At 43.0% G+C, this 144179-nt stretch overlaps 2 protein-coding genes across 2 annotated transcripts; one reads left to right on the top strand and one right to left on the bottom strand.

The window, feature by feature from the left end:
* Nucleotides 1-5084: 5084 nt before the first annotated feature.
* On the top strand, nucleotides 5085-43374 carry LOC308333674 (matrix metalloproteinase-14-like; the record flags this gene model as incomplete). The annotated part of the gene is made up of 6 exons (XM_080790129.1): nucleotides 5085-5180; nucleotides 15041-15174; nucleotides 22760-22864; nucleotides 23039-23343; nucleotides 40507-40674; nucleotides 42962-43374. Exons 1-6 carry the CDS (start codon nucleotides 5100-5102, stop codon nucleotides 43372-43374), a joined length of 1206 nt encoding a protein of 401 aa, XP_080646255.1. The 5' UTR covers nucleotides 5085-5099.
* A 3446-nt stretch (nucleotides 43375-46820) lies between these two features.
* On the bottom strand, nucleotides 46821-65726 carry LOC308333675 (BBSome complex member BBS1-like; the record flags this gene model as incomplete). Its single annotated transcript, XM_080790130.1, has 6 exons — nucleotides 46821-46911; nucleotides 58003-58109; nucleotides 58838-58969; nucleotides 59940-60122; nucleotides 64455-64655; nucleotides 65562-65726. The coding sequence occupies 6 exons, from the start codon at nucleotides 65724-65726 to the stop codon at nucleotides 46821-46823; spliced, it is 879 nt and encodes a 292-aa protein (XP_080646256.1).
* Nucleotides 65727-144179: the final 78453 nt, after the last annotated feature.

The raw sequence follows: 144179 nt of genomic DNA on the forward strand, positions 1-144179 counted from the left end.
GGTGGACACAATCAGGTTTCCTCTTCTCCCATTCAACATTTCTATTTTTTTTTTTCCTATTTTCTATTAACATTTGGGTGCACATTGATTTGGGTGACTATTGATAGGCTATGTACTGAAACAAGCTATTATGTGCATATAATATAATAAATAAATATAAATATAATAAAAGGCATTTGTGTTCCTGCTGTAGTATTCATGTTTCTAACTTCAGACAGCAGTAGTTGCAGAACATGTGAACCTATTGTTACATTCTAGGACTGATAATGAAAATGTCTCCGACAGTATAGTGCAGCATTTTGGCCACAGAAAGAGTAATCTTCAAGATAGAGAGGTCATCTTGGGCTTAAATTGAAGCTTAAGGATATGGGAAGTTTTCTATATACAAGTGAGGCAGTTATATTCACCCTAATGTGCTGGAAAATAACCATCTTTGTTGTTATTTGTTAAACGGACAGTGTATATTTTTGTGTTTCTGAGGATGATGTAGGTCATATTTAAGAATACAATGGTAGATAGCCCCAAAATCCTATTCTGCTACTTACCCCTATGTGTCAAGATACTACATGACAAATTTTAGACTACCAAGTCAATTTTTGTAATTTTAGTGAATTAATGTATGCCTTTACACAATTTCGCCAGAGCCATATACCAAAAAGGGGGGTTTGAGGTGATAACCACTAAAAAGCTGCCAGTCAGCAAGGTCTATCATATCAAAACCTAATCTAGGGATGTATAGGAATAAAAAAATCACAACTAAACTTTGCCGCCTTTTCGGTACCGATATCTCGTCCGGCCCAAGGACTAATTATCTTATTCTTCATCATCGTTGCCTCGTGGAGTCTGTGAGTACTGTGGTGACAGTTTCTGCATATCATGGAAATCTTGTGTGTGAGAGAGAGAGAGAGAGAGAGAGGGAGGGAGGGGGAGGGGTGTCTTAACTTCACAGCTCTGCCGATGGCTAGAGCAAATTGAGCAATGAGTGAGGGAGAGAGAGAGAGGGGTGTGTCTTGGTACTTCACACAGCTCAAGTAGCGAGAGACCTGCATTCCACAAATTCTTGATACTTGATACCCAACAGCTGGAGCAATTAAGGCACTCGGGAAGGGAGGGGAGGCGCTCCTTCCCCCCCTCCCTTCTCTAGCTGCTGCTCGCCTCAGAGCACTGGCTCAGAGGTAGTGTTAAATCAGGTTTTAGAAAGCAACTCGCGGGCCAGAAGCGACGTCGCGGGCCGCATCCCTGGTGTATAGCCTATATGGAGAAGATAATTATGCAGACAGAATGTCAACATTATAAGCTACCAGACTGCAGGCAAATGGAGATGTTTACTGTATATGCAAGGACAACAGAAGAGAACCCTAAAGCAATAGGCCTGCAATGATGAAAACAGCCATCATCGAGGTTGAAGCTTTTCACCCGATCAATATAAAGGTCATTCCGATCAGGACTGCAGTGTTTACGGCCGAGTATAGGCTATAGCCTATACTAGGAAACAGTACATGCCGTATATTATATCTCCAAGCCCTTGACTTGAGATATATCATCGGCAAAAAAGGCTCCCAAATGCATGAAACATGCATGCGCTGTTATTAATAGAGCATATTAATTAAGGCGACGCGGTCAATAAGTCAATAGACAGATTGACAACATTAGCCCGTGTGCTACATTTGAGCCCAAATATGCCTCATATAAGTGCTATATTATTATTTCTGATGAATGCTTAATAAGCCATGGAATCTCCCTCTTTGACAGTCGCACGTGAAGCCGCGTTACCCCCCCCCCCCCCTCCACCCCACCCCCACTCACGATTTCAAATTCACCATAGCATGATATAATATACTTCCTCGTACTACGGTATACAGTGTAATGTCATGTATGTGTATCATGCATGCAAAAACATATGATGAGAAATACACGTGCAAAAAAATAACTAGAAGTTCAGCTATATATGAATCTAAATATCAACAACACCACCAGTGCTCATTTATTTGGGAGCCCTGCGGGCCAGCCTTGCGTGTGTGTATAGCCTATACTGTGTGTGTGTGTGTGTGTGTGTGTGTGTGTGTGTGTGTGGGTGTGTGTGGGTGGGTGAGGATGGGTGCCACTCTGTGCCTGTCTGTGACGGTGGGACTGACGTGACGTCACGTCACGTGGACAAACTCCTAGAGCTAGAGGCAGCTGATGGTATAAAAATCAAACCCGTGTGAACTGAGTGGTGCAACTCCCCTCTCCCCCCCTCCTCTCTCTCTCTCTCTCTCTCTCTCTCTCTCTGTGTCTCTCTCTCTCTCTCTCTCTCTCTCTCTCTCATTTAATAGCAGGCAACAGTGCAGCACTAATACTATCTCTCTCTGGCACAACAGCACCCCTACTGGTAGTCAGTCATACTGTCATGAACACACATAATAAGGTGAACTCAAAAAACACCTCTGACGCGCTGCTGTGCACGAGCTGTTACAATGCTAATACATATACGTTTATTATTATTATAAACATACTTTATAATAATAATAATAAAAAAGGTGCAATCCGCAACAGATGTTTTAAAGGACAACTTTAGTTTTTTTTTTTTCAACCAAGGTTCATGTTTTAGGTTGAGTAAAAGATGAGTGTTATTTTTTATTTTATTTGCTGGTTTCTTTCGTTTTAGCGATTTTAACTATTTTTGACAGGGGGGTTGGCATTCGAACATGGGACTACATAATGTATTTTTTTTACATATACTTTTTTAGCGATTTCTTATTTTTTATTTACTATAGTCCTACTAGACCCCCAGGAAATGAAAAAAAAAACACTCATCTTTTACTTTCTCTAATAACCTAAAACATGAACCTTGGTTGAACCTTTAAATACTACTAATTTAAATACTACTAATTTAAATACTACTAATTTAAAAGTAGGCGTCATGTCTTGCCAGATCACAGGCATGCAGATCCCTGTTGCCACTCCACAAGGAACGCTACTTTAGAAAATGAAACGAGCCTAGAGGCCGATCGGAATGTTTTCCTTGACTGCGTCTGCATGCTGGACATGATCCAACACAACGCAACGTCCTGATATAATCGCATGGTATAAGAGACACTTTCTCTACAGACACGGTCACTGAAACTTATCATAAAATACATTTAAAACAGCCATTAATTCATCAATGATGTTTATATAATATAGAACATGTTTTGAGTGATTTTCAAGTATAGGCTATACCGACCGCACTTTGCCAAACGATGGCTCCGTGCCGAGTTCCAACTGTCTCTAAACGTATAGAATTCAGTACAATACGTTCTATAAACATTATTGATGACTATATTAAGTCAAGTTTAGTTTAATTTAGTCCTGAGGGCCCCTCCTATGTACAGCGTTCGTCCCCACACATGTCATTGACAATGACAGGAGAAATTAGGTCAAATATGACTGATGTCTGATATGTAAATCTGTGACATTAAATGATATGTAAATGATATGTAAATGATATGTAAATCTGTGACATTAAATGCCATTGACAATGAAGGGACATTTTACGTCATATGTAGATATGTACGATGGCAAGAGCGCCCCTCACTTCACACGGGTGTGATTTTTTTTTTTTAATGAATGAAAGCTGGTGTATTGCGATTATTATAGGCTATGTTGCCCCCCCCCCCCCCCCCCTATATTCCCTGCATGATGATTGATTGATTGATTGATTGATTGATTGAATATGATGTATATTTTACCCTCACTAAAAACGCCGGGACAACGCTCCACACGTCCCAAACTCTTCTCCCTTCTGGCTCCAAAACTGTGGAATGCACTTCCCATTGCAGTCAGAACTGCAGCATCACTCCCAATCTTCCGCCGTAGTTTGGAAACCCACCTTTTCAGACTCCATCATGGCCCCATACCCCACCCCCTTAGATAGCAATTCTGTAGACTTAGATAGCATTTGATACAGACTTATAGCATGTTATGTAAACAGCATAAGTGCATTGTATGTAGTCATAGCACGTCATAGTACATAATGTATATCATAGTAGTATAGATGTATAGCTTATTTCATTATAGATATTCCACTGTTACTTTCTTAGCTTACACATGTTTCATGATAAATGTTTTTATGTGATGTATTCCCCATGCTTTTTGTTCTTGCTTAATGTAAGTCGCTCTGGATTTAGAGCGTCTGCTAAATGCCTAAATTGTAAATTGTAAATTGTATATTTTGATAGCTTATGCCTCTCAGCATATCTCATAATTGTACACATAACACTTCGGCCTATAGGAGGTCACACGCAGAGAAGCCTGAGTGAAGAGGTCATTTAGAATAGCAAGTCACTAAGATAGCCTAGAGCCAAATTCCAATACCCCAAATCTCGGCCACTCGCTCACTCACACTCGCTCACTCCAGCATGGTGGTGTTACGGTGAAATTGGTGACCTGCTGAAATAATGTGAAAATCTTGCAGACGTCACATAATGTCAGCGTCCGAATGAAAATCGTTGCAGTTTGTTCATTAGCAAAGTTCAACCTATAGCGGTATTCAGGCCACATATTTAAAGACCTCCATGTAGTCGTGTGAAGTCCACAAGATGGTAACATATTTAAAGACCTCCATGTAGTTGTGTGAAGTCCACAAGATGGTAACATATTTCGGCAGGTCACCAATTTCACCATACTTTGCCATGCTGTAGTGACCGAGTGGGAGTGAGCGAGTGGCTGAGATTTTGGGTATTGGAATTTGGCTCTAGGGACACTTTAAGATAGTCGGTGTGCAACAGCTGTGAGATCCTGCTATATAGTGGACATTGTGAGGTTTTACCACACTGAAGAATGCTTTGAAGATAAGACCACCTGTGGTACTTGTTGACAAGAGGCAATAGAGCCTTAAGGGTCCACACACACCCCCCCCCCCCCCCCCACCCACATGTGTTTGGCCACAAAGCAAAGGGGGAGTGGTGAAGGGTCTCCTTCACCATCCCCCCACACCCCGCCCCTCCCCTCCATACGTTTAACAGTATAGGCACCAGGACTTCACACTCGGAACCAGTTACCAGACCAGGAGTCAGACACTGAGGACACTGAGGACAGGACACTGAGGACACTGAGGACAGGACACTGAGGACAGGACAATGGACGTCCTCTTCAATCTGCTGCTGCTCTGCCTCTGTTCTGCTTTTGCTGACGCAGAGGACAGAACCTTCAACGAGGAGGTAAAGAGAGAGAGAGAGAGAGAGAGAGAGAGAGAATTTTATTTACTTTCAAGTTTCAACAATGAGACAGAAGACTTTCTGTCTGCCTGGGGGGAGGGGGGTGCACTGTGTGTGTGTGTGTGTTTGTGTGTGTGTGTGTGTGTGTGTGTGTGTGTGTGCACTTTACTCCAGATGGCTGTGTGTGTGCGTGCGTTTGTTTCACAAATGCAGATGGTTGGGTTAAATGCTAACTTTTGTAGACAGGATTGTTCTTATTTTCGAGAGGCGCTAGCCCCTCCTATGCCCAGCTTTGTGTGGCTGACGCACGCACACACACACACACACACACACACAGCCGTCGGCCTGGTGGAGACAATGCTCTGTCTATCAACTGTGAAGTGGCTGCAACGTTCTACACTCTACAGGTTGTAGTACTGTAATAGATTAGAGTGGTGTTCGGGTGCCACCTTGTGGCTTTTACAAGCAATTGCAGCGGTGGAATGTCCAGCTTATTGTAAATGAAATCAGTCTGAAACAGACACGCAGCGTATGTGTAGCCTACAGTCAGTGAAACAGCTTGGAAATATTCACAGAGGTACAGACAGAGAACGCTCTATTATTGTTTTAATGTTGAAGGGATAGTTTTTTCTAACTTAAGCTGTATGAAATACTTGCCATTAATATACTGGTTGCAACTGTATTAATTGTAGCCCAAACATTTAGACTCTCGTAGAGGTTTTTTCGATTCTGACGAATCTCTCTACAAGAGTCTAAAAGATTGACCCCCAAATATGGTCGCGCGAGCAACGCTTGTGCCTCAAAATGACTCTTACCTTGTACAAATGCAAAATCTAAGATGCTTTTTCGTTTGCCCCATTTGTCCGGTGGGTGTACGTCAAACAATTACACACCGTAGGACCGTATTTGGGGGTACATCTTTTAGACTCTCGTAGAGAGATTCGTCAGAATCGAAACTGTTTGTGCTAAACGAGTCTAAATGTTTGGGCTATATTAATTGATTGCCCGAGTCCCGTGGTGGGAGTTCTGCTCTGGTTTTGGTGAAATATGAAGTATAGTTCCGGTCAATATATGTGTACATACACACACACACACACACACACACACACACACACACACACACACAAACACAGCCAGTATACGACACAACAAGCTCTGTGTTTGTTTATATGTTATGTGATTCCCTTTGTGCGTTCTTGAAACAAAGTGAATATAGGCCTACATTGTTTTAGGTCCTAAATGCTAGTTTAGTAGTTCAGTTATATCTGTGTGACTCTGTATTTTACGTTCTGTGACTTAGTTGTGTTTGTTTCATTGGTAACTCGTGGTCGTTTGGCTAGTGTTTGTTTAGCTCCCCATGCACTGCTTGCAGTTTTTTGTCTCCACCAGGCCGAAGGAATGGGGAGAGAGTATGTTTTGCACTCCGTCCGTCCGTCTGTGTACAGCTCTAATCTCCTGTACCGTTAACCCGGGGCCTATTTCACGAATCTTGGATTAACTAATCCAGGATATAGGCCAAAGCGAGGCTTTTTAAATCCAGATCTTTACAGCCCAGGGGCCTATTTCATGAAACTTGGATTAGAGATTAAGCCGGGCTTTAACACATATCCTGGCTTAATATATCCTGGATCAGTGCTTAACCGGTTTCATGAAAGCTGGTTGATCTTGCCAGATTAATTTAACCAGTTAACCTGGATATGTTGAGGCTTGATTTGGTTTCATGAAAGGGATGCTACATAAGTTACCATGGGAATTTATGCTTTGGACTTAGCCTGCTCCGGACCAGGCTAACAGCCAGGTTTAACCTAATCCTGATGTATTTACTGTTCATTAAGCAGTCAAACTGATCACAAACCAATGATGTTTTCCAGATTTATTCAATTATTATGGGTTTATGTTGCCTTATTTGTATCGGTCTGCATTAAAGGACTAATTTAAGCACTATATAAAATCAAATAACCAAAATATATAGGCTGCACAACATCATGACAGCTTGTGAGCTTGTAGATCAGCTGCTTTTGCTGAATGTTCCCCATGAATAGGTTTGCTGTCGTGCAAGTGCACGGTTAAGAAGAATTTTTTATTTTTATTTTTTTTGTAAAAGTGAAAACCACTAAATATTACCATTACTCATTGTTTTACAACATATTACCATTATAACGTTTCACCCATAGTCCTACATACTTACACCATATAGAAACCCCATTCAAACCTATTTAGGTTCATCCTACGGTGGACATGTGTGCCTGAAAAGGAATCTTTGAAATGTTTCATAGTTTTAGAAATATAGTGCTTTCAAATTTGAGACATATATAGGCTCAAATTATGATGGAATAATAGGTCAAGGTCAAGGTAAACTTTATTGTCCACAAGGGAAATTTGTCTTGGGCTTTCACCCCAGCTGCAGCCACACATAAAACATCAATGACAACACAAATACATTACAGAGGAAGACACAACATTACATAATTGCACACATTATGTGGATTATCAGGCCTCACGAAGTTACCGCTGTTTCAGAGCCTCGTTCAGCATCTTAGTTGATGCTGATACAAATGATTTTTTAAATCTGATGTACTTCCACTTTGGTTCTTTGTATCTTCTCCCAGAGGGCAGAAGTACAAACTCGTCATTTAAAACATGGGTTTTATCACTGACAATTTTTTGAGCCTGTTTTAATGTAGCCTGCTCATAAATAGACTGAAGAGAGGGGAGTTGTCTTACCCCTATGATCTTCCCTGCAGTCTGCACCAATCTTAACAGTTTGGACCTCAGTTGCACTGAGAGATTACCGAACCAAACTGTGATGCCAAACATGACCAGGCTTTCCAAGACTGCTCGATAGAACACTAACATACATTTTTGGTCAACACCATGAACCCTGAGACGTCGGAGGAAGTGCAGTCTTTGCTGTAGTTTACTACAGAGACTGTCCACATGTGTGTTCCAAGTCATTGAGTTGTCAATGCAGATCCCCAAGTATTTATATGAGGAGACCTGTGAGATGGTCGAGTCATGGATGACCACAGGCCTGTGGTCACCAATGCTCTTTGCGTCAAACACCATCTCCTGTGTCTTCTTAACATTAAGAATAAGGTGGTTGTCGTCACACCACTTAACAAAGTTCTGTACCTCTGAAAAGTAGTCAGCTAAATCCCTATCCTTATCCAGAAGGGCTAAGAAAATTTAATGATATAATTGTTCGGGTTGCCACTTCTACACTCATTAGTGTACAGGGTAAAAAGGACAGGTGAGCTCACGCAGCCCTGGGGTGCTCCAGTACTCATGGTTCTGCGCTCTGACATAGTGCCATTCACACTGACCCTTTGTGTGCGTTTAGTTAGGAATGAGTGGTACCATCTAATAATAAGCGGATGGACATTTAGGTCCCTCAACCGTTTTATTAATAGATGTGGCTGTATTGTGTTAAATGCTGAGCTGAAATCTACAAGAAGAAGGCGTGCATAGGCTTTGTTATTGTCCAAGTGTTTCAAAAGAAAATGGTCCAAGGTCAAGACTGCGTCCTCTATACCCCTGTTGCTCCTATAGGCAAACTGAAAGACATCCAATGAGCAGCCTACCGCTGCCTTCAGCAGACTGACAATGATTTTTTCGAAGCATTTCATGACTACTGAAGTCAAAGCGACTGGACGATAGTCATTATTTTCCTTGCAGCCTGCCTTTTTGGGAACAGGAATAATAATAGAGTCTTTCCAGGTGGGCGGAACAGTACATGAGTCCAGTGATTTCTGATAGATGGGACACCAAGCCTCTGCTAGCTCCTGACTGCATGAATGCAGTAGCCGGCCACATATCCCGTCTGGACCTGAAGCCTTCCGGGGACATGTGTGGGAAAACATCCTCTGGACTACACGTTCATCCACAGTAATACCCAGATCACTGTGTGTGGGTACAGACTCTAGGGCAGCATATTGTTCATGCAAGAAGTCAGCTGTTTCAAACCTTGCATAAAAGTTGTTTAGCTCATTGGCCTTTTCTTTTTCATCCGAGACACAAAGACCCTTCTTAGCTGGAGCCATGTTAGTCATGGCCTTCATAGATTCCCACATTTTTTTTGAATTAGAAGAGGAGCAGTAGGCCTCAAACTTCTCCTTCTCCTTCTGTTTAGCCTCCCTTATTTTAAGGTTAATCTCCTTCTGAATGTTCTTCATAGTTATTAAATCCCCGCTCTTGAATGCCCTTTGTTTCTTAGCTATGCATTCTTTGATTTCCCTTGAAATGAAGGGTTTATTATTGGGGTACATTGTTATGGTCTTTTTAGTCAGCACATTGTCTTTACAGAATTTAATGTACTCTGTTATGGTATCTGTAGCCTCCTCCAGGTCTAGGCTATGGAAGAGGCTCCAGTCAGTGCAACAAAAACATCCCTTCAACGTTTCGATGCCATCATTGTCCCACACATAAATGGTTTTCACCTGTGGTTTGCTGCTCTTAAGCAGTGACTTGTATGTGGGAATTAAATGAACAACATTGTGATCTGCATTGGCCAAAGGAGGTTTAGCTTTGGCTATATAGGCGTTCTTAATATTGCCATAGCATTTATCTAATATGTTGTTCCCTCTTGTCTTGCAATCAACATACTGCTGAAATCCAGGTAGCACAGATTCAAGTTTACAATGGTTTACGTCACCCAAGACAAAACACGGTGCTTCGGGGGTGCGTTTCAATTGCCTGTGAACACAGTCAGCTACAGCGGTAGCTGCCCTAGCAGCATTCGCGCTAGGTGCAATGTAAACAGCACACAACACAATATTATCGAATTCGCGCGGAAGGTAAAAGGGACGCATACTTAGACATAGTATTTCAATGTCCTGGTTACACAACGACTCCCTCACAGTGAATTGGAGCACTCCTCCATGGCTCTTAGCCGAGTCAGCTGTCCTGTCACAGCGTACCAGAGTGAATCCGTCCAGGGAAACTAGTGAGTCCGGAACCGACTCGTCCAACCACGTCTCGGTGATCACTTGCAGACACGACTCCCGGTACTCGTGTAGAACTCTGGTGTTTAATCGTAGCGTATCTGCCTTGTACCTCAGTGAACGGGCGTTGCAGAGAATCACGGATGGAAGAGGTGGTCTGTGCATCCTTCTCCTTAGCCTCTGTTTCACCCCTCCGCGTCTACCCCTCCTCCTCCTTCGTCTGTTGTTGTCGCTCCTCGGTGGCGTTACCAACAGTTCACTTGGGAGCACTGGGGCCAGGTTGACAGGGCTGTTGCCACTGGGTCGGAGCAGCCGGAGCTGGTCGGAGGAATAGCGCAGATATGTCGCCGTTGTCGGCGTGGAGTCCTGACACGCCGGCGAATAACATTCCGCGATGATATCCCGGACGATTATAACGAACAGCCATCTCAGCGGCCCCATCGTCAGGTATCAAAAACACAGTCAGTGCACAAAAAGAACAAACTTGAGACACAGACAAAACAATAAACACCAATAAAAGTGGCGAGCTGGAGCAGCCCGGGTCGCAGCAGAGCTTGCGCCACCGGTGTCAGCTGTCAGCCTGTCAACGTGTCAGCGTGACAGTGAAAAAAAAACAAAAAAAAACACATACATTCTGAAAAATCGGTATTGCCATGCCATGCAATCGTGACACTACAGTGCATGCAGACAGACAGACAGACAGACAGACTTAATGTAATGTAACATTTCATGGCGCACAATACATGTAGATTAGTAGGATACTAGGTCTCATAGTAAGTGCTCACTGAGTTCGCAATAATTCCATACCGTACCGAATCCGGAGCGCACTCACCTATTAGTTTGGCGTTTGCATTGCACAAATGAGCTCAGTGCGCTATTTCGAGAAAGTGCCCTTAAAGTTTAAGCTCGTTTGGAACTATAGCTCACCCTCCACAACTCGGGGCTATAGGTTCACTGAATTATATATTTATGGACTTCGACTAGGCCTATATATATAATATGCTTTACAATTTACGCGTTCAATCTGTCGGCAATATTTTGCCACGCTCTCTCCGCTCTCTCCCACGTTCTCTTGTTAATGGCGCTTGTATTTCCCTTTTTTTTATTATTTCCTTGGCTTCCTCGTAGTATATCATTATCATAAGATTTTCTTGCTCCTCATCGGTGAAAGCCGCAGCTCTCCCTGCAGATTTGCTCGCTTGGCTTTAGTGGAACGGAATAAACCAGGCTGTAAAGATCAGGATTTAAAAAGCCTCGCTTTGGCCTATATCCTGGATTAGTTAATCCAAGATTCGTGAAATAGGCCCCTGGTTTATTCCGTTCCACTAAAGCCAAGCGAGGCTCAGAATTGGCGGATTTGGCGAGCCGGGCTCAGCAAGCCTCGCTTACAAGCGCGTGCACGCATTCCTTGAAAAGCCATGATGCCGATCATAGATTTCTTGAGCGAGACCAATCATGAGCGAGGCGAGCAAATCTGCAGGGAGAGCTGCGGCTTTCACCGTTGAGGAGCAAGAAAATCTTATGATAATGATATACTACGAGGAAGCCAAGGAAATAATTAAAAAAAGGGAAATACAAGCGCCATTAACAAGGCGAGGGAGAGAGCGTGGCAAAATATTGCCGACAGATTGAACGCTTAAATTGTAAAGCATATTATATATATATAGGCCTATAGTCGAAGTCCATAAATATATAATTCAGTGAACCTATAGCCCCGAGTTGTGGAGGGTGAGCTATAGTTCCAAACGAGCTTAAACTTTAAGGGAACTTTCTCGAAATAGCGCACTGAGCTCATTTGTGCAATGCAAACGCCAAACTAATAGGCGAGTGCGCTCCGGATTCGGTACGGTATGGAATTATATCCTAATAATCTACATGTATTGTGCGCCATGAAATGTTACATTACATTAAGTCTGTCTGTCTGTCTGTCTGCATGCACTGTAGTGTCACGATTGCATGGCATGGCAATACCGATTTTTCAGAATGTATTATTCCATCATAATTTGAGCCTATAAATGTCTCAAATTTGAAAGCACTATATTTCTAAAACTATGAAACATTTCAAAGATTCCTTTTCAGGCACACATGTCCACCGTAGGATGAACCTAAATAGGTTTGAATGGGGTTTCTAGGTGTAAGTATGTAGGACTATGGGTGAAACGTTATAATGGTAATATGTTGTAAAACAATGAGTAATGGTAATATTTAGTGGTTTTCACTTTTACAAAAAAAAAAAAAAAAAAAAAATATTCTTAACCGTGCACTTGCACGACAGCAAACCTATTCATGGGGAACATTCACCAAAAGCAGCTGATCTACAAGCTCACAAGCTGTCATGATGTTGTGCAGCCTATATATTTTGGTTATTTTATTTTATATAGTGCTTAAATTAGTCCTTTAATGCAGACCGATACAAATAAGGCAACATAAACCCATAATAATTGAATAAACCTGGAAAACATCATTGGTTTGTGATCAGTTTGACTGCTTAATGAACAGTAAAGACATCAGGATTAGGTTAAACCTGGCTGTTAGCCTGGTCCGGAGCAGGCTAAGTCCAAAGCATAAGTTTCCATGGTAACTTGTGTAGCATCCCTTTCATGAAACCGAATCAAGCCTCAACATATCCAGGTTAACTGGTTAAGTTAATCTGGCAAGATCAACCAGCTTTCATGAAACCGGTTAAGCACTGATCCAGGATATATTAAGCCAGGATATGTGTTAAAGCCCGGTTTAATCTCTAATCCAAGTTTCGTGAAATAGGCCCCCGGTCGATGCCAAATCTTGCATACACACTCCCTGGATGCCAACGATTAACCTTTGCAACACATTTTCCAGAACGGCCTGTTATAGCGCCACCAGGAGGCTGACTTTTGAAAAACTTTTTTTTTTTTTTTACATTACTCCACCAGATTCTGTCCAAAGATCCTGCAAATCGTTACACACTATGGCCCTCATTTATCAATCGAGTGTAAAATCTGCCACAGATTCGAGTGCAGGTTTCGTAGTACACCCACGTCGCCACGGCATTTATAAAGTGATCGCAAACAGCTGATCCTTCCTTAATTTCGTTCTGACGTTAATAAATGTGACGGCTGAAATCTATCTGGCACGCCCTATGAAATCAAGCCTCGCCCTCGTTTTTGCGACTGAACACATGAATTACGACCTGTGGGAACCATGGAAACAAGTTTTTACTATGGAAAAAAGGTTTCTCCCGTGCCTTGCCCGCCTCTCACACACACACACACACACACACACGCGCAGAAGCACACGCAACTTGCAAGCCCACTGGTGTCTTGTTAAATAAAGAACGAACACCTGCATGAATTAAATAAAGTTGTAGGCCTACCCTGTCTGTTTTCCTCTCACCTCGCTTGCTTTGCTGTCATGTCCACGCATGCACGCATATACATGACACATCGACATCGCATCGCCATGAATGGAATTAGTTTTTGTAGGCTGGCCTATATTAATTTTACCCATTCGTGCGCAGTGCACGGCGAAGGCGTGATACTGCGCACTGCTGTGATATTAAAGTCCTGTGGGTGTGGGTGACATGCCTGCATGAGAGATAGGCTATCATGTCGTCAAGGCAGCTCACAATCAACGTTTATGTAGTGATTTGATCATTGATGAACGAATCATAAACATATGGATGAAGGCTTGCCGCTTGCGCTGGTATGTGTTGGCGACGCACGCCGCGGTCCCGTCCTCCCGAGCCCCGAAAATGATCTCGCTTTTATCTGAACTGTCAAAACTGTCTAAGCACTTATAAATGGTGAATGATTAAGCCCCTTACGCCTATAGCCTGCTAGTACTTACTACAAATAGGCAAGCTGTATTGTATGCTTGTCATTGTCACTTGGAAATAAAGGCGTGCAGTCCATTCATGCCTTTAAAAAAATAATAATATCATAATCGCATATGCCGCATCACCGCGCGTCCGCATGCGCTCCAAAATCATCTCACAAGTGCGCTCGCATGACAAGTGTTTGATTAAGCACAAACTAATACATTGTAAACATGTTATATTGTTTTTAATTGCGCGATTTTAATTACTTGTAAAGTTGGAAATCTCTTTTGTTTTTTACATACACATACCGTTTTATATTAACATTTTAGGAGTGAAAACATATGTTTAGATGCCTGTGACAGTGTCAGCAGTTCAGACAAGGCTGCTCCGCTTGTGTAAGACAGAAAAAAATGCGTACGCCAGTTGAGGAGCAAACGTGGATTTTCAACGTTGTCACGTTCAATTTCAAGCTTTGGCGGAAATGGTAAATGTCAAAAATGTCGGCAATTTCGGCGTGCACCCATATTTTGGCGTACGCACGGTTGATAAATGAGGGCCTATCTCTATAGTCATGTGCTCATGCCGGATCGGTCCGATATTTCATATTTCATCCTAATTGTCTAACATTGGCTTTCAAAGTTTGCAGGATTGGCCCGTTTTGAACAAAAACCCTCAAATCATGAACGCAGCGTGCAATTTACGTTAAATCTTTCGCAGACTTTCCTACTAGGCTGAGGAATATATCCCACCCTTTTCGGATTGGCCTGTTATAGCGCCACCAACAGGTGGATTTTTGCAAAACACATTTTTGGAACAAAATGCGTCAAATCATCTAATTGCCATGGCTTTGACTTTTGACTTTTTAATTTTTTTACATGGTTATCTTAGTGAAGTATTTAGACAGGTACATGAGTATCTTAGTGAAGTATTTAGACAGGTACATGGTTATCTTAGTGAAGTATTTAGACAGGTACATGGGATATCAGACCGATTCACAGACAGCACAATCTGTACTAATGATTCCCTGTAAATAAAAGTTAGTATTTGTTCCTTCAAAGTGTTTTGTTATTTATTTTTGTTGAACAAATCTTTTAATGGTGTCTTGTTTGTCTTTGTGTCTCCACCAGTCATGGCTGAGACAATATGGCTACCTGGCTGACAGCAGGGACTCATCTAGCCAGGATCTGTCTGAAGCCATCAGGGAGATGCAGAGGTCCTACAACCTGGATGTCACTGGACGGTTGGACCAGCAAACCATCACGTATGTCTCCTACATCAACTCATGTAGCTCCTTGGTTTTGTCAACCATTCATTGAACCCTTTGCTAGAGAAATAAGCCACTCAGAGCCTCTTCCTCTGAGACTCATACAGTATATTACTAGGGGGCAGCATGAGGGGAGGGGGCATTTTAATTTGTATTATTATTTTCTTATTCTTATATTTTTAGTTTTCTTTATTATTATCTTTTATTTGCTTTTGACATTTCATTTACATACAGTTGTAAAATGCAAGTTATAATTATATAAATACATTTCCTAACTGAACAATTTCTGACCCTTCCCCGACCCTTCCTAGTACAAGAAAACTATCAAGTGCATGATTTACTTTGTGACCATGATTGTCTGTTCTGCAACATGAAAAATAAATAAATAAATAAAATAAAATAAAAAATAAACATGACAACAAAAAGAAAGACAGGTATATAAAGTAAATAAATAAATAAACATATATAATTAACAATTTAAACATCCACAAACAAAGTTATGCTTCAGTTAGCTCTCTCCAGTTCTCGTCCCATATTTGGTATGTAATCCATTGCCCGACCCCAGATCTTCTGAAAGTGTAATATTTTTCCTTTCACATTATACATGATTTTTTCAGGTGTGCAATAGGATAGGAGTTCTGCCCACCATTGTTTAGTCGGGGGAGGGGGTTCAGATTTCCAATGACTAAGAATACATTTTTTTGCAGCCGACATTGCTAACAGGGTAAATTTCTTCTCAAAGATGTTAAGGTTACTCAGCATAGAGACATCACCCAAAATAGCTATTCGTGCGTCAGGAGTAATCGTTTTTCCAATGATTTTTGAGAGTTCTTCAAATATAAATTTCCAATAATAATTTAACTTCCGGCAGTTCCAGAATGTGTGGATTAATTCCCCTTTAACATGTTGACATCGAAGACAATTGGGTGATGTCTCGTGGCTAAATTGATATAATCTGTGAGGTGTATAATAAATTCTGTGTAATATATTGAATTGGGTTAACCTATGGTTGGTATTTGTTAAAGTTGTTTGGGAGTTCAGGAGCAATGACTGCCATTCTTTCATGGTATATTTGTGTTTAATGTCTTTTTCCCATTTATTTTTTTGTTGTAGCATCTTATCATCCTTCTGTTCTGTGTTCATCAGTGTGTAAATTTTAGATACCAGGCCCTTTGATGATTTTGTAGTGTTAAACAGTTTCTCTATTGGTGTTTCAGACATATGGGGATAGCTATAACTGTTATTTTTTACCCAATTCCGTATCTGTAAGTATTTAAAAAAATTGGATGAAGGTAAATTATATTTCGCTCTCAGGGAATTAAAATCAGAAAAGATGCTTTGGTTATACAAGTCTCTTACTTCACTGATTCCCTTGGTTCTCCAGTTTTCAGATATTCCATTACTAATAATTTTGGGGACACAAGGGTTGTTCCACAGAGGCATGCTCATTAACAAGGTATTTTGATTTCCCATTAGTTTAATAGTTTCTTTCCAACATGCAAAGGTATGATGTATAATCTGGTTTTTAGTGATGGAATTAAGGGTTTTTTGCGTGTCTATATAGGGGATTACCTGTAGTGGAGTAGAATGGATTATGTTTTCTTCCAGTTTAACCCATGCTGGTGTGGGCAGCCTCTCACTGTTGAGCCAGCACCAAATAACACGTGATTGACAGGCTAGGTAGTACAGTCTGAAGTTGGGGAGGTTTAAGCCCCCTTTATTCAGGGGAGCCTGTAGTGCTTTTAATCTGATCCTAGCCCGTTTCTGGGACCACAAAAACATTGAGATGATTTTGTTCAGTGATGTAAACAAGCTTGGTGGACAGCTGAGTGGAATTGACTGGAACAAATAAATTAGTTTGGGCAGAACATTCATCTTGACCACATTAACACGTCCTATTAAAGAAATTGGTAGATCTTTCCATTTGTATAGGTCGGTTTTGATTTTTTCCATAATAGGTAAATAGTTATTTTGGTATATTTGGTTCAGGTCGTTAGATATTTGAATTCCCAGGTATTTAAAGCTTTTTGGTGCCCATTTGAAATGGGAAACCAATGGGTGGGTATTGTGGGTGGTAGCACTATTTAGCGGCATTATTTCACTCTTGTCATAATTTATCGTGTAACCAGATATGGCACTGTATGCCTCTAATATGCTGAGTAGTTGCGGCAAGGATTTATCTGGATGGGTAATATAAATTAGTAAATCATCACAATATAGTGAGAGTTTGGATTCGTTTGCTCCAGTCTTTATGCCACATACATTGCTGTTGTTCCGTATTGCCACCGCCAGCGGCTCAATGGCCGCGGCGAACAGATATACGGAGAGGCAGCCCTGTCTTACTCCACGTTCCAATTGGAAGGGTTTGGAAAGTATACCATTTGTCAACACTTGAGCCTTCGGAGAGCAATAAAGCATCTTAATATAATTAATGAAGACATCACCAAAATTCATCTGCTTCAGAGTATAAAAAAGATATTCAAATTCTATAGTATCAAAGGCTTTTCGAGCATCCATCGAGATTACAAGTCTTGAGTCATTCGTTTGTTTAGAGAGCTCAATGATATGAAAAAGCTTTCTGATATTGTCAGAGCCCTGTCGCTGCTGAATAAAACCTGTCTGATCCTCGTGGATTAAGAGAGACATCATAGGGTCCATTCTTAGTGCGAGTGCTTTAGAAAATATTTTATAATCCACATTTAGCATTGACAGGGGCCTATAGGAGTCACAGAGTTGTTTATCCTTAGAGGGTTTAGGAAGTACATTGATTGTTGCTAATTCTAGACTTGGTGGTAGTTTACCATTATTGAGACTGTCTTTGAGCATGTCCATATAAGGGCGGATTAATTTATTTATGAACAGTTTGTAAAATTCGGCTGGTAGGCCGTCGGGACCGGGTGCTTTGCCCGTTTGCAATGAGTTAATAGCTTTGGTGATTTCTTCCCTTGATATTTCGGTTTCAAGAGTAGTTCTCAATTCTACAGAAAGCTTAGTAATCGGTAAGTTTCCCAAGAATTCCTCACATTTTGTAGCAGTTGAGTCTTGGTTTTCAGATTTATATAGATTGTGGTAGAACATTTCAAAACGCTGGTTTATCTCTTCAGGTTTATGCAATACATCACCATCCTTAGATTTGATTGAGTCTATTGTTTTTGCCATCTCTTCTTTTCTTATTTGCCAGCTGAGTAGTTTGCCAGTTTTGTCCCCCTTTTCATAGTAGTGATATTTAGTTCTAGCCATATCTGCTTCTACTTGGCTAGTGGTTAAGTTGCTATATTCAAGCCGCTTTTTAACTAGTATGTGCAGAGTTTCTGCTCTGTTGGATTCTGCATGTTTTTTCTCTAGTTCGTGGATTTCTTTGTCTAGTGTGTTTAAATACTGTCTACTTTTTCTTTGTTTAGAAGCTCCAAAAGACGTTATCTGACCTCTTAGGAAAGCTTTCAGTGTCTCCCAGATTATGCTTGGGGAGGCAGAGTTTACATTAATTATTAAAAAGTCGTCGATTTGCTTTTCTAGGAAGTTGACAAAGTCTGGGTCGTTAAGGAGATATGGCTTGAATCTCCAACGCTTAGTTTTAGGTTTGTCCAGATATTGTTTCACCTTCAATTTCAATGGACAGTGATCCGATATTGTAGAGGCTAGATATTTACATTCAATTACATTGTGAAGTAGTGATTTAGTTGTTAAAAACAAGTCTAATCTGGAATAAGTGTCATGAACCACAGAATGAAATGAGTATTCCCTCTCCAGTGGGTTAAGTACTCTCCAAACATCGACCAAACCCATTTCGGACATACCATCCCTTACTACTTTAGCTGCGGCACTTAATGGCTGGGGGTTCCTATTAGATCTGTCTGATGTGCTCAGTGTTAAATTATAGTCACCTCCAAGGATACATGTTCCATAGTTTTGTGCAGAGGATAATAGAATATTCCTAAAAAAAAGGTGCATCATCTTTGTTGGGGCCATATAGATTAATAAGTGTAAATGGTTCGTGATTTATGTCACATTTGAGGATTATCCATCTACCAGCAGTGTCTTTTTCTTGAGAACGTATTTTTAGGTTTAACTGTTTGTGACATAGTATGGCCACCCCTCTTGATCTGGAATTAAATGAGGAATAAAATACTGACCCAACCCAATCTCTTTGCAACTTCACATGCTCTGCGTCAGTCAGGTGGCTTTCCTGAATAAATGCAATGCTGCAATCTTGATTCTTTAAATAGTTGAGAATCTTTTTCCTTTTAATGGGATTATTGATGCCCTTAACATTGAAGGACATAAATGTCAGAGTGCTAGTCATCTAGGATCATTTTCAATATGGACTTTAATAGGGGGTTAATTGTGGTTTTGTTATTGAGGTTGCAGCATTCCATCTGAACATGTGCGCGTGTGCGTGTGTGTGTTTTTGCACACACACACAAACAGTGCATATGCCTACAATTAGTCACTCCAGTTGTGTCATACAATCTGTCATAGTTCACAAGGTCACATGCATTGAGTTCGTGAAGATAATATGTATTTGTACTAGGTCCCCCCCCCACCCTTCTCATCCCCCCATACCCTCCCCAAACAGAAAGTAAACCACAACATAGGCTCACTAGTCCTATATTTCCCTACTTGGCTCCCTGTTAACTTCCCCTTTAAATTGCCAGGTGGCACACCACTATTTGAACCAGGCTGTGAAGCGCTACCCCTTATAACAAAAATAAACAAAATAAAAAAAGAAAACAAAATAGAAACTAAGAAACAAACAATACAAGCAAGCAAACGATTCAGTAATAAGGCAGAGAAATAAATAATTAAATTAATAACTAAGAGGGGAAAGATATAAATAGGCTACCAATTTACTTTTAGTTTTTTTTTTTTCAATTCCATTTTTAGGTTCTTTATTTCTTTTTCTTTCTTAATATTTTATAAGCCTACATGATCTAACTATCCTTTCCCCTTGTAAAGGCTACGAAAATAAACAACAAAATGCAGAGTTCTACAACTATAGTTGCCCACCAACACCCTAAAAAGTAAAACATCCAACCCAAAGAAAGAAAAAAAATATATATATATATATATAAATAATTGGATGTAATAATAAAAAAAGAGATACCGGTATATATAAACACCACAAAAGCAAAAAAAAAGAAACCTAGAAATTAAACACTAATCATTAAATTTAGATACTTGTCCTTTAATTATCCACGTTCAGGGTTGTTTCTGATTTTTCTAATAGTTCATATGGTAGTGTGTGACATTTGTGTGTGTCTTAGTTTTGGCTACTTATCTCGTCTCTCTCGGTGTTTGTCTTGGTAGTAGGGGGGATCAGGGGATCCAGTTGCCCCCCCAGTCATTTCATCCTGGCGCGGCAGCTTACAGCCTCATTCAAGTCCACGGATGAAATCTTGTGCGGCTTCTGGGGAATGAAAGTCACGGGAGGTCCCGCCGTGTTCGACTCTTAGTATAGCTGGGTGTCTCATTGAGTAAGACAGGTTTTTCGATCTGAGTATGCGTTTCACGTCGTCAAACAGCTTGCGTTTCTTCATCACCTCCTGGCTGAAATGACTGTAAAAGTTGATCCTACTTCTGGTGGTTTCCTCGGTCCCTCCGTAGTACAGTTCTCCCTTCTCCCTCGCCAGGCGCATGATGGTGTCCTTTTGTTGTGCTCGCAGTAGTTTCAGTAGTATTGGTCTTGGCTTGCTGGGGTTTGGTTGTTTTAATTTCAAGCGATACGCGCTGTCGATCAGCACGGGGCCGCCGAGATTTTCTTCGCCAAACAGCCATAGTAGAAATGCGGCTAGGAAGCCGGCGAGGTCCCGTTTTTCTACTGTCTCTGGTAGCCCCTCCAAACGAACGACTGTGCGTAATGAGTTGTCTTCGTACTGTTGGACTTTTCGTTTTACAGCGGTCATCTCTTTTTCTAGTTTAGTGATTGTTTCGTGGGCCGTCTGGATGTTGTCCTCGTTGCTGCTAACTCGTTGCTGCACTTCTTCCACTTGTTCGGCAAGCGACGTCATCGAGCCTCTGATTGTTTCCAAACTAGTTTGAATATCAGTTGTCTTTTTATCAAACTGTTGGAGCAGCTCAGTTCTGCTTTGTTGGATAGCATTCCACAATGTTTGTAAGGTGATTTCACCTGTAGCCATTGCGGCCATGTTGTGCTGTGGCTGTAGAATACCAGTGTTTGTAGCGCCGTATGTTACGGCGGGGTCTGCTGCTTCTCAGAAGGTTCCTTGCTTCTTGTTTGTCAGTTCCAAAATGTACAAAGGAGTAGGATCATTTAGTTTAAAATGAAATAATCATTTCGGTTGGTATAGCGCTTATAATTTAGTTTTTAAGATAAAAGTGGTGTGCCCTGTGCACCTGCCTCACACCCGCGCGGCCATCTTCTCTCACCTCATGCCCTTCCTCCCCATTCTTCCCCATATTTTTAGTTTTCTAACTCGTATATTCATATTTTGATATAAGTAATTGAAAAAGCTTCCTCAAGTTTTGACAAAACACCCTGACTGCACAGTGCACTGCACTACCCTGGCTAACAAGACAAATAAAGTTAAGAAAAAACACCTTCAATATTTAGTTTATAAAAAAGTTAATCTTTCACTCAATAGGGACTGCTCCCGTCACTAGGTGATGATGTTGTGTAGTCCAGCCCTCAATAGGGACTGCTCCCGTCACTAGGTGATGATGTTATGTAGTCCAGCCCTCAATAGGGACTGCTCCCGTCACTAGGTGATGATGTTGTGTAGTCCAGCCCTCAATAGGGACTGCTCCCGTCACTAGGTGATGATGTTGTGTAGTCCAGCCCTCAATAGGGACTGCTCCCGTCACTAGGTGATGATGTTGTGTAGTCCAGCCCTCAATAGGGACTGCTCCCGTCACTAGGTGATGATGTTGTGTTGTCCAGCCCTCAATAGGGACTGCTCCCGTCACTAGGTGATGATGTTGTGTAGTCCAGCCCTCAATAGGGACTGCTCCCGTCACTAGGTGATGATGTTGTGTAGTCCAGCCCTCAATAGGGAATGCTCCCGTCACTAGGTGATGATGTTGTGTAGTCCAGCCCTATGGAATGATGGTGGTGGGAGCAAACATCACATAACAACCAGGAACCATAGCAGAAGGAAGGCTTGAAGAGCATTCAGACTATAGTGAGCTTAAGTAGCCCGCCCAATTGGTCAGCTGACTGTCACATCAGCGAATGACATGTGGGTCTTACACACACTGAATACACCCACATAGTAATGCAGCATATGAACCCTTGAGTATAGTGTGAGCATATATAGCAGGAATAGTAGAGGCCAAAATAGAGCCCTGGAGTGTCTGTCTGTCCAAGCACGAAAATAGCGTTTGTTCACCACCAAGTGTCACTGTTGAACAGCCTAACACACAGACACACACAGGCCAGGGAGGAGGGCTAGCACAGCACAGCACAGCACAGTACAGCACAGCACAGCACCACTCAATGACTCTATAATCAGACGGGTCTGATTAAAGAAGTCTGACATGGAGAGCTAAATTGTAGGCTACTGAACATTATATTCTGGTATTTTCAGCTCTAATGTCTCCTTGTCCCCCCCCCCCCGTCCCTCAGAGCCATGAAGAGACCCCGCTGTGGCATTCCTGACAAGACCAACGTGGGGTTGAGCAGCTACGAAGCGGTTGGAGCCAAGTGGGAGAAGACTGACCTCACTTACAGGTACAAACATCTGCCTTTTATGATGAGTGCACTGTGTATATCCATCTTTGGGGTTTCTACATTAATCTGATGTCAGCTCAGCTCTACGTAAAAGCCTTTCGCAACAGGAATGTAATACTCCACTTGGACAGCTTTGCTTAGTTTGTCTCTCTTTGCCTCTTCCTCTTCCTCTAGTATTGAGAACTTTGCACCTAGAATCCCATATCTGGACACATTAAAGGCCATCCGTAGAGCCTTCAAAGTCTGGAAGGATGTCAGTGCGTTCACCTTTGTGTATATTCCCTACAACGACATCCATAACGGCCACCGCGGTGAGGAAGACGTCGACATCATGATCTCCTTCCACGCGGGCCCTCACAAAGGCCATGACTTTATATCATCGGACCTGGCACATGCCAACACCCCCAGGCCTGGGGGGACAGTTTTCGTGCACTTCAACTCAGACAGGCAATGGAGCGTCGCCAACCAGGATGTGAAAGGTAAGAGATGGCGTCACTTGGACACAAAGTGAGTTTTGCACTATAGAGACAACCGGAATTAGTTGAAGGGGCTTTTGTTCACTTGTTACAATTAACAAGACACTTCAACTGAAATGAAGTGAGATTTAACATCAATGAGTGCTTAGTTGTTATTTGTTACTTGCGCAAGCAGAGCGCGCAAGTAATAGTTTCGCCCGGCTCGTATGCACCGTCCCCTTTTGATGCGTATGCACCGTCCCAGCAAATTCTGCCTGATTTGCTGGGACCAGATTACATGGTGTGTATATGTATAACTAGCTCTCAGTGATGACTGGGACGTTTGCCGGGACGGTGCATACGCATCAAAAGTGGCGGGTTGGCTGGGACGTGCGTACGGCGCAAAGTAACCACAGTATACCGCTAATCAACTTACAAATTACATATACATATATATACATAGTATATGTATAACTAGATGTCGTAAGAAATATGTGGATTGTAATGCCAGAGTGTAATTGGTTTTCGATGGTGACGTAATGACGATATGTTTTAGTGTTGGGAGGATTAAAGGTAATGCTCCTGTGTACACATGTATGTAATCTGGCACCACTGCCGTATCAGGCACAATTTGCTGTGACGGTGCATACGCATCAAAAGTGACAGTTTATAACGGTCGAAAGTACTTGTGCGCTCTGCTTGCACACTAGTTGGCCAACAAGCAAGTATATGCACTCGATAGAGTGCAGTTCTAGTTTTAAAGATGTTTTTAGTTGAGCTGTAATGCTACAGAACAGTGCGCAACTTGATTGCATTCCTTTTGTATGGATGCAAGCAAAAAAAAACACATCATTACTTTGCAAACTAAGAATGAAAATCAGATCAACAATAAGATGACTACTCTGCAGTATTCTCCCTGGTTTATATTACCGATTACATGCCGCCACCAGATGGCTCCACTGAGAGCGGTTGCATGAAAATGCTCCTCTTTACAGCCTCTTTTTAAGCTCTAAATGTGGCCTTTCATCTGGACTAGCGCTGGCCTCCACGCTATGGCTGCTTCCACATGTATCGCATCGTGATCGAGACGAGGACCGCAGCGCAAAGCTGTGTTCAGTGCGAGACATGAGGCAGACAGCGTGGAAGCTGACACCAGTCCAGTCCAGTCCATGGAACCTCTCCCTGAAGCTGTGTTCAGTGCGAGACATGAGGCAGACAGCGTGGAAGCTGACCCCAGTCCAGTCCAGTCCATGGAACCTCTCCCTGAAGCTGTGTTCAGTGCGAGACATGAGGCAGACAGCGTGGAAGCTGACCCCAGTCCAGTCCAGTCCATGGAACCTCTCCCTGAAGCTGTGTTCAGTGCGAGACATGAGGCAGACAGCGTGGAAGCTGACCCCAGTCCAGTCCAGTCCATGGAACCTCTCCCTGAAGCTGTGTTCAGTGCGAGACATGAGGCAGACAGCGTGGAAGCTGACCCCAGTCCAGTCCAGTCCATGGAACCTCTCCCTGAAGCTGTGTTCAGTGCGAGACATGAGGCAGACAGCGTGGAAGCTGACCCCAGTCCAGTCCAGTCCATGGAACCTCTCCCTGAAGCTGTGTTCAGTGCGAGACATGAGGCAGACAGCGTGGAAGCTGACCCCAGTCCAGTCCAGTCCATGGAACCTCTCCCTGAAGCTGTGTTCAGTGCGAGACATGAGGCAGACAGCGTGGAAGCTGACCCCAGTCCAGTCCAGTCCATGGAACCTCTCCCTGAAGCTGTGTTCAGTGCGAGACATGAGGCAGACAGCGTGGAAGCTGACCCCAGTCCAGTCCATGGAACCTCTCCCTGAAGCTGTGTTCAGTGCGAGACATGAGGCAGACAGCGTGGAAGCTGACCCCAGTCCAGTCCAGTCCATGGAACCTCTCCCTGAAGCTGTGTTCAGTGCGAGACATGAGGCAGACAGCGTGGAAGCTGACCCCAGTCCAGTCCAGTCCATGGAACCTCTCCCTGAAGCTGTGTTCAGTGCGAGACATGAGGCAGACAGCGTGGAGGCTGACCCCAGTCCAGTCCAGTCCATGGAACCTCTCCCTGAAGCTGTGTTCAGTGCGAGACATGAGGCAGACAGCGTGGAGGCTGACCCCAGTCCAGTCCATGGAACCTCTCCCTGAAGCTGCTACATTAGAGAGCCGGAGTGAGCTCCTTTAGTGGGGCTAATAGTCCCGACTCCAACTGTATGATGAAACATGAAACGTGACTGTGAACAAGCCATGTGAACCATGGCTAGTATAGTTACCAGCTAGCGCCCCTCAAAAACAACTAGAGGCAAAAACAGAAGCTAGTACAGTACAGTACAGTACAGTACAGTACAGTACAGTACAGTACAGTGGAATACAGTCCAGTCCAGTCGAGTCCACTATTCCCGCTAGAAATTCTAGTTCTCATTAGTCAAATAAAAGTAACTTATTGCAAAGAAACAAGTGTTTTTTTTTACTAATCAAAACATTAGCCTAAATTAATGATCATACAGCACTCTGTGCTGGAAATAGGAGTTTCTTTTTAAAATATCCATTGAATCGTATTGAAAATCGTATGGAATCGTGACCTTAACATCGAAAGTTGAATTTAATCGTGGATTAGGCGAATGGTGACAGCCCTAGTATTTTACTGTCTAGCTGTTTACATTAGCATCCACGTTGGCCTCCGGTGGCTCCCATGGTGTGACGTCATCCAATATCCAAAATCTCCTCGTACGCGCTGCGCACACACTGCGCACGCACTGGGCACGCTGTTACAACTCATATGTCTATAGGGGTAAGATGAGTAGGCAACATAAGAAGGAGGAACAGGAAACCATGATCAAATGCGAGGTTTTATTATAATAGTATATATAATAAACCGTAATCAAAAGATATTTATATTAATGGCTAATGGAAAATACAATAAAGAAACAACGCCTTTCCGAAGGGCGTTCGGAAACAAATGGGTTAAACAATATAAGGTCGTTTTCACAGTTAGTTACACAGAGTAGAAACAAATGGGTTAAAGTAACAATATAAGGTAGTTTCCACAGTTAGTCACACAGAATAGAAACAAATGGGTTAAACAATATAAGGTCGTTTTCACAGTTAGTCACACAGAGTAGAAACAAATGGGTTAAACAATATAAGGTCGTTTTCACAGTTAGTTACACAGAGTAGAAACAAATGGGTTAAAGTAACAATATACACCCGTTGTGTGTGTGACTGCACAGTGAGGACGCTTCGCTTCGCCGCTCTCGCCTATGCTTGCATTCCTAAAGATATCCATGTTTTATTTTATTTTTTTATCTCTACAAGTGGATCCTTGATACTCGTAAACGGATGGGACTGTTTTTGTTCTTTAGATAGAAGCTTTTGCCTACTCCAAAATACACTTTTTGTTACCTCCAGTGAATGGGTACGTGGCACTAGCTAGCTACATATAGCTAACTGGCTCTGGATACTTGGCAAATAACCAGCCATGGCCCCAGCAATCTCTTCAGAGGACTTTCAGAAGCTGCTTCAAAAGATTGCATTCCTGGAAACGGAATTACACCTTTTAAGAGTGAATTTGGGAGTAAAACATGGGAAAGAGAATCACACGGAGAATAAGACATTCGGCTGGAGTACCCTTGGCGCAAGGCCAAAGGACTCGAAAGGACGTAAAACTGTGAGTAATTCTCCGCCTGTTATCAACCCTATCTCCACGGTGATTACGAACAGAGATAACATGAAAGGACGGTTAAGTGGAAGGACTCGGAGCCCTGATAAGACCAGCTGGCCTACGCTCCCAGCCCGACCCAAAACCACCCCTCCGCAAAAGAAAAATGTGAAAAGTAAATCAAAATCCACGCCTCCCCAAAGGGAAATTATGTTGTCAAATAGATTTAGCCCTCTGCTGCCTGTTGATAGTGGGCCATCAGATAACCGTGTCAACGCCACTCCGAGCACGGTAAGATCTAAGAGCCACTCAGAAAGACGAGCAAATGGAGAGGAAATGACTGAATTTCTGATTGTCGGCGATCAGGCTGTAAAGTATCTTAAAAGCAACAAAAAGATAAAGGTTTTATGCTTTCCCAAAGACACAGTCTCTACTATAGGGGAAATAATTGAACAGATTGTTCTGGCTCACCCCGTGGTAAAAACGCTGATACTGCACATCGGTGCACGTGATGCGGAAAAAGGAGAATCTGAAATCCTAAAACAGGATTTCAGAGAATTATTGCGTGACCTGAGCACTGTGTCTAGCATTCTTGATGTTGACATTACGATTAGTGGCCCACTGCCCCCGATGACAGGCAGTGAGCGTTTCAGCAGATTGTTTGCACTCAACAAATGGCTCTCAACGGAATGCACAGTAGAAACACACGTGCAAAAATCATTCAATTTTATTGACAATTTCAATTTTTTTTGGGACAGAAGACATCTCTTTGTAGACGCAACACACCTAAACAAGCTGGGTCTTAAATTATTTTCCACCAACATGCTTCATAACATGAAGCATCCCTGTCAACTCTCCAAACTGGCCAGTAACGTGTTACCTGAAAACATGAATTGGGAGAGAAAACTCACAGGGCGTGAAGTCACAGCGCCCCCTGGGGGAGAAAAACTCACAGAGCGTGAAGTCACAGCGCCCCCTGGTGGAGGAAAACGCACTGAGCCTAGAGCGCCCCCTGGTGGAGGAAAACGCACAGAGCGTAGAGCGCCCCCTGGAGGAGGAAAACGCACAGAGCGTAGAGCGCCCCCTGGAGGAGGAAAACGCACAGAGCGTGGAGTCACAACACCCCCTGGAGGTGAAAAACTCACAGAGCGTGAAATCACAGCGCCCCCTGGAAGAGTAAAACTCACAGGGCGTGAAGTCACAGCGCCCCCTGGAGGAGTAAAACTCACAGAGCGTGAAGTCACAGCGTCCCCTGGTGGAGAAGAAACATCAGAGCCTAGAGCGCCCCCTGGTGGAGGAAAACGCACAGAGCGTAGAGCGCCCCCTGGAGGAGGAAAACGCACAGAGCGTGGAGTCACAACACCCCCTGGAGGTGAAAAACTCACAGAGCGTGAAATCACAGCGCCCCCTGGAAGAGTAAAACTCACAGGGCGTGAAGTCACAGCGCCCCCTGGAGGAGTAAAACTCACAGAGCGTGAAGTCACAGCGTCCCCTGGTGGAGAAGAAACATCAGAGCTTGAAGTCACAGCGCCCCTTGGAGGAGAAAAACCCACAGAGCGTGAAGTCACAGCGCCCCCTGGAGGAGTAAAACTCGCAGAGCGTGAAGTCACAGCGCCCCCTGGTGGAGAAGAAACATCAGAGCTTGAAGTCACAGCTTCCCCTGGTGGAGAAGAAACATCAGAGCTTGAAGTCACAGCGTCCCCTGGTGGAGAAGAAACATCAGAGCTTGAAGTCACAGTGTATCCTGGTGGAGAAGAAACATCAGAGCTTGAAACATCAGAGCTTGAAGTCAAAACGTCCCCTGGTGGAGAAGACACATCAGAGCTTGAAGCGTCCCCTGGTGGAGAAGAAACATCAGAGCTTGAAGTCACAGCGTCCCCTGGTGGAGAAGAAATCACAGAGCATGAAGTCACAGCGTACCCTGGTGGAGAAGATACTGAGGAATTTCTAACTCCCTCACCAATACATCTCCTCTCGTTCACCCCGGGCATGGTGGACCTGATAAACATTGGAACAAAGTCGACCCCCCTTAACAGACGAGTTTACCGACTGACGGCGCCCCATATGTCAAGCCCAGCTCCAGATTGCCTAGAAAATACATTTGATAACTGATATGAACAGGGTCCATTATGCGCAGCAACAAACATGTATGGACCCCATGCTTCTAGAAAGCCTGGTGTTTCAATCATTGCACAGGTTGAGGTTCACAACATTTCTACTGTTATTTCAAATAGAGTGTCCAACACAAGGAGTGGTCTGGAGAGAGAATGCTGTTTGGTCACTGTACCTCACAGGCATCACAGCCCCCAAAAATGTGACAACAAGCTTAACCTTGCCTTGTTTAACATCAGGTCACTAACAAATAAGTCCTCCTCTGTAAATGATATAATCTGTAAAGAGAAGCTAGATATAATCTTTCTAACAGAGACATGGCTTGGCTCGGATGGAGCTGTTCTCCTAGCGCCAGCCTGTCCCGCAAACTACAGTTTCATTCACTCTTTTCGTAAGGCTAAGAAAGGAGGTGGACTGGCAATAATTTTTTCAGACACGTTAAAATTCAAGGCTCTGACCCTTGGCAGCTTTACATCCTTTGAATACCAGGCCACTACACTACTTGGTCAACCCTCTATGCCAATGATTAGCATTTATCGCCCGCCAAAATGCAGTAAAGCAATATTTCTAACAGAAATATCAGAACTTTTATCTATCTGCTCCACTAACTATGACAGAACTCTTATCTCAGGTGATCTTAATCTTCACCTGGATGATGCTACAGATGCTGTGGCTATGGGCTTCTTAGAGTTATTGCACTCCTTTGAGTTTATCCAACATGTTGTTGGGCCTACACATAAACATGGGCACACTCTGGACCTGGTGATTTCTAGAGGGCTGAACATCACTGTGGAAAGGACTATTGAAAGGCCTGAGCTATCAGACCACTATTTGCTGTGTTTTAATATGACTGTCTCTGATCTAGAGAAAAACATCACGGAATATACCATAAAAAAGCGTTTTTTTAGCTCTTCTGCAGCCGACGAGTTCTCTCGTCATCTGGGGCCCCCCCTGCCCGATACCCCCCCAGTAAATGATATGGTTCAAAATTTTAATCTTAAACTAGAGTCAGCTCTTGATATAGTGGCTCCTTTGAAAACAAAAAAGAAACATAACACCAGAATAACACCCTGGATAAATGAGCATACACGCTCACTGAAGCAAGAATGTCGTAGAGCTGAGCGAGCGTGGAGAAAAAACAAACTCACCATCCACCTAGAGATTCTTAAAAAGTCAACAGTCGCCTATAACAAAGCCTTGCGTCTAGCAAGGCAGGCATATTTCTCTGGCATTATTAATGAGAACAAGAAAAATGAGAACAAGAAAAATGCGTCCGAAATGAGTCCTATTCTCTACCATTGAACGACTTTTAAACCCCCCCCAGTCCTACAAGCAGTCATTCCCGGCCTCTAAAGCTAAGTGTAATGAGTTTGCATGCTTTTTTGATAACAAAATCTTTAACATTAGAGCTGATATTATGAATGGTGCTGCTGCTAGCGCAAACCCTCAAACAGCAGCTAATGGTCCCAGAGTAGATCTCTCCAGGGGGAGCCTATTAACGTTCTGCGCAATTGATGAAGATGAACTCCGCAAAACCATATCACAGATGACATCATCCTCCTGTTCATTGGATAAAATTCCCACCACCTTTCTCAAAGAGGTCTTGGACAGTGTGATTGGAGATATCCTAAAAATTGTAAACAGCTCTCTACAATCAGGTGTCTTCCCAGACTCACTGAAGACTGCTGTAGTTAGGCCCCTACTCAAGAAACACAATCTTGATCCCTCTGTTTTGGGTAACTATCGACCCATTTCAAATCTACCCTTTCTGGGCAAGGTTTTAGAAAAATGCATCTTTCATCAATTGGATGTGTTTCTACAGAACAATAATGTGCACAACAAATTCCAATCTGGCTTTAGGAAAGGTCACAGCACAGAAACAGCACTTGTAAAAGTAATTAATGATCTTAGGGTGTCTGCTGACAAGAAACATGTATCTGTTCTCCTACTCCTAGATCTAACGGCTGCATTTGACACGATTGATCATTCAATTTTAATACAGCGTCTGGAACACTGGATAGGCCTGTCTGGTACGGCCCTGTCCTGGTTTTCCTCCTACCTATCAAACAGAAGTTACTTTGTCAATCTAGCCGAGTTTGACTCAGACAAACACGACATCAGCTCTGGTATTCCACAGGGCTCGATTCTTGGCCCTCTGCTTTTCTCCTTGTACATACTGCCATTGGGCGAACTCATTACCAACCACGGAGTCAATTTTCATTTCTATGCTGATGATACCCAACTTTATCTTTCTGTGGCTCCAGATGATCCCTGTGCTTTAGACCCGCTGTTGACCTGTCTGTCTAGCATCAAATGTTGGATGAGTGAGAACTTTCTCAAGCTAAACGAGGATAAGACAGAAGTTCTCATAATCGGTTCTAGTGAGCAGAAAGAATCAATAATAAGCAGACTTGGTAACCTGACTGTAGAAAGTAACAGTAAAGTAAAGAACCTGGGGGTTATTATTGATTCTGAATTGAATTTCAATTCACACATTAATCATGTTACCAAGATTGCCTTTTTTCACCTGAGAAATATTGCACGAATCAGAGCCTATTTGTCCTTGGACGATGCAAAAACGCTAATCCACGCCTTTGTTTTTTCTCGGCTTGACTACTGCAATGCACTCTTTTCAGGACTGCCTAAGAAAACAACTGACAGACTACAACTTGTCCAAAATGCAGCAGCCAGAGTTTTAACTAGAACTAAGATGAGAGAACATATTACTCCAGTTTTGGCATCACTGCACTGGCTTCCGGTTGTTTTTAGGATTGATTTTAAAATTCTTTTACTTGTCTATAAAGCTCTCAATGGTCTCGCACCTTCCTACCTACATGACTGCCTGCCTAAATATGTCCCAAACCGCCCCCTAAGGTCTTCCACTGCCGGCCTGCTCGCTTTGCCAAAAAAAATGGCAACTAAAAAACACGGGGAAGCAGCTTTTTGCTTCTACGGGCCGTCGGTATGGAACAAGCTCCCACTGTACCTTCGTCAGGCAGCCTCTGTAGACATTTTTAAAGCTCAGCTCAAGACCCACTTCTACAACATTGCTTTTAATTGATCTTTTATTTTTTATTTTTTGTTATTCATGTCCTCACTGCATTACTGCTTGTTTTTAATGTTGTTGCCATGCTTTTCTTTTATCCTCCATTTCTCTGTAAAGCACTTTGAGCTGCATTTCATGTCATGAAAGGTGCTATACAAATAAAGTTTTATTATTATTATTATTATTAATATAAGGTAGTTTCCACAGTTAGTCACACAGAGTAGAAACAAATGGGTTAAACAATATAAGGTCGTTTTCACAGTTAGTCACACAGAATAGAAACAAATGGGTTAAACAATATAAGGTCGTTTTCACAGTTAGTCACACAGAGTAGAAACAAATGGGTTAAACAATATAATGTGGAGTGGGAAACTGCGAGACAGGAAACCCAGTTGTCGTAGAGGAGTTTACTGATCTTCCACATACAAATACAATACTGTGAGAATAACAACAACAACCCGTAACCCGGAACCGGAAGCACTGAGTCCTCCATCTTTCTCCCGTGCTCTTAAAGGCACCATACCCCTCGGGTGAATGTCTCTCGCAGTCTCTAGATGTGGGTCACCACACAGGCCCCCCCAGAATTCACCCTCATAAAAGGTGCACAGAACAGCCACACCCCAAAAACAATCACATTCCCAAAGAGAACAGTCAACGCGGTGGGGGACGGATTAACCGCCCAAAACGGCTGCGCTTCGCCGGAGGGGGATAAAGTTCAGGAGGAGGCGGCGGAGGCGGGGCCGGTTTTGGGCGCACAATCGGGGGACGGCCCCGACGCGGCGGTATGGCCAACCGAACCGGCGCATCAGCCTCCAAGTGGGCAGGCTTTAGACGGTCTATAGAAACCCGCTCAGGCCTGCCTCCCATGTCCACCACAAAGTTCTTCGCACCATGCTCCAGAACCCGGTAGGGCCCGTCATAGGGGGGCTGCAGCGGAGTCCGATGCCCATCGTGCCGGATGAATACATATTTGGCCGCTGGTAGGTCCCTAGGGACGTAGGACTGGGGGAGGCAGTGGTGAGATGTCGGGATTGGAATCAGGGCGTCGGCCACGCCCTTGGACACAGCCCGCTGAGCGGCCGCCGACCAGGGGGCTGTGGCATCCGGGAGAAACTCCCCCGGGACACGCAGCGGCTGGCCGTAAACTAGCTCGGCGGATGAAGCCTGGAGGTCCTCCTTGGGGGCGGAGCGCAGACCCAGCATGACCCAGGGGAGACGATCAGCCCAGCTGCCATCTGTCAGGCTGGCCCGAAGAGAGGCCTTCATGTCCCGATGGAACCGCTCGCACAGACCGTTGCCCTTCGGGTTATAAGCTGTCGTGCGGTGAATCTTCACCCCTAGATGTCCCGCCACCGCCGTCCACAGCTCCGAGGTGAACTGGGGACCCCGGTCACTGGTGATGTCCCCCGGCGTTCCGAAGCGGGCCACCCAGCACCCGATGAAAGCCCTGGCCACCTCCGCTGCTGTAGTGGAGGACAGAGGAACTGCCTCCGGCCACCTGGTGGTCCTGTCCACCATGGTGAGGAGGTGAGTATATCCCCGGGAGGCGGGCAGAGGGCCCACAAGGTCCACATTCACGTGATCGAACCGCCTCTCTGGCACTTTAAACGGTGCCAAGGGGGCCCTGGTATGCCGATGGACCTTGGCACGCTGGCACGCCACACACGAGCCCGCCCAGGCCTTAACGTCTGTCCGGAGTCCAGGCCAAACAAACTTGGCCCCCACCAGCTTGGTAGAGGCCTTCACACCTGGGTGGGAAAGTCCGTGGATGGTGTCGAACACCCGGCGCCGCCAGGCAGCAGGCACCATGGGGCGTGGTTGACCGGTGGAAACATCGCAGAGGAGAGTGGCGTCAGCTGCGTCGAACACCACGTCCTCCAGCCGCAGCGCGGTAGGAGCCGACCGGTAGTCCTGGAGCTCTTTGTCTGCGGCCTGATCCGCCGCCATGGCGGCATAGTCAAAACCCAAGTGGACGGCACTTGGCGGCATAGTCAAAACCCAAGTGGACGCCACTGCCCGAGAGAGGCAGTCGGCGACCAAGTTATCCTTGCCTGCTACGTGCTGGATATCCGTGGTGAACTCGGAGATCGCCGAGAGATGGCGCTGCTGACGTCCAGACCACGGCTCCGAAGTTTTCGCCATGGAGAAGGTCAGCGGCTTGTGGTCCACGAAGGCGGTAAACTGGCGCCCTTCCAACAGGAATCTGAAGTGCCGGGTGGCGAGGAACAGACCCAGCAGTTCCCTGTCGAAGGTGCTGTATTTGCGCTCTGCGTCACGGAGCTGCCTGCTGAAGAACGCCAGCGGCTGCCAGGCCCCGCCTACCCACTGTTCGCACACTGCCCCAACCGCGTAGTCCGATGCGTCCGTCGTAAGCGCGACCGGGGCAGAAGGAGACGGGTGCGCGAGCAGAGCTGCGTTGGCCAGTGCAGTCTTGGCAGCCTCGAACGCTGCGCTCCTCTCCGGGGACCAGTCCAATTCGTCCTTGGGCGCTTTGCCCCTCAGGGCCTCATATAAGGGACGCATAATGCGGGCAGCATGGGGTAGGAAACGGTTGTAGAAATTCACCATGCCTAAAAACTCTTGCAGCGCCTGCACCGTGCGGGGACGCGGAAAACGGGCGACGGCCTCCACCCTGGCGGGCAGAGGGGCAGCTCCTCGCGGAGTGACGTAGTGTCCCAGGAAGGTGATTGACTCCTGCCCGAACTGGCACTTGGCCGGGTTGACGATGAGGCCGTGCTCGCTGAGCCGTTCGAACAGCTGGCGGAGGTGGGTCATGTGCTCGTCGATGGAAGTGCTGGCTATGAGGATGTCATCGAGAAAAACAAACAAAAACGGCATGTCTCGTAGTACAGAGTCCATAAGACGTTGAAACGTCTGCGCCGCCCCCCTAAGGCCAAAGGGCATTCGCAAAAATTCAAAAAGGCCAAAGGGGGTGATGACCGCCGTCTTGGGTACATCCTGTGGGTGCACTGGCACCTGATGATATCCGCGCACCAGGTCCACCTTGGAGAAAACGACGGCCCCTGCCAGGTGAGCAGAGAAGTCCTGAATGTGCGGGACGGGGTACCGGTCAGGGGTCGTGGCGTCATTCAGGCGCCGGAAATCGCCGCAGGGGCGCCAACCCCCGCCCGCCTTCGTAACCATGTGCAGGGGAGAAGCCCACGGGCTGTCCGAGCGGCGCACTATGCCGAGGCGCTCCATGGTCGAGAACTCCTCTCTGGCGATGGCCAGCTTGGCTGAGTCAAGGCGCCGCGCCCGGGCGTAGACTGGGGGGCCCACGGTGGTCATATGGTGTTCCACGCCATGCTTAGCCACCGCGGACGAGAACGTGGGCGTGGTGAGGACGGGAAAACCGGCGAGCAGTCGTTGATATGGATCCCCAGTGGCGAGCGTGTTAGACAGGCAGAGCGCTCCGCCCCCCCCAAGCGTGCAGGGGTACGAAGCGAATGAAACGGCATCAATCAGGCGACAGTTCTTAACGTCCACCAGTAGGCTGTAAGCACAGAGGAAATCCGCTCCCAGGAGTGGCGTGGACACAGCCGCCATAACGAAGTCCCAGCCAAAACGCCGCCCGCCAAAACACACCTCCACATACCTGGTGCCGTACGTGCGTATGGGTGTGCCATTAGCAGCGTCCATCTGTGGGCCGTGTTCACCGGCCACGGTGTCCACGGCTTGTGCTGGCAGGATGCTGCGTTGCGCGCCGGAGTCCACGAGCAGCCGCCGGCCAGATGAAGAGTCGGAGATGAACAGCAGCTTGCAGTCACGGCCAGTGCTCATAGCTGCTAATGAGCGCCGGCCCTGAAGTTTCCCTGTGCCCTGAAACTGCATGGTTTGCGACACTGCTTGGCCTTAGCTCCAAACCTGGCATGATAGTAACAGAGCCCGTCGTCGTTTTGGCGGCGGGCTGTCACCGCTGCTGCGGTGTCTGCATAGTCCTCCAGCGGTGGGGGCAGGGTCGAGTTGCTCTGGTGGGGCAACAGGGCATGGACAAACTGCTGTCGGTTGGCGAGGAAAACCCTGTCCGCCTCTGCCGCCAGCCCACGATAATCCTTGGTGGAGGAGAGGGGGGAACTGGCTAGTGCTGTGCGCACAGGCACTGGAAGCTGCCGCAGGAAAACGTGTGTAAACAGAAACGATGGATCAGCTGATCCCAGCACAGCCAGCATTCTCTCCATTAATTCCGATGGTTTACCGTCTCCGAGGCCGTTGAGAGACAGCAGACGGTCCGCCTTCTCTAGCTCCGACAGTTCGTATAGTTTCAGCAGGAATGTCTTTAATGCTCCGTACTTGTCGTCCGCCGGTGGATCCTCCAATAGCATCATCGCGCGCGCGGTGGTCGATGCATCCAACGCCGACACAACATGAAAATATTTCGTGGCATCCTGGGTAATTCCTCTCAGATGGAATTGAGCCTCGATGTGCTGAAACCACGGCCGTGGGTTTTGTTGCCAAAAGTCGGGCAGTTTGACTGTAGCCGCATACACGTTCGCATGAACGTTAGCTGCGCCGTTAGCGTTAGCACCGTGCAGTGCGGCGGCGGCGTTGTTGTTGTCCATAATTGTTCGAAATCACTCACGTCAAGGTCACCAATGTGGAGTGGGAAACTGCGAGACAGGAAACCCAGTTGTCGTAGAGGAGTTTACTGATCTTCCACATACAAATACAATACTGTGAGAATAACAACAACAACCCGTAACCCGGAACCGGAAGCACTGAGTCCTCCATCTTTCTCCCGTGCTCTTAAAGGCACCATACCCCTCGGGTGAATGTCTCTCGCAGTCTCTAGATGTGGGTCACCACAATAAGGTCGTTTTCACAGTTAGTCACACAGAGTAGAAACAAATGGGTTAAACAATATAAGGTCGTTTTCACAGTTAGTCACACAGAGTAGAAACAAATGGGTTAAACAATATAAGGTCGTTTTCACAGTTAGTCACACAGAATAGAAACAAATGGGTTAAACAATATAAGGTAGTTTTCACAGTTAGTCACACAGAGTAGAAACAAATGGGTTAAACAATATAAGGTAGTTTTCACAGTTAGTCACACAGAGTAGCGGGTCGGAGGAAGACCATAGTGATGTTCCCCCGGACGAGCTGTCAGGCACAGACTGACTATGTAGGTAACGGTGCACCCATTGGCCACTGGGTGACACGTGACCGGCAACCAATAAGGGAGGAGGCGTTGATCAGACGCCTGACTAGAGCCGGCCCCTCGATGATGTCACTGACAAGGTAAACACAGACAATCCAACCTGGAGTGGAGAAGAACACATATGTAATAGAAGGCACTCTCTATTCCAATATATGGTTCATAACAAGTCTACTTAGATGTATAGTTATATACAGTATATATAAGGGATATCACAGATAGGTCTATATACATATATAATATACCACAACAATACCACCAGTTACCTCATATAAATATTATGAGGATTGATGCCAACAGCGGGAAACAGAACCAGGGTTTGAGCCCAAAAATGGCACCCATTTATTAATCAGAGGGTTGTTTACAGGCAAATCAATATATCAATCAATCAGCTGGTCAGGGACAAAACGCTAAGTAAAATGTTCAACATTAATTAACTCAAATGTTCTTCATCTCTGGGGTTTTCTCACAAACGGGGGTGCGGGCAGGGTCTTTCCCCGGGTCCGCAGGTACAGTCTAAGGTTCTATTTACACGAGGATGGTGTTCATAAAAAACGGCAAAATAAAGTATCGTTTGCTGCTGTCATTTAGACGAGAACCGTGTTCACAGGAGGTGAAAACGCAACGAAGTGAAACCACCTCCCAGAGTGGAAATCTTTTAGAACGCCGTTTCCTATGGTCTCCATATAAACAGGCAAAACGGTGGATCCGCAAAACTTGTGACATCATGGCTTACGTCAGCTCTGGTCGGCTCGCCCCGTGTCCTACGTTTTTACATGGTGTCATAGGCATGCGTCAGTTGCTAGGGGAAACGAACAACAACAACCATGTCGGATAGTCCGGTTTGCTGGAGGTGTGATGAGGACGCGACGTTTGTTTACTTTCTGTGTAGAAGAAGAACGGAAGTAGTTCTACGCATGCGTGACTTATGTCTATGGTTTATATAAGCGCTGCGTCACACGGACCCCACAAGGACACGCGCCACCTAGCGACCTGGCATATATATGCATGCACTTTGTAGCGTGTTCATTCAAGTGTGCGTTCTCATGTAAATGGTCCAAAAACTTATTTTCTTACTTTAGAATCCCTTTCCCCAGTGAGGGGGGTTTCTCATCTGAAGGTTTCCATCAGGTCATTTGGGACGTATACCTGCCTCCGACTACGTGGCCCAGCCCTCGGCACTTCGCTCCGCCTCGCTCGCTCTCGCTCTCTCTCTCTCTCTTTTTCTCTCTCCGGGGCGGCGCCGTTGTGGTGCACGGTCCCAACGTGAGACGCCACAATATATACATAATATTAACCAATGAATATATATTTAAACTACATCATACTACTCATAACACAAAACTAATCATAACAAATAATAAACACCCACAACACACTGCGCACGATCTACGACATTTCTTGGGCTCAGATTGAGACTCCAGGCAGCCCCATATGGAACCTTTCACTCCGCGATTGTACACAAACATACTATATAACTAGAACTGCACTCTGTCAAGTGCCTATACTATATATATAAACATACTATATAACTAGAACTGCACTCTGTCAAGTGCCTATACTATATATAAACGTACTATATAACTAGAACTGCACTCTGTCAAGTGCCTATACTATATAAACATACTATATAACTAGAACTGCACTCTGTCAAGTGCCTATACTATATATAAACATACTATATAACTAGAACTGCACTCTGTCAAGTGCCTATACTATATATAAACGTACTATATAACTAGAACTGCACTCTGTCAAGTGCCTATACTATATATAAACATACTATATAACTAGAACTGCACTCTGTCAAGTGCCTATACTATATATAAACGTACTATATAACTAGAACTGCACTCTGTCAAGTGCCTATACTATATATAAACATACTATATAACTAGAACTGCACTCTGTCAAGTGCCTATACTATATATAAACGTACTATATAACTAGAACTGCACTCTGTCAAGTGCCTATACTATATATAAACATACTATATAACTAGAACTGCACTCTGTCAAGTGCCTATACTATATATAAACGTACTATATAACTAGAACTGCACTCTGTCAAGTGCCTATACTATATATAAACATACTATATAACTAGAACTGCACTCTGTCAAGTGCCTATACTTGCTTGTTGCACACAAGCGTGCAAGTACTGTAGACCGCTACAAACTTTCAAATCTCAGCCTCTCTGTGAAAGAACGTTTGCAATATTGAATTATTAGGTTTAGCTATTTGCTACGTACCTTGCTTTTGGGGGAGAAAAAGTAGTATTTTGAAGTATGGTAATGATTACTTATGTACATACATGTATACATAGTGGTGTCAGATTACATACATGTATACGTAGGGGCATTAGCTTTAGTCCACCCGACACTGAAACATGTCATCGTTACGTCACCATCGATAACCAATTATACCCTGGCATTGGTACATAATCTTCATCACGTCATATGCTCATATGTCTACATGTGTATGTATATGTCTATATGTATGTATAATTCATTTCTGAGTTGATTAGTGGTATAATGTGGTTACTCGGGTGGTTTGATGCGTATGTCCCTGGCACTGAAACATATCATCATTATGTCACCATCGTAAACCAATTATACCCTGGCATTGGTACATAATCTTCATCACGTCATGGGACATCCACGGAAAACATACCTGCACGGTCTGCTTCCATATGTCAGCATATGACGTCATATCACATGCTGCTAAGGGACATATGACGTCATATCACATGCTGCTAAGGGACATATGACGTCATATCACATGCTGCTAAGGGACATATGACGTCATATCACATGCTGGGGTGAATAAACGGACGGCCGTGCGCATGCAATGAAATATCGTGAGTCAGCTGGTGATTTCGATTCGATTTCGATACGAATCGAGAACCGTGACAGCCTTATAATAAAATAACTAATTCATTCTATATTGATAGACATTAATGAAACCAGAGATTTCTCGGGTTGTCACACAAGGTTGCAAGCAAGAAAGCAGAGACACTGCGAGTCTGGCATATATTGTGATATTGTGGAAATTTGCACTAATTTATCTTCTGTTCTGCAGTCCGTCCGTCCGTCCGTCCCCCCCCCCTCCCTGCACCACTTCCCTAAACATGTAGGAGGAGGAGGAGCCCCCAGACGCAAAAACAAATGGATAACAAATTTTATTTAACTGAAGGAGTTCTTCTTCCATCCATCCAGGTTCCTACAATGTGTTTCTGGTAGCGGTCCATGAGCTGGGCCACACCCTGGGTTTGGCTCACTCCAAAGACACATCGTCCATCATGCACAAAGACTACAAATGGAGGGAGACTGATGACTTCCTGCTGCCAGCAGACGACCGCCAGGGGATTCAAGACATCTACGGATGTGAGTGGAAATGGTTAAACAACAACTTGATATATAATAATACTTCACTGCAGTTGAATCCAGACCAACTTGGATTGTAGCTTTGCAGCAGCAGGTGAATCCAGACCAACTTGGATTGTAGCTTTGCAGCAGCAGGTGAATCCAGACCAACTTGGATTGTAGCTTTGCAGCTGCAGGTGAATCCAGACCAACTTGGATTGTAGCTTTGCAGCAGCAGGTGAATCCAGACCAACTTGGATTGTAGCTTTGCAGCAGCAGGTGAATCCAGACCAACTTGGATTGTAGCTTTGCAGCAGCAGGTGAATCCAGACCAACTTGGATTGTAGCTTTGCAGCTGCAGTTGAATCCAGACCAACTTGGATTGTAGCTTTGCAGCTGCAGTTGAATCCAGATCAACTTGCAGTGATTTGAATAGGTTTATAGTTTATAGTTTTGGGCCGCGATACACCAACAACCTCTGCGTCCATGGGATGCACTACTGTACTCCACATACACAGTAATAATAATCACTACTGTACTCCACATACACAGTAATAATAATCACTACTGTACTCCACATACACAGTAATAATAATCACTACTGTACTCCACATACACAGTAATAATAATCACTACTGTACTCCACATACACAGTAATAATAATCACTACTGTACTCCACATACACAGTAATAATAATCACTACTGTACTCCACATACACAGTAATAATAATCACTACTGTACTCCACATACACAGTAATAATAATCACTACTGTACTCCACATACACAGTAATAATAATCACTACTGTACTCCACATACACAGTAATAATAATCACTACTGTACTCCACATACACAGTAATAATAATCACTACTGTACTCCACATACACAGTAATAATAATCACTACTGTACTCCACATACACAGTAATAATAATCACTACTGTACTCCACATACACAGTAATAATAATCCAAGTGAAAAAAAAAATCACAGGGGGGAAAAATGTGGTAAAACAATAATCTACGGACGCGATCATTTTGCATGCCCGCATCCGACCTCATCCTATGTTATAAAAAAAAACACACACACACACACACACACACACACACACACACACGGAGAGAGAGAGAGAGCGTCAGTCAAGTGGCTCTGTGGCTGCGATGCGCTCAGCAAAAACAGCTGATCTCCGAGCTCATCAACGTCATCAAATGGTTGCAAAATGCCCCAAACAGGTCCCAAAACATGGTATTTGTGAGCACCGCCACTGTCCATATTTGTTTGTCTTATGACAAAAAATGCTCCCCAATGTCTGAATCTGTGAGCTTGCAGGCTGGCTACGACGAGCACTAGCAGTGTAGCTTGCTCGTTAGCTCCTCACATTTGTTCCACTTGTGTAATCTCAGCAGCGCATTGAAGTGGGCATAGGGGAAAAGCAGAACCTCCGTGAACGTCAATATTGGCATATATATGGCAATATGTGATACTAACTAGAGCCTATAGACCCTATAGACGAATCCAGGAGCGGGTCTCATGGTCGCAGCTTACGTATTTCCTGTAGGCAGACTCGACGTAGCTGCGGGGTTTAAACCCTCAGCAGGCGCACCTCTTCTACTACAGTGAATGGCAGAGTGACTGATGTTAGTCTGCCTCAAACGTTACTCTTTTACCTGCTTTTTACTAATGCTAACATTACAAAGATGCCCAGAACATCGGGATGAACCTGTGTAGTTTATGGCTGCTCCAACAGTAGTGGCAACATTATTATTTTTTAAAACAGAATGTCAAAATATCCACCGCGGTGGCTGAGACCAGAGCCATTGAGTAATGGTTGAGACAAAGCAGTGAAAGGTGAAAGATACATAACGTCAGTCTATACCCAATACCCAATCTTTCTGTTTTATGAACACAAGGCTGCTGTATTTTATACCTCATACTATAGCATTTAAAGTATGAGGTATAAAGTACAGCAGCCTTGTGTTAATAAACCCCAGGCTGTGGTGTCGCTAAGTAGAGATGTTTTCTAAGTCACTCTTATATCAGTCACAGCTGTGTTTAGTATCACCTTCTGGTCTCTGTTTGCAGATAATTCAGTCACAAACAACCTGACCCTGGATGATGTTTCATTCCTGCCTCTCATACTCCAAGAACGGATGATTAACGCACCTGTAGCTGCTTACACATTTATTCAAGTTTCATGTAGAACGTAGCATGTTACGATCTGTCAGCTCCACTGCACTGGTGGTGACTCACACTGAAATCGGTCCGTGTAGAAACAAGGTAACAAAACCTAACAATCCTAATGTTACAGATGTCCAGAAGCCCAGCTGCGACGCCCTGACCCTGGCCCAGCTGTTGAATGAGATTTCTGAACTGAAAAAGGACAAGATCAACATGAAGACAGAGATTTCTGAACTACAAAAGGACAAGAGCAACATGAATACAGAGATTTCTGAACTACAAAAGGACAAGAGCAACATGAATACAGAGATTTCTGAACTACAAAAGGACAAGAGCAACATGAATACAGAGATTTCTGAACTACAAAAGGACAAGAGCAACATGAATACAGAGATTTCTGAACTACAAAAGGACAAGAGCAACATGAATACAGAGATTTCTGAACTACAAAAGGACAAGAGCAACATGATGCAGGAGAACAGCCGACTGATGCAGGAGCTGAGGGAGAGGACGCCGACACCACCACCAGGTGAGAGATATTGAATATTGTGTATTATTACTATTTCTATTTTATCTTTTATCAGGGATTTAGAGGTAGAAAGATCTACAAGCTCATCATGCTGGCTTGTAGATCTGATATATTCAAATAACATAATTTTAAAATAGAGCTTAATTGTTTAATACAAGTTTTGTATTAAGAGACAGAAGTAGCAAATATACCTTATTGTACTTTGAGTAAACATGTGTTGTAGAAAACACCATTGATGTAATAAAGTCATAATTGTACCCTCCACTACATCTCTGAATACTAATATTATTACAACTATGTGTTAGAATTGATTATCAGTACAGTGAAAATCCATCAGTAAATCTCCTGTTTGATGTTTTTAGTCAAGTCGTGTCCCCGTGGATGGAAGACGTTTGGAGACGGATGTTACTACAAAACTACTGGCAGGAAATCATGGCAGGAAGGTAGAGATTACTGTCTGAGTCAAGGAGCTGATCTGGTGGTCATCAACAGTCTAGCAGAACTGGTTAGTGTGTGTGTGTGTGTGTGTGTGTGTGTGTGTGTGTGTGTGTGTGTGTGTGTGTGTGTGTGTGTGTGTGTGTGTGTGTGTGTGTGTGTGTGTACTTCCACCACATCTCAGAGGCAACATTTTTACTTTTACTCCACTACAATTATTTCTGTTACTTTGTATGTTTTGATTATTATTACAAACATACAATTTAGGCATTTATCAGACACTCTTACGCCAGAGTGATTTACAGTAAGCAAGAACAACACATGGTATTACATCAAAGACATAAAAATAGTCATCATGAATCATATGTAAACTACAAACCTAACGTCTGTCTAACAGTAGAATATATAATGAAACTATGAATCATATGTTAACTACAAACCTAACGTCTGTCTAACAGTACAATATATAATGAAACTATAAACCTAACGTCTGTCTAACAGTAGAATATATAATGAAACTACAAACCTAACGTCTGTCTAACAGTAGAATATATAATGAAACTAGAACTGCACTCTGCCGAGTGCATACTTGCTTGTTGCACACTAGTAGGCCATAAATGGCCTACTAGTGCGCAAGCAGAGCGCGCAAGTACTTTCGACCGCTGGAAAGTATCACATCTCAGTATCTCTGTGAAGGAACGTTTGAAATGTATAATAATTACGTGTAACTATTTGCTACCTAACTACTTTTTTACAGAAAAATGAATCATTGATATGTGATGAAAAAAAAAGGTATATAAACTGAATTAAAATATATTATACAGTATAATTATTTTATTATTATTATTATTATTATTTTGCCTTGTGGGTTCCATGTAAGGGCTTGTCTTGTGATGCTGGTATTGGGCTTATTTTATAAAAAACCCGGTTTATTCACAATGTTTCTGAACTGCCCACAGCCCTCCTATGAGACACAGACCCATCGATGATGTCACTGGTGGGTGGGTTTCTGAACTGCCCACAGCCCTCCTATGAGACACAGACCCATCGATGATGGGACTAATGCATGTCAAACTGGGGGTCCGTAGACTAACGCATGTCAAACTGGGAGTCTGTAGACTAATACATGTCAAACTGGGGGTCCGTAGACTAATGCATGTCAAACTGGGGGTCCGTAGACTAATGCATGTCAAACTGGGGGTCCGTAGACTAACGCATGTCAAACTGGGGGTCTGTAGACTAATACATGTCAAACTGGGGGTCCGTAGACTAATACATGTCAAACTGGGGGTCCGTAGACTAATGCATGTCAAACTGGGGGTCCGTAGACTAATGCATGTCAAACTGGGGGTCCGTAGACTAACGCATGTCAAACTGGGGGTCCGTAGACTAACGCATGTCAAACTGGGGGTGCGTAGACTAATGCATGTCAAACTGGGGGTCCGTAGACTAACGCATGTCAAACTGGGGGTCCGTAGACTAACGCATGTCAAACTGGGGGTCCGTAGACTAATGCATGTCAAACTGGGGGTCCGTAGACTAACGCATGTCAAACTGGGGGTCCGTAGACTAATACATGTCAAACTGGGGGTCCGTAGACTAATGCATGTCAAACTGGGGGTCTGTAGACTAATGCATGTCAAACTGGGGGTCCGTAGACTAATACATACGGGCTAATTAGTGTCAATTTGGGGGTCCTTGACATTAAACAGTTTGGGAACCAAACTGTCATAGGAGGCTGTGTGTGGGCAGTTCAGAACCCGGTTTATTCACAATGTTTCTGAACTGCCCACAGCCCTCCTATGAGACACAGACCCATCGATGATGTCACTGGTGGGTGGGTTTCTGAACTGCCCACAGCCCTCCTATGAGACACAGACCCATCGATGATGTCACGGGTGGGTGGGTTTCTGAACTGCCCACAGCCCTCCCATGAGACACAAACCCATCGATGATGTCACTGGTGGGTGGGTTTCTGAACTGCCCACAGCCCTCCCATGAGACACAGACATAGGAAAATAATTGTGCTATTTTTAACATGATTATTAGCGAGGTCCAATTATATGAAGATATGTTGAAAAGTGGTGAAGTGGTCCTTTAACCTCAGCCATATATACATGTTGACCATTTGAAAATAGCAGATCTACAAGCTCACAACGCGCCCTGATGCGACGCATAGTGAGAATAGATCTACAAGCTCACAACGTGTCCTGATGCGACGCATAGTGAGAATAGATCTACAAGCTCACAACGCATCCTGTTGCGACGCATTGTGAGAATAGATCTACAAGCTCACAACGCATCCTGTTGCGACGCATTGTGATAATAGATCTACAAGCTCACAACGCGCCCTGATGCGACGCATAGTGAGAATAGATCTACAAGCTCACAACGTGTCCTGATGCGACGCATTGTGAGAATAGATCTACAAGCTCACAACGTGTCCTGATGCGACGCATTGTGAGAATAGATCTACAAGCTCACAACGTGTCCTGATGCGACGCATTGTGAGAATAGATCTACAAGCTCACAACGTGTCCTGATGCGACGCATTGTGAGAATAGATCTACAAGCCCACAACGTGTCCTGATGCGACGCATTGTGAGAATATATCTACAAGCCCACAACGCGTCGCGATGCGACGCATTGTGAGAATAGATCTACAAGCCCACAACGTGTCCTGATGCGACGCATTGTGAGAATAGATCTACAAGCCCACAACGCGTCGCGATGCGACTCATACTTACTTTTACTTTTAGTACTTAAAGGACATTTTGATGCCGATACTTTTGTACTTTTACTTGAGTACATTTTGAATACGGGACTTCTACTTCTAACAGAGTACATCTACACTGCAGCATTAGTGTGTGTGTGTGTGTGTGTGTGTGTGTGTGTGTGTGTGTGTGTGTGTGTGTGTGTGCGTGTGCGTGCGTGCACATTGTTGCATGTGATCTACTTCCATGATTAAAGTGAAGAAGTGAATGTATTGGATCAAATTAATGATGATTCAATCATGTGCAAATGATCAGGCATTCATCAGATCGATTGGGGATTTGTGGTCCACATGGATTGGTCTGAAAAGGAGCGGACGCAGTCCGTGCGGGACGTGGACGTGGCTGGATGGAACACCACTGACAACAACGTGAGACATTTTACATGTTTTTATATTGTAATTATATCAAAGTCACTGTAAGTAGTTCAATACATTGTGTTTATTGTGCAGGTACCGGTACTGTATGTGAGTGACTGAGTGGATGTGGGTCAATACAGTGTGTTTATTGTGCAGGTACCGGTACTGTATGTGAGTGACTGAGTGGATGTGGGTCGATACAGTGTGTTTATTGTGCAGGTACCGGTACTGTATGTGAGTGACTGAGTGGATGTGTGTCAATACATTGTGTTTATTGTGCAGGTACTGGCTCAGTGGATATCCTGATAACAATGAACACTATAACTGTGCATACTACCATCCCAATACTGCCCCTGGACATTGGGTTAATTACCTATGTTCATCTGCAAGTTCAGCACTCTGTGAAAAATGAGTGTGTTTTCAGTCCATTGATGAAACTGAAGCTCAGCGTTTCGCTGCCAGCGGTGGAAGAAGTACTCACATTTTATACTCGGTAAGTAAAAAAATACCACATTGTAAGAAAATATACTCTAAAAGGTAAAGTCCTGCATGGATTCAAAATGTATTTGAGTAAAAAGTACAAAAAGTATTTGAATGTATACTTAATTACAGAAAGTAAAAAAAAAGTACCTGTTTTGCAGATCGAGTGTCCCATTTCTAGTATAAAAATGCATTTGAAAATAGCAGATCTGCAAGCTCACACATAGCTTGTAGATCTGCTATGTTCACACGGCCTAAGAAGGCTCAATGTATAGTGCTGAAGGGGTTAATGCACGTTTTGTAATAATAATCCAAATCTAAAGTAACTAAAGTCTTCAAATACTTGTAGTCAGTGGTGGAAAGTAACAAAGTACATTTACTTGAGTGTCTCCAATTTGCAATACTCCACTACATCTCGGAGCCAAAATGTGTACTTTTACTCAACTACCAGCAGTGGTGGAAAGTAAGTACATGTACTCAAATACTGTACTTAAGTACACAGTTGAGGAATGTTTTGCTTTACTGGAGTATTTACCTTCGTCAGTACTTTTACTTCTACTCCACTACATCTACATCTCTTTACTCCACTATGATTATTGTAAAACTGTAGTTACATTTTATTGTACAGAAGTACAAACTGTTCCATAACCACTTTAACACAAAGCACCAACTATGATGCTTTATAGCATGTTATTCATTTAGATTTCACAACCCTGTAGTGACCCTATATTCTGGGGACCAACATTCTGCCAAACATAGTAGATCTACAAGCTCACAGCGCGTCCACGACACCATGCGCTGTGAGCTTGTAGATCAGCTATTTTCACAGTGAAGAGGGACATGCGCTAGTGCAGAGGTTCTCAAAGTGGGGTCCGGGGACCCCTAGGGCTCATTGAGGGGGTTCCCTATAGGGCTCATTGAGGGGGTTCCCTAGGGCTCATTGAGGGGGTTCCCTATAGGGCTCATTGAGGGGGTTCCCTAGGGCTCATTGATGGGGTTCCCTATAGGGCTCATTGAGGGGGTTCCCTAGGGCTCATTGAGGGGGTTCCCTAGGGCTCATTGAGGGGGTTCCCTATAGGGCTCATTGAGGGGGTTCCCTAGGGCTCATTGATGGGGTTCCCTAGGGCTCAATGAGGGGGTTCCCTAGGGCTCATTGATGGGGTTCCCTAGGGCTCATTGATGGGGTTCCCTAGGGCTCATTGATGGGGTTCCCTAGGGCTCATTGAGGGGGTTCCCTAGGGCTCATTGATGGGGTTCCCTAGGGCTCATTGAGGGGGTTCCCGTGGGTCGCCAGAAAAGGTGATTTATAGAAAGATATATATACACTTGTCTCTCTGTCTCTGTTGTCTGTCTGTCTCTCTCTCTCTGTCTCTCTCTCTCTCTCTCTCTCTCTCTCTCTCTCTCTCTCTTATGGTGGTCCTTCTTATTAGATAGTAGTTTGCAGCCTTATATATAATCTCAATGTGGGGGTCCTTGACATGAAAATGTTTGAGAACCACTGTTAGAGGATCTAGTATAGAACCCTGGGGGACCCCAGTCAACTATAAATGTGGTTCTCAACCTTTTCAGACCACGACCCCCCCCCAAATAATCATTATTAAACTGGGGACCCCCCAAAATAATGGTATTGAACTGGGGACCCCCCAAAATAATGGTATTGAACTGGGGACCCCCCAAAATAATGGTATTGAACTGGGGACCCCCCAAAATAATGGTATTGAACTGGGGACCCCCCAAAATAACCTGCCATCAAGGAGTGTTGTGCGGGAGGAGGAGGACGAAGGCTCTACATCCTCCCGGTGGGGGCTCCTCACTGTTTTCATTTAGTTTTTTTTTGAGTAAACATGTATTAAGTTTTAGTCATATTTTGATCATCTGAAATGTTTTAGTCTTAGTCTAGTTTTACTTGACTAAATAGTGTAAGATTTTAGTCGACTACAATGTATTTTGGCTTCGTAATGGCTGATTGTACACTTGGTTGCGTGCTGAAAATAGCAGATCTACAATCTCACAACGCGTCACAGTGCGACACGTTGTGAGATTGTAGATCGGCAGAGCACAACCAAACATAAAATGCCTTGTCTTTTAGTTCTACTGGATCTCTTCTCCACATTTTAGTCTAGTTTTCATTTCTTGATGACATTTTCAGTATATTTAGTCCTTGTTTTAGTCATGATAGCTTAGTTTTTATTTTTATTTGTATTTTATTTGTGTGTGTGTTGGAGGAACATACAAGTAATACAACAATACAAGGAATTAATTGGCATAACGACTACATTGGGAAGGAAAAGGCGGTATAAAAGAATTGGCTACTCTAAGTAAAAAAAATAATACAAAAGAATACAACGTTAACCTTTTAAGTCCCTATAAAATAGACTATTCATAGGCTCACAACAAGACACGTTGTGAGCTTACAGTACATTGGGCTATTTTGTGCTATTTTTTAACATTCCTGGGATATTATGTTTGAACCTTCCAGCAGGTGTATTACTGTATTGTAATGATTCATTGATAAATGACTGTATTGTAATGATTCATTGATAAATGACTGTATTGTAATGATTCATTGATAAATGACTGTATTGTAATGATTCATTCATAAATGACTGTATTGTAATGATTCATTGATAAATGACTGTATTGTAATGATTCATTCATAAATGACTGTATTGTAATGATTCATTCATAAATGACTGTATTGTAAGCGATCTTTTTAATCACCTTGTATACTGAGCAGTGGAAGCATTTAATAAAACGTTAATTGGCAACAGTATTGTTCCAGTCTATCAATTAACAATTCTGCTGACCTGTGGGAAAATAATGTATGTGTACCAGATGATAACCTGACCATATTCTGATAATAACCCATCATATTCTTATAATACTGATAATAGGCAGTAAAGATTAAAACATGTTTAAATGCAGACTAAAGGCGTGTTCATAGTCTGGATTTTCGGTGGTGAGGTGACCACCGCTCCGGTGGTGAGCTGACCACCGCTCCGGTGGTGAGGTGACCACCGCTCCGGTGGTGAGGTGACCACCGCTCCGGTGGTGAGGTGACCACCGCTCCGGTGGTGAGGTGACCACCGCTCCGGTGTTGAGGTGAGTGACGTCATGTTGTAGTTCGGTGGTCACCTCAGTGACGTCATGTTGTAGTTCGGTGGTCACCTCAGTGACGTCATGTTGTAGTTCGGTGGTCACCTCACTGACGTCATGTTGTAGTTCGGTGGTCACCTCAGTGACGTCATGTTGTAGTTCGGTGGTCACCTCAGTGAGGTCATGTTGTAGTTCGGTGGTCACCTCAGTGACGTCATGTTGTAGTTCGGTGGTCACCTCACCACCGAAAATCCAGACTATATTTGAGCCTTAAGAGTGTGAAGGTCTTACTGTGTGTGGAGACATCATGTCTTTGGTCCAGACTAAACCCTTTTATTATTATAATTTAATTATTATATTATGTCCTTATCAGAGACTAAATGTTTTTATAATCATCATTGGGGGCGTTGTTGTTTCACACTAAACCCATTAAGCGGTTTAGGTTCTACCCGAAGAAATCCGATAACAAGCTTATTGAGTACCCGTTGTCGATTAGATTTGGGCTTATCAAGCCTGTTAGCGAGCATAAAGACAATTGTATTAAATCACCCACGCTGGCACAAACATGTCGGTCTAAAAGTGTATTGATACCATAGACGGTAAAAAATATGGACAAAGCGTTCCGCGGGTCTAACATGAACGTAAAATGAAGCCTGTCAGTCCTTGTATTGTAAGTCGCCATCTTTCTAGATCCGTTTGGGCCCAGCTGGCCCATTGGCTGGCCCAGACAACGAGGCGGGACTTCCCCCCTTCTTCTTCGTTGGTTTTTATTTTGACTCGAGTGGGTGGGGAATCCCGATCATAGACTGTAACGGTAGCCACGCCCCTCAGAACATACGCAAATTTATGGTATTTTTTTTTATAAATGGGACCATAATTTTCCAAAAAGAATATTATGACATTAGAAATGAGACTTTAAACTAGTGACTGGAAGCAGGAAGTATTCATGACCATGTTTATTAAGGTAATACAGTCTAGGTGAAGTTGGGCCCAAATACATTACTCTATGGAGCTATGGGGTTTTTTTGGGCCCAATGACAGCGCCACAACAGGCCATTATATGAACTTTCAGGAAATCCCAATTTCCTTAGTGGCTTCACAAAATTTAAATACTGTAAATATAAAACGCCTCTTGAACCAGCAGGTGGCAGTGTGCCACTTCTCTAAACATACAGGAGAGAGATTGAGAACGTTGACCAAAATAACAATTCTTCTACATGCTCTAATTATGTAGACTTTTTAACCATGTTGAGAGCGTATGGTATGGGTCCATTTTGGTTTCATTTAGACGAAAAATATGCCACTTATTCATTTAACATTCTAATATTATACTGTACCACTATAATATTATCTGACATTTTGGAAAGGACACGATATTAACCATCAAGACGTCAATGTACAAATGGAACCAAATGGACCCATTAGGTCCATTTGGTTCCATTTGTACACTCTCAGAGTTACATTTACTTAGATTTTACAATATGGGGGTCCCAGAGATAGAAATGCCATTAAATGGGGGTCCGTAGACTTAATGCACGTCAAACTAAGGGTCCTTGAAATTAATGTATGTTGTCGACAGAAATAAAACGTTCGCTCTGAAAGAATATATAAAAGATCAAAGATTTGTGCCGCATTTTTAACGATTCTTCAAAAATAGCAGACCTAAGCTCGTAGCGCGCCCCTCGGTGGCGCGCTATGAGCTTGTAGATCTGCTATTTTTCAATAGCTAAAGCATAACATGATGCTTAGTTAAAACACCAAAAAGGGGTTCCCGCCCAGAACGGGTTAAGCATTATGATATTATGCTTTAGCTATGAAGAATAGCAGATCTCTTATGCATCTCTGCCTATCATACACACACAGGACATGTGTTTACTGTTTACATCTCTGCCTTTCACACACACACACACACACACACACACACACACACAGGACATGTGTTTACTGTTTACATCTCTGCCTTTCACACACACACACACACACACACACAGGACATGTGTTTACTGTTTACATCTCTGCCTTTCACACACACACACACACACACACACACACACACACACACACACACACACACACACACACACAGGACATGTGTTTACTGTTTACATCTCTGCCTTTCACACACACACACACACACACACACACACACACACACAGGACATGTGTTTACTGTTTACATCTCTGCCTTTCACACACACACACACACACACACACACAGGACATGTGTTTACTGTTTACATATCTTATGCATCTCTGCCTATCATACACACACAGGACATGTGTTTACTGTTTACATCTCTGCCTTTCACACACACACACACACACACACACACACACACACACACACACACACACAGGACATGTGTTTACTGTTTACATCTCTTATGCATCTCTGCCTATCATACACACACACAGGACATGTGTTTACGGTTTACATTATGTCTTATTACATTATTTATCAGCTATACATTATTTGTCATCCGATTGCCATTAATTTCCTCAGGTAATGTTGATTTTGTCGACTAAAACTATGTCCGTAGACCAGGGATACTCAAATAGATTTACCTGTGGGCCACATTACAAAAATGGCAAGGGGCCAGGGGCCAGTAGATAAAATTACGACATTAATGATACTTGATAACTTCTCTCTTTCAATTGCTTTATTTTCGCAAAATGTATCAAAGTACAATGTGCATGCACACAATATGTAAATAAATAAATGTGTTACATTTTCTTGCATAAACACAAAGAGCTGTTTCCATAACTGCACAAATTATTGCACATAACATGAGTAGCTGTTATAATAACATAATAACATAACATGAGTAGCTCTTTGCCTGCCTGCCTGCCTGTCTGTCTGTCTGTCTGTCCATGAGTAGTTATTTGTCTGTCTGTCAATGAGTAGCTGTCTTACTGTCTGCCTGTCTATGAATAGCTGTCTGCCTGCCTGTCTATGAGTAGCTGTCTGTCTGCCTCCCTGCCTGTCCAATTGTCCATGAGTAGCTGTCCGTCTGCCTGTCTGAGTAGCTGTCTGCCTGCCTGCCTAATTGTCCATGAGTAGCTGTCTGTCTGCCTGTCTATGAGTAGCTGTCTGCCTGCCTGCCTAATTGTCCATGAGTAGCTGTCTGTCTGCCTGTCTATGAGTAGCTGTCTGCCTTCCTGCCTGTCCAATTGTCCATGAGTAGCTGTCTGTCTGTCTGTCTAAATACAATAAACACAATTTGCCTGAAAATAGATTACCCAGCTATGACCTTTTTCATGAAAAAAAATGAGTAGTGATATGGCTGACTGAGTAAAATAAAACAATCTACCTGAAAATAGATAGCTATAAGTGAAGAGCAATTTCCGCAATTACCATTTCCGCAATTTCCATTTACGCAATTTCCGCAATTTCCATTTCCGCAATTTCCTCAATTTCCATTTCCGCAATTTCCGCAATTTCCATTTCCACCATTTCCGCAATTTCCATTTCCGCATTTCCGCAATTTCCGCAATTTCCATTTCCACCATTTCCGCAATTTCCACAATTACAATTTCCGCAATTTCCATTTCCAACTATTAATGGCAGCTGGGTTTCATCATTCAAATAAAATAGAATTCTGTCCGTTTAGCTATAAAATGATGTCAGGGAATAGGGATACACAGTATGTCTTTCATTTGCATTGCATCTCCCCCCCCCCCCCCCCAAGCTTTTATTTTCGTTCGAGTAATAGTACAACTCTAATAGTATATTACTTATAATAATGTAATTAAAGATAACTTCATTCAGATTTTTTATTTTTTATTTCATTTTCCAGATTTTTCTTTCTTTTTTTTTTATTTTCATTGGTGGGCCAGTCATAATGGTCCCGCGGGCCTGATGTGGCCCGCGGGCCTGAGGTTGAGTATCACTGCCGTAGACTATACCTTTTTTTCACTGAGGAAAACGGAAATAAAAATGAAAAAATAACTAAGCTTATAATTATGACGACTAAAACTATGACTAAATATATTGACAATTTTGCCCAACAAATAAAAACTAGACTAAAATGTTAAGGAGGGATCTAGTGGAGAAGAGATCCAGTAGAACTAAAATGTTAAGGAGGGATCTATAGAGAACCACAGTACACTATATGGGATCCCACGAAGCTATCATATTGTGGCTGTATTTACTTTGTTTTTATGCACTGATATAATTTTGTTTAAAAAGAAAAGCTTTGAAAAATGCATGAAGGTTATATGTTTCAGTTTGAGGAATAAAACAATAAATTGTTTTTTATACCTGATGCCATTTGACTCTTGCTAGTGGTGTTCATAGGACAAGACAAACATTTATGTTTATGAGTATTTTCAGCAGAAGTTGTATAGAAAATAACCTTTTTTTTTCCAGTTTGTAATCAGAAGTTGTATAACTTCTGATTACAAACTGAAAATACCCATTGATCTTTTTAATAAATGGGGTGGCATTTCTTCTACACAGAAATTCCACCCCAGTTTATTTAAAAAAATCAATGAATTTAATTGAGTCAAAAAGGTACTTTTATTAAACAACACTAGTTCTTGTATAAAATATGTAATCCATTCAATTCAATAGTACATACATTTTTCCAGTAAAATCTACAAGATATATCCAGTAAAATCTACAAGATATGTCCAGTAAAGTTTACTGGATCTACAAGATATGTCCAGTAAAATCTACAAGATATGTCCAGTAAAATCTACAAGATATGTCCTGTAAAATCTACAAGATATGTCCAGTAAATGTTACTGGACATATCTTGTAGATCCAGTAAACTTTACTGGACATATCTTGTAGATTTTACTGGACATATCTTGTAGATTTTACTGGACATATCTTGTAGATTTTACTGGAATTCGTAGACTATTGAATTGACTGGATTACGTATTTTATACAAGAACTAGTCTTGTTTAATAAAAGTACCTTTTTGACTCAATTAAATTCAATGATTTTTTTAGGTAAATTGGGTGCCAGATTTTTATCAGTGTAGTGGAGAAGAGATCCAGTAGAACTAAAATGTTAAGGAGGGATCTAGTGGAGAAGAGATCCACTAGAACTAAATGTTAAGGACGGATCTAGTGGAGAAGAGATCCAGTAGAACTAAATGTTAAGGACGGATCTAGTGGAGAAGAGATCCAGTAGAACTAAATGTTAAGGACGGATCTAGTGGAGAAGAGATCCAGTAGAACTAAATGTTAAGGCGGGATCTAGTGGAGAAGAGATCCAGTAGAACTAAATGTTAAGGAGGGATCTATAGTGGAGAAGAGATCCAGTAGAACTAAATGTTAAGGAGGGATCTAGTGGAGAAGAGATCCAGTAGAACTAAATGTTAAGGCGGGATCTAGTGGAGAAGAGATCCAGTAGAACTAAATGTTAAGGAGGGATCTAGTGGAGAAGAGATCCAGTAGAACTAAATGTTAAGGCGGGATCTAGTGGAGAAGAGATCCAGTAGAACTAAATGTTAAGGAGGGATCTAGTGGAGAAGAGATCCAGTAGAACTAAATGTTAAGGAGGGATCTAGTGGAGAAGAGATCCAGTAGAACTAAATGTTAAGGAGGGATCTAGTGGAGAAGAGATCCAGTATAACTGAAATAGTCATTTTAGCGCTCGGTTGCGCTCTGAAAATAGCAGATCTACAAGCGCACGACGCGTTGCAGCATATATGGCTGTGAGCTTGTAGATCGGCTATTCTCAGCATGCAACCAATACAAACTGGATCTTTTAACCATACTAGTGTAGTTTATTATTTGTTGACGGAATTGTCAATATGTTTACTCTTAGTTTTAGTCATCATCGACATTGTGCGATACTGTCACATGGACGCACACACACATGACGCACGCACGCACACGCACGCACGCACACACATGATGACGCACGCACGCACGCACACGCACGCGCACACACACACACAGAGAGAAACAGCACATGCTGGGAACAAAATATTTACTCTTGATCGGAAACATCACGACACATCATAATATACAACATTAACCATGAAGACAACAATGTACTCTGTTGTATTATACACACATTATACACTGGCTCAATAATAATAATAATACATAATATACATAAACTACATTATACACTGGCTCAATACCAATACATCATATCGTTGCTGTTGAAACCTCATAACTCCATTTTTGAGGTTTTAGATTTTGTTTTGGCATAAATCAGTGCTATTGAACACCCTTTACGTCTGTGTGTTGTTTCATAAATCAGTGCTACTGAACACCCTTTACGTCTGTGTGTTGCTTCGAAAATATTGAACGGAATGGAAAGTAGTAAAAAGTGCTTTGGACAAAACCTCTCAACTCCATTGGACCCTCAAACCGTTTGCTAAAGCAGTTAACTCCACCACCTCTCCCCCTCTCATGGAAGTAATTGACAATATATGAAGTTACAACATGGAGTTTGATGTGTTGCTTTGTTTTAAAAATATAAGGTTTTCTTTATTTGCTGAAAAATGTATATTTTTCATTCCCTGAAAAAAAAATAACCTTTTATGAGGTTTCCTCCCGACAGCAGATATATACATGAACTATATTATACTGTATATTTCCAAAATAAATAGAATCGTCCTCAGGGCTAAATGGGTTAAAGTTAGAGTCCGTGAACAGAGTTCGGAACACCTTTTGTTGTTAGCATTATGTTATGCAAAATAGCAGACCTACAAGCGCTACGAGCTTGTAGGTCTGCTATTTTTGAAAGATCGAAGAACGACTGACATAGAAATAGGCCTGTCAAAAAAAATCGATTCGAGTTAGAATCGCGATTCTAATGCTGTCCGATTCAGAATCGATTCTCATTTTCAAAAAATCGATTTTTCCAAAAACCCCCCCCCCCCCCTTTTTTTTTTTTTTTTTAGTTTTTATTTTCTTTCACAAATGTACCTGTGCATGCAATGCATTATGGCCTGGGTTTCTGCATAGTTGCACATTGTCTATATGGTCTCGGTGGGTCTCGCCGTTTTAACGGTTGCTTTCTCTGCACCATGGGGCTTTAAATGCATAAATACCCAAGTAGCTTAGTTCTTTGTTATCGCTGAAAGTCGTTTTAACTTTTAAGTCGTTTTAGGTTTATTTGCCTCCTGGCGCACACTACTGCGTCACTCGCATATTCAGGATCTGTCAGAGGTAGTTCGATCAGTTTCAAAATAGCTGCATTTTGAAAACCACTGAACACTACGCGATCGAGGTGTCAAACTTCATCTGCTGGCGTAAAATCCGGCCCATTCGGTGACAACATATTTTCAGATGGGGGGTCGGCGGTCAATTATACATAATAATCGTTGGGGGTCCTTGACATGAAATAGTTTGAGAGCCACTGACATAGAAACGTAGGGTTTTTACAGAAAACCCGTCATGATTTAGAAGACATTTTGTAGAATCTGGTCTCGGGGTCTAAAGTGGTTAAAGTGGGGGGAGTGCTGCTATAGCGGCTCACGGCTCGCGGCGGCGGTGCGTCAATACGAGTTTTTTTTTTGTTTTGTTTTTATACCTGCGCAGGATGTAGATGTTGCCGTTTCGGCAGGCCACCGTGATGCGGAACTCCACGTCGAACTGCCCCGTCACGTCCAGCATGGTGGGCGCGCTGGGCAGCGCCATCTGAAACAGCCACACCCGTTATAGAGGCGTATATTTTCTGTTCAGTTTTCAAAATATATTCCCTTCAAAAGCTCTGAGCACAAATATTCTGACGCACGTGGTATCCGTTGTAACACTTTAGTGAAGTAAAGGCAAAAAATACAAGTGGTACAAAATGTCTCAATAAAGTCACATGGTGAGATAACATGAGAGTGGTTACTGTGGTAGAAAAAATATGTGCTCTCTCTTTTGCAACTTCACAGCTTCTGACAAGCTCAAACAGGAGGACAGGAGGGTAACTTAGACATCAAAGAAAAGGAGCACCAATCACAAGCATTCAATCAAGACTGACCAATCTAAGCAAGGCAGTAAAAAGAGTACTCTGCTGCACTAATTAAGTGATCACACTGTTGCATAGAATAGGCAATCAACATCAAAGCAATTAAGGTCATCATGACATGACCTCATAAAGTGGCTCTTACACCCGTCCAGGAACACGTCAGTGGGGGGTCGGGTTTAAATCGTTATACTTTGTATAGGTTTATTGAGGTATGTCATGGGTGGGTTAACGTCACATAGATAGGCGGACACGGACATTGCTGTTCCTTGGAGTGGTTGCACCACTCAAAAATAGCTAAACTTGCAGCTCGCTGTTTTGGGCGAAAACGAAACGAACGAAACAACAACAAAACAGGGATGCTAGGGGTTTCAAGCGTTTCTAAAAAGAAGAAGGAAGGGCTTGTGGTTGCCTTGCAGAGGATGGTGAAGGCCTCGGGGTCCAGGATGTAGACCTCGTTGTTCTCCGAACCGATCACGAGACAGCTGACTCCTTCCTCGTCGGCCGTGCTCTTCTTCAGCGTCCCAATGCATGTTATGACCGTCTGGAAGAGCACAAAGCAGCTTAGTCCCTAGTTGGCGTACATTAGAGTTCTGTTATCACCGTCTGGAAGAGCACAAAGCAGCTTAGTCCCTAGTTGGCGTACATTAGAGTTCTGTTATCACCGTCTGGAAAGAGCACAAAGCAGCTTAGTCCCTAGTTAGCGTACATTAGAGTTCTGTTATCACCGTCTGGAAGAGCACAAAGCAGCTTAGTCCCTAGTTAGTGTACATTAGAGTTCTGTTATCACCGTCGGAAAGAGCACAAAGCAGCTTAGTCCCTAGTTAGTATACATTAGAGTTCTCAATGCATGTTATCACCGTCTGAAAGTTCTCAACGGGCCAGAACATTAAGGCTAACTGGGCCCTAACTGGTCGACTAATTAAAAACATTGTAGGCCCTTAAGTGCCGGGTAAGGTCGGTTTTGGACAGAATTTGATATCACTCTATCACGGAATAAAAGTGAAGCACCAGTCAGCACCATCTTCATCATAATAGATAAATACACAAACAGAATTATATGTATATATATTATATAGGAGGAAAAATATTCTCTATGAGGCAGTTCTCTGGGCAATATCGGTAGAGGGAGCATTGGAGTAACTAAAAGTATTTTTTCCCCGGTGGAAACAAAATCCCTTTTTGGCCAAAATGTACCGTTTATACGTGTGGTGGGGGGGCTCCGAGTGCGTCCATTAAGGAAAGTAGGCTTTCTAATGACACAAAACCGCCTTTGTTTTGGTGAGTAGCAAAAACGTTCTTTTTATTTACGCTAAAGAGGAGAGGCTGGTCTGAGTTCCATGTGAGAGTTAAAAGCAAAAGTATAGCATAGCCAATGCAGGGCAGAATCATAGAAGCATTGGCTATGGACCAGAGCTATTCATAACCCCAGGAGTAAGAACATTGCGACCCAAAATGGGTGCAGACCGGACACCTGCGTTTTGGTGTCTAAATTCTCCAACACAGTCACCTACCTGTCTCCTGATTGGCTGCTGTTTGTGCAGGCTGACGAATTCGTCCATCTCCTGCGGCTCCAGGCCCAGGAACCTGAGAGAGCGCACGGACAGCGGCACGTCCGCCTTGCTCCGCACCCCCTCCAACATCTCCTTCATGGTCGCCGGGTCGATCCGCTCGTCACGCGCCTGCTGCCACACGTCCTGGTTGGGGGGGGGGGGGGGGGGGGGTGTGACATGTGCCAAAACATATTTGAAACTGTGAGATTGTATATGCTGGCTATTTTCAGCGAAGATATTTAATGTAGAGCGAAAACAGAAGCCCTGAGGTATTCCAGTCAAACAAGTAAGTGGCTAATTCCCAATAAGGATATTAATAAAAAATAAGTATAATTAGTATCTTTAGTATATCTCACATTATGACAGTGGTCTTTGGCAGACGCCCATATATGGATTTCATGGACACTGGAACCCCATGTAAAACCATTTTGTGCCAGAGACAAGATAAGAGAGAGATCGTTAAAGACGACACCTTAACGATGCGACACGTCATCATGAGCTTGTAGTTCGGAGGAACCCTGGGCTAACGACCTAGTTTTCTGTCTTCTTTACCAGGCGCTTATTAAGTGGCTTTCACCCCCCCCACTCCCAAAAAAACCAAACAATCACAACCATGTGAAGTGAGGGGCGCTCTTATCATCATAAATCATCTCATTCTGGCCAATCACAATTTGCGTCCTCACTTTTCCGTCTTCCCTTTTTCTGCCCTCACTTTTTATCTTCAATATGTAATAATAATAATAATAAACTTTATTTGTATAGCACCTTTCATACATAAATGTAGCGCAAAGTGCTTCACAGGGCAAAAATAGAATACAATAAAAATAAGTAGTTAAAATGATAAAACAATGGCAAAGAACAAAATTGAATATAAGAACATAAAATAAATAAAAACAAATAAAAACAAATAAAATAATAATAAAAACACCACATGCAGCAAATCAGTCAGGGCAGGGTGGGAACGTGCAAATTAAAACTCAATTAAAAGCAATGTTGTAGAAGTGGGTCTTGAGCTGAGCTTTAAAAATGTCTACAGAGGCTGCCTGACGAAGGTACAGTGGGAGTTTGTTCCATGCCGACGGCCCATAGAAGCAAAAAGCTGCTTCCCCGTATTTTTTAGTTGCCATTTTTTTCGGCAGCGCGAGCAGGCCAGCAGTGGAAGACCTTAGGGGGCGGTTTGGGACATATTTAGGCAGGCAGTCATTTAGGTAGGAAGGTGCGAGGCCATTGAGAGCTTTATAGACAAGTAAAAGAATTTTAAAATCAATCCTAAAAACAACCGGAAGCCAGTGCAGTGATGCCAAAACTGGAGTAATATGTTCTCTCATCTTAGTTCTAGTTAAAACTCTGGCTGCTGCATTTTGGACGAGTTGTAATCTGTCAGTTGTTTTCTTAGGCAATCCTGAATAAAGTGCATTGCAGTAGTCAAGCCGAGAGAAAACGAAGGCGTGGATTAGCGTTTTTGCATCGTCCAAGGACAAATAGGCTCTGATTCGTGCAATATTTCTAAGGTGAAAAAAGGCAATCTTGGTAACATGATTAATGTGAGAATTAAAATTCAATTCAGAATCAATAATAACCCCCAGGTTCTTTACTGTACTGTTACTTTCTACAGTCAGGTTACCAAGTCTGCTTATTATTGATTGTTTCTGCTCACTAGAACCGATGATGAGAACTTCTGTCTTATCCTCATTTAGCTTGAGAAAGTTCTCACTCATCCAACATTTAATGCTAGACAAACAGGTCAACAGCGGGTCTAGAGCACAGGGATCATCTGGAGCAACAGAAAGATAAAGTTGGGTATCATCAGCATAGAAATGAAAATTGACTCCGTGATTGGTAATGAGTTCGCCCAATGGCAGTATGTACAAGGAAAAAAGCAAGGGGCCAAGAATCGAGCCCTGTGGAATACCAGAGCTGATGTCGTGGTTGTCTGAGTCAAACTCGGCTAGATTGACAAAGTAGCTTCTGTTTGATAGGTAGGAGGAAAACCAGGACAGGGCCGTACCAGACAGGCCTATCCAGTGCTCCAGACGCTGTATTAAAATTGAATGATCAATCGTGTCAAATGCAGCCGTTAGATCTAGAAGTAAGAGAACAGATACATGTTTCTTGTCGGCAGACACCCTAAGATCGTTCATTACTTTTACAAGTGCTGTTTCTGTGCTATGGCCTTTCCTAAAGCCAGATTGGAATTTGTTGTGCACATTATTATTCTGTAGAAATACATCCAATTGATGAAAGATGCATTTTTCCAAAACCTTGCCCAGAAAGGGTAGATTTGAAATGGGTCGATAGTTACCCAAAACGGAGGGATCAAGATTGTGTTTCTTGAGTAGGGGCCTAACTACAGCAGTCTTCAGTGAGTCTGGGAAGACACCTGATTGTAGAGAGCTGTTTACAATTTTTAGTATATCTCCAATCACACTGTCCAAGACCTCTTTGAGAAAGGTGGTGGGAATTGTATCCAATGAACAGGAGGATGATGTCATCTGTGATATGGTTTTGCGGAGTTCGTCTTCATCAATTTCGCAGAACGTTAATAGGCTCCCCCTGGGGAGATCTACCCTGGGACCATTAGCTGCTGTTTGAAGGTTTGTGCTAGCAGCAGCACCATTCATAATATCGGCTCTAATGTTAAATATTTTGTTATCAAAAAAGCATGCAAACTCATTACACTTAGCTTTAGAGGCCGGGAATGACTGCTTGTAGGACTGGGGGGGGTTTATAAGTCGTTCAATGGTAGAGAAAAGGACTCTGGCATTTTTCTTGTTCTCATTTATAATGTCAGAGAAATATGCCTGCCTTGCTAGACGCAGGGCTTTGTTATAGGCGGCTGTTGATTTTTTAAGAATTTCTAGTTTGCTGGTGAGTTTGTTTTTTCTCCAGGCTCGCTCGGCTCTACGACACTCTTGCTTCAGTGAGCGGGTATGCTCATTTATCCAAGGTGTTATTCTGGTGTTACGTTTCTTTTTTGTTTTAAAAGGAGCCACTATATCGAGAGCTGACTCTAGTTTAAGATTGAAAATTTGAACCATATCATTCACTGGGGGGGTATCGGGCAGGGGGGGGCCCAGATGACGAGAGAACTCATCGGCTGCAGAAGGGCTAAAAAAACGCTTTTTTATAGTATATTCAGTGATGTTTTTCTCTAGTTCAGTGACAGTCATATTAAAACACAGCAAATAGTGGTCTGATAGCTCAGGCCTTTCAATAGTCCTTTCCACAATGATGTTCAGCCCTTTAGAAATTACCAGGTCCAGAGTGTGCCCATGTTTATGAGTAGGCCCAACAACATGTTGGATAAACTCAAAGGAGTGCAATAACTCTAGGAAGCCCATAGCCACAGTATCTGTAACATCATCCAGATGAAGATTAAGATCGCCAGAGATAAGAGTTCTATCATAGTTAGTGGAGCAGATAGATAAAAGTTCTGATATTTCTGTTAGAAATATTGCTTTACTGCATTTTGGCGGGCGATAAATGCTAATCATTGGCATAGAGGATTGACCAAGTAGTATAGTGGCCTGGTATTCAAAGGATTTATAGCTGACAAGGATTTATGACAGTTATAGCTGACTGAAGGATTTATGTAGACAATCAAATCATCGCTGTGGGTTGATCAGCCAATCACATCATCGCTACGGGGTGATCAGCCAATCACAAGCTTCTCAACGTGGGGTCTGGTTCCCTGGGGACCAGTAAGAGGTCCTTATAGGAACCAAATGGACCATTACTGGTCTATAACTCGGAGAGTGCACAAATGGAACTAAATAAATGCATAAATGTATACTCTCTCAGGGAAGACAGTTAAGATTAAGGGCCGATTCATACTCCTATTTTAACGCTGAAACCCCCCCCCCCCCCCCCCCGAACCGACTTTTATTCGGCTCTAAAATAGGAGTATGAATCGGCCCTTATAGATTGTGGTCGGATTCGGAGGGGTAAAAGAATCATATCAAAATGGTTGCCCCGTTGGCCTAATGTATATCTCAAAATGGGGTGTCCTTGAGATTAAAAAATAATAAAAAATAAAAAGGTTGAGAGTGTCACGGCACGACTCAAGATGTGGAACCCAAATGTAGAACAGACAGGCAGGAGTAGAGCAGATCATATGCAAGGTATTTATTATACTGAAAACACTGAATAGAACACCATAACATAAACTATAATCAAGCAGGGAACACAAGGGACTGAGGGTTTAAGTAGACACAGGGATCACAATACACAGGTGAACAGAACAAACAATCAACACTGGGATTGGCTGGGAGACTAACAGGACACAGGTGGAGAAAACTAGTAATCACAGGGAGGTGAGACAAAACAGGCAAACACAACTAGGCAGGACAGGAAACACTAGGGCAACAGCAACACTACATACCGGTAATAAAAGTGTGCAACAGACTGATATCGTGACAGAGAGTCACCGGCTTCAATCCCCCCCCAGGCCACCCCACCCCACCCCACCCCACCCACCTGCTCCACCGCGTTGACCTCCAGACTGGGCAGGGTGAACTTGAAGTACGGCCGGAGGTTCTTGTAGACGTAGATGAAGGGGCCGGAGGCCACGGCGATGGCGGGGATGCGGGGCTCGTGCAGGTCCATGAGGAAGGACACCAGGCCGGTGGGGAGGTCCAGCAGCGTGTTCTCGTTCATCAGTGCCGTGCCCCGGTACACCTGGGAGAGGAGGACGGGGGGAACCCCATTTGGTGTTTTTAAAGCATTATGTTCCACTTTAGCTATTGAAAAATATCTGGGAAAATGTTGGCGGAAAATCACAGATAATTCTGGGGGTCCTTGACATGAAATAGTTTGAGAACCACTAATATAGAGACATAGGGTTTTTCAGAAAACTGTCATTATTTAGAAGACATTTTGTAGACTCAGTTCTCAGGTCTAAATGGGTTAACCAAACCAATCAGGTTAAAGGATTATTAGAAGACACAACAATGATCCTTTAATAAATTATCAATTAATAATCAAATACATTTTTGCTGTGTCACTGTAGGCGAACGGTTTCCCCCAAAAATGGGAAAAATCGTGAAAATATCTACAAGCTCAGCTTATAAGCCATTTTCACTATTTGTGGATGACAATGTTGTGCGACCGACAAAAAAGCATGCTAATAAAATATTGTTTAAGTGGTCGATCGATACATTGATACATAAATAAATATTCAATTAGTAATCAATAGAATGATCGCTAAGACAATAATCGATAGTTACACAGTACACAGGACAACAATGGAAACAAGACTTTTAGGGATTTTTGTGCTATTGGGTTGTCCCGATCGGAACCGGTGATCGCAAATAATCGTGGACGATCACGTCATTTTCAAATGATCTGAATCGGATCGGGAGCCAAAAAAACGTGATCGGGACATCCCTAGTATCAATATTATAAGCGCCAGCGCTCGCCCAGCAAATCTGCTGTCACCCCGGGCGGATGTGTGCACGGGCGAGGTCGCTTCTCGCCCTCAGGGTCGTCTTTACTGGTACTCTTTAAGCACCGTCGCACACAACCGTTAACAAAGTATTGAACCCAATCGATGGAGAGTACGTTGCAGCTCTCTGACTGGTATACCTTGAGCTTCATGTGGGAGGATCCAGTCCCCAGGTCTCCTATCACCAGCTTGTTCTCCCCGTCTCCGTTGAGGTCGGCGAGGTCCATGCACGGCGAGAAGGTGTACAGGTTGGCCACCGGGTCGTAGTGGGCGTCCAGCCACTTGCTGGCGTCCGTGGAGCTCATCTCTGAACCCGAGCTGGACATGATGCTGGAGAGCTAGCCTGGAGAGCTAGCCTGGAGAGCTAGCCTGGAACGGATAGATAGCAGTTTGGCAACAGATTCATTTTTGGGGCTTTTCTGACCTTTATTGATAGTATCAAGTGAAGACAGGAAAGAGAGAGAGAGAAGGGGAGAGACACGCAGCAAAGGTCGTCATGAACGGGACTCGAAGGCGCGACACGCTGTCAGGCCAAAGCCTATATGTGGCATGCGCCTGGACCACTATAGGCCAGCAGGCGCCCCATAATTAGGAGGTTTGTAGTTGCATATTATATTTGATAAGGCATTTGTTCTCAAAGTGGGGGTTCCATCATGAGGGTGCCCCCCAAAATCAGTTTAACCCGGACATCTAGAAAAACGTTAATGATTTTGACAATCTTCTCTCGCAGCCAAATACATATAAATATGGGGGGTACGTCCTTCCTAGGCATGTAAATGTTTGACAAACCACTGCTCTCAAACATTTTTGTAACCTGTCAGAATAGGGTGGTGGGGGGGGGGGGTCGGATTGATAATATAAATTACATCTCTATCAACTATCAATGTAACCAAATGGACCTTATTATTATGGGTCTTTAACGCACGTTTAGGACAGGTTATAGATGGCCGTTTGTTATTTTTCTTTCCTATTTTTAATATCATATTGTTTGCGGTTTCTACTAGCCTATGCAATGCTGCAATGTCCAAAAACAAAAGCCACAGCACAAGAAAGACATATTTAATTAATATACAACCTTGAACAAAAACAATTCTAGCCACTGCGTGGCTGGGAAATGCAGCTGCTAAATAGGAGCTAATAATGTTGTAATGGCCACTTGAATACTACCCAAATAATATTTGCATGTATTATAAAGTAAACACAACACGATCAGGAATAGGTTTTGTTTTTTTTACGTTAGAATAAACTTCCGCACCGTTGTCAAGGAAACGGGGTTGTGGCGTCGTCGTAGGAATTCGGATCTGTTGATACTTGATTGTTTTCCTTCGCGGAGATGAGATGAGAGAATCGTCGTGTTTTGTATACCGTGAAATAACGTCTGCACAGTTCAGTATGTCTACAGAACAACCACTAAACGAGCCGCTATGCGTTTCCTATGCTCCGATCTCATCGTGATGCTGTTGTTGATGTAATCCCTCAAATCGGCTTTCTTTCCCCATCTTCCTTTCCTTCCTTCCACTCTGTCGCCATGTGATGACGACGATTTAAGTTTAACCTGGAGGAGGCATGTCATGAAAAGGTCACCACCACCACCATAATGAAGTTCACAAACACATGATTCAAGATGCTATACCAGGTTTACATTAACAGAAGATGCTACTTGTTACGATTCAATGTTCTACGTGTTGGACCCTCGTCTGTATTGATTGGTTGATTGAAGTAGGCTAGTTATTAACAGTTTGCAGAATTACAGTACATTTCAAGCGCAACTCAATACAATACTAAACTGTAAACTGTGGACGACACACCATAACGCATTACACTTGTTTACAATAGGCTCCACCATTTTCAATTCATCATAACATTTAGAGACGTAAAATATACACTTCTATATAGCCAAAAGCAGGAAATCATAATAGAGGAGGTAAAAAGGTTTATTATAAGTTGCATTATAGTTATACCTAGAATTCTTATATTAAATCATTGTGTAGCCTATCTCTTGTCTGTCTGTCTATGCAGAGACGGTAATGAAGTAAAATAATACCGGTAAATGTATGATGAATTCAATGCTAAAATGATGTTACCCCGCCACCTGCTGTCATCTATTGGAACGCCATGTATTACACTAGGTAACTTGAAGTTGAGTTTTCCTTCAACATACTATAGGCCTAATGTCATATAATGTTATCCAGTGGATGCTTAATTTACTACATTTATTTTATACATTGATTTATGCATAGGCTATAGTGAAATTGTACCAAATATAGTATACATAATGTAATAAGAAATATAAGGCAATGTGGCAGATCCCCTCAGCATCCTGTCATATGAAATCATCAGCTCTGCAACTACTTAGAAACAGGGAGACACTGACCAACCAAGCTCTTACAGATGGCTACTGTTTAGGACCTAAACAGTAGCCAGTTTATTGTTTATTGGTTCTTTTTTAGACAGATGCAGGAAATGCAATCTTGAGGTTCCGTATTGACTTCAAGCACTTCCTATTATTTTTAAATGGCCTGCTGTAGGCCTATAATGCATAAGTTATCATGAGAAAAGGTTTCTTGTTTAGAACTTGATGCAGTGTCAGTTCATCATTTGTTTAACGACATACAGCTTTAGTCTAGATATGTTATTTGAATTGATGGTCGTATTCATGAATCCTTTGCTATATTAATCGTCAATCGGATTAATGAATGCATGATGGTGTAATACGATTGATGAAGGTTGTAGGTTTTTTCGGGGTATTTCAAAGCGCACGGTATAGGTCGTTGGTTATTTTTAGTTAATATAGTGTACAAATGGAATAAAGTTCCTTAGACTTTAAGCATTGGGGGCTTAGCCTATACTGTCTTAACTGGCCTGCTGCTTAAAAGAAGAAAAAAAGTTTCTTGTGTAGAACGTGCAGTGTCTGTTTATCTTGTTTGCCCGAAATACAACAGCATAGCCTAAGATTTAGACTCTCGTAGATTTATTTGATCGATTGTCATTTTCTTTTTTTTTAATTCTTTATTTAGGGACATCCACAATCATATTATACAACCATTTCATCAAATGGTGTTTCTTGGTTTATTAAAAAAAAGAATACAAATAAAATAAAGCATATGGAAGAGATGGATGGATACAGAAATTAAAGTACAATACAATATAATACTCATAAGGGAGACATAAGGGAGTATTTAAAATTGTGAGCAGTAATTAAAATAAAAACAACCAAAAAAAGAGACACGAATGAATAAGACAGAATCATTCAATCCTTGCCGCTACAAAATCTGGTCGGAAAGGAACAATATATTGCACCCAATTAGACCCAAACTTTATACATTTCTCCTTCTGTAGTCTGAGAGAGAAAGTGATCTGTTCCATATTATACATATCATTTACTATATGCATTATTTTATGGTGGGGGCCTCAGGAAGCAACCAGTGTCGTGCAAATACTTTTCTACATGCAGATATCAGAATACCGAATAGGTATACATCAGATCTTCCCATCTGGAGATTTGCATGTCCCAAAAATAATGTAGTAAACTCTAAGGGTAAATGTGCACCAAATATTGTATTTATGATTTTGACATTTTCAATCAGCGTTCATTTCCCTGTGGGGGGAGCACGGACACCAGCTGAGAGCTTCAGCTTAGTGCTCCGGACATGTACAAATGACAAATATAAGGTGTTTAACCTGATGCCCTAAATGTTAGAGAGGCCTACGGGGTGCTTGTGCGATGTACAGTATTAGTCCGTCGTTTTCCACACAGGTGGAAGTTGTGACTGCACTATACAGAATGTGGGGTGTGACTCTGATGAAAGTCTGCATCATCTATTGACATGACAGGTACATAATTATGTTCCGATATTCAAACTTTTAGAAAATGAAGATATTCAGTTTTTGAGCGGTGCTAGCCGCTCCAACAATTGCCTATGTGTGTAGCATTAATTAGTCTATTTCAGCACGGTTACTGTGGTTACTGTGTCCACCAGACAGTGGCCTTGTGGTTAGATTGTCCGCCCTGAGACTCGGAGGTCGGGGTTCGATCCCCAGCCGGGTCATACCAAAGACTGTAAAAATGGGACCCAATGCCTGTGTTTTCTGTCCCACTATAGGCCTGCGGCTCAGCCCAAGATCGGTGGGAAAACGACAATTAATTGAAGGACAAGACACTCTCCATTTGACCTGCGACGCTCCGAGCTCCTCTTTCGTCACGTGGACCAAAGCTGGATCCGACAACCCACTGGCGACTGGACCGCAGAGGGCTGACCTGTTCAAGAGACGACTCTGGACGCTACGTCTGTACAGCACACCGTGTCACCAAGACTCTGAGCCCCTTCGCTGATGTGACGGTGATCGAGAAATGTAATTAGTTCTATTGATCGGCCTTGAAGAAATTGTGACTATATAGTTTCTTCATTAATAATAACCACATGTTCATTTGTCTCTGTATGTTGTTTACCTCAAAAGTGATGGCATTTTCTGTTATCTCAATCATACGGTTCGTTTTGGGGGTAGGTCAGGTGTATGAAAGGGTTAAAATTAACCCCCATGCCGCCTGATGGAGGGGAAAGGAACTGGTTGGAATAACGTGTTCCTTCCACGCGCTACGTCCAACCAGGGAAACTCCCCCCCCCCTGTCAGGTGTAAAGGAGCAACTTGGACACTCAGGCATGAAGGAAGCATGAGTTCAAGTCTGTTGCTCTCCCCATGTCCCCCGTATATGGGGACTAGGTTGGTGGAGGGTGTGTAGAGCCCAGGATCACATTAGATGATTGACACAGGGGTGAAAAATGGGTTACAAAATCGTGGGATAAAAAATATATATATAAAAAAATTAACCCCCATGGGATATTAGTTGGGGCAACAAGAATAAATCGTAACTAGACACCATAAGGGTCCCAAAAAACATGTTATGAAAACATGCCACTTGGGTGCTGTTGGAGGCCTCTAAATTGCCCTACTATAGCCAAAATCATGTATACATTTGCTATGGCCACTAACTCGCAAATGGTTGGGCCGATCAGCACCAGATTTCTTGTGTACATTGCCAGAATGCCACCGAAATATATCTATTTGTTTCCACGTATGTTATACTTTTTGACCATCATCAACTTTAATTTGATTGATCGTGCAATTATTTCCACTAATATGTTCAAATATGCAAATTATCTAATTAAATATTTACAATGGAAAAAGGTTGCGAGCAGAAATGGATCAACTCTTTATAAGACCACTGGTTACCAAAATGTATTGTCTAGAAGTCATATAAAGGATATACACAGTACACACATCACAGTTTCATATGGGGTAGGTTTGTGAGTGATAACTGGCATTAAGCTACTGAATTGGAAGGGTTATCATACAAAAATATAAACTAAAGACATGTAGGAACACAAAAGATACCAAAAATGTACGGCCACCAACATCTCGCCTGGCCCCTGCACTATTATGTGGTTGTATAACTATGAGTGTACTAATGCAGGGGTTCTCAACGTTTTTGTCTGGGGACCCCCGGAAATGCTTTGGCCATGTATCGCCACGGTTTTCTCTATATAGTACTGTTTGATATTGTGATTGAGTACAGTATAACAACAGCATCATAATAATAAAACATGCCGTGTCAGATGTACATATAAGCAGAAATACATAATGTAGATCAGGGGTATATAGGCAACTTTGACCATGGAGAGGGCCACTATATTTCCACACTCACTCCAGAGGGGCCACTGTCAGAGCACAAATAGCTGATCAAAACGCGTCGCACTGCGGCGTGTTTTGAGCTTGTAGATTAGCTATTTTTGCTATTTTTTAATTGAAATCCTGAAAAATGACCTTTTTATTTAATTTCAAATGCATTTAATTATAGTTATGTTAACTTGACGAACTAAATCCAAATATATTGGACACAAAAAAAGAGTAACATTTAATACTAGTCATTAAGCTACATATAGACTGAAGTAATTAAAGCGGGTCATGTGTGGAATTTTAACAGCTGAAATCAATAATATATCAGTATTCTGATATTAACCTGAGGGCCACATTAAGTGATGGTGGGCCCCGGGGCCGCCAGTTGCCCATGTATGATGTAGATACTAGATAGATTGATGCAATGGGGAAAAAAAACATCAAAATGACAGAAAAGAAAAGATGGTCTCTAACAGACTCAAACACAGGTCACCACCATACTTTTCTGTTCTAATAATTTCTCAGATAACTCTTGACCCAGTCAATAAGAAATACCACTAAAATGGATCATAATCCATGTTTACGTGGAAAGTTTCTCTCAAGGGTGAATTATTAGTGGCGTTTAAGGCGGGACATTTCAGAGACACTGATCACATCCATGGGGATTCTCTCCACTGTAATTCCCAGTATGATTTCTCTGGTGGCTTTTAAGGCCGGCCAAACGAGAGAAGTGTTGTCCACACTGATCACATCCATAGGGTATCTCTCAAGTGTGAATTTTCTGGTGGGTTTTAAGGTGGGCCAATAGAGAGAAGCGTTTTCCACACTGATCACATCCATAGGGTTTCTCTCCAGTGTGAATTCTCTGGTGTCTTTTAAGGTTGGACAATTGTGAGAAGTGTTGTCCACACTGATCGCATCCATAGGGTTTCTCTCCAGTGTGAATTTTCTGGTGGGTTTTAAGGTGGGCCAATAGAGAGAAGCGTTTTCCACACTGATCACATCCATAGGGTTTCTCTCCAGTGTGAATTCTCTGGTGTGTTTTAAGGTTGGACATTACAGAGAAGTGTTGTCCACACTGATCACATCCATAGGGTTTCTCTCCAGTGTGAATTATTTTGTGTTTTCTAAGGCTGGACATGTCAGAGGAGTGATGTCCACACTGATCACATCCATAGGGTTTCTCTCCAGTGTGAATTCTTTTGTGTTTTCTAAGGCTGGACATTACAGAGAAGTGTTTTCCACACTGATCACATCCATAGGGTTTCTCTCCAGTGTGAATTCTCTGGTGTGTTTTAAGGCTGGACATTACAGAGAAGTGTTTTCCACACTGATCACATCCATAAGGTTTCTCTCCAGTGTGAATTCTTTTGTGTTTTCTAAGGCTGGACATGTCAGAGGAGTGATGTCCACACTGATCACATCCATAGGGTTTCTCTCCAGTGTGAATTATTTTGTGTTTTCTAAGGCTGGACATTTCAGAGAAGTGTTGTCCACACTGATCACATCCATAGGGTTTCTCTCCAGTGTGAATTCTCTGGTGTCTTTTAAGGTGGGACAATAGAGAGAAGCGTTGTCCACACTGATCACATCCATATGGTTTCTCTCCAGTGTGAATTCTCTGGTGTGTTTTAAGGTGGGACAATTGAGAGAAGTGTGTTCCACACTGAACACATCCATATGGTTTCTCTCCAGTGTGAATTCTCTGGTGATTTTTAAGGCTGGACATTTGAGAGAAGTGTTCTCCACACTGATCACAGCCATAGGGTTTCTCTCCAGTGTGAACTCTCTGGTGTGTTTTAAGGCTGTACATTTGAGAGAAGTGTTCTCCACACTGATCACATCCATAGGGTTTCTCTCCAGTGTGAATTCTCTGGTGTTGTTTAAGGCTGGACATTTCAGAGAAGTGTTGTCCACACTGATCACATCCATAGGGTTTCTCTCCAGTGTGAATTCTCAGGTGTTTTATAAGGGTGCGCTTATGAGAGAAGTGTTGTCCACACTGATCACATCCATAGGGTTTCTCTCCAGTGTGAATTCTCTGGTGGCTTTTAAGGCTGGACATTTCAGAGAAGTGTTGTCCACACTGATCACATCCATATGGTTTCTCTCCAGTGTGAATTCTCTGGTGTATTTTAAGTCTGGAGATGCAAGTGAAGTGTTTTCCACACTGATCACAGCAATGGTGTTGTTTCTTTGCCAAGCTCCTTTGTTCGTTCACCTCTGCTAGGTCAGGGCAGTCAGACTGGTGATGCGACACTGGAATGGAAACAAATACAAAGGAAAGATTGTTGGTAGGTAGAAAGACTTAGAAGAAGTAGAAGAACTTTGTGGATGTTCGACAAATCTCTGTCATGTAGCTAACGAACAGTGGCCTTAACAACTGTATCAGGTAATTTCACCTGTTGCAGAAATTAACTAGATAAAGTGCCCCTCGGAGCAGGTTGTGGCCTCCTGGTGGCGCTATAATAGGCCAATGTGAAAAGGGTGCCATTTCTTCTCATGCCTTGGATGGCAATTGGATGATTTCAGGTATTTTGTTCCAAAAATATGTTTTGAAAAAATCCACCTGCTGGTGGCGCTATAACAGGCCAACGACGAACCTCTGCCCCAAATATTCCTCAACGGCCTGTTATAGCGCCACCATGAGACCGATTAAGGCAAAACAAATTTCTGTAAATAATTTTATCCAAACATCACACAATTTGGTATACACTATCTCCATAGTCATGTGATCAACACGGATCACATGCACCATTTCCCATCTTCCATCCTGATTGGCGAAGATTGGCTTCCAAAGTTCACATGATTTGTCCGTTTCGAACAAAATGCCACAAATCACAAACGCAGTGTGCAATTTCCGTGAAATTATACACGCATATTTCCACTAGGCCGAGGATGACATGCCACTAATTATTTTCCAAATCAGCCTCACGGTGGTGCTATAACAGGGAAATTCATGTTTTTACTTATAACTGCATCGATCTGTATACAACTTATGAATAATAATAATAAAACTTTATTTGTATAGCACTTTTCATGACATGAAATGCAGCTCAAAGTGCTTTACAGAGCAATGGAGAAAAAAAGAAAAGAAAGGCATAAACATAAAAAAAACAAGAGCAGTAATGCAATACAGTGAGGACATGAATAACCAAAAATGTAAAGATCAATTAAAAGCAAGGATTTAGAAGTGGGTCTTGAGCTGTGCTTTAAAAATGTCTACAGAGGCTGCCTGTCGAAGGTACAGTGGGAGTTTTTTCCACGCCGTCGGCCTGTAGAAGCATAAAGCTGCTTCCCCGTATTTTTTAGTTGCCATTCTTTAAGGCAAAGCGAGCAGGCCAGCAGTGGAAGACCTTAGGGGGCGGTTTGGGACATATTTTGGAACCACCCCCCTGTATAATGGTATGCCCCAGCAGCACTGGGGGAAGTTGTGATGTTTACATCCGGGCATCAGTTCCAATACAGTCACACTATAGTACATACTACTGTCTCGTGTCTCCTGATTTATACATACAAAAACAAGTACAGTTTAAGTGAAGAGTATTGTGCTTCGGTGCGGGACCCGGCGTGAAAAGAAAGAAAGAAAGGAAAAAGACGGAGAAGGAAAGGGACCGGCAGAACAGCCGTTAGCAACAAGCTAACGTAAAATAACACCACGATGGCAGCAAATATACCACCACCGGAGGAGATGAAGATGAGCGGCGATCTGGCAAGTTAACTGGGACAATTTCAGAGCAGAATTTGAGGACTATTTACTTGCAACGGGATTAACAGAAAAGGCAAAGGAGGTACAGGCAGAAACTCTACAAAGAGTGATGGGCAGTGAATGTCGTCATATATACAAGCATAATCTAGGACTCACGGCGGAGCAAGGGAAGGACGTGCAAGTTATTCTCGACGCCTTGGAGGCATATTTCAAGCCAGCTAGAAATGTCATAATCGAGAGATACGTTTTTGGAATCTGCGAGCAAGATGAAGGAGAGCCGCCATTGATGCATTTGTAACAACGCTGAGGGAGAAGGCTGCTTCCTGCGAGCATGGACGACTCAGAGAGGAGTTGATAAGAGACAGACTGGTGCTGGGTGTGAGTGACGAGAGTGTTGCGTCGCCGTCTACTACTCAGACAGAAGGATCTCACACTGGCATCAGCCATAGAAATATGTCGAGCTGCAGAGATGACAAGACATGAGAATACAAGCAATCACACGGGACAGGTCTCTAGAGACAGTGCATGCGACGGATGGCCGTCGTCCACGGGCCCCCACCAAGGCAGGAACGCTCGGACAGGGTTCGGTATCAGACCCCAGGAGCTAATGATAGTTCTACATGCAGATTATGTGGCATGGCAACGCGCACAGGCGCGGACGTGAGTCTTGCCCAGCGCTTGGAAAGAACTGCCGTCACTGTGGCACAGCGAATCATTTTTGCCAAGGTGTGTGTGAAGAGGGGCCAAGCCACACGACAGCTACATGCAGCAGACGCTGAAGTGTACGAGGAGGACATGGACAGGTCCAACACAGACTGCCCATATATACACAGCAGAGAGCATATAGGGTCAGTTCAGGGACATGGGAAGAAATGGTTTGCCAACATAAAACTGAATGGAGGGTTTCAGAGGTGCCAGCTAGATTCAGGGGCCAGCCCATGATGTGATGGGCATAAAAGATGTGAGGAGACTCGCTCCTGAGGCAAAGCTACTTCCAAGCCAGACCAGGTTAGTACTGTATTCAGGCCAATCAATGCACTCAGTAGGCATATTTCACAAAGAGTGTGTAGTGAGGGGTAAAGCACACAAGTTGCAGTTTGAAATTGTGAGAAGCGGGCAGAGGCCCTTGTTGTCAGGTGAAACCAGTGAGCGCTTAGGTCTGATGCGCTTCACCATCCCAGAGGAGCTTCTTAATGGTAGGACACAGCAGCACAGAGCCACTTACCAGACAGCACCTCGTGCAGACTTACAGTGACGTTTTCAATGATCCGGTTGAGTCACTACCAGGGGATGTTCATTTTGAGCTACATGCAGATGTAGCCACAGTGCAGGCTTCCCTGCGCAATGTCCCAGTGGCTCTCAGAGAGGCAGTCAAGGCTCAGTTAGACAAATATGAGAGGGATGGCCATTTAACCCCCGTGACAGAACCTACTGACTGGATTAGCAATATGGTGATCATCAGACAGCCAGAGAAGTTGAGAATCTGAATAGACCCCAAGTCACTAAATCAGGCCTTAAAGAGGTCTCACTACATAATGCCGACACTTGAAGATGTGTTATACAAGCTGCCCAGGGCACGTATTTTCACCCTTGTAGATGCACGAGATGCTTTCTTGCAGTGTAAACTAGACGAAGAGAGTAGTTACACCACCACATTCTGGACACCATGGGGCAGGAAGCACTGGTTAAAACTGCTTTTTGGGGTGTCCGTGGCCCCAGAAATATACCAGAGAAAGCAGCATGAGCTACTGACAGGGCTCAGTGGGGTAGAACCAATAGCGGATGATATTTTGATTGTGGGGTGCAGGGAGACAGATCAGCAGGCCATACAGGACCATGACACCAAAGTTTTAGCACTCATGCAGAGGTGCAGGGAGGTTAGGCTGATACTGAGTTTGAGGAAACTACAGTTCAGGGTCAGAGAGGTCAAGTTTCATGGACACATTCTATCGGCGGATGGACTCAGAGCGGACCCGGAGAAAATTAGGGCAGTCCGTGACATGCCTCACCACGAAGACGCCAAGGCCGTACAACGGTTTATCGGGTTTGTGACGTACCTTGCCAGGTTCATGCCCCGCCTCTCTGAGGTATGCGAGCCACTACGGAGGCTGTTGGACAAGGACGTTCCATGGCATTGGCTGCCCAAACACGTCGCTGCAGTCGAGGGGATCAAGAGACTCGTTACTACGGCCCCGCTCCTGCGATACTACGACGTGACCAAGCCGGTCACCATCCAGAGTGTATGGGCGGGAGGAGATAACAGCAGAAACGGACCACAAGCCACTCATCTCAATATTCACCAAGCCCCTTCTCACAGCACCCAAACGACTCCAGAGCATGTTGCTCACACTTCAAGCATACAATCTCATGGTTGTGTACAAGCCTGGTGTCACAAAGACTGGATCTATAGGAGGGACTGAACTCTTATGTTGGGTTTGATGACTCACTGTGGCTGCTTTATTGTTTGTTGTTTAAAAAAAAAGAAACTGTGAAGAAGGTTGGGAGGTTGTAAAATGTCTGAATGCATTTGTTGACTGCTCTGCTTTCTTGTTGAATGTAAAAGAAAAGAAAAAAAATAGGAAAGATAACATGGGTGAGCTGTGTAATGCTGGATTTTGATTTGCACTAAAGAATGTTTGCTATTGTACATTTCTGCAATTTCTGCAATGTTCTCATCTATAAAAGGGGAGATGTTACAGGGAGTGGGAACCACCCCCCTGTATAATGGTATGCCCCAGCAGCACTGGGTGAAGTTGTGATGTTTACATCCGGTGTTCTAGTTTGTCATCAGACCCTGTCAACTTCAGACTGCGTCAACCGTCGCCGTAGAGACGGACCCACAACTGCAGATGTTGTTCACAGCGAAATAATTCATAGCAGTCCGCGTCAATGCCTGCTTTTTCCCTTTATTTTAATCACAATTCCAAACAACATAGCCTATAAGCCTACCGATGTGATTCTTGTCTTAAGCGTCGGGCAGACGTTGTGTGGAGTGTGGACCTTAGCCAGGTTGTTGTTGTTGACAGTCACGGGAAGAAGGGGTTGTCTGACTCTTACTGTTTCTCAAATAATACATTAGCTTTTATAAATTCTATTGTATTCGCCATTGGAGTATGAGTATGTGTCACGTACATTAACCATGTAGCCCAGCATGTAGTGCGTGAAAATAAACGCATTGATGAATGAAGGAAGAAATAAATAAATAAATGTTTCTGACGGGATTCAAACTTGTCCTGTTCTCAGCATAAGTTCACCTGTCTGGAGCATAGTCCAATGCACCATTCTATCTATAACGTTTAGTAACCGTAATCACATCATGGCGTATAGAACCAGCCATCAACGCACCAAACCTTCATGGTCAATAGGTTAAGTTGAGACCTCAGTCACCACACTGGTTTACAACGTAGCTGTTTATTATCGATTTGTTTCTAAAAGCATCTCTCACCATCATCACCTAAAAGGAAAGCAAAGGTACTATGTTTACCCAGGGTAACTGGACTAAGCATCAGATACTTGTTTACAGCCAGGCCCTGCTTATTTCATAGAACATTTCATGGTAGTGGTTCAATGCCTTGTCCAAGGGCACTTCAGCGGTGGTCATTTTTAACGTGTCGGACCGCTGATTCGAACTGGCGACGTTCCGGTATCAAGACCACTCCGCAATCCGTTCGGCCACCGATGCTATAGTCATTATGTTATACTAGGCTACTTAGAAATTGTAAATATATGAAGCATAAAAGCATTATAGGTAGACAAACAGTTTGTTATATGACCTCATTATCTCATAGATAACATAAAATGGAAACCCACATACATACATACATATAATTATCAACCAATTAATTAATGAATTGATTGATTGACATTTTTATTTCACAGTATGCAGACTGAGAACATTTCAAAGCACATTGAGCACAACTCAATACAAAAGCTGTTAAATGTGAGTGAACTTTAACTAAATGCATGAATAACAATGTATTCATGTTCTTTCAGATTGAACGCTCATCTTGTGAATGATGGTTTCACTGGGTGTGTGTAGGCAACCCCCAGCCTTCACATAAACCAGTGCATCTCCCTCCATCCACTCTCCACTGTTCTGGTTGGCCAGCCATCATTTTTATGATTTATTTATTTTTTGTTTAAAAACACTGCTCACTCCTCATGCATTGAAGTATGAGCTCAGTTCGGGGGGCTCCCCAGGTTGGCAGAGGGTGAGTAGCAGCCAGGATTACATTTTAAGAAATTGGCACCGGGTGTAAAATAGAAAAAAGAAAACGATGACATGTCTTAGTTGTTGCTCTTGATGACCTGGATGACCATGAATACTTCTGCAAAGGTTACAATCAAATTTAGATGAAATGCTATTTAGATATCATTATACTATCCTATAGTTTCAATGTGTAGATTATTTGCTATCCTGGTTTACTGAGGCAACATTTGTCTCTCTGCATTTGATGCATGTTTACCTTACTTATTGTAAGTCACCCTGGATAAGTTAAAGCTGCTAAATGCCTAAATCAGGTGTATCTGTTATGTTTTATTTTGTCTTTTTTCTCTTAATAAAATCTGTTCTTAGTGTTCCCTGTAAAGCGCTTTGGGTATTCAGAACAGCGCTATATAAATCTGAGCTATTATTATTATTATTATTATAAATCATTTAGTTCAACCCTACCCAAATCTATTATGGTGCCTTTATACACTGCCAACCAATGTCACATGCTCCATCAACATGGACAGAAAAGGTAAGGTTAAACCGATACAGAGGAGCAGACTGCAATGACTATAGTTATTACATTACATTACATTATGTTATACAGGCTACTTAGAAGTTGTAAACATATGAAGCATTATAGGTTAGAGTTAGACAGTTTGTTTATAACATGACCTCATAGACAACACACACAGATCAGCCAAAATACCAGTAAACGTACAAATAATCTAAGATGAACAAGAATCACATCGGTAGTTTTATTGTGTTGTTTGGAATTGTGATTAAAATAAAGGGAAAAAGCAGGCATTGACGCGGACTGCTACGCATTATTTCGCTGTGAACAACATCTGCAGTTGTGGGTCCGTACGGTTGACAGGGTCTGATGACAAACTAGAACACCCCCCCCCTCTCTTGTCTTAATTGTTTCCTCTGATTTGTTTGTGATCATCTTGTATTTTAAAATGGAATAAAATAAAATAAAAACATTATAAATATATATACATAATAGCCATGTCATTTTACTCACTCTTCTAGGTTTCAGGAATCGGGAGGGTTTTCCACCACGGGCTGGTGAATGGGTGATATTCCACAACAGAACGATCTCTCTCTCTCTCTCTCTCTCTCTCTCTCTCTCTCTCTCTGGACAAGTCTCCACAGCTGACGGTCGACAACAGTTTGTTTTAGTGCGCCACGCTCTAGCTCTAGTCTAGACTTTAAAAATATGAACAGAGCATACTTGTGCCAAGACTCGACATGTATTTCTGTCTACAATATTGTCTGGATGTAATGGATAAAGTTGCTTTTCTGCCTCGCAAGTGAAGCCACAGTCAAAATATGAAAACCAACAAAGGAAGGGAAGCCTCTCCCCTTCCCTCTCGCAGTGTTGCCAACTCTCGCGAGAGACATCTTCTAGCCTACAAACAAACTTTAGCGTCAACATGCGCCTACGTGCATGCCATGCGCACAGAAGAGCTGATTATAAGTTATAACCCGTGCCTATATTGTTTATAGTGTATGAACGTTTGAGACAAAAGTATAGACTTTAAATAATCAGATAAACTTACTGTTCTGCAGTAGTGATACTACAATATAGCAGCAATCCACTTCTGTACAGTTACATGGTAACATGGTACAGTTTACCCAAATACATATTTGGGTATTTCACATTCCTCATATCATAAGATATAATGATTCATTTTCTTTACTTGGGGTACCTAGAGAGAGATGAAGGGCTGCACCTTAAAGAATTGCATTTGCAACCAAAGCCAGAGGCATAGAAGCAAGCTGCTGCCAAGGGTCAAGAGGGGTCTTTGACCCCTAAAGCCAACCTCCTTTACTCCTCATATGATTAAAAAAATTATAATAATGTCAATAGTAAAATATTAAACTACCTTGTGTGATTTGGATTGGTTGACAGTGACATTCACTAGCAGCGGTGGTTATAACAACTCAAAACATGCTGCTACAGTCAGACAAAAAAAAAGTATTTTCCAGACATGCAAGTAACATCTAGCATGCATCATGGCCATGCATCTCCCATCTGGAAAGAACGGGAAATACGGTAGCCTATGACATTTCCCAGGCACAGGAATTTCAACACATAGGTATTGTCTATTTTTTTTTATTGCTAAAAAAATAAACTAACCTAATTTCAGCTGTTACAATTCCAAACATGCAAACATGACTCGCTTTAAGTTTAATTACTTCAGTCTATATTAGTAGGCCTATACCAGTCTTTTTTTTATGTCCAATTATATTTGCATTTATGTAATCATAAAGTTAACATAAGAACATGTAAATGTAAAAAAGAAGGCACTGGAGCATTGACAGAAAAGTGTTTATTTTCCGTCTAGTAGACTCATCCTGTAGTGTAGAGTGAAAGGGAAATAAAGCAGTTTCAATGCAGAGTTTTGCAGACTAAAGGTTTTCTCCCCTAGATGTGCTATTTGCAACAGATTGGAATCTGGAGGCAAGATAAAAGACAGATGGAAATAATTTAGTTGTTTTCACAGAGTAGCAGCGTTAAACATGTTTTCCCTATGACAATTAAAGATATAAACTCAAAGTTACGTTAAACCACTCTGCTTATTTTAAAACTTTGATTCAGTGTACTATGCATTTCTAGGTAGAGGAAGTTATCCTGAAAGTGCACAGGTTAAAAGACCAGGTTTACTGATAGGACTGGCAGTCTACAGCTGGTTCCCTCCAAATGGTAAAATCATGTTTTTCTTTTTATGTCTTTGTTATTTGTACTTTGATTGACTTTCATTATGTACTTTCTATGCTAAATTGCCTGCAATAAAAAAGCATAAGCTAAATTATATTTCTGACTATGTAGCTAATTGCTGGCACAAATAATAGTGACTGATTGTTTTCCAGTTCAGATTAAGATTCAGGACATGACATTTAATCCACATGTATCTTTGAATATTGTTTTTCTATATCTTTGATTGTATTGAATGTATTGGATTTTGTATAGTATAGATTTAGCTGTTGTATGGTTCTATATGTCACAATTGTATATCTGCTGTATTTTTTCAGATTCATTTAATTGTCTCTCTGACAAGGAATTCATATTCCAGAGCCTCTTATGAGGCCTTTGTAATTTTTGAGGTAACTGAACTTGAGACACCACATGACTTATCATCAGCACAGGGACTGGTCTTATTTAACCCATGTTTCCCTACTCCCTTCTGATTGGTTGGATGACTCTCTGGCACCATATTGTGAACCATTATGTTCTCTGTATTCCCTGATGAAGGCTTAACCACCGAAATGTTGGATTCATGATGTCTCAACCTGCTGCGTCCTAATAAAGTATTGGCACTCTGGCTATTGGCGTGTGCGGCCACTGTAATGTAAGAACCACAGCTACAGCTACTGATATTAATAACGGGTGTGTTGCATTTAGGTGTGTGACCCACCTATTCTGCCCTAAAAAAAATGCAGTAACTATGTGGTTGAAATTGAGATATGCAATTTAACTCCTTGGTCTGTTTTACCTTGTGACAAAGTTTCAGAGTTACATTTTGCTTTGTTTGAGAGAAAAAGCTCCCTCAAAAATGTCCGCTCAAAATAAAGGTGGATGCTGATGCAGAGGTTTCAACAAAATATGGACTAGGCTACTAAGTATTTATTTACTGAAGTCAGAAGTATACTAATACTCTTACCAGCTTGTCAAAACAATGCCAGTAGGCTATCTGCTTTTGATATAGAAATACAATTAATTTTATGCAGAATGATTTCAGCATTTTGGCCCAGCCCGCCAACATATTTTCTGTTTCTCATGAGATGATGTCTTACAAAGTAACCATGAATTATATTCTGCCCATGAGAAGATTCTTAGCCATTTAGCAGCAATGAAGCCAATTATACGGCAGGGTTCCCCAATAACTTTTTGGGGGTCCCAGATATAAATGGCTTTAAATGGGGGTCAGTAGCCTCTGCATGTCAAACTGGGGGTCCTTTTCAAATGGGGTCTTGCTCTGAAAATTAATTTTCAGGGCAAAATCTCGACCTTGCGCGTGCCGACGCGGCCCCCAGCCTGGTACCCTAGTCAAAATATGGCCCTTGAGGAACATTAATGGGGAACCCTGACATACGGTAATCGGCAATTATTGGGAATAATAATTGCCCACTGCCCCTGCGTTAAATTCATGTTATGCTTAATTGTATTTAGCATTTAATGTTGTAGAACTGTTGGACAAATTTAGGGCCCCATTTTTAAATAGTTCAAATAGCCGATCTACAAGCTGACAACGTGCTGATGTAGATCGGCTATAGTTGATCAATTAAAAAAAAATCAAAAAAATAACAAAGGCAAACAAGTTCAGAGAGGGTTTAGCACTGACAAAAATAGGGGCAGTGCCCTGAAATGATCGAACCACACAGTCTACTCTAACCCGAAAACCCCAGGGTTCAACCCGTAGTAGTAACCTACAGACACCAGACCCCCACTTAAGTTCCCATCTCAAATATAAACATCCCAACATTATCAAAACGACAGAAGACATTACAACAATGTTGTATCCTACTGACTCACCTGCCAGTGAGGCGCACCCACCAGGAGGACATAAGGCCTTCATCCTACTCCTCCCAGCCCAACACTCCCCGCTGACAGGTGCCGCCCCACTGCGCCCCTCAGCCTGTAGAATTACATAGCCTGGGCAGGTTTATAATCCGGTCGGGAGCGGATAACTTTCGTCATGTTGTAGTCAATGATTTCTAGTCATCTGGCAGGAAACCACAAGACGGAATCAGTACTTCTTATTTCCGCCTTGTGGGTTCCTGCCTAAAGGACTACAAATCAGTGACTACAACATGACGTAAATTACCATCCTCTCCAGAACGGTTCACACAGCAATTTTGGAACTCAGACCATGAGGCTTTCCTCCGAGGTGGAAAGCCTGCATGGTGACGCGAGGTTAAGGATTACATGCTGTGACACATACTGTATCACCCTCTCTCTCCCTGCCCAGCTTCCCTCCACCGAACACGGGCCATTTGTGTTCGTATAGATGCCCGACAAAGCCAGATGCACCACGGTGGATTTTCACTTTCATCATCGATGTTGCTTCGTCATCAATGCATGTCATCAATAATTTACACCATGAGGTAAAGTTGTCCATTCATTGTCAATGGGAATTTAATGTTTGGGTAGGACAAAGTTTGTGGACACACACTAAAAGCTGGACATATAGGAGGGCCTCAAAAAAAATCGCTTGAATAAACATGCACTTTGAAGAGTATAATTATATAATAAATAAATATTTATTTCAGGAACCTACAGTATATAACAGTTACAAACTGCTTTGGTAAAACGAGCATGTATCAGATTCCAGCTCCTGGCTGCTACAGGACGTCACAGACATAAGTCGCATACCGAAGCGGACGTAGGGGGCATGGCCAGGAATACCATCTATATAGGCCATTGTTTCTCAAAGTAGGGTCCTTGAGGTAGTTGCAGAGGGTCCCCAGATAAATGATGGATAGTTAGGAACCAAATAGGCTAGGAACCAAATGGACCCTTATGTGGTTGTAACTTTGAGAGTGTACTAATGCAGGGGTTCTCAACGTTTTTGTCTGGGGACAAAGTAATATAGTAATGAGTAATATAAAAAAAAATATTTTTCAAAAGTCTGCCTCCTGGTGGCACTTTAATAGGCCGTTGTGGAAAATTTGGGGCAGAGGTTCATCGTTGGCATCCAGGGAGTGTGTGTGCAAAATTTGGCATCGACCGGGTTAACGGTGACGGAGATTAGCTGGTAACAGATTGACGGACGCACACACACACACACACACGGACGTAGTGCAAAACATACTCTCTCCCCATGCCTTCAGCCTGGTGGAGACAATTAGAAGTCCAGACATGGCCTTATTGTCTCCACCAGGCCTGGGGAGAGAGTATGCTTTGCACTCAGTCAGTGCGTCCGTCTGTCCGTCCGTTAACAGCTAATCTCCGGCACCGTTCCATGCCAAACTTTGAACACTTTTGGATGCCAACGACGAACCTCTGCCCCAAATATTCCTCAACGGCCTGTTATAGTGCCACCATGAGGCCGATTTAGGCAAAACACATAGATAACTTGTACACATTTTATCCACACATCACACAATTTGGTATACACTATCTCCATAGTCATGTGATCAACACGGATCTGCACCATTTCCCATCTTCCATCCTGATTGCCGAAGATTGGCTTCCATAGTTCACATGATTCGTCCGTTTCGAACAAAATGCCACAAATCACAAACTCAGTGTGCAATTTCCGTGAAATTATACACACACATTTCCACTAGACCGAGGACGACATGCTACTATTTTTTTCCAAATCAGCCTCACGGTGGTGCTATAACAGGGCAATTCATGTTTTTACTTATAACTGCATCGATCTGTATACAACTTATGTATAATAATAATAAAATAATAATAATAATATTAACTTTACAAACTTTATTTGTATAGCACCATGACATGGAATGCAGCTCAAAGTGCTTTACAGAGCAATGGAGAAAAAAATAAAAGAAAGGCAAGGCATAAACATTAAAAAACAAGAGCAGTAATGCAATACAGTTAGGACATGAATAACAAAAAAAATGAAAGATCAATTAAAAGCAAGGGCGTAGAAGTGGGTCTTGAGCTGTGCTTTAAAAATGTCTACAGAGGCTGCCTGTCGAAGGTACAGTGGGAGTTTGTTCCACGCAGTCTGCCCGTAGAAGCAAAAAGCTGCTTCCCCGTATTTTTTTGTTGCAATTTTTTTAGGCAAAGCGAGCAGGCTAGCAGTGGAAGACCTTAGGGGCGGTTTGGGACATATTTAGGCAGGCAGTCATGTAGGTAGAAAGGTGCGAGACCATTGAGAGCTTTATAAACAAGTGAAATAATTTTAAAATCAATCCTAAAAACAACCGGAAGCCAGTGCAGTGAAGCCAAAACTTGAGTAATATGTTCTCTCATCTTAGTTCTAGTTAAAACTCTGGCTGCTGCATTTTGGACAAGTTGTAATCCGTCAGTTGTTTTCTTAGGCAGTCCAGAAAAAAGACAGAGCAGATCAGAGGCAGGAACGTAGGGACGCGCAGCTAGCCAGTCCCGGTGCGGGAGGCGGTACAATGGGAAGTCAATAAGGAAGTCAAGGAAGTGAGGAAGAGAGAATTTCAGAGCAGCCAAAACGGTCAAACAAAGTACTTAACGGCATCTGCTCCAAATGAAAATTCTCTCACGTTTCCGTTGTCTCCTATAGCAGTTGTATGCATCTTTTGAAACATCTCACCTCCACCACCAGGTCGCAGCACGGCCGCAACGGAGGGTATGTCCAGCTGCGTCCTATTGTTTGTTTACAAACTTGGAAGGGACCCTACGTAAAGTTAACGGGCAATTATGGGCACTAGATTTGCCTGTAAACCTCAAGTTTAGCAGCATAATTAATGCGGTAATATACAAGGTGTGATGATGGTACAATTCAGGGATGTTTACCGGTGTTACAGTTTAACTTGTGCCTGGTTTGTCTGGTTCCCTGTGCTGGCTTTGCGCGTGCATGAGCCGTCTTTCACAGCTGTTTCATGAAGGGGGCGGAGCTATCTTCTATCTTCTCAGAGCTATCTTCTCGGAGCTATCTTCTCATTAAATATCCATCCGATTGTTTGTGGAATCTCACTTGTATGAAACAGTGACAACATGCACTTATAAAACACAGTTAGAATGATGACAAAATAAATAAATGAAAATATCTGTGGGAAGTGGGATTCGAACCGTCTTTGCAATGAACCAAAATAACCTGGGAAGCCGTGCGCAACGCATCACACTATGATGCGCTGACAACTGCTGTAGGAAACGATGTAATTGATCCTATGTGTGTCTGTCCAGGTGTGAACTTGGGAACAGTATAGTCACAGCATGCCATCTCATCTTGTGACTCTGGTTTTTTAACAAATATAACCACTCCATTGAACTGATCAATGAATAGCTGTAGAAACAAGTCAATGATGTTGGTATAGTCACATCATGAAACACAAACTCTTCTGTGGAGACTGACAAATGCAGAATAGCGTAATAATCTTTTCATTTGTAAATCTCGAGCAAATAAACTGGGTACACTGTGCAGAGCATAAAACAGCACCACCTGCTGTTGTCTAGCAGGCAGTGCAACATGTCAACTTGTGACTGTGATGCTCTTCGGTGCTACCGAAATTTTCTGACGAGCCGAAATCATTTCGGCACTACAGCGCCGAAACAGCGGTAAAATAGGAGTATGAATCGGCCCTTTGTGTTTCATGGTGTGACTATACCAACATCATTGACTTGTTTCTACAGCTATTCATTGATCAGTTCAACGGAGTGGTTATATTTGTTAAAAAACCAGAGTCACAAGATGAGATGGCATGCTGTGACTATACTGTTCCCAAGTTCACACCTGAACAGACACACATAGGATCAATTACATCGTTTCCTACAGCAGTTGTCAGCGCATCATAGTGTGATGCGTTGCGCACAGCTTCCCAGGTTATTTTGGTTCATTGCAAAGACGGTTCGAATCCCACTTCCCAGATATTTTCATTTATTTTTTATTTTCATCATTCTAACTGTGTTTTATAAGTGCATGTTGTCACTGTTTCATACAAGTGAGATTCCACAAACAATCGGATGGATATTTAATGAGTAGATAGAAGATAGCTCCGCCCCCTTCATGAAACTGCTGCGAAAGACGGCTCATGCACGCGCAAAGCCATCCCAGGGAACCAGACAAACCAGGCACAAGTTAAACTGCAACACCGGAGTAAGAGTTTGTTGGAAAGTTTAACGGGAGTTTCCTGTAAAATACACATCCTTATTTCATGCTTTTTGCGCAGTGTGGTAGCCTATTCACACCCTTTGATATGACACTCAAAATTGAGCCGAGGTGCATCCTGTTCCTACTGATGATTGGAGTCTGCCTAAGTATATGGTAGCCCACGTTATATTCATGTATACGTTACGTACGTTATACTGATGTGACATAATTTAGAAAGGCACACACACATGGTTCCATCAGGTCCCACAGTTAACATTGCATATCGGAGCACAAACCAAGCCATAAAATCAATGGAATTGTCTTTAGACCTCTGAGACAGGATTGTATGGAAGCGCGCATGCGCACGCACCCTCCCCCCCGCCACACACACACACACACACACACACACACACACACATACACACACACACTGTCTGTTCTGTTTTCGTTTGTTTTGTTTTCTCTTGTCTCAATTGTATTTTAAAATGGAATAAAAGCAAATAAAAACATTATAAATATATATACATAATAGCCTTGTCATTTTACTCACTCTTCTAGGTTTCAGGAATCGGGAGGGTTTTCCACCACGGGCTGGTGAATGGGTGATATTCCACAACAGAACGATCTCTCTCTCTCTCTCTCTCTCTCTCTCTCTCTCTCTCTCTGGACAAGTCTACACAGCTGACGGTCGACAACAGTTTGTTTTAGTGCGCCAGGCTCTAGCTCTACTGCTCTAGTCTAGTCTTACAAATATGAACAGAGAATACTTGTGCCAAGACTCGACATGTATTTATGTCTACAATATTGTCTGGATGTAATGGATAAAGTTGCTTTTCTGCCTCGCAACTCGCAAGTGAAGCCACAGTAAAAATATGAAAACCAACAAAGGAAGGGAAGCCTCTCCCCTTCCCTCTCGCAGTGTTGCCAACTCTCGCGAGAGACATCTTCTAGCCTACAAACAAACTTTAGCGCCACCATGCGCCTACATGTGTGCATGTCATGCGCAGAGAAGAGGTGATTATAACCCGTGCCTATATTGTTTATTAGTGTATGAACGTTTTAGACAAAAGTATAGCCTTTAAATAATCAGATAAACTTCTTTACTGTTCTGCAGTAGTGAAACTACAATATAGCAGCAATCCACTTCTGTAGGCTACTCAGTTACAGTTTACCCAAATACCTATTTGGGTATTTCACATTCCTCATATCAGAAGATATAATGATTCATTTTCTTTACTTGGAGTACCTAGAGAGAGATGAAGGGCTGCACCTCAGTATTAAGTACGTAGAGAGAGATGAAGGGCTGCACCTCAAAGAATTGCATTTGCAACCAAAGCCAGAGGCATAGAAGCAAGCTGCTGCCAAGGGTCAAGAGGGGTCTTTGACCCCTCAACCCTCCTCGACTCCTCATGTGATTAAAAAAAAAACAATAATGTCAATAATAAAATATAAAACTACCGTGTGTGCTTTGGATTGGTTTTCTAGTGATATTTGACAGTGATATTCACTAGCAGCGGCTGCAGCGCTGGTTATAACAACTCAAAACATGCTGCTACAGTCAGACAATTTTTTTTTCTTCCAGGCATGCAAGTAACATCTAGCATGCATCATGGCCATGCATCTCCCATCTGGAAAAAACGGGAAATACGGTATAGCCTATGACATTTCCCAGGCACAGGCATTTCAACACATTTTTTTCAATACAAAAGCTGTTAAATGTGAGTGAACTTTAACTAAATACATGAATAACAATGTATTCATGTTCTTTCAGATTGAATGCTCATCTTGTGAATGATGGTTTCACTGGGTGTGTGTAGGCAACCCCCAGCCTTCACATAAACCAGTGCATCTCCCTCGATCCACTCTCCACTGTTCTGGTTGGCCAGCCATCATTTTTATGATTTATTTATTTTTTGTTAAAAAAAACACTGCTCACTCCTCATGCATTGAAGTATGAGCTCAGTTCGGGGGGCTCCCCAGGTTGGCAGAGGGTGAGTAGCAGCCAGGATTACATTTTAAGAAATTGGCACCAGGTGTAAAATAGAAAAAAGAAAACGATGACATGTCTTAGTTGTTGCTCTTGATGACCTGGATGACCAATGAATACTTCTGCAAAGGTTACAATCAAATTTAGATGAAATGCTATTTAGATACTATAGGTTCATTATACTATCCTATAGTTTCAATGTTGTAGATTATTTGCTATCCTGGTTTACTGAGGCAACATTTGTCTCTCTGCATTTGATGCATGTTTACCTTACTTATTGTAAGTCACCCTGGATAAGTTAAAGCTGCTAAATGCCTAAATCATTTAGTTCAACCCTACCCAAATCTATTATGGTGCCTTTATACACTGCCAACCAATGTCACATGCTCCATCAACATGGACAGAAAAGGTAAGGTTACACCGATACAGAGGAGCAGACTGCAATGACTATAGTTATTACATTACATTACATTATGTTATACAGGCTAGTGGCTACTTAGAAATTGTAAACATATGAAGCATTATAGGTTAGAGTTAGACAGTTTGTTTATAACATGACCTCATAGACAACACACAGTACACACAGATCATCAAGAGGCCAAGTAAATCAGCCAAAATACCAGTAAACTAGGATAGCAAATAATCTAAGATGAACAAGAATCACATCGGTAGTTTTATTGTGTTGTTTGGAATTGTGATTAAAATAAAGGGAAAAAGCAGGCATTGACGCGGACTGCTACGCATTATTTCGCTGTGAACAACATCTGCAGTTGTGGGTCCGTACGGTTGACAGGGTCTGATGACAAACTAGAACACCCCCCCCCCCTCGTCTTAATTGTTTCCTCTGATTTGTTTGTGATCATCTTGTATTTTAAAATGGAATAAAATAAAATAAAAACATTATAAATATATATACACAATAGGCTTGTCATTTTACTCACTCTTCTAGGTTTCAGGAATCGGGAGGGTTTTCCACCACGCCCACGGGCTGGTGAATGGATGATATTCCACAACAGAACGATCTCTCTCTCTCTCTCTCTCTCTCTCTCTTGACAAGTCTCCACAGCTGACGGTCGACAACAGTTGGTTTTAGTGCGCCAGGCTCTAGCTCTGCTCTAGTCTAGACTTTACAAATATGAACAGAGCATACTTGTGCCAAGACTCGACATGTATTTCTGTCTACAATACTGTCTGGATGTAATGGATAAAGTTGCTTTTCTGCCTCGCAACTCGCAAGTGAAGCCACAGTAAAAATATGAAAACCAACAAAGGAAGGGAAGCCTCTCCCCTTCCCTCTCGCAGTGTTGCCAACTCTCGCGAGAGACATCTTCTAGCCTACAAACGAACTTTAGCGCCACCATTCGACTACATGTGTGCATGCCATGCGCACATGCAGAAGAGCTGATTATAGCCCGTGCCTATATTGTTTATAGTGTATGAACGTTTTAGACAAAAGTATAGACTTTAAATAATCAGATAAACTTACTGTTCTGCAGTAGTGAAACTACAATATAGCAGCAATCCACTTATGTACTCTACAGTTTACCCAAATACATATTTGGGTATTTCACATTCCTCATATCATAAGATATAATAATGATTCATTTTCTTTACTTGGGGTATGTAGAGAGAGATGAAGGGCTGCACCTCAAATAATTGCATTTGCAACCAAAGCCAGAGGCATAGAAGCAAGCTGCTGCCAAGGGTCAAGAGGGGTCTTTGACCCCTCAACCCGACCTCCTTGACTCCTCATATGATTAAAATAATAATAATAATGTGAATAATAAAATATTAAACTACCTTGTGTGATTTGGATTGGTTGACAGTGACATTCACTAGCAGCGCTGGTTATAACAACTCAAAACATGCTGCTACAGTCAGACAAAAAAAATGTATTTTCCAGACATGCAAGTAACATCTAGCATGCATCATGGCCATGCATCTCCCATTTGGAAAGAACGGGAAATACGGTAGCCTATGACATTTCAACACATTTTTCTTATTGCTAAATAAATAAACTAAACTACGAACTACCCGTAATTTCAGCTGTTACAATTCCAAACATGCAAACATGACCCGCTTTAAGTTTAATTACTTCAGTCTATATTAGTAGACCTATACCAGTCTTTTTTTTATGTCCAATTATATTTGCATTTATGTAATCATAAAGTTAACATGTAAATGTGAAAAAGAAGGAACAATTCAGGCCCTTAATTTAATAAAAGGGTGCAAAGAAAAAGTGACAACGTTTCGATGTTTAAGTTACATCTTCGTCAGGTCATGACCTGACGAATACCAATATGTTCTCAGTAGTGGGTTACATACAGTAGACCAGGGGTTCTCAACCTTTTTGGCTGGGGACCCCCGGAAATGCCTTGGCCATGTCTCGTGACCCCCCCCCCCCCCCCCCACCCCCAATACAAACTGACTGCAAAAATAACCTTAATAATAGTCGAGAAGATATATCATAAATTAATACTGAAAACAGATATAGAAAGTTCATGCATGCACCACGTACTATGTATTGTAAACTCTAAATTCCCATTTTCCAGCCATTTAGTTGCAAAAAGTGTCAACCCACGGGTCATCAGAGACCTCAGTGTCAGACACTGGGTACTATCAACTTCCTGTTTATGCTTGGCAAACGAATGGAAAGTTATTCTGGTACCACTTTCCTGATAAAAAGCCCATCAGGTATGAAATATTGTGAATAATATATTTAACCACATTGACCCATTTGGAACATGACTGGTTAGATTCTGGACCCGTGGTAAAAAAACCACTTGTTTAGAGAAAATAAAATGCATTGTGGCATAATATGTGTGTTTGCTGTCCCACTATAGGCCTGGCCCAGCCCAAGATCGGTGGGACATCCACAGTTGAAGGACAGGACACCCTCCATTTGACCTGCGACGCTCCGAGCTCCCCTCCTTTCGTCACATGGACCAAAGCTGGATCTGACACACCGCTGGCGACTGGACCGCAGAGGGCTGACCTGTAACACTCATAGCTACCGACGTCAATTTTATTAAGAACAAAATGATTTCCCTTTTGTCCCTGGCATCTGCAGCTACAAGTGTTCGACGACTCTTTGATGTTTTAAATGAATCCTCCCCACACATTTCTGTGTTATTGCCACTGCTGTTCTCCTCTTGGCTTACCTATACCAGTGAGGACTCGGAGCCCCCACCAGGACAACAGAGTTCCCTCCCACGGCCAAATAAGGACACCATTAGGAGTAGGACAGTTAGAGAAAGATGGGTATAACTGCAGGCTGGGCCCAGGCGGTGGCGTAACCGTTTGGGCACCCGACTGGTAATCCAGTCGCAGTGTGCCGCGTGTTCGACTCCCGAGCCCGACACGGCCTTTACTGCATGTCTTCCCCCATCTCTCTCCCGTTTCCTGTCAGCCTACTGTCTGTCCCTTTCAAAAACACCAATAAAAGGCGTAAGCCGCAAAAAAATATCTTATAAAAAAAAAAAAAAAAAAAAGAAAAAGAACTGCAGGCTGGCAGAGGGAAAGAGTTTAGCTGTGATCCATTGTTGAAGATGAATTTTAGCAACCATATTTTCAGAATTATGAAAATGTAATTGCCTCTATATTTAAGTGTAACAGCCTAACGGGGGAGCCATGTTAACATTGACAGAAAATAGTTTATTTTCCGTCTAGTATAGACTCATCCTGTAGTGTAGAGTGAAAGGGAAATAAAGCAGTTTCAATGCAGAGTTTTGCAGACTAAAGGTTTTCTCCCCTAGATGTGCTATTTGCAACAGATTGGAATCTGGATGCAAGATAAAAGACAGACAGAGATAATTTAGTTGTTTTCACAGAGTAGCAGCGTTAAACATGCTTATTTTAAAACTTTGATTCAGTGTACTATGCATTTATAGGTATAGAGGAAGTTATCCTGAAAGTGCACAGGTTGAAAGACCAGGTTTACTGATAGGACTGGCAGTCTACAGCTGGTTCCCTCCAAATGGTTAAATCATGTCTTTGTTATTTGTACTTTGATTGACTTTCATTATGTACTTTCTATGCTAAATTACCTGCAATAAAAAAGCACAAGCTAAATTCTATTTCTGACTATATGTAGCTAATTGCAATGGCACAAATCATAGTGACTGATTGTTTTCCAGTTCAGATTAAGATTCAGGACATGACATTGAATCCACATGTATCTTTGAATATTGTTTTGCTATATCTTTGATTGTATTGAATGTATTGGATTTTGTATAGTATAGATTTAGCTGTTGTATGGTTCTATATGTCACAATTGTATATCTGCTGTATTTTTCAGATTAATTTAATTGTCTCTCTGACAAGGAATTCATATTCCAGAGCCTCTTATATGAGGCCTTTGTAATTTTTGAGGTAACTGAACTTGAGACACCACATGACTTATCATCAGCACAGGGACTGGTCTTATTTAACCCATGTTTCCCTACTCCCTTCTGATTGGTTGTATGACTCTCTGGCACCATATTGTGAACCATTATGTGCTCTGTATTCCCTGATGAAGGCTTAACCACCGAAATGTTGGATTCATGATGTCTCAACCTGCTGCGTCCTAATAAAGTATTGGCACTCTGGCTATTGGCGAGTGCGGCCACTGTAATGTAAGAACCACAGCTACAGCTACTGATATTAATAACGGGTGTGTTGCATTTAGGTGTGTGACCCACCTATTCTGCCCTAAAAAAAAGGCAGTAACTACATTTGTGGTTGAAATTGAGTTATACAATTAACTCCTTGGTCTGTTTTACCTTGTGACAAAGTTTCAGAGTTACATTTTGCTTTGTTTGAGAGAAAAAGCTCCCTCAAAAATGGCCGCTCATGCCAAAAAAAATAAAGGTGGATGCTGATGCAGAGGTTTCAACAAAATATGGACTAGGCTACTAAGTATTAATTTATTGAAGTCAGAAGTATACTAATAGTCTAATACTCTTACCAGCTTGTCAAAACAATGCCAGTAGGCTATTTGCTTTTGATATAGAAATAAAATTAATTTTATGCAGAACGATTTCACCATATTTTTTGTTTCCCATATGAGATGATTTCTTACAATTTAACCATGAATTATATTGTGCCCATGATAAGATTCTAAGCCATTTAGCAGCAATGAAGCCAATTAAGCCTACAGATTAGATATACTGCATATAATTCAGGACGTGTTCCATTTTAAGTGCACATACGGTAATCGGCAATTATTGGGAAAAATAATTGCCCACTACCCCTGCGTTAAATTCATGTTATGCTTAATTGTATTTAGCATTTCATAGCATTTAAATAGTTCAAATAGCCGATCTACAAGCTGTACGTGTTGACGTAGATCGGCTATAGTTGATCAATTTAAATGTTTTTCAAAATAATAACAAAGGCAAAGAAGTTCAGAGATAAGGGGTTTAGTTTAGCACTGACAAAAATAGGGCCCGTGCCCTGAAGTGATCGAACCACACAGTCTAGTAGACTGTGTGGTTCGATCACTTCAGGGCACGGGCATTGGAGTAGACTCTACTCCAACCCTAAAACCCAGGGTTCAACCCGTAGTAGTAACCTACAGACACCAGACCCCCACTTAAGTTCCCATCCCAAATATAAACATGCCAACATTATCAAAACGACAGAAGACATTACAACAATGTTGTATCCTACTGACTCACCTGCCAGTGAGGCGCTCCCACCAGGAGGACATAAGGCCTTCATCCTACTCCTCCCAGCCCAACACTCCCCGCTGACAGGTGCCGCCCCACTGCGCCTCAAGCCTGTAGAATTACATAGCCTGGGCAGGTTTATAATCCGGTCGGGAGCGGATAACTTTCGTCATGTTGTAGTCAATGATTTCTAGTCATCTGGCAGGAAACCACAAGACGGAATCAGTACTTCTTATTCTGCCTTGTGGGTTCCTGCCTAAAGGACTACAAATCAGTGACTACAACATGACGTAAATTACCATCCGCTCCGGACCGGTTCACACAGCAATTTTGGAACTCAGACCAGGCTTTCCTCCGAGGTGGAAAGCCTGCATGGTGACGCGAGGTTAAGGATTACATGCTGTGAGACATACTGTATCACCCTCTCTCTCCCTGCCCAGCTTCCCTCCACCGAACACGGGCCATTTGTGTTCGTATAGATGACCCGACAAAGCCAGATGCACCACGGTGGATTTTCACTCTAAAGACACATGGTATATGCACCGTAGTCTCTCGAGACAGACTGGCGTCACAAGGGCACTGTTTTTCCTTTATTTTTTGACGATGGATTCTCAGATTGTGCGCACTGTCTGTAATATGCATTAGTGTGCACGTGTGGCATGGCCACAAGCAGCAATACATGTCACCTTTTTAGAAAAACCACACCTGTGCGATGTGAGGGGCGCTCTAATCATCATACATCATCTCATTCTGGCCAATCACAACTTGCGTCCTCACTTTCATCATCGATGTTGCTTCGTCATCAATGCATGTCATCAATAATGTACACCATGGCGTAAAGTTGTCCATTCATTGTCAATGGGAATTTAATGTTTGGGTAGGACAAAGTTTGTGGACACACACTAAAAGCTGGACATATAGGAGGGCCTCAAAAAAAAAAAGAATTGCTTGAATAAACATGCACTTTGAAGAGTATAATTTATTTCAGGAACATATATAATAACAGTTACAAACTGCTTTGGTAAAACGAGCATGTATCAGACTCCAGCAGCTGGCTGGACGTCACAGACATAAGTCGCATACCGAAGCGGACGTAGGGGGCATGGCCAGGAATACCATCTATATAGGCCATTGTATCTCAAAGTAGGGTCCTTGAGGTAGTTGCAGAGGGTCCCCAGATAAATGATGGATAGTTAGGAACCAAATAGGCTAGGAACCAAATGGACCCTTATTTGGTTGTAACTTTGAGAGTGTACTAATGCAGGGGTTCTCAACGTTTTTGTCTGGGGACCCCCGGAAATGCTTTGGCCATGTCTCGCTCGCCCCTCCCCACCACGAATGTAAACTGACTGCAAAAATAAACTTATAATAGAGAAAATACATCATAAATATTCGAATACTGAAACCAGATTTTATCATTAAGGAAAGTTTATGCATGCACTATGTGTACTATGTAAACTCTAAATTTCCATTTCCAGGGACCCACGGGTTGAGAACCCCTGGCCTATTGAGTGGTCTATTCAAGCACTTTTGACCGGTTGCAGAAGATGAACACAAGTACACAATTATACTGTTTGTTTAAAAATAATTTACTGTTGTTGTAATGTTCTCTAAACAGTACTCTATATAGTACTGTTTGATATTGTGATTGAGTACAGTATAACAACAGCATCATAATAATAAAACATGCCGTGTCAGATGTACATACAGAAATACATAATGTAGATCAGGGGTAGGCAACTTTGACCATGGAGAGGGCCACTATATTTCCACACTCACTCCAGAGGGCCACTGTCATAGCACAAATAGCTGATCTACAAGCTCAAAACGTGTCGCACCATAGCACATTTTGAGCTTGTAGATCAGCTATTTTTTAATTGAAATCCTGAATTATTTTTTGATTTCTTTTAATTGGAATCCTGAAAAATTTAAATTTTATTTAATTTTAAATGCATTTAATCATAGTTATGTTAACTTGACGAACTAAATCCAAATACATTGGACACAAAAAAGACGAACATTTAATACTAGTCATTAAGCTACATATAGACTGAAGTAATTAAAGCGGGTAATGTTTGCATGTGTGGAATTGTAACAGCTGAAATCAATAATATATCAGTATTCTGATATTAACCTGAGGGCCACATTAAGTGATGGTGGGCCCCGGGGCCGTCATTTGCCCATGTATGATGTAGATACTAGATAGATTAATGCAATGGGGAAAAAAACATCAAAAAGACAGAAGAAAAGATGGTCTCTAACAGACTCAAACACAGGTCACCACCATACTTTTCTGTTCTAATAATTTCTCAGATAACTGTTGACCCAGTCAATAAGAAATACCACTAAAATGGACCATAATGCACGTTTACGTGGAAAGTTTATCTCAAGGGTGAATTATCTAGTGGCGTTTAAGGCGGGACATTTCAGAGACACTGATCACATCCATGGGGATTCTCTCCACTGTAATTCCCAGTATGATTTCTCTGGTGGCTTTTAAGGCCGTCCAAACGAGAGAAGTGTTGTCAACACTGATCACATCCATAGGGTTTCTCTCCAGTGTGAATTCTCTCGTGTTTTTTAAGGCTGGACAATTGAGAGAAGTGTTGTCCACACTGATCGCATCCATAGGGTTTCTCTCCAGTGTGAATTCTCTGGTGTGTTTTAAGGTTGGACAATCGAGAGAAGTGTTGTCCACACTGATCACATCCATAGGGTTTCTCACCAGTGTGAATTCTCTCGTGGCTTTTAAGGCTGCCTAAACGAGAGAAGTGTTGTCCACACTGATCACATCCATAGGGTTTCTCTCCAGTGTGAATTCTCTGGTGTGTTTTAAGGCCGTCCAAATGAGAGAAGTGTTCTCCACACTGATCACATCCATAGGGTTTCTCTCCAGTGTGAATTCTCTGGTGTGTTTTAAGGCTGGACATTCGAGAGAAGTGTTGTCCACATTGATCACATCCATAGGGTTTCTCTCCAGTGTGAATTCTCTGGTGTGTTTTTAGGTTGGACATTACAGAGAAGTGTTGTCCACACTGAACACATCCATAGGGTTTCTCTCCAGTGTGAATTCTCTGGTGGGTTTTAAGTTGGGACAATTGAGAGAAGTGTTGTCCACACTGACCACATCCATAGGGTTTCTCTCCAGTGTGAATTCTCTGGTGTCTTTTAAGTTGGGACATTTCAGAGAAGTGTTGTCCACACTGATCACATCCATAGGGTTTCTCTCCAGTGTGAATTCTCTGGTGTTTTTTAAGGCTGGACATTTGAGAGAATTGTTGTTTACACTGATCACATCCATAGGGTTTCTCTCCAGTGTGAATTCTCTGGTGTATTTTAAGGCTGGACATTTCAGAGAAGTGTTTTCCACACTGATCACATCCATAGGGTTTCTCTCCAGTTTGAATTCTCTGGTGTTTTTTAAGGCTGGACATTTGAGAGAATTGTTGTTTACACTGATCACATCCATAGGGTTTCTCTCCAGTGTGAATTCTTTGGTGGCTTTTAAGGCCGGCCAAACGAGAGAAGTGTTGTCCACACTGATCACATCCATAGGGTTTCTCTCCAGTGTGAATTCTCTTGTGTGTTTTAAGGCTGGACATTAAAGAGAAGTGTTGTCCACACTGATCACATCCATAGGGTTTCTCTCCAGTGTGAATTATTTCGTGTTTTTTAAGGCTGGACATTTCAGAGAAGTGTTGTCCACACTGATCACATCCATAGGGTTTCTCTCCAGTGTGAATTCTCTGGTGTATTTTAAGGCTGGTCAATTGAGAGAAGCGTTGTCCACACTGATCACATCCATAGGGTTTCTCTCTAGTGTGAATTCTCTTGTGTGTTTTAAGGTTGGACATTACAGAGAAGTGTTGTCCACACTGATCACATCCATAGGGTTTCTCTCCAGTGTGAATTCTCTCGTGTTTTTTAAGGCTGGACATTTGAGAGAAGTGTTCTCCACACTGATCACATCCATAGGGTTTCTCTCGGTGGCTTTTAAGGCTGGACATTACAGAGAAGTGTTTTCCACACTGATCACATCCATAGGGTTTCTCTCCAGTGTGAATTCTCTGGTGGCTTTTAAGGCTGGACATTTCAGAGAAGTGTTGTCCACACTGATCACATCCATAGGGTTTCTCTCCAGTGTGAATTCTCTGGTGTGTTTTAAGATGAGCCAATTGAGAGAAGTGTGTTCCACACTCAACACATCCATACGGTTTCTCTCCAGTGTGAATTCTCTTGTGTGTTTTAAGGCTGGACATTAAAGAGAAGTGTTGTCCACACTGATCACATCCATAGGGTTTCTCTCCAGTATGAATTATTTCGTGTTTTTTAAGGCTGGACATTTCAGAGAAGTGTTGTCCACACTGATCACATCCATAGGGTTTCTCTCCAGTGTGAATTCTCTGGTGTATTTTAAGGCTGGTCAATTGAGAGAAGCGTTGTCCACACTGATCACATCCATAGGGTTTCTCTCTAGTGTGAATTCTCTTGTGTGTTTTAAGGTTGGACATTACAGAGAAGTGTTGTCCACACTGATCACATCCATAGGGTTTCTCTCCAGTGTGAATTCTCTGGTGGTTTTTAAGGTAGGCCAATCTAGAGAAGCATTGTCCACACTGATCACATCCATAGGGTTTCTCTCCAGTGTGAATTCTCTGGTGGTTTTGAAGGTAGGCCAATCTAGAGAAGCATTGTCCACACTGATCACATCCATAGGGTTTCTCTCCAGTGTGAATTCTCTGGTGGTTTTTAAGGTAGGCCAATCTAGAGAAGCATTGTCCACACTGATCACATCCATATGGTTTCTCTCCAGTGTGAATTCTCTGGTGTATTTTAAGTTTGGAGATGCAAGTGAAGTGTTTTCCACACTGATCACAGCAATGGTGTTGTTTCTTTGCCAAGCTCCTTTGTTCGTCCACCTCTGGTAGGTCAGGGCAGTCAGACTGGTGATGCGACACTGGAATGGAAACAAATACAAAGGAAAGATTGTTGGTAGTTAGAAAGACTTTAGAGAAGTAGAAGAACTTTGTGGATGTTCGACAAATCTCTGTCATGTAGCTAATCAACAGTGACCTTAACAACTGTAGCAGGTACTTTCACCTGTTGCAGAAATTAACTAGATAAAGTTCCCCTTGGAGCAGGATGTGCTTGGGTGCCATTTCTTCTTATGCCTTCGATGGCAATTGGATATTTTCAGGCATTTTGTTCCAAAAATGTGTTTTGCAAAAATCCACCTGTTGGTGGCGCTATAACAGGTCAATGTGAAAAGGGTGGGATACATTCCTCAGCCTAGTAGGAAAGTCAGTGAAAAATTTCACGTAAATTGCATGCTGCGTTCATGATTCCAGGCTTTTTGTTCAAAACGGGCCAATCCTGCAAACTTTGAAAGCCAATGTTAGCCAATTAGGATGGAATATGAAATATGGGACAGATCCGTCTTGAACACATGACTATACAGATATGTGTAACGATTTGCATGACACATTTTTTGCATGACGTTATATTTTTTGACAGAATCTGGAGGAGTAATATAAATTTTTTTTTTTCAAAAGTCGGCCTCCTGGTGGCGCTATAATAGGCTGTTGTGGAAAATGTGGCATCCAGGGAGTGTGTGTGCAAGATTTGGCATCGACCGGGTTAACGGTGACGGAGATTAGCTGGTAATAGATTGACGGACGCACACACACACGGACGTAGTGCAAAACATACTCTCTCCCCATGCCTTCGGCCTGGTGGAGACAATTAGAAGTCCAGACATGGCCTTATTGTCTCCACCAGGCCTGGGGAGAGAGTATGTTTTGCACTCCGTCCATGCGTGCGTCCGTTTACAGCTAATCTCCGGCACCGTTCCATGCCAAACTTTGAACACACACTCCCTGGATGCCAACGACAAACCTCTGCCGCAAATATTCCTCAACGGCCTGTTAGCGCCACCATGAGGCCGATTTAGGCAAAACACATAGTGACATAGATAACTTGTACACATTTTATCCATACATCACACAATTTGGTATACACTATCTCCATAGTCATGTGATCAACACGGATCTGCACCATTTCCCATCTTCCATCCTGATTGGCGAAGATTGGCTTCCAAAGTTCACATAATTCGTCTGTTTCGAACAAAATGCCACAAATCACAAACGCAGTGTGCAATTTCAGTGAAATAATAATAATAAAATAATAATAATAATAATAATAATAATAATAATAATAATAATAATAATAATATTAACTTTACAAACTTTATTTGTATAGCACCTTTCATGACATGAAATGCAGCTCAAAGTGCTTTACAGAGCAATGGAGAAAAAAAGAAAAGAAAGGCAAGGCATAAACATTAAAAAACAAGAGCAGTAATGCAATACAGTTATGGACATGAATAACAAAAACATTAAAGATCAATTAAAAGCAAGGGTGTAGAAGTGAGTCTTGAGCTGTGCTTTAAAAATGTCTACAGAGGCTGCCTGTCAAAGGTACAGTGGGAGTTTGTTCCACGCAGTCTGCCCGTAGAAGCAAAAAGCTGCTTCCCCGTATTTTTTTGTTGCCATTTTTTTAGGCAAAGCGAGCAGGCCAGCAGTGAAAGACCTTAGGGGGCGGTTTGGGACATATTTAGGCAGGCAGTCATGTAGGTAGGAAGGTGCGAGACCGTTGAGAGATTTATAAACAAGTAAAATTATTTTAAAATCAATCCTAAAAACAACCGGAAGCCAGTGCAGTGAAGCCAAAACTTGAGTAATATGTTCTCTCATCTTAGTTCTAGTTAAAAATCTGGCTGCAAGGGGCACGGTGGTTGATAGTGCTTTCGCCTCACAGCTAGAACGTCCTGGGTTCGATTCCCGCTCGGGGTGCTGTGGGTGCTGGCGGCGTGTTTCCTCCTTCGCGTCATCAGTGTCCGTACCCGAGGCGGTGTTGGCGAAAGGGCCTTTCTGTGTGGAGTTTAATCCTGGTCTCTAAACTGCCTCCCCCTGGCCAGCCGGGGCACCTGATGGAGGGGAATGGAACTGGTTGGAATAACGTGTTCCTTCCACGAGCTACGTCCAACCAGGGAAACTCCCCCCTGTCAGATGTAAAGGAGCTAGCAACTTGGACACTCAGGCATGATGAGTTCAAGTCCGTTGCTCTCCCCAGGTTGGTGGAGGGTGTGTAGAGCCCAGGATCACATTAGATAATTGACACAGGGGTGAAAAAAAAACTCTGGCTGCTGCATTTTGGACAAGTTGTAATCTGTCAGTTCTTTTATTAGGCAGTCTAGAAAAAAAGTGCATTGCAGTTATCAAGCTGAGAAAAAACAAAGGCGTGGATTAGCGTTTTTGCATCGTCCAATTACAAATAGGCTCTGATTCGTGCAATATTTCTAAGGTGAAAAAAGACAACCTTGGTACCATGATTAATGTGTTAATTAAAATTCAATTCAGAATCAATAATGGCCCCCAAGTTCTTTACTCTACTGTTACTTTCTACAGTCAGGTTGGCTCTGCATTTCCTCAACAAAATGAAGAACACAAAAAACATTTATATTACTCCTAAACATGTTGCCAAACATCACACACACTCCTTACCACCTGGTGGAGACCTGTGCCCAGAAGGGCTCAGTTTGTGTGTGCGTGCGTGTTATACTGAGTAGGGATGTCAGGGGTTAACCGGTTAACCGGTTAGCCGACCGTTAAGAAACATCCGGATATTTTTATCAGCTTTAACGGTTTATTTGCATAATAATAAATACGTGTTCTGATCTTAAATCCCTTATTTTAGATCGTTTTTAGTAATAGTACAACATAAACATTACAGAGACTGTACTTGTCACTGTACAATACTTTAAAACAGTTGTCATGTTGCACACATGCCTAAAATAATTTGCACCGCCCAGCTTAATTGTCACACTCCAGGCTGCATGAACAGCGCTCTGGCTCGGTTTTCTGCCCCCTCAATATCCCAAAGTTCTCTGTTGTACTTCTGGCTAGTTGGCTACAAGGGTAGCTTTGCGGACTTGCGGTAGTCGAAATGTAAGCGAGTGACAGCGAGACGAGATGAACACATGTCGACCGTATAAATGCAGAGACCTACTTGGCATTATTAATTCCATTATTGGCCATTTGGCCTGGACGGAGAACGTTTACAGCCGCTGCCGCTTCCTCCTCCTATCCGTCTCCCCACACTGGGCACTGGCACGGCTTACGGCTATCAAGTTAGCCATGTGCTATCGATGTTTGAGGGATTTCTCGTCAGCGAAAAGTCAACAAACAGAACACGGTGACATGCTTGCTGATCTTCCTTAATAATAATAAAAAAGGCTTAGCCCATGCGTCCAGTGGCTTTATAGGTAGCTCAGATCTGGACTGGATTTATTTATGTTTTGGATGCGGACCTCTGTACTGTAGACGCGCATATGCATGCATCATGCAGATGCGATGCATTGTTTATTGATGATTAAGCCTACAACAATTTATTTATATTGTTAAATGTTGCTTTTTTGTTTGTCTTTTAAAAAAGGAGCATAAATAAATGTATACCATTCGTCTACCAACTTTAATTATGTAGCCTATACATTAGGGCTGACCTTCGATTCCGTATTTGATGATCGATTCAAAATCGATTCCCGCGTTTCGAACGTCGACGCTTCGAAACGTCAACGGGGGGGGGGGGGGGGGGGGGTGCGCGCGCGAGCAGTGACTCTTTGGCTTAAACAACGATATAGCGGAGAGAAAGGCATGCTTGTATTGGTCTCATTTATTTTAAACAATAAGCAACAACTGTAGCAGGCTTGCAGCCTTCATGAAAGCAGTGACGCACAAATAATTTGGCTTAATAAAACATCCGACCGTAACAAGTCAACTGCCTAAAACAGGCATTACCTCTCCATCAAATAAAAATATATATAATCCAAACTCCTCTGTCAATTGTAAACGAACGGTAACATGAATGAACTTTTCAAGCCTGACACTTGTCAGAAATAAAATCAACCACGGTTGATTTGATTGATCATAAAGTTAATGTGACTGTGAGTGTGCGTATGGGAAAAAATATATAAACTTCACAGATTATAGATCACTTGGAATTATAACAATCTGAGTATTGCCTGAATAATGCCACTAGTGAAATCCCATTTTTTTATCGACATGCGATGCCGATGGAGAAATCCCACATAGTTAAATTTACCTCATAGTCATGCTGCATGCGCTGTTGGTCGATGAAGAATTATAATCCAAGGTTTGTCAATCATATTATGGTTTATGGTTGAAAGTAAACCATAATATTAAAGTAAACTCTAAGAAGAGATCTGCAGACTGCAGTGCAGAATGCATGCAGCTCCACTTGCTAATTGAGTTGACATTTGCGCAACTTCACTGCATTACAGTAATTAGTTATTTGCCAGCACCTGCTCCAATATAGGCCTAAATCAAACTTTATTTATATAGCACATTTAAAACAATAAAAGCTGACCAAAGTGCTGTAGGCCTGCAGGCTGAAACAAGTGGAGCATCGCATCACCATCGGCGCAAAAAAAAAAAGCATAATTAAAAGACAAAACACAGGCAAATAGTATATGCTACATTATTACAATAATACGATCAGGTGCAATTAAATGTCAAAGAGAAAAGGTGTTTTGGTCTGGGTCTGTAGGAGCAAAAAATATCAATTCTTCGGTGCACTGAGCGCACTCACCATGTGAATCCAAGCAGCGTAATGGCTCATCGATAAAAGTTGAGATTTTATAGTGGCATTATTCAGGCAATACTCAACAGATTGTTATAATTCCAAGTGATCTATAATCTGTGAAGTTTATATTTTCATTTTCGTGTAAGTAATGTTTTTATATGACTTATCAAACAAGGTAGCCTATATTTAATGTCCACTGAGCTGTGGTGCATGCGCTTGCCTTCCTTGTTAACACGGGGAAAGAGGAGGCGTTGCGAGGTGCTGCGAGGCGCAAGCATGGCTCGCGGACCAAATGGGGCCGTCTCGCGGACCAAAAGCGGACGCTTTTTTTTAAATGACTATTCGATTCAAAATTTAAAAATCGATTCCCGTGCGTATCGATTGAACGTCGATTAATCTATTTTTTTGGGTCAGCCCTACTATACATGCATATTACATTTGGGGTAGCCTATTAAAAAAAAGAAAAAAATCAACCACTATCCGTTAATGACCCGGTTAATCCTGTCGGCTAACCGGTTGGGAAACTATCCGTTACTGACATCCCTAATACTGAGTATCATGGGTTTGTGACACAATGGCGATTGATACAATGGTAACTATGGTAACTATGGCCCAATTCAATTGTATATTATTACAACACAGGCTACATGTGAAATGGGACATTCTGCATTTAATACTTTCTGCTTATTGTACTTTAGGTAAATATTTTATACCAATACTTTTGTAGCCTACTTTTACTCAAGTACATTTTGAATTTCTGACTGGTGACACTTTGTTTGACCGTTTTGGCTTCTCTTGGCTTCTCCTCACTTCCTTATTGACTTCCCATTGTACCGCCTCCCGCACAGACACTGGCTAGCTGCGACAGAGCAGATCAGAGGTATAGGAACGTAGGGACGCGCAGCTAGCCAGTCCCGGTGCTGGAGGCGGTACAATGGGAAGTCAATAAGGAAGTCAAGGAAGAGAGAATTTCAGAGCAGCCAAAACTGTCAAACAAAGTACTTAACGGCATCTGCTCCAAATGAAAATTGAAAAAATGAAATTGAAATTGAAAAAATGAAAAAGTCAAGGAAGTGAGGAAGAGAGAATTTCAGAGCAGCCAAAACGGTCAAACAAAGTACTTAACGGCATCTGCTCCAAATGAAAATTCTCTCACGTTTCCGTTGTCTCCTATAGCAGTTGTATGCATCTTTTGAAACATCTCACCACCACCACCAGGCCGCAGCACGGCCGCAACGGAGGGTATATGTCCAGCTGCGTCCTATTGTTTGTTTACAAACTTGGAAGGGACCCTACGTAAAGAAGAGCTTTACGGAGGGTGCCGAGAGGGGCTACAAAATCCCATGAATACTTATAAACTGCATGCGTGAAAAGAGGAGTTTTATGGGCACTAGATTTGCCTGTAAACCTCAATTTATTGGCATTTGGTTAAAAAGAAAATTCAGAATGCGACCAAGTCAGACCAATCACTATAATTATCTTTGGTGAGACCACGTCGGACATCAGTGTTTATTTAATCCGATGTACCGATGTTATTACATCACTCTCTCGGTCCTGCAGCGCTGTAGCCTACTGGAGAAGTATATCACTTTTTCGGTTCTGCACTGCTCACGGGAGAAGTATATCACTCTGTCGGGAGCGCAGCGCAACTACCCCCCCATGCACACACACGCACACCTCTCTACACTACAGAGAGAGAGAGAGAGAGAGAGAGAGATAGAGAGCAACTGTAGTACGGTATATTAATGTTCATAATGGTGGAGAATATACCAGGCAGGTTGTATAAAAAACAGAGGGTCCAGACACCAATGAGCTTGCCACAATCATGACCAAACAGGACCCAATATTCTCTGAGAAGCCCCGTTCCTCCTTCCACAAGGCTCCTATATACTGAGTCTCACACATCCAATCGCGTGCATGTGCGTGCATGTGTGTGCGTGTGTGTGTGTGTGTGTGTGTGTGTGTGTGTGTGTGTCTGTGTCAAACCATAACGATAACCAGATGATACTGATCAATCAGGTCTTTGTCCTAGCCAGCCAGTTCCCTGACCTGTCTGACCCAGGCCGGGACAAAGTTGCATTCCTTAGCTCTCCTTAGTATTGGCTTTCTGTCCTGTGCCAAACCCTGATCATGGTTCACTATTATGAACTACATCTAACCCACAACTCCTTATAACTCAATGTGAAATTCATGACATCACATAACCTTGTGTGTTGTGGATGTAAGTACAGGTGTTTCTCCATGTATTTATGACTTGATGAGAACAGAAACATCCCGACATAGTAGGCTACTAACTTCTGTTCTACCTCTGAGGGGGAAGGGTGGCTTGGTTTGTGAAATGATCCCTCTGCATGCAGCCCAATTTGAGTTCCTCCAGCTGTTTTAGTTGGAGGCAGTCAGATTACTGGGTCTCTCCACATATCTACCCCAGATTGTGTCCCAACTCTATTTATCTATATATATACTGTATGCCTACTGTATAATGCCTATATGTCTGGGCGCCAATACATACACTACACAACTCTTACTCCTCCATTACTAACCTTTGTCTCTGTAGTATATTAAAATACCATACAGGAGAGTAAATGTGCACGGCAGACAGACGACGAGATGATGTTCCTTGATGTTTATTTCAGAGTTCACAGTACAGCAAACAGCATAGGTCCGACGGCACTGTTCTGGCGTATGTTCATGTGTTTACATTGCTCTCGGCCTATCAGAATGTTCAACATCTGACCACCGCCTTGGCTCTCAAAGTCCAGGGAACTCCTCGGCTCCCTGTGTTATTCAATAGCACCCCCCAGGCCTTATGTGTCCATGTGCATGCGTGTGTATACATGTGTGTGTGTGTGTGTGTGTTCATGCGCTCGCAAGGTGTGTGTGCGCTCAGCAGGAGACTCCACACTATAGAGCCATGCTCATCGTTAGGGCCTCTCAAACGTGTCTTGGACTTTCTCAACACGTGTATAGTGTGCGCGTGTGTGGTAAGGTGGTATTGCTTAAGGTAGCCAACTACGCCACCTGGGGAATTGCGCCCCAGGAGATATTTACTAAATGCAATACTGGACACCCGGAGCACGTAATGACTCCCAAACACAGGTTCAGTATACAGTATAATTAGGCAAGGCAGAAACGTGTGTACCAATATAGAAAAGTCTTTATTAAATTAATTGGTTTTAACAATATAGGCTAAAAGGTATAAAACAGTCAATCAAGTAGGTATTTCATGTAGCAAGAATACAGTTCAATAAATAAGGTCTAAAGTGCTATACAGGTTATAAAGTGCTAGAGCATGTATAGATATTATATATAGGCAATACACAAATGCATTTATATATATATATATCTATATCGCACCACTACAAGCCAGCACCGGGGGGAGGAGGCGAGCTGGCAGGCTCACCTATCCAGGGTGGTGGTAATATGCGACACAGCAACTCAAAATAAAGCACAACACAACAAACTCAAAGAAAAGGGCTTTACCACCACCACTGGACGGCTGTACTCTGCTCCAGCGTGGCTGTCCCCGGTACCGATCCTGTAGAAGGATAGATAGATTAGCTTGTCGCAGGGGCAAGTATGGTATACAGGATAATAATAATAGTAATCTCTCTCCGGCCTATAATGGGCCTAGTTGTAATATATATAATACAGCACCAAGTATCTATATATATATACACACAAGCCAAGATAGAGAGGAATATGTTATAATATGCAGAATAAGAAGACGGCCGCTATGGGCTACAATCAACAGGGCATTGGGTCAACACGATCAACAAGAGGACCACTCGTGGCCGTGGGTTGCGCCTTCTCACACACTGCAGTCCGAGTGTGGATCGAATGATATAGGTGCAGCAAAGCAGCAGGTGTGGTGCCGGCCCTGGAAGCACAACGGCTGTATTAAAATACTACTCTTATACTACTATAGTCACTGAGGCAGAAACAGTGAGACACACAAACTCACCCGCGTTAATGATACCAACGTGCACTGGCGTTGTACCCACTGCAGCGGTAGCCAGGTAAAGCAGTATACTGTAAACAACAAATGCCCATGTTTATACTACCATGGCGTCAGACACCAAATGAAATATAAATGCTGCGGATAGGGAGGGACACCAACCTAGGTGGCGCGGTGCTGTTTCACCACACGCCACGGGACAGCAGGGGAAAGCGTACGTAGCTTCAAGGCTAAAACACAACAAGTGCTCACAGTCAAGTTCACAGTCAGCTAGCAGGGCAGGTGAGCGTAACAGCAAAGATAGAGAGACATACCTGCACTGAAGTGCGAACCAAGCGCGCCACGGGACAGCTCTTAGATGAACAAGGTGCGGGAGGAATGACTCGAACCCGTAGAGCCTGTGTCACCCACCAGCAGTGTAGAGGGGAGAGACAGACAGCTGACAAACACGGCCGACGCGTCACCTTATAAAGCCGCTGATACAATCTAGCCCTAATCAGTGGGCGGAGGATGGGACGTGACAGCGTGGGAACGCTCACGCCCATCCTGCCACACGTGCATACGCAAGTAACCTACGTATGGTGTGCACGATGTGTGTGTGCTTTAGCAGTCTGTGTGCCCCCCGTCGTCTCAGTCTAGCTTTGTTTAGAATAATTCAAGGGGGCCTTGCATGTGTGTGTGTGTGTGTGTGTGTGTGTGTGTGTCATAGTTTGACACACTGAAAAAACACCCTCGCTCCGAGATGATTGGGACCAGATGTTGAGGGCCCCTTACACTGCCCAAAGAAGAGATTCACTTATAGAATGTCAGTTTGCCTATACTATCATGAAGTATAAACCTCACTAAATATTCTACATCTCAAATTGACCAGCAAAACTATCCACAATGTTAGAGAGTGTGTGTCCTTTCCTTGTTCCAAATTCCTTGGAAGTCATGCGCATATTGCCAGGCACGTGGCAGCAGCAGCTATTAAGACGGTGAGCCTGTTTATGCATTTCACCCTCTAACTTCACCGCATAGGCATCAAGACCCTTAATTAATGACTACAGGGAGCTGCAGGGACAATATTTTACATCCTCAACATTGAGGTGTGTTATATATATATATATAACTTAAACCATTAGAATTATTATTGCCGTAGGGGAAATAAATTCCTTGCTACCCATCCTTCCCACGAAAAATAAAAATAAAATGAATTTCCTACCTACTCAGCCCAAAAATGACAGCCAATAATCGGAGACCAATCATTTATTTTGCTTGGCCCAATACGGTAATATATACAAGGTGTGATGGTACAATTCGGGAGTTTACCGGAGTTTGTTGGAAAGTTTAACTTTTAACTGATTCCTGTAAAATACACATTGTCATGCCCCGCTCCTCTGCCTTTGAATTTGAGCATTGACAGGTCCAAACCACTGGACTAATATTTGGCTTCACCTTAATGGTTATGTGGTATATGTTCTGTAGTATTTGCTTAGTCAAGAAAGGAAGTTGTTGTTACTATTCTTGCCTTTGTACTTGTTTACTAATACTGCGCAGTCCTTCTGACTTATTCTGTTCTCCTTGTCTTCCTGTTCTGTTTGGTTTTCTGTTACTCTGTTGGTTTTGTCACTTTTGTGTATCTTATTTTGTAGAACGGTCCATAAATTAAATAGACACGCCCCCCCCCCCCACACACACACACACACACACTTTCTGTCTCTTCTGTTTTCGATTGTTTTGTTTTCGTTTGTGATCATCTTCTTAAAATGGAATAACAGCAAATAAAAACATTATGAATATACATAATAGCCTTGTCATTTTACTCACTCTTCTAGGTTTCAGGAATCGGGAGGGTTTTCCACCACGGGCTGGTGAATGGGTGATATTCCACAACAGAACGATCTCTCTCTCTCTGGACAAGTCTCCACAGCTGACGGTCGACAACAGTTTGTTTTAGTGCGCCAGGCTAACTACTACTGCAGTCTGCTCTTGACTAGACTTTACAAATATGAACAGAGAATACTTGTGCCAAGACTCGATATGTATTTCTGTCTACAATACTGTCTGGATGTAATGGATAAAGTTGCTTTTCTGCCTCGCAAGTGAAGCCACAGTCAGCATGAAAACCTCTCTTTCTCTCTCACTAGTCACTTCTTTCTGACTTTGGCTCCGCGCAAAAAAAAAGGGCAGGGAAGCCTGCCAACTCTCGCGAGTCGCGAGACATCTAGCCTACAAACCAACTTTAGCGCCACCATGCGCCTACATGTGTGCATGCCATGCGCACATAACCCGTGCCTATATTGTTTAATAGTGTATGAAGGTTTTAGACAAAAAGTATAGACTTTAAATAATTAGATAAACTTCTTTACTGTTCTGCAGTAGTGAAACTACAATATAGCAGCAATCCACTTCTGTACTCAGTTTACCCAATAGGCTACATATTTGGGTATTTCACATTCCTCATCAGAAGATATAAATGATTCATTTTCTTTACTTATAGTACCTAGAGAGAGATGAAGGGCTGCACCTCAGTATTAAGTACGTAGAGAGAGATGAAGGGCTGCACCTCAAAGAATTGCATTTGCAACCAAAGCCAGAGGCATAGAAGCAAGCTGCTGCCAAGGGTCAAGAGGAGTCTTTGACCCTTCAACCCGACCTCCTTGACTCCTCATATGATTAAAATAACAATAATAATGTGAATACTAAAATATAAAACTACCTTGTGTGCTTTGAATTGGTTTTCTAGTGATATTTGACAGTGATATTTACTAGCAGCGCTGGTTATAACAACTCAAAACATGCTGCTACAGTCAGACAAAAAAATGCAAGTAACATCTAGCATGCATCATGGCCATGCATCTCCCATCTGGAAAGAACGGGAAATACGGTAGCCTATGACATTTCCCAGGCACAGGAATTTCAACACATGTTGATAGGTATTGTCTATTTTTTCTTATTGCTAAATAAATAAACTAAACTACCGGTAATTTCAGCTGTTACAATTCCAAACATGCAAACATGACCCGCTTTAAGTTTAATTACTTCAGTCTAGTAGGCCTATACCAGTCTTTTTTTTTATGTCCAATTATATTTGCATTTATGTAATCATAAAGTTAACATAAGAACATGTAAATGTGAAAAAGAAGGCACTGGAGCAGCTCAGACAATTCAGGCTCTTAATTTAATAACAGGGTGCAAAAATAAAGTGACAACGTTTCGATGTTTAAGTTACATCTTCGTCAGGTCATGACCTGACGAATACCAATATGTTCTCAGTAGTGGGATACATACAGTAGACCAGGGGTTCTCAACCTTTTTGGCTGGGGACCCCCGGAAATGCCTTGGCCATGTCTCGTGACCCCCACCCCCAATACAAACTGACTGCAAAAATAACCTTAATAATAGAGAAAATATACAGTATCATAAATTAATACTGAAAACCGATATGGAAAGTTTATGCATGCACCACGTACTATGTATTGTAAACTCTAAATCCCCATTTTCCAGCCATTTAGTTGCAAAAAAAACAAATAATAATTTGGGGACCCCCCAAAATAATTTCGTCCTCCTCCTTAATAATGGCTTTCTTCAATGCTGCCTTTGCCTACATGTACATTGTGAAGAAGAAATGGTCGTTCAGAAATCTCTTCACTACAAAGCCGGATAGGGAGTTATAGTGAAAGAAAAATGTGGTGCATGCGGGAGATGTAGATGTGAGCAGAGCATGACCATAATGTAAGTGATACTGTCACATATGTGTACTGCCTAACCCTTTTTGAGAAGCGATAGCTACATATGTCCAGCTTTCAGTGTACGTAACCAAGCGTTCTCGTCCCAACACAAACATTAAATGCCATTGACAATGAATGGACAGTTTTGAGTGTTTGTGTTAACCCAAACATTGCGTAACACAAACATTGATGACGAAAGTGAGGACGCAAATTGTGATTGGCCGGAATGAGACGATGTATGATGATGTAGGATGATAAGAGCGCCCCTCACTTCACACGCGTGTGATTGTTTTGTATGCTGCTTAATTTGTGCTATACGGTTATAGCATTCATATAACATTTGAGTGAAATGTTTGATGAATAACTCCATCTGGCTGGTCTCCAACGTGCTATACAATTACTGCAATCCTGGCCAGGCCCACCCAAAACGTCAGTTCTGGCTTCACCAAATAACCAAATTATAAAAAATTATAACCAAATGGTATGAAGTTCTTAACCAATCTATAAAGGACCAGCCCTTGGAACCAGCCCATGCCATGTATACATATGGAAAGGACCATGTCACATGTGGATGTTTTTTTTCAACCAATGTTCATGTTTTAGGTTGTTATTAGAGAAAGTAAAAGGTGAGTGTATTTTCTTTTTCATTTGCTGCTTTCTTTTGTTTTAGGGATTTTAGCTGCTTTTTTACAGGGTGCGAGGGGGGGGGGGGCATTTAAGCACAGGGCTCTTTAATAACAACCTAAAACATTGGTTGAAAAAAACAAAAGTTGTCCTATAAGCTTTAAGGAACCCTTGAAACCAAACCTTTTAGTGAAAATCACCTGTGCTTGTGCTGCAGACCCTTGCATTAATGGCTGGAATTGATTGTCCGGTAGCTATTTATATATTCTGTGTACTACGTCAAAGTACTCATCTTTTTTTTTTCACGTGCGTGGATCTTGTGCAAGCTACCAGACAGTTATGCAGAAGGACGTCACGTCGTATATAGGCTTAGAGTATATATGAATGAATATATACTCTATAAAGTATATAGGCTATGTCCAAAACATTACGAAGAAGAAAATAGTGAAACAAGCTCACAACGTGTCACCACGCGCCTCATCGTGAGGATGTGAGCTTGTAGATCAGAACCTGGGAAAACAATGTTGAACTATGTAGATACCTGGCCGACATCAATGATACGGACGATCATGGCAGCTGGTGGTGGACAAATAGCATATACGTATTGTAACTATCTTTTGTTTGTTTTGTTCAGTGTACATTCACCCATGCAGTTGCTTAAGAGAGGGCATGCTAACGGACTGTCCCACTCAATCAACCTTTATAGCCGGTATTTTATTTTCGTTTTCTTTTTTTCACCGTAGTGTTATGGCTGACAGGTAATCTCTTCTTTCGATCCATGTCTGCTTTATCAACATGCTACAAAGACTATATCCTATATCCACCAATTACACAATTATGTTCTGCATATACAGACTTTTTGGTTTGATTTGAACTTCCTTACACTCCATCCAATTAAATATTATTAGAAAACAAGAAAATTATGAAGATATTTAATATATTTAGCATTAAATAGTCTATTACTCTATTTCAGCACGGTTACTGTGGTTACTGTGTCTATATGGATACTGTGTCATTACCTCATCTCCTTGTCTATGTTAACGGCCTGCATCAAAGTCAGCGCTCGATTCACACTGGGTGTGATTTTTTATTTAAACTAATGACTAATGACTGGGAGATCACCTACGACGTGTAAGGACCGATCCATGCTGAAGTTGGAACCAGCGTGCTTATCAACTGTTCTTACACTTTACGTGCTGATTTAAAACTTTAAAACGATATTGCATGGTCAAAGTGTGATGAAGCTATACAGTTCTCTGTAGTACTTCCGACATGATCTTCCACTCCAGCAAAGCCAATGCCGGTCAGGCTGAGTTCAAAGGTCGAGTGACCAGCTTGGAGCCAAATGTCGCCCAGGCAAACGCCAGCATCGTCATCAGAGACCTCAGAGTGTCAGACACTGGGTACTATCAACTTACTGTTTATGCTTGGCAAACGAACGGAAAGTTATTCTGGTACCACTTTCCTGATAAAAAGCCCATCAGGTATGAAATATTGTGAATAATATATTTAACCACATTGACCCATTTGGAACATGACTGGTTAGATTCTGGACCCGTGGTAAAAAAAACACTTGTTTAGAGAAAAAAAATGCATTGTGGCATAATATGTCCCACTATAGGCCTGGCCCAGCCCAAGATCGGTGGGACATCCACAGTTGAAGGACAGGACACCCTCCATTTGACCTGCAACGCTCCGAGCTTCCCGCCTTTCGTCCTCCTGTGTCAGCTGGATCTGACACCCCACTGGCGACTGGACCGCAGAGGACTGACCTGTAACACTCATAGCTACCGACGTCAATTTTATTAAGAACAAAATGATTTCCCTTTTGTCCCTGGCATCTGCAGCTACAAGTGTTCGACGACTCTTTGATGTTTTAAATTAATCCTCCCCACACATTTCTGTGTTATTGCCACTGCTGTTCTCCTCTTGGCTTACCTACCAGTGAGGACTCGGAGCCCCCACCAGGACAACAGAGTTCCCTCCCACGGCCAAATAAGGACACCATTAGGACAGTTAGAGAAAGCTGGGTAGAACTGCAGGCTGGCAGAGGGAAAGAGTTTAGCTGTGATCCATTGTTGAAGATGATGTCATCAAAATGCTAAATCTTATCAACCATATTTTCAGAATTATGAAAATGTAATTGCCTCTATATTTAAGTGTAACGGCCTAACGGGGGAGACATGTTAACATTGACAGAAAAGTGTTTATTTTCCGTCTAGTAGACTCATCCTGCAGTGTAGAGTGAAAGGGAAATAAAGCAGTTTCAATGCAGAGTTTTGCAGACTAAAGGTTTTCTCCCCTAGATGTGCTATTTGCAACAGATTGAATCTGGATGCAAGATAAAAGACAGACAGAGATAATTTAGTTGTTTTCACAGAGTAGCAGCGTTAAACATGTTTTCCCTATATGACAATTAAAGATATAAACTCAAAGTTAAAGTTACGTTAAACCACTCTGCTTATTTTAAAACTTTGATTCAGTGTACTATGCATTTCTAGGTAGAGGAAGTTATCTTGAAAGTGCACAGGTTAAAAGACCAGGTTTACTGATAGGACAGCTGGTTCCCTCCAAATGGATAGTTAGGAACCAAATGGACCCTTATGTGGTTGTAACTTTGAGTGTACTAATGCAGGGGTTCTCAACGTTTTTGTCTGGGGACCCCCGGAAATGCTTTGGCCATGTCTCGCGCCCCCCTCCCCGCTCCGCTCCCAACCACGAATGTAAACTGACTGCAAAAATAACCTTATAATAGAGAAAATACATCATAAATATTCGAATACTGAAACCATATTTTATCATTAAGGAAAGTTTACATCATAAATATTCGAATACTGAAACCAGATTTTATCATTAAGGGAAGTTTATGCATGCACTATGTGTACTATGTAAACTCTAAATTTCCATTTTCCAGGGACCCACGGGTTGAGAACCCCTGGCCTATTGAAGCGGTGGTCAAGCACTTTTGACCGGTTGCAGAAGATGAATAAGGAGGCCAGGCATGTCCTTATTTGACTAACATTTTATTATAAACTAAAGTAGTGGTAGTATGGCTGTACAGCAGGTACATTATTTGAATGAGTTGTATATATGGAGGGACAACATCTTGCTCTTCAATGAGCTCCGTTCTTTTATAGTGAGAGTAAAATGTTCAGAGGTCAACATGTGTCCACAAAATACACTGAATCCTGACCTGTACTGTGTGTCTCTTTCCAAAGTGTATTGTTCTCACACACAAGTACACAATTATACTGTTTGTTTAAAAATAATTGACTGTTATTGTACTGTTCTCTATACAGTACTCTATATAGTACTGTTTGATATTGTGATTGAGTACAGTATAACAACAGCATCATAATAATAAAACATGCCGTGTCGGATGTACATATAAGCAGAAATACATAATGTAGATCAGGGGTAGGCAACTTTGACCATGGAGAGGGCCACTATATTTCCACACTCACTCCAGAGGGCCACTGTCATAGCACAAATAGCTCAAGTAGATACACTGTAGATCAGCTATTTTTGCTAATTTCTTTATTGAAATCCTGAAAAATGCATAATTTCAAATGCATTTAATTATAGTTATTTTAACTTGACGAACTAAATCCAAATACATTGGACACAAAAAAAGACTAACATTTAATACTAGTCAATAGGCTACATATAGACTGAAGTAATTAAAGCGGGTAATGTTTGCATGTGTGGAATTGTAACAGCTGAAATCAAAAATATATCAGTATTCTGACATTAACCTGAGGGCCACATTAAGTGATGGTGGGCCCCGGGGCCGCCAGTTGCCCATGTATGATGTAGATACTAGATAGATTGATGCAATGGGGAAAAAAACATCAAAAAGACAGAAGAAAAGATGGTCTCTAATAGACTCAAACACAGGTCACCACCATACTTTTCTGTTCTAATAATTTCTCAGATAACTCTTGACCCAGTCAATAAGAAATACCACTAAAAGGGGCACGGTGGCACAGTTGGTAGTGCTGTCGCCTCACAGCTAGAAGGTCCTGGGTTCGATTCCCGCTGGGGACGCTGTGGGCACTGGCGGCGTGTTCCCTCCTCTGTGTCATCAGTGCCCATACCCGAGGCGGGGGTTGGCGATAGGGCCTTTCTGTGTGGAGTTTGCATGTTCTCCCCGTGTCCCCTAGGGTAGATACCCTCACAAAAACATGCCGTAATCCTGGTCTCTAAAACTACCTCCCGCTGGCCAGCCGGGGCGCCTGCTGGAGGGGAAAGGAACTGGTCGGAATAACGTGTCCCTTCCACGCGCTACGTCCGACCGGGGAAATTCCCCTCTGTCAGGTGAAAAGAAGCAGCTTGGACTCCTCATGCATAGAAGGAGGCATGAGGTCAGTCCGCTGCCCCCCCAGGTTGGCAGAGGAAGTGTAGCGCCCAGGATTACTTAGATAATTGGCACTGGGTGAAAAGAAAAACTGGGTTACAAAATCGTGGGATAAAAATTTAGATTAAAAAAAAAAAAAAAAAAAAAAAAAAAATACCACTAAAATGGATCATAATGCACGTTTACGTGGAAAGTTTCTCTCAAGGGTGAATTATCTAGTGGCGTTTAAGGCGGGACATTTCAGAGACACTGATCACATCCATGGGGATTCTCTCCACTGTAATTCCCAGTATGATTTCTCTGGTGGCTTTTAAGGCCGGCCAAACGAGAGAAGTGTTGTCCACACTGATCACATCCATAGGGTATCTCTCAAGTGTGAATTCTCTCATGTTTTTTAAGGCTGGACATTACAGAGAAGTGTTGTCCACACTGCTCACATCTATAGGGTTTCTCTCCGGTGTGAATTCTCTGGTGTGTTTTAAGGTTGGACAATTGAGAGAAGTGTGTTCCACACTGATCACATCCATAGGGTTTCTCTCCAGTGTGAATTCTCTGGTGGGTTTTAAGGTGGGCCAATAGAGAGAAGCGTTTTCCACACTGATCACATCCATAGGGTTTCTCTCCAGTGTGAATTATCTGGTGTGTTTTAAGGCTGGACATTTGAGAGAAGTGTTGTCCACACTGATCACATCCATAGGGTTTCTCTCCAGTGTGAATTCTCTTGTGTTTTTTAAGGCTGGACATGTGAGAGAAGTGTTGTCCACACTGATCACATCCATAGGGTTTCTCTCCAGTGTGAATTCTCTGGTGGGTTTTAAGGTGGGCCAATAGAGAGAAGCGTTGTCCACAATGATCACATCCATAGGGTTTCTCTCCAGTGTGAATTCTCTGGTGTGTTTTAAGGCTGGACATTACAGAGAAGTGTGTTCCACACTGATCACATCCATAGGGTTTCTCTCCAGTGTGGATTCTCTGGTGTGTTTTAAGGTGGAACAATTGAGAGAAGTGTGTTCCACACTGATCACATCCATAGGGTTTCTCTCCAGTGTGAATTCTCTGGTGTGTTTTAAGGCTGGACATTACAGTGAAGTGTTTTCCACACTGATCACATCCATAGGGTTTCTCTACAGTGTGAATTATTTTGTGTGTTTTAAGGTGGGACAATTGAGAGAAGTGTGTTCCACACTGATCACATCCATATGGTTTCTCTCCAGTGTGAATTATCTGGTGTGTTTTAAGGTTGGACATTTGAGAGAAGTGTTCTCCACACTGATCACATCCATATGGTTTTTCTCCAGTGTGAATTCTCTGGTGTGTTTTAAGGTTGGATATTTTAGAGAAGTGTTCTCCACACTGATCACATCCATAGGGTTTCTCTCCAGTGTGAATTCTCTGGTGTGTTTTAAGGTTGGACATTACAGAGAAGTGTTGTCCACACTGATCACATCCATAAGGTTTCTCTCCAGTGTGAATTTTCTGGTGGGTTTTAAGCCTGGACATTACAGAGAAGTGTTGTCCACACTGATCACATCCATAAGGTTTCTCTCCAGTGTGAATTCTCTGGTGTTTTTTAAGGTTGGACATTTCAGAGAAGTGTTGTCCACACTGATCACATCCATAGGGTTTCTCTCTAGTGTGAATTCTCTGGTGGGTTTTAAGGTGGGCCAATATAGAGAAGCGTTGTCCACACTGATCACATCCATATGGTTTCTCTCCAGTGTGAATTCTCTGGTGTATTTTAAGTTTGGAGATGCAAGTGAAGTGTTTTCCACACTGATCACAGCAATGGTGTTGTTTCTTTGCCAAGCTCCTTTGTTCGTCCACCTCTGGTAGGTCAGGGCAGTCAGACTGGTCATGCGACACTGGAATGGAAACAAATACAAAGGAAAGATTGTTGGTAGTTAGAAAGACTTTAGAGAAGTAGAAGAACTTTGTGGATGTTCGACAAATCTCTGTCATGTAAGGCTGCAACAACGAATCGGTTAAATCGATAAAAATCGATAATCAAATTCGTTGCCAACGAATTATCTTAGCGATTATTATCGCGGGTGTTTTCCAACATTAAAATGTAACATAAAGCTGCTTTCTTTTTACCGTTCAGTAACGGCACTAGGCTGAACGAACAATATGCAACGGGTCCGTATAAACACAACACAAGATTGTCTTGAACGTGACCGCGCTCCGCATCTACCCCTCTCTCTCCCAACTTCAGTCTCCCCCCTCCCACACACACACACACACACAGAGAGGGAGAGCGTCAGCCAAGTGGCCCTGTGGCTACGACGCGCTCAAAACAGCTGATCTGCAAACTCATCAACCGGTTGCAAAATGCCCCAAACAGGTCCCAAAACATGTAATTTGTGAGCACGGCCACTGTCCATATTTGTTTGTCTTATGACAAAGAATGCTCCCCGATGTCTGAATCTGTGAGCTTGCAGGCTGGCTACGACGAGCACTATAGCAGCTTGCTAACGATCGTTAGCTCATTTGTTCCACCTGTGTAATCACAGCAGCGCATTGAAGTGGGCACAGGGCAAAAGCAGAATATCTGTGAACGTTTTTGCTTAACAATGATTTATTCAGTGCTGTTTAACTTTGGCAATATGTGATACTAGAGCCTAGATCCTAGAGAACATGCCAATATGGCTGCTAAATAAGAACGGATTCCCCTATCAGCTAGCATGCTACTTGAAACGTGTGTGTGTGTGTGTGTGTGTGTGTGTGTGTGTGTGTGTGTGTGTGTGTGTGTGTGTGCGTGCGTGCGTGTCCACACAGACTGTGTAGGACAGTGGTTCTCATAGTGGGAGTTCTGCAGCTACATTATAGATAGTTAGGAAGTAAACCAAGTGGACCCTAAAGGGTCTGTAACAGAGAGTACAAAAATTGTCAAAATTGATTTTACAATAGAAATTAAAATATAAAAATTGGGGTCCCAGAGATAGAAATGGAAAGAAAGACAGTCAGCTATACACGGTCAACATTACGATTACAGTATCATTACAAGTAGGAATGGCAATGAAATCAAATTGGATAAAAAAAGGGGGTAACATATTAATTTTGAAGGAGTATTCATTTTTATTATCTTTATTGTTAGTTACAACATGCCTAAAATAACTTGAAGCAATTTTTTTTAAGTAATTGCAAAAAGGTGCCATAATCCGATTAATCGATTCATCGTTTAAATAATCGGCCGATGAACCGATTATGAAATTAATCGTTAGTTGCAGCCCTACTGTCATGTAGCTAACCAACAACTGTAGCAGGTACTTTCACCTGTTGCAGAAATTAACTAGATAAAGTGCCCCTCGGAGCAGGTTGTGCTATAATAGGCCAATGTGAAAAGGGTGCCATTTCTTCTCATGCCTTGGATGGCAATTGGATGATTTCAGGCATTTTGTTCCAAAAATGTGTTTTGCAAAAATCCACCTGTTGGTGGCGCTATAACAGGTCAATGTGAAAAGGGTGGGATACATTCCTCAGCCTAGTAGGAAAGTCAGTGAAAGATTTCACGTAAATTGCATGCTGTGTTCATGATTCCAGGCTTTTTGCGCCAATCCTGCAAACTTTGAAAGCCAATGTTAGCCAATTAGGATGGAATATGAAATATGAGACAGATCCGTCTTGAACACATGACTATACAGATAGTGTGTAACGATTTGCGTTACACATTTTTTGCGTCATATTTTTTGACAGAATCTGGATGAGTAATATAAAAAAAATATTTTTCAAAAGTAGGCCTCCTGGTGGCGCTATAATAGGCCGTTGTGGAAAATTTGGGGCAGAGGTTCATCGTTGGCATCCAGGGAGTGTGTGCGCAAAATTTGGCATCGACCGGGTTAAAGGAGAACACCACACCAAAACACACTGGCCATGCATCTACCTTCATCCCTGTGCCATCATCCATAGTGCCCTTGATTTTTCTCATAGATGCCCCCTCCTCTACATCTCCCTCTGACTCCCCCCTCCCCTCCCACAGCTTGCATTTGCGCATGTTGTCCTCCTTCTAATGTGGGTATTTAGATAGCTCCAAACTTTATTTTTTTTTCACGTATCGTATTATTATAGTATACTGAGACTCACGCATGCGCAGTTTTCACTCTAGGCCAGCCGTTACATGTAATCTCAGACGTAGTCGATTCCAGACGAGATTCTCGCGAGACGCGCGAGACTTCAAGCTCCTGTCAACTCAACTCTGTGCTCTGCTCTTCCACGCCGCCGCCTACCACTTGTGTTTACATTGTTTAATTACATTCGCACGCGTGTCAAGCATTCCTACTAGTTGTCTAGTTTCATTTATTTGAGCAACAACATGCCTCGTTGTATATATCCAGGCTGTTCAACCGCAAAGACTAGGTCAACTCTAAAGAGAAAAAGTTTTCATGCGATAAGTTTTCATGCGATACCTACTTTGAGGAGACGTTGGCTTCTAGCACTACAGATGGATCTCAATAGCTCAGATGAGCAGACTCAAGGACGCATTATTTGCAGCGATCACTTCAAGGCAGATGATTTTCGTCCAAAACAACAAGAAGAAGAAACTACTGCCTCGCTACATAAAAAGAAGGGTCACGGTCTGACCCAGGACCTTGTAGCTGTGAGGCAACAGCACTACTGAATGTGCCACCGTGCCGATAAATACTATTGACTTCACACTGCACATTGAACACTTTGAATAAAAAATGTAAATGCCAAACTAGTGGGAATTACTACTGCTAAAATGGTGCTGCGTCAATTTATAACTACCTACTCCAGACTTATGTTACTTATCTACATACAAATTATATATATATTTTTTTTTCATTTATTTTCCTGTATTGAATCTGTGTAACACTATATTGTTGTTACTTCCAATAAGAATTGAGCATATTGGCTGAAGCGTGTCATTCTGTGACTCATTTAAAAAATGCACCCCAAAATAGTATGTATGATTGACATTATTTTAAAGGTTTGTCAATAGTACAATGTTAAAATATTAATATATATAGTATCAATAGAAATACAATATAATGAATTATATTTGAAATAACACTGGCATTTAGATTAGATAAATAATGAGCCAACAGCATGAATTTCTATGGCAACTGTTATAGTCACATGGAAGGAAATTATAAATAATACAAATAGGTTTTTATAACAGTGACATTTATTAATTATAATGACAACATTATAAAAGCCAGTCGTTATATTGTAATTTACTTTCATTTTGAAAATGGATTGAAATGAACAAGGGAGAGAAACATTGTAGAAATTAGGCTATTCATCTCTAGGAAAAACCAACACTGATATCTCCTGCTTCCTCTAAGAATCCACGATACAGCCCGGATGGTGAGGGGTAGATGCTTCTTATTTTGGAAACCAAACATGATGGCAAAACAATTCTGTTGCCTTTCCCAAGCGTTTCTCCACGGAGGACGAACTCCAACACAATCCTATAGGAGGCTAGTCTGCATTGCCTGTGTTCGAAGAGAAAAGTTTTAGAAAAGGATTACAATAGGATTACAATTTACAACAATGTGTATGCTTGGTAGATATAGGCCTCTATCTGAGGTATAATATTCAGGGGGAGGGGGTGAATAGCCTCCCTGCTTGCATGCATTTATTTATTTTCCAGAATGTCAACGTTCATAAATACAAGTCATGTAATGGTGAATGATTAGATTTAGATCCGTTATTCACTTATGTATAATCATTGTAGGTATTAGTAATTATAATAGTAGGCTACGTTGTTGTAGACTATACTTACTCAACGGATAGGTGCCCGTCTTCTCCTTCTGGTTTTGGTCGTTTGTCCCAGTTTATTTTCTTGGTCAGAAAAAATAATTCCAATACTCCTCTGTCGAGTAGATGGGGTAGAGGTAGATCTGCATTGTCTGTGATGCATGAGCGACGACGAGAAACACCTACTGTCTCTGTGTTTTCATCATCACTATACAGGCTTCGACCTCCACTCTTCCCATTCTCTGCTGCATTTACATTCCACTTCCAATGGCTTTAAATCGCAGTTTCCACATGAACACCAAAATAAATCCTCGGTTCTCTGCCGTACGCCTGGAAGGGGAACAGTAGAACCACCAGCTGCCTCGTTCATCCGTGCCTCCTCCATTAGACGCATATCTTCGTCGGTATACTCTGGCTCGTATAAGTAGGGCTCCTCGCCATATTCAAAATCTTCAGACATATACTCAACATCTTCTTCAACTTCGGCCATTATGAAACTAGTCTAGTTTGTTAATAATACAGAAAGATAAGGACTATAATGATGCGACGCGATCAGTCATCAGATTGCATGTAAACAAACAAGAGGGAGACTGGGAGAGATAGTGGATCACAGTTGAAAGGAGCGCTCCAGCTTGAAGTCTCGCGCGTCTCGCGAGAATCTCGTCTGGAATCGACTACGTCTGGGATTACATGTAACGGCTGGCCTAGAGTGAAAACTGCGCATGCGTGAGTCTCAGTATACTATAATAATACGATACGTGAAAAAAAAATAAAGTTTGGAGCTATCTAAATACCCACATTAGAAGGAGGACAACATGCGCAAATGCAAGCTGTGGGAGGGGAGGGGGGAGTCAGAGGGAGATGTAGAGGAGGGGGCATCTATGAGAAAAATCAAGGGCACTATGGATGATGGCACAGGGATGAAGGTAGATGCATGGCCAGTGTGTTTTGGTGTGGTGTTCTCCTTTAACGGTGACGGATATTAGCTGGTAACAGATTGACGGACGCACACACACACACACACACACACACACACACACACACACACACACGGACGGACGTAGTGCAAAACATACTCTCTCCCCATGCCTTCAGCCTGGTGGAGACAATTAGAAGTCCAGACATGGCCTTATTGTCTCCACCAGGTCTGAGGAGAGAGTATGTTTTGCACTCCGTCCGTGCGTGCGTGCGTGCGTCCGTTAACAGCTAATCTCCGGCACTGTTCCATGCCAAACTTTGAACACACACTCCCTGGATGCCAACGACGAACCTCTGCCCCAAATATTCCTCAACGGCCTGTTATAGCGCCACCATGAGGCCGATTTAGGCAAAACACATAGATAACTCGTACACATTTTATCCATACATCACACAATTTGGTATACACTATCTCCATAGTCATGTGATCAACACGGATCTGCACCATTTCCCATCTTCCATCCTGATTGGTGAAGATTGGCTTCCAAAGTTCACATGATTCGTCCATTTCGAACAAAATGCCACGAATCACAAACGCAGTGTGCAATTTCCGTGAAATTATACACACACATTTCCAATAGGCCGAGGACGACATGCCTCACGATTTTTTCCAAATCAGCGTCACGGTGGTGCTAAAACAGGGCAATTCATGTTTTTACTTATAACTGCATCATCTGTATACAACTTATGTATAATAATAATAAAAAAGTGGTATATATATATATATATAAGTGGTATATATATATATATATATATATATATTAGGGATGCCAAACGACTCATATTTTCCTCTTTTCTTTCATTATTTATATATTTTTGTTGTTGCTGTGCAGCAGTTGAGGAGAACGCAACTATGCATTCCTTTAAGCAACACAACTTCTGCAGCTGCATCCATATGTTTAGAATTTGCATCAATGATCAAATCCCAATAATAAAAAATAAAAAAAAAAAAAAAAAGGAGCAACGGCGCTATCGGCTAGTAGTCCCAAATCTCAAGTGTCTGCAGCCAGCTGTCACGAGCCCCGTAATGAACTGATACGGGACGCACGTTGTTCCGTATTTTAATGTTGGGTCGGAGAATAAATACAGTATGAATGACGGCGGGATTTATTTGACAACTCTGTCCTGCTTTCTTCACGAGAAGAGAAGAGCGCTCACCGCTGCTAATATGGTAGCAGCCCTGTGGCTGTCAGTTTACTTTACGGCATGTGGAGATGAGATCTGAACCTGGGTCTGGGAAGCTCAGAGCTGCAGCCATTGGCTCATGATACGAGCACACGACCAATGGGACAGATCATTCAGTGTTGCTAAGATACCACCCCCCCCACCACACACACCCTGGGGTCTATTCTCAAACTCAACATTAACTTGCATGTGATGAGCGGCACTACAGCCAGGCACAGCACAGCAGTGTCAAACAGACAAACACGTACAGTACCTCTCCCGTTTGGAAAACATTTGAAACAGCAACGTTTATAACGTTTTACATTACAAAAAAATAATAATACGATTTTTCGACTCATACTTTTTGAGTCGCGGGAGGCATGAGTCGAAAATCGAGTCGATTTTCAACTTTTTTCAACATCCCTAATATATATATATATATATATAATAAAAAAAGTGCTTTACAGAGCAATGGAGAAAAAAAGAAAAGAAAAGCAAGGCATAAACATTAAAAAACAAGAGCAGTAATGCAATACAGTTAGGACATGAATAACAAAAAATGTAAAGATCAATTAAAAGCAAGGGTGTAGTGGGTCTTGAGTTGTGCTTTAAAAATGTCTACAGAGGCTGCCTGTCGAAGGTACAGTGGGAGTTTGTTCCACGCAGTCTGCCCGTAGAAGCAAAAAGCTGCTTCCCCGTAGTTTTTACAATTTTTAGTTGCCATTTTTTAGGCAAAGCGAGCAGGCCAGCAGTGGAAGACCTTAGGGGCGGTTTGGGTCATATTTAGGCAGGCAGTCATGTAGGTAGGAAGGTGCGAGACCATTGAGAGCTTTATAAACAAGTAAAATAATTTTAAAATCAATCCTAAAAACAACCGGAAGCCAGTGCAGTGAAGCCAAAACTTGAGTAATATGTTCTCTCATCTTAGTTCTAGTTAAAAACAAAGCATACCCAGCTAACATTTCCCCGCTAGCTACCGCCTCCCGCTGTCGCCTTCACAGCGTAGCACGCCCGGGCTGGCTTGGACTTCCCCCCGCTGTCCCCGCGTCAAACGATCGCGCCTCAGTTAGATTTTCATTCCTCTGCGCAACAGTGTGCATTTACAGCCCTCGTGGCGCTGTCCTGAGGCTTGCCCCCCCCGCCCCTCTCTTTCTCTCTCTCTCTCTCTCTCTCTCCCCCCCTCTCTCTCTCTCTCTCTCTCTCTCTCAATAATAATAATAATATTATATTTTGTAGGATTATTATGATTATTTTCTTCTTTTTTAACTATTATTGAATATAATTAAGTGGATTCTTCTTCTACTTCTTCTTGCAGCTATATTTATTTTTCATTTTTATTAATAATATGTACCTGCAGACTATAGTAATTGTAACGCTTTACTGTGGTACCCGTGAAGCCCCCCCCCCCCCCTCTATGGTGGGTTCTGCATGGGACCGAGGCTTCACCCGGCATGCATTGCAGAATTGCAGGCTTCTCAGTCTTCTCCGTCTTTTGTTATGAGCTAGGAAGACAAGACTCCACAAAAAAGGCTTATATTTCGCCGTTTTCTCCGGAGAAATTCAGTTGAAAGGTCAGTGTATTTTTATATCTGATATATACTGTGTGTAGTGTAATTGCACGTGTTAGAATCGTTTCGATCTATTCTATATCTGTGCACGACTGCACGTAACCCTATAACGCTAGCAGAGGGAATAGATTAGCAATAGCTAGCTAGCTAGCTAATCTATTGTTTGGACGGGGGTTTGCAAACGTATAATTCATGCTATTTTAACAGGCTTAAAAACATCTAGCTCCGTTGGAAAGAAAGAGAAAGCTACTGCAGCTTAAGCGTTATGGACGGTGTTTTATATCATTTAATTTTACAGACAAACAAGATGACGTTCCAAGACCCAAATGGTGGAGCCTGGGGAAACCATGAAACGCATTTTCTAAAGTAAGTATAGGCCTACTGTGATGACTGTGGACTTAAATATCAATGCTAATTTTAATCTTTATTAAACTGCCCTGTCTCTGCTCTGTCTGAACAGTTATTTGGTGGGAACCACTGAATTAAGTAATTACTTTTTGAAACAACTGAACTTTTTTTTTTACTGAAAACAAATTTCAATTTTGTATCTTTGTCTTTTCCTGTCTCTAAACTTTTCAGGACTGGAACCCTGCGTTCTCTACCACCCTGACCTGGTTTCTACTCCAGTTACATCATGGCAACAACAACAACAGCAGCCACATAACAAGGTTAAGCCATATATTTTGTGTAACTTCTGTATATATTGGCCTTTGGATCCTGCTGAAAATAGCCGATCTACAAGCTCTCTTGCCTCAAGTTTGAAATGTGTAACTGTGTACCATTGTTAATTTGTTACCATCATGACATTTTAAATGACTGAGGTGTAGAAGGGAGATGAGCTTGTAGATCTGCTATTTGTAACAGCTAACAGCTTTTAAAATAATGTTTAAAACCTATGAGGCGACACAGATGCGTCCTCAGGTCTAAATAGGTTAAGGCAGTGGTTCTCACAGCCATCAAAACGTTATCCCACATTTCACAGCAGTGATGGTAGGTAGGCATATTTCAGAATGCCTGAATTTACACTTGGTTGCATGGTGAAAATAGTCGATCTACAAGCTCATGTGTTGTGAGCCCTATACAAATGCAATCCATATCAATTTTGTATTTGATTTTGTTCAAATTACAGATGAGGAGGTCACGTGGAGATGATGGTGATGGATAAATAAAATGGATAATAAAAATGGTAAGAACATTTTCACATTGTCACATGTCACATTTTAGCACAGGAATAGAAATTAGAAAATGGCTGGGTTTTACCCACAGGGCAACTGTTAAGTCATGGATCACAAGCCAGAGAAATTATTAAGGTGAAAATTATTTATTTAATTAATTCTGTGATTTCAGACGAACTTTCGCTGGAGGAAGACCTATCGACTTCAAATGCAACCTCTGCTCTACCACCAGTCGGGTTTCCCTGACCCTCTACTATATGCAACATCCAGACCTCAAGGAACGCACCCAGCTTTCCGTGCTCGGACATACAGACACGGGGACATACACACATTGCTACGCTCAGAAACTCCTGACTCCACTCAGAAGAGAATTGGTGTTTTAAAGACTTAAGCACTTAAACTTGAGAACTGATATGTCTTCTAAATCCTCACAGATTTTAGTTAAAACGTTTGCAGCAAAAGAATATATATTTACAGATGTGTGCCACATTTTCACGATGTTTCAAAATTAGCAAACTCGTTTTCAACAGCTTACAGCTTTTTAAATAATGGTTAAAGTGGCTAAAACCACTGGATCTTGGACTTCAGTGACAGGGACCTGCGGTCTGAGAGCCGGAGACGTTGGACAGGGTGCATTTTGGAACTTCTGCTGGCGGCCACCACCAGTCAGGCTTCATAAAGGAAGGAAATGGACAGGCATGGCAGGCAGCTCATCAAACGGTGGTCCGTGGCTCAAATGCTGAATAACTTTGGCATGAAAAGGGTTCAAACCCACCGCTATAGGGGTTTCCAAATGGACTCTTGAATGTATGCTGCACTATTTCTTGCTCAAAAGGTGAATCTCGATTGTGTGTTCTGTTTATTGCTGTGTAACTGTTATTGCAACATTACTGGGCCTACATAACTAACTCCACACAGAATAGACTTGGTGTTTTATAGAAATTAAACTTGAGAACTGATTCCACAAAATGTCTTCTAAATCCTTGCAGTTTTTAGTTAAAACGTTCACTGTGTTTGGGCCACATTTTCACGATTTTTCAAAAATAGCAAATCTACAAGCTCGTGAGCCAACAATGATGGTTAAAGTGTTTGAATGGTATGACTGTTTTCTTGTATTCTAAACTTGGTTGTTTACATATTTTTTCTATGTGCCTAAATTATTTCATTGTAACCTTTTTTTTCCTAATAAAGAAACAAAATTAAGTATACATTTGCTGCTTTATTATGTTTCTATAAATATGTGGGAGGGAGGTGAGCATGGGGGAGGAGGGGTGCGGGGTCGCAATATATATGGGGGGGGGGGGGGGGGGTGGTGTCATAAGACAGCTCCACGCTGTCCTGCTGCTGCCTTCGGTAGCTGACGTTCGAGGCGCGGCAGAGTAGCGGGGCGCCGGCTACACGCGCGTCGGCGCGCACGGCACACGCTGATCAAGAACGACGCGGCCACATCGTGCGACGCGCCCGGCGGAGGACACGATCGGCGGCGCGCGGCGACCGCCTCCCGCAGGCGGCGCGCCATGACTTGCTAGCTGGGTAGTTACCGAAGGTCACTCCAGTGCTAGTCATCCCAAGAGCTCAGAGCTTCTCTGGACATTGGTTGTTTGTGTTTGTGTGTGCGTGCGTGTTATACTGAGTATCATTTCTATAGGGTTTGTGACACAATGGTGATTGATACAATGGTAATTATGGCCCAATTCAATAGTATTTTATCTTTGTTTGACCGTTTTGGCTTCTCTCTTCCTCACTTCCTTATTGACTTCCCATTGTACCGCCTCCCGCACAGACACTGGCTAGCTGCGACAGAGCAGATCAGAGGTAGGAACGTAGGGACGCGCAGCTAGCCAGTCCCCGTCCCGAGTCTCCCGACATCATTTAGAAAGGCACACACATGGTTCCATCAGGTCCCACAGTTAACATTGCATATCGGAGCACAAACCAAGCCATAAAATCTTTAGACCCCTGAGACAGGATTGTATGGAGGCGCGCGCACCCCCCCCCCCCACACACATTTCCTGTCTGTTCTGTTTTCGTTTGTTTTGTTTTCTCTTGTCACAATTGTATTTTAAAATGGAATAAAAGCAAATAAAAACATTATAAATATATATATACATAATAGCCTTGTCATTTTACTCACTCTTCTAGGTTTCAGGAATCGGGAGGGTTTTCCACCACGGGCTGGTGAATGGATGATATTCCACAACAGAACGATCTCTCTCTCTCTCTCTCTCTGGACAAGTCACCACAGCTGACGGTCGACAACAGTTTGTTTTAGTGCGCCAGGCTCTAGCTCTACTGCTCTAGTCTAGACTTTACAAATATGAACAGAGAATACTTGGGCCAAGACTCGACATGTATTTCTGTCTACAATACTGTCTGGATGTACTAATGGATAAAGTTGCTTTTCTGCCTCGCAAGTGAAGCACGCTGCCACAGTCAAAATATGAAAACAACAAAGGAAGGGAAGCCTCTCCCCTTCCCTCTCGCAGTGTTGCCAACTCTCGCGAGAGACATCTTCTAGCCTACAAACAAACTGTAGCGCCACCATGCGCCTACATTTGTGCATGTCATGCGCACAGAAGAGCTGCTTATACCCCGTGCCTATATTGTTTATAGTGTATGAACGTTTTAGACAAAAGTATAGACTTTAAATAATCAGATAAACTTACTGTTCTGCAGTAGTGAAACTACAATATAGCAGCAATCCACTTATGTACTCTACAGTTTACCCAAATACATATTTGGGTATTTCACATTCCTCATATCATAAGATATAATGATTCATTTTCTTTACTTGGGGTACCTAGAGAGAGATGAAGGGCTGCACCTTAAAGAATTGCATTTGCAACCAAAGCCAGAGGCATAGAAGCAAGCTGCTGCCAAGGGTCAAGAGGGGTCTTTGACCCCTAAAGCCAACCGCCTTTACTCCTCATATGATTAAAAAAAATTAAATAATGTCAATAGTAAAATATTAAACTACCTTGTGTGATTTGGATTGGTTGACAGTGACATTCACTAGCAGCGCTGGTTATAACAACTCAAAACATGCTGCTACAGTCAGACAAAAAAAAAGTATTTTCCAGACATGCAAGTAACATCTAGCATGCATCATGGCCATGCATCTCCCATCTGGAAAGAACGGGAAATACGGTAGCCTATGACATTTCCCAGGCACAAGAATTTCAACACATGTTGATAGGTATTGTCTATTTTTTCTTATTGCTAAATAAATAAACTAAACTACCCGTAATTTCAGCTGTTACAATTCCAAACATGCAAAAATGACCCGCTTTAAGTTTAATTACTTCAGTCTATATTAGTAGGCCTATACCAGTCTTTTTTTATGTCCAATTTATATTTGCATTTATGTAATCATAAAGTTAACATAAGAACATGTAAATGTGAAAAATAAGGCACTGGAGCAGCTCAGACAATTCAGGCTCTTAATTTAATAACAGGGTGCAAAAAGAAAGTGACAACGTTTCGATGTTTAAGTTACATCTTCGTCAGGTCATGACCTGACGAATACCAATATGTTCTCAGTAGTGGGTTACATACATAGTATCAACATACTCATGGGGGACTTCAATGCAAAAATTGGAGGAGACAACACAGGATACGAAGAGGTGATGGGAAAGCAAGCATTAGGAGAGATGAGCAATAATGGAGAGAGGTTCCTGGACACCTGTGCCCTAAACAACCAAGTTATTGGAGGAAGTGTCTTTCCACATAAGAGGATACACAAGGCAACCTGGGTTTCTCCAGATGGAGTGACCGAGAACCAGATCGACCACTTCTGCATAAACAGGAAATTCAGAAGATCACTGCAAGACGTGCGAACAAGGAGGGGAGCAGATGTGGCATCAGATCACCACCTTGTAGTTGCCACACTAAAGCTGAAGCTGAAGAAACACTGGACACAAACGACAACAACACGAAAGAAGTACAACATCTGCCTCTTGAAAGACACAGACAAAAGGTTGGAGTACACACTGACTCTAAAAAACAGATTTCAAGCCCTACAAGAACTAAATAGTGAAGAAGATACACCACTAGATAGATGGGGAAATATAAAAGAGGCCATAACATCAACCTGCCAGGAAGTGCTTGGACCAAAGAAGAGCCAGCAGAAAGAATGGATATCAGCAGAAACACTACTAAAGGTCCTGGAGAGGAGACAGAAGAAGTCCGACATCAACAACTGCCGCACACGGTCAAGCAAGACGAAAGCCCAGAAAGAATACACGGAGACCAACAAACAGGTGAAGAAAAGTGCCAGAAAAGACAAGAGGGACTACATCGACAGCCTGGCAAAAGAAGCTGAAGAGGCAGCTGCGAAAGGAAACATGGCGGAGCTGTACAGCACCACTAAGAAACTGTCAGGAAAGAGGAGCCAACCGGAGCGACCAGTGAAAGACAAGGAGGGAAATACACGCAAAGAACCACAACAACAACAGGAAAGATGGGCAGAGTACTTTGAGGAGCTCCTAAATCGACCAACGCCACCTAACCCGCCGGATATACAAGCAGCAGAGACAAACCTCCTCATCAACTGTGGAATCCCAACCAAGCTGGAAATAAAGAAGGCCATCACTCAACTGAAGAACGGGAAGGCGACAGGACCAGACAACATCCCAGCAGAGGCACTGAGGGCGGACACAGATGCTTCTGTAGAGATGTTACACCCACTGTTCAAGGAGATCTGGGAGAAAGGGGAAATTCCAACCGACTGGAAGGAAGGATACCTGGTCAAGCTCCCCAAGAAAGGAGACCTCAGCCAGTGCCATAACTACAGAGGAATCATGCTGCTGTCAGTGCCAGGAAAGATCTTTAACAGGATTCTCCTGGACCGAATAAAGAAAGCGGCGGACCCGCTACTAAGAGACCATCAAGCAGGCTTCCGGCAAAATAGATCCTGTGTTGACCAAATTACGACTCTCCGTATCATAGTTGAGCAAGCAGTGGAATGGAACTCTCCACTCTACATAAACTTTATAGATTATGAGAAGGCGTTTGATAGTGTTGACAGAGACACCCTCTGGAAACTGCTCAGACACTATGGCATCCCAGAAAGACTGGTAAACCTGATAAGGAACTCCTACGAAGGGACGACATGCAGAGTCATCCATGGAGGTCAGCTCACTCGAAGCTTCCACGTGAAGACTGGAGTCAGACAGGGCTGTCTACTGTCCCCTTTCCTCTTCCTCTTATCCATCGATTGGATAATGAGGGTCACAACAACACACAGGAGAAACGGGATCCAGTGGACAATGACATCACAGCTCGATGACCTAGACTTTGCGGACGACATCGCTCTGCTCTCACATACTCAAAAGCAGATGCAAGAGAAGATAAGAGTGCTGGCAGACACCTCATCACAAATTGGCCTCACCATCCATAAAGGAAAGACAAAAGTCCTCAAGGTCAACACAACACTCAGAGATCCAGTGACACTAGAGGGAACACCACTTGAGGAAGTAAAAGCCTTCACATACTTAGGCAGTGTCATAGACAGTCAGGGCGGCACGGATGCAGACGTCAGAGCCAGAATCGGCAAGGCAAGAGGCGCATTCATCCAACTTAAGACCATTTGGAGCTCCAAACAAATAAGCCAGCGGACAAAGCTCAGACTCTTCAGCTCAAATGTCAAGCCAGTACTATTGTACGGATCAGAGACGTGGAGGACAACAAAGGCAACAACAGTGAAGGTGCAAACTTTCATCAACAGCTGCCTGAGGAGAATCCTGAGCATCCGCTGGCCAGACACCATCAGCAATAATGACCTCTGGCAGAGAGCGAGTCTACCACCGGTGGAAGAGGAGATAAAGAGAAGAAGGTGGGGATGGATAGGCCACACACTCCGGAAGCCCAATACCAGCATCACGAGACAAGCCCTTACATGGAACCCACAAGGCAAAAGAAAGAGAGGGAGGCCGAAGAACACCTGGCGCAGGGACCTTGAGACTGACATCAAACAGTGTGGACTGACATGGAAACAGCTGGAAAAGAAGGCCCAGGATAGAGGAGTCTGGCGAACTGTAGTCGACGGCCTATGCTCCATAAAAAGGAGCGATAGGCATAAGTAAGTAAGTAGTGGGTTACATACAGTAGACCAGGGGTTCTCAACCTTTTTGGCTGGGGACCCCCGGAAATGCCTTGGCCATGTCTCGTGACCCCCCGAACCCCAATACAAACTGACTGCAAAAATAACCTTAATAATAGAGAAAATATATCATAAATGAATACTGAAAACCGATATGGAAAGTTTATGCATGCACCACGTACTATGTATTGTAAACTCTAAATACCCATTTCCAGCCATTTAGTTTTTGGGGGGTCGCGACCCACGGGTTGACACTTGACACTTGTGCGTGCAGAAAAACTCAAAGGAGGAGGTAGGGGAGGGAGCCCATTAAGACCTCATGGGCTTGCACACGACCAACAGGGCACCTCTGTCTTCCCAAACACTCTCTGCCCTATAAGTCCTGCTGTTCTACCGTTGCCAGGGGGACATCCAGGTCCGGCAGCCATATTATTGCTACTGATAATCTACTTTGGCCTGTGATGCTGACCTGCAAGAGGACGGACGCCAGGCAGTATGGGTCCCTTGGCGTTCTGCAAAACGGAACAATATACATTACCCTACCGGCACTCTGCTTGGAGACAAGGCTGTTGCAAATTGCAATTTGGGTTACAAGTTTGATTGGCCAGAAGGTAATTACTTGTGGAGTTGACGGGTGGACGAGTGGACTATACCGGTATGTGAAGAGGTCAAATGCGACAGGCCATTGGCTGTCGCGAATGCCACTATGTCCGGCCCAGTCAAGGAGGTTTATGCTTATGGAGATGTCGTCACATACTGTACGCATGTAAAAAGGGTTTCGCGCTCGTTGGAATGAGGTCATGTCATCAACATGTCTAGGCGACGGGAAGTTCCACCCTGCTCCTCCATCATGCATATTCATCCCTGATCCGGATGTGGTCGACCCAGACGATGACCCTGATGATGATGAAGAAATGTGTTCGAACTTCGTCTCGTCATGGAGCCATATCTCTTTGCTTTCGTCCTCCTCCTTAATGATTGCTTTCTTCAATGCTGCCTTTGCCTACATGTACATCGTGAAGAAGAAATGGTCGTTCAGAAATCTCTTCACTACAAAGCCGGATAGGGAGTTATATAGTGAAAGAAAAATTACGGAATAAAAAAAGAGACACAGTTGGCACTCTGGCACAACCCTTTACAGATTATAACATGCTATAGGAGTTTTGAACAAAGATGGAAGCATAATGTTGAATGTATGCACATACTAAAACCCTAGCTGATAGGCTGGCCACTGGTTAATATTATATTAAATATATTAATCTGCTTCACTGCTGTTTTTCTGTTGTGTAATTATGAAGGAGCTGATTCCTGACATATAAGGGCTGTATTTTGCGTGTCTTAAGTACCAGGTCTTATTACTTAACTTAAGACCTGGAGGCGTGGTCAATGCTCTTTGGCCACTCAGAATAGCCAAATGGCATTGATCACGCCTCCAGGTCTTCAGTTAAGTAATAAGACCTGGTACGCAAAATACAGCCCACAGTATCAAGAAACATGGGAACGTGGTGGGAGATGTAGATGTGAGCAGAGCGTGACCATAATGTAAGTGATACTGTCATGTCAATGTGTGTACTGCCTAACCCTTTTTGAGAAGCGATAGCTACATATGTCCAGCTTTCAGTGTACGTAACCACGCATTTTCGTCCCAACACAAACATTAAATGCCATTGACAATGAATGGACAGTTTTGAGTGTTTGTGTTAACCCAAACATTGCGTAACACAAACATTGATAACGAAAGTGAGGATTGGCCGGAATGAGACGATGTATGATGAGGATGATAAGAGCGCCCCTCACTTCACACGGGTGTGATTGTTTTGTATGCTGCTTAATTTTTGCTATACGGTTATAGCATTCATATAACATTTGAGTGAAATGTTTGATGAATAACTCCATCTGGCTGGTCTCCAACATGCTATACAATTACTGCAATCCTGGCCAGGCCCACCCAAAACGTCAGTTCTGGCTTCACCACTGCATTATTTAACCAAATGGTATGAAGTTCTTAACCAATCTATAAAGGACCAGCCCTTGGAACCAGCCCATGCCATGTATACATATGGAAAGGATGTGGATGTTTTTTTTCAACCAATGTTCATGTTTTAGGTTGTTATTAGAGAAAGTAAAAGGTGAGTGTATTTTCTTTTTCATTTGCTGCTTTCTTTTGTTTTAGGGATTTTAGCTTCTTTTTTACAGGGTGGGAGGGGGGGGGGGGGGGCATTTGAGCACAGGGCTCTTTAATAACAACCTAAAACATTGGTTGAAAAAAACAAAAGTTGTCCTTTAAGCTTTAAGGAACCCTTGAAACCAAACCTTTTAGTGAAAGTCACCTGTGCTTGTGCTGCAGACCCTTGCAGCATTAATTGGCTGGAATTGATTGTCCGGTAGCTATTTATATATTCTGTGTACTATACGTCAAAGTACGTGCGTGGATCTTGTGCAAGCTACCAGTATATAGGCTATATGTCCAAAACATTACGAAGAAGCTCACAACGTGTCACCACGCGCCTCATCGTGAGGATGTGAGCTTGTAGATCAGAACCTGGAAATAAAATGTTGAACTATGTAGATACCTGGCCGACATCAATGATACGGACGATCATGGCAGCTGGTGGTGGACAAATAGCATATACGTATTGTAACTATCTTTTGTTTGTTTTGTTCAGTACATTCACCCATGCAGTTGCTTAAGAGAGGCCATGCTAACGGACTGTCCCACTCAATCAACCTTTATAGCCGGTATTTTCTTTTCTTTTTTTTCTTGTTATGGCTGACAGGTAATCTCTTCTTTCGATCCATGTCTGCTTTATCAACATGCTACAAAGACTATATCCTATATCCACCAATTACACAATTATGTTCTGCATATACAGACTTTTTGGTTTGATTTGAACTTCCTTTCACTCCATCCAATTAAATATTATTATTAGAAAACAAGAAAATTATGAAGATATTTAATATATTCAGCATTAATTCGTCTATTACTCTATTTCAGCACGGTTACTGTGGTTACTGTGTCTATATGGATACTGTGTCATTACCTCATCTCCTTGTCTATGTTAACCCCTGCATCAAAGTCAGCGCTCGATTCACACTGGGTGTGATTTTTAATTTAAACAGGCGCTAATGACTGGGAGATCATCTACGACGTGTAAGGACCGTTCCATGCTGAAGTTGGAACCAGCGTGCGTATCAACTGTTCGTACACTTTACGTGCTGATTTTAAACTTTAAAACGATATTGCATGGTCAATGTGTGATGAAGCTACAGTTCTCTGTAGTACTTCTGACATGATCTTCCACTCCAGCAAAGCCAATGCCGGTCAGGCTGAGTTCAAAGGTCGAGTGACCAGCTTGGAGCCAAATGTCGCCCAGGCAAACGCCAGCATCGTCATCAGAGACCTCAGAGTGTCAGACACTGGGTACTATCAACTTCCTGTTTATGCTTGGCAAACGAATGGAAAGTTATTCTGGTACCACTTTCCTGATAAAAAGCCCATCAGGTATGAAATATTGTGAATAATATATTTAACCACATTGACCCATTTGGAACATGACTGGTTAGATTCTGGACCCGTGGTAAAAAAAACACTTGTTTAGAGAAAATAAAATGCATTGTGGCATAATATGCGTGTTTGCTGTCCCACTATAGGCCTGGCCCGCCCAGCCCAAGATCGGTGGGACATCCACAGTTGAAGGACTGGGACAGGACACCCTCCATTTGACCTGCGACGCTCCGAGCTCCCCTCCTTTCGTCACATGGACCAAAGCTGGATCTGCCACCCCGCTGGCGACTGGACCGCAGAGGGCTGACCTGTAACACTCATAGCTACCGACGTCAATTTTATTAAGAACAAAATGATTTCCCTTTTGTCCCTGGCATCTGCAGCTACAAGTGTTCGACGACTCTTTGATGTTTTAAATGAATCCTCCCCACACATTTATGTGTTATTGCCACTGCTGTTCTCCTCTTGGCTTACCTACCAGTGAGGACTCGGAGCCCCCACCAGGACAACAGAGTTCCCTCCCACGGCCAAATAAAGACACCATTAGGAGAGTTAGAGAAAGATGGGTAGAACTGCAGGCTGGCAGAGGGAATTGCCTCTATATTTAAGTGTAATGGCCTAACGGGGGAGACATGTTATAACATTGACAGAAAAGTGTTTATTTTCCGTCTAGTAGACTCATCCTGTAGTGTAGAGTGAAAGGGAAATAAAGCAGTTTCAATGCAGAGTTTTGCAGACTAAAGGTTTTCTCCCCTAGATGTGCTATTTGCAACAGATTGGAATCTGGATGCAAGATAAAAGACAGACAGAGATAATTTAGTTGTTTTCACAGAGTAGCAGCGTTAAACATGTTTTCCCTATGACAATTAAAGATATAAACTCAAAGTTAAAGTTACGTTAAACCACTCTGCTTGTCAATGCCAGTAGGCTATCTGCTTTTGATATAGAAATACAATCAATTTTATGCAGAACGATTTCAGCATTTTGGCCCAGCCGGCCAACATATTTTCTGTTTCTCATGAGATGATGTCTTACAAAGTATAACATGAATTATATTCTGCCCATGATAAGTGTAGAGTGCCCGCGGACATATACCAATGCCGTGCGCATTTCCAGACCCCAGTCCCGAATGTGCACGCTACCACACACTAGTGCTGGTTGAGGATGTTGATTTATTTACCTACCTAAGTATAACTACCTTAGAGTACAAGTACCACTGCTCTTTATGCCATGGCCTGAGTGTACAACAATAAAATTAATTATTACTTGTGACCAACCTATCCTTGTGAATTACGTTAATACGAAACAGACCAACAAACGTTTATTTTATAGACCACACCTCATTAGAGCAAAACCTATAGCCGTGATATCAAACTTTAAAGACAGAACTCTCGTTACTGGAATGCACGCTTACATGGACCCACTCGCTGTGTTACTTAAACACAGAGAGGCCCCTCTCTCGAACAGCCAGTGTTTCCCTGTTAACACTTGTTAACTCGGGCTCAATCCGAGAATACCCCGATGTCCTGGTTGGACTGCGTGGCCTGCAAGTTGCAGCCTATGTCCAACGACAGTCACTCATCGTGCGGTACAGCTCGTTTCTCGATTGAGTGGTGCCTTCAAGAGACGTCTTAACCGCGTCTCTCGGCTAACACCAAATACACTTCCCTTTGACTATAACAAGGGACTGAGAGGTGTCACAACCGTGACCTGTAAGTATCTATTTACACCATAGTACTCACCAAACAGGGTTAATTCAGAGGAAATGGCAGAGGAGAAATACCCAGTCCTAGATAAAATGCATGGGAGTCAGACAAGACTGTTTAAGTAGAGATAACAGTCGCTTTAATATCCATAATGGTTCAATACAAGGAAATTAGCACAGAGGCAAAATGCCCCAAAAGTGAAAAAAGCATTCAATACAGAAATTCCGTGTTAAGTTGTCATCTCAATGGAAAAAAGGAAGAGAGAGGCTCTTCCTTTGTCAAAAGCATTTATACTTTGATGCATGCAACTTTCCCCGCCCGCTCGGACGTGTCATCGTTATGGTTACATTTCAACACACCTCTAAGCATAAATTTGTGCTACACAGTACAGTTCGTACATATCACCGTATATGGCTTTTCACAGAATAGATGTACAGTAACATCGCTGACTCGTCTCTCTCTCTGGTGGAGAGAAGTGCTGACTTCCTGTCTGTTTCCACTACCTCGCTCGTATAAAGTCTGTATATACAGCGCAGGCAGTTGTGGTGACCTTTTCACCCTAACCCACATAAATCCACCCTGTCTTCGCCGGAGCCTCAACCGCAGCATGAGTGTGAGGAGGCCCGCGTGAGCTGGCCCACTCAGTTTGCTGGGGGGGAGGAGGGGGCCCCATGGGTGCGGGGTGAAGCGGGGGGAATGATTTGCTGGTCCCGTCATCATAGGCCCATCTCGGCCCAGTCTGGGGACGGTATGCAGCTCCGTCCATGGCTCCACGCGTCATCTCGTGTGCTGGGTAGCGGGGGGAGGCCCCCCCCCGTCTCTCTCGGTGTGCGCCTCGGCGTTTCTGCCCTCCTCGGTTCCATTCTTGCTTGCGATGGGGAGGTGGTGTCTGCGGTGGTTTGTACGTCTTCCTTGCTGCGACATACGGGGTCATCTCTAAGGTCAGGGCTTGTCGGCCCTGGCTGTCAACACCCCCTTTGGCACCGTCTGTCCTGCCAGGTATCGTCTGAAGTCCTCGACGGTAGAACATCCCCTTATCCGGCCGGACCAGGTTCAGGACGGCAGCTGTCACTAATTGACCTGGCTGACCTTTATGCTGAACAGTAGCCCATATCTTCCCCGTGTCCGGGTGTTTGTACTCGACCTGATATATGGTCACGAGTGCAGGCAGACAGTCCTCCCAATCCTCGCCGATCAGGCTGTTTTGCATTACGCCTTTTATGGTGGAGGACAGCATCAAAGTGGCTTGTTCTCCGAAACTCATGCTTACAAAGGGTGGGCTAGTAGGTGCCCACCCCGGACGGACCGCTCCTATGCGTTCCCATGCCAGGGTCTGCCCAAGCTCCCTATCTGGGATTCGCCTCTTCTGTGTCGCAAAGAGTGTTACTCTCCGGGCGACCGGCTCCTCCTGTATCACCTGAACTAATGTGGTCCATTCGGACACTGCTGCTGGGGGGATGGGGGTCCGGGAAGAGACCGTTGTCTCCTCTGCCGTGGGCTCTTTCACGGCAGGCTCTCCCGGAGGCGGGGCGATCACCGCGCTCGGCGGTAGGCCCCAATCCTTGGCGGATGGCGGAGGCTTGTCCCCCAATGGGAAGTCGTCGATGTCTTCCAAGTAGATCTCTGCCTCTCTGGACAAACTCAATGACTCGTCCTCGGGCTCTTTATCCCAATCCATCCCCTCCACAGCAGTATTCATGAGTAGTCCGGATAGCTAACTCAGCTGTGAGTCTAACCGCTCACATGAGGCGTCTGGCTCCTCTGTCAGCCGTCCCCCTACTCTATAGGGCTCCTAGGAGGTCCGCCCCTTCCTCAGTCTTGAGGGCGGTAACCTCCCCTCTCACCCATTGGGCAAGCTTCTTGATGCTTCCCCCTATCACAGACAAGATCCCCAGCTTGTGGAGAAATGCCAGAAGTGACAATAGGCCCACCACCATTAACACAGGAATCGCCCACTTTAGGATGCCCCAGATAATTTTCCAGGCAGTTTGAAACCATGAGGAGACAGTATTGAACATGTCAGTTGCCCCATCACGTATAGCCAAACCAAGGTCCTTTGTAGCTGCCCCAGCGGCTCCTGCAAACAATATCAAATATTCGTGGAGCCGGGTCAAGGTCCAGCGCTCTCGCTGTGACCTATCCTGGGTGCAGTTTCCTGTGTTAAGGTCGTAGTGGAACTCTTTGGGCCATACTCCTTCTAAGGAGTAGTCCTTCGCCGTCCATCCTTGTCCTAGAGACGGCGTCCCCCCATTAATCAAATAATCAGATGGGGGGGCCCACGGATTTCTAAAATCCATGTCCAGCTTGGCACATGCCCCTGTCATTGCCGCATATTTATTGTAATATTGACAATTTCCCAGCAGGCCACTGTTACCCAGCTTAAGGTTATTGCAGAACCGTTTATTCACGTAGTGCCATCTGTTTATCAGATAGGCATCTACTGGCCACGCATAGGGAAAACCCTTATCGAACCAGCCAAGATATAGGCTCTCTAAGGGCCCACATTTCCGAGTTTTCCCCCTCCATGTGGCCGTGGCTCTGCGCCCTCCAAAGCTCTGAGATCCAGCATGGGCACGGTGACAATTCAGAAGCATAATAGGGGCGCCCGCCTCTCTAGGCTGGGCGGAATTATACCAATCCTCCCCGTTGCTTCCTTGCACTGCTCTCCACCGTAACTGGTCGGTGCGATCCTGTATCACAGGAGAGTCATACCAGTGCATGTTGTTCCATGCGTGCTTCTGTGGGGGCGGGTTTCGAGCAGGATAGTACCGTTTCACCATTGCTTCCACATCACACCCCAGCTCTTGAGCCTCCCCTGCATTGAGGGTCCCCCAGTTTATAACTACAGACCCGTCAGGCGTATGAGTGACCCGCCGAGTGGACGCTAAATCCACCATGGCTGACGTGGCCTCATTGACGTGGTCCTCTGGGAGGGGCTCCGTGTGACGGCACCAAGTCTGATCTGCCTCTGTGCAGTATTGCTTGCCCGGGGGTGCATATGTGGTGTCAGGGTACGCTCCTAGACGAGCCCCTGAGGCCTTGTAGCTTGGTTCCAACCCCCACCGCAAAATGTAACCGTCATCGGTTTTCTGTGTAAGAATCAAAGGGGGAGGAAAGAGAACCGTCCCCGCTGCTCGGGTGAATTCTATCCAAGCATGTTTTCGTGCGGGACTTAGAGTCTTCCAACCCATTACCAGTTCCTCCACCTTTTTCGGGGACCCATCCGGGTTCCGGTTTGGAGAACTGGCTGACTCGTCTGGCGCCTTTTCGAGCATAGCCCCTACTCGAGCTACAAATGCTCCTGGGAGTTCAGTCCTAAAACTCGCCCGTGTGACGTGGAGTTGCAGGCCCGTAGTCATGGCTGCAAACTGTTGATGCAAGAACATCGCCATTTTGTCGTCTGGGGTGTCGGCCTCTTTCTGCCAACAGTGACCCATCTTACTGAGTTCCCCGTGGGTCAACCCAAGGCCTGCATACGCATCCCAGTCATTAAACCGCTTCCCTGGCTTAATCAAATTGATCCGCCATCGCCTCAAGCTTTCTCTAAAGCTGATGCGGCATGACGCGTTAGCTGTGAGCGTGCCGTCGGCCATCACTCCCAAGCCCTTGGCCTGTCTGCAAATAGAGAGTAAATCACCTTCCTCATCTACTACTTTACCAAAGAGTTGTTCCGTGGTCTTATTCCGCCACGGCTCATCAGTTTTGTCTAGGGCCGCCTCTATGCAGGTCAACAGGGTATCCACTATATGTCCTCCCTGGGGGCCGGTCATGTTAGCTACCTGCGAGGGACTCAATACTGGTGCTAGGAAATAAAACAACCTGGCGCCTGATGCCATGGTCGCGTTCCTGATCCAGTTTAGCCCGGGCGGATAGCTTTCCAATACCCCTGGTCCTGGGGTAGACTTCCCCAGTATCCAGGGGAACCACTCTTGCTCCTCATACCGAGGGCATCCTCCCGCGGCTTGTTCTAATAACGTCACGGGAGAAGCGCTACTAGGCGTCTCTTTGCTTCTAGTGCGTCTTGTTTTCGGTGTAGGGACCGGTGAGCTCACTGGCAATTGGTCCAGAAACGCCGTTAGCTCCCTATTAGAGTCGGCTGGCCACGGGGTGATCGTCTGGGCTAGCACTGTTGCCGCTTTTCCAGTCAGGTCAGTTAACGAACGGGAAATCCCCCGCTCTACTGCCTTTGTCCCGTTTACCTGTGTGAGGGAGCAGTTTGATATTTCCTCCCAGTGGGACCACTGTGGGTCGTCGGGACCCTGATGTCTCGCCACCACTGTGACACAGGCGACCCTTTGCTCAGGGCCCTGGGCGGTTTTAATATTTTGGATTATTTCCCCCTTCGGCCCATTGGGGAAGATCTGTTGTACCCAGGAAGCCTGGCTTCCCTGGGTTGCTTCGAGTCTCTGCTCAAGCATAGTGTCCCAGTTGACATACTTGTTACATATGTCGGGTCGAAGGATCCAACATTCAGGCCTGTCTACCTCCAGTTTACATTCTGGAGGATCCTCCCAGACGTGTCCCCTGATGGGAG

This window comes from Protomyctophum bolini (genome assembly GCF_963924005.1).
Source record: "Protomyctophum bolini genome assembly, chromosome: 18".
NCBI classification, from domain to species: Eukaryota; Metazoa; Chordata; class Actinopteri; order Myctophiformes; family Myctophidae; genus Protomyctophum; species Protomyctophum bolini.